General features: G+C 32.7%; 3 protein-coding genes across 6 annotated transcripts in view; 1 reads left to right on the forward strand and 2 right to left on the reverse strand.

Moving 5' to 3' along the window:
* Positions 1-1040: 1040 nt before the first annotated feature.
* Positions 1041-62122, reverse strand: LOC129217468 (chromatin assembly factor 1 subunit A-like). Its single transcript, XM_054851772.1, is given in 15 exon segments — positions 1041-1484; positions 5467-5776; positions 8912-9010; positions 14448-14525; positions 31792-32037; positions 39334-39462; positions 42302-42397; positions 48910-49012; positions 51655-51737; positions 51739-51873; positions 55303-55365; positions 59112-59342; positions 59420-59658; positions 61727-61776; positions 61956-62122. Coding segments are annotated over 14 exon segments (2286 nt in total). The 5' UTR covers positions 61773-61776; positions 61956-62122; the 3' UTR covers positions 1041-1056.
* Positions 62123-62960: 838 nt separating this feature from the next.
* LOC129217469 (double-stranded RNA-specific adenosine deaminase-like) lies at positions 62961-94907 on the forward strand. Its single transcript, XM_054851773.1, is given in 11 exon segments — positions 62961-63323; positions 79028-79205; positions 80481-81588; positions 85010-85160; positions 85703-85940; positions 87066-87159; positions 87337-87489; positions 88408-88517; positions 89512-89694; positions 90528-90765; positions 92007-94907. Coding segments are annotated over 11 exon segments (3045 nt in total). The 3' UTR covers positions 92236-94907.
* Positions 94908-110868: 15961 nt separating this feature from the next.
* Positions 110869-144179, reverse strand: part of LOC129216119 (cAMP-dependent protein kinase catalytic subunit alpha-like) — a 315436-nt gene continuing 282125 nt past the window's right edge. For 3 of the 4 annotated variants that reach the window (XM_054850274.1, XM_054850271.1, XM_054850273.1), the window contains 7 exons: positions 143666-143764; positions 139128-139210; positions 136781-136907; positions 135384-135479; positions 132461-132583; positions 131996-132160; positions 125607-125778 (listed from right to left, as the gene is read on the reverse strand). In XM_054850274.1, the coding sequence (XP_054706249.1) occupies positions 125653-125778; positions 131996-132160; positions 132461-132583; positions 135384-135479; positions 136781-136907; positions 139128-139210; positions 143666-143764 (819 nt within the window). In that variant the 3' untranslated portion in view covers positions 125607-125652. Of the gene's footprint in view, positions 114159-125606; positions 125779-131995; positions 132161-132460; positions 132584-135383; positions 135480-136780; positions 136908-139127; positions 139211-143665; positions 143765-144179 lie in introns of those variants that run through there. The other variant, XM_054850272.1, reaches the window with a different exon arrangement.

Here is a 144179-nt window from a genome sequence, read left to right on the forward strand (position 1 = left end):
GCGAACAAAAACTGTTTTTTTGTTTTAATTCCAACTTGATTAATCATAGCTTTTACTTATTTGCTTATTTTTAATTTTAAAAATAGCTTTCTGTAAATTTTTTGACACAAACAAAATCTTTTAAATAATGCATAATTAAATTTCAGATGGAATTTTGTTTTAAAAAACTATTATATAGACATGGAGGTCTATACTACTATTCCAATGAGTTCAAAATTCATCACGTGTTTGTCGGTGGTTCCTCTTAAAATATAATTGGTACTCGGTTGAGTACTCCATACTCAGCCAAAGTGCTACTCGGTACGCCTCTAATTTGAAGGAAATTTTTTTTAAATTTAATTTAAGATTTCAGATGTAACATTCAAATAAGTACATAAAACGTTGCACTAATCTGGAAGAAAAATCAACATTTCAAGTACAGTATAACTTTGACTTAACAATATCCTCAATTTAATGATACATTTCACTGGTCTAGATTTGACTGCATTGAATGTCTATGCTCCTGGATTTAAGGATATCTTTGATCTAGCGATAACTTTTTCCAGTTCCTTGACAATCGTTGACTCAGGGTTATACTATATCTTCAGTTACCACAAAAGTCTTAAATGATTTTATACTCCCAATAATTTAGACTTACCACAATTTTTTAGTTGTGTAGCTATCCTGTTATAAAAAAATAAATTACAATAATTTGAGCAGTCTAAAATTTTGTAACAGATGAAATATGACAAATTGGCACAAAGCAGCAAGCAAGTCAAAATATTCAAAGCAGATAACATAATATTTCTACCTGTGTGTACACACGAACACATAACAAGCTTTACTAAGATTGAGTTTCCTCTCAAATTCAAAAAAAAAAAAAAAAAAAAGCAGCAGCCTATTCTTTTTGAAGTCAATAATTTTGGCTATAAAATAGAAGTTGTAATGCTTTTATTTTATAGCTATTTTCATACTACGAAATTGTTTTGCTAAAATATAAAATTATGGTTGACATGTAAAATACACAAAACTAATGAAATTGTTAATATTTAAATAACATAAATGAAATTTAATAGCCTATGTTACTAGAAAACCTTTTATAGATACAGAATTCGATTTTGCAGCACTCAAGTCCTCAGAATCCTTCTTCACAGAATAATTCCATTGATTTGGAACTGGAACATCAGTTAAACCATATTTTTTTCTAACATCATCGTGAACCCACCAGCAAAACTTCTTGTATGATGCATCTGGACATTTTCCATATGCAGATATCTTTTTAATAGTTAAACTTAACTGTCGCTTTGAAATCTGATTTAGATCTGTGACACAGTTTTCAGATGGTGTTTCTCCAACCTTTTCAGCTTCTGTTGTTGGTGGAATTGTGGTTATTCGTTCATTTATACTATCACCATTCTGTTCTGCCCAAAAGTTCTGGAATTCTTGTACCAAAAATGAACGATTTTTAGGATTTCCGTGCACCAAACGAATCAAGTCTGGCATAGCTAAGGAAAGAAAACATTAAGGTTAAACATGGCATTAATATTGTTTCATAATTTAAAACATTTTTTTTTCAAATAAAAAAAGGGGGGGGGGGGGTGGAGGGCTCCTATTTTTGGTTTTGCAAATGCAAGCATTGAAAGTGGAACTTAATACTTAAAAATAAATAACTTATTTTCTATAAAAAATCAGGGTTGCTACTGAATTATGTAGAAAAATTCCCTGTGTTCTCCCTGTATGAATATGCAGCATTACAAATGAGTGAACACTGATATAAGAAAAAGAACATTAATATCCTGATAGTTTCATCACATGGGGGAAAAAATTAAAACAATGGGGAACAAAAAATATTTCATTATAATTGAAATAATATCATAGTGATTGAACTCATTTAATTTAAAAAAAAAAACATTTCTCTTTACCATTTATTACTTGAACCTTAAAATATAAAAAATGCAAAAGTTAAGCTGAACAATAAATATTCATCACCAATTTCATGCTCTCTAAATTAAATTTGCATAAAATTCAAGATTTGTCAAATAAAACAGAAAAAAATTTTGGTTTTATGATTGACAGTTTAATATTTACTTATACAAAAAAAAGGAAAATTATTACTTTTTATTTTATTCTATTCAGCTGGTTTGTGGCATTATAGCAAGGCACTGGCCTTCTACGCTTTGACATGAGGTGTCCAGTCTGTGGATTTTTGAGATGAAGAAAATCTTAAGCGCCCATGTTGTATAATTATGGGGGATGCAACAGATCCTTTGGATTTTCGTTTTGCTTCGAATTTCCAAGGCAAAATTAAATTCCTAATGCAGTTTCGCATCTAAGAGTGCCCAAGTGCCTCCATCTAGTAGTAATTGGGTGTCAAAACTACTTGTCTCATGCATCAGTGCCTTAATGGTGGCACATGAAAGAATGCTGTCTTGTTGGGGAGCACACTAGGTCTGGTAAAGGCCAAATGGCTTCTTAATCAGACCAACCAGAAACGAAAACATTTTATTTCATTTAAGTTTCTTTTTTTTCAATTTGGAAACTGATTTTTACAACTTCAACTTGAAAATAAGAATAATAAAATAAATTCCCTGCACATTCCAGGTTTGTCAGGAAATTTTCAAAACTCTTTGAACCACCCCCCTCTTTTTTTTGTTGTTGATTTTTGAATTTCCTCTATTTTCTCCGTTTTACCAAGTGGCGTGGCTACCCTGCAATAGTAAAAAGGGAAAATATGAATCAATATACTGATATACTGAAGAATTATGATTGCTTTGGAAATAAAGTCATATAGCATATCACATTGCTTCATTTAAAAATTATTTGTTTTTCATCATTAAGTAATGAGGGGCAGTTTTTCTCTTTAATGTGATCATTAACAGGGTTCATACTCTGTTCCAGAAATGAAATTCTCTGACATTTCCAGGTTTTTTAGGAAATTCCAGACTAGCTAAATATGATTTTTAACTTAGAAAAAAAAAGCACATCATTCAAAAAGATAAAAATATAGGTAACTATTAACACCACCGGGAGCAGAGAAGAAAAAATATGCATCTCAGGAAATACTTATCTTTACAATCTTATTTGGAAGGAAAAAAAATAGTTTTGGACATAGCATTTAGTCAAATCAATCCTAAATTGAAATGAAGTATTAGCAATTACAAAACTCATCTCTCTTATATTCTTGATCCAAACCAACAGAAGACAGTGTCAAGAAGATATTATGTTTGAATTAAAAACTGCAAGTATCCAAGTCCAACAGGACAAAACATTTGCGCTATTTAAGTTGAGAATTCTTGCCAAAAATTTAAGGTTGGTGTATGGATATAAAAGTTTAAAAATATTTTGTAGGTTTAGTTCGGTTGTTCCTTCAAAAATGTTTCGTTAAAGTCTTTAGCAGTAGCCATAAAACCGAATTTAAATAACATACTTTAGTTTGATTATAATCTTCTGAAAAGTATCTAATTATTATGTCCATTTGTTCATTTTGACAAGTATTCAATGCCTTGCCAATGAACAAAACTTATTGAAGAAATATCTTTCGGCAACAAGGAGAGAAGAGATGGAGCTAATCCAAACATAATAAGCCATTATTTAGCTTCTCAAACATATTTTTGGCTATATTGCTGTCTGGGAACATGATATGAAATATAAAGCAGCATCTTCAAAGTTGTTACATGATAAAAGAGACATTTTTACTGCCCATAAAACTTCGGCAATAAGCACATCTTTCTTCAGAACAATTTCTTACCCTAGGGCCTTAGGTGCTTTTGTTTTGTGTACCAGATACTTGGGAAGAAACACAAGAGGTTTTGTTTGATTTGGGATCAAACAGTACCTGCACAGAAATTTGCTTATTTCTGTTATCAATGAAAGACCAATGTTTTTTACTCATCGCATGACTTATCATCCCATGCTGCTCAGGAAAAAATCCTTTGACAAAAATTACAAGATTACAATGGGCCTTGTGTGGATCATCAGCAACTGGTAAAATCGTTTCAGCGCGCTATGGATTCAGCTTTCCAGCTGACCATTCTAAATTGAATGTTGTTTTTCTCGAGAATTTACACACACAAATTACACAAGCTTCACAAACCATAACCGGCACCAAATGAAACACTAACAGCAACAACGTCCTTTCTTCCCAGCAGCTTCCCTAAATCTGCATCACATCACACCCAAGGGTCCCTTGTTCCTATTACAGTAGTGATTTGTCAAGATTAGGGATCCTCGGGAAGTTGCAACCTAAATTCTCAAGAGAATTTTCTAAATCCTCTATTCTGTTACTTTGGAATTAAATAAAAAAGGTTGCAACTTCCCGAGGGTCCCTAATCTGGGCAAGTCACTACTGTGATTAATAAAATCTGCACAAAAAATTTGCCCTTAATTAATAAAATCTGCCCTTAATAATAAAATCTACCACTAATAAAGTCTGCCCTTAAATCTGCACAAAATCGTGCAGAAATCTCTCCCAGTGCACTTCTTGTCTCGGAATCTGATATCCAATCCAGCTATCACAATGCAGCCAATGACTGAGAATGCCACGATCTCATCAGAGTCAGAGGTTTAAAGTGAGAGATGTGGTAACATGAAGAAGCTTTTCTTTGGTTACTTATAGCTCTTCCAATTTTCATGCGCTGAAGCGGACAAGCAGACGTGTGTCCGTACAATTTTCCAGGTAATTTCTTCTGATTTCCAGGTTTGAAAATCAAATTTGCAAAATCCCTGATTTTTTGAGGACAAAATGAATATTCTGACACTTTTAGGCTTTCGTGGAGCGTACAGGCCCTGTATAATATGAATTAAGTAAAGAAATTAATTTATCTGAACTTCTCCCAGACTTAACCTATTCAGATTATTTACTTCCTTCTTTGAACCATTCTTTTGATTTTGTTTCCTTCCGAGTCAAAATTTTTGAAATGATAAAAAAATTGTATCCCTCATTTAAGGTCAAACTACTTGTATTACATAAAATTTCCTTGGAAAAAATATTGTGATTCTTTATACAGTATGATAAAACTGCATAAACTATATTATTAATTTATATTAGTTTTAGTGTGTATCTCCTCCAGACTGGCAATGTCTACTAGGTTAATACTAGTACTGTTGGATGTAGAACATCCAGGGAAAGCTATTTCCTCCTGTCACGGCCCTCTAAACTATAAGGGGCCAGGCATTCAGGGGTAAAAATCATTAAAATTATCAATTGTGACCCACCACAGGCGGCATTCACTTGACCCAGGGGACGAACCTCCCTATTATGTAAAATAAAACTGAGCATATATAAGTTACTTAACACACAGTTGTACAAAAGGAAACCTTTGTTAATCATAATGGGGAAAAGTATGCATCAAATAAGTATACTATCTAAAAAAGTAAGTCTTCCCACATAACCCAAGTTTTCTTAAAAAACAGTTGGATCAGGTAATTTATGCAATTTCAGCTTTAAGAACAATAAACTTAATTCTATTACAGTAGCAATGGACTCACCTTTTTCAGGAACATACTGAATTTTTTTCTTGACTGCATTTGCACTATCTGAAGTGCTAGGTGATGTATCAGATTTTGGTTTTACTTTCTGAATCGTGAATGACGTAGGAATCGAGCCCTCAAGAATGAACTGAGCTTCGTATGCTTGCAACAGCTTGTAAAGACCACTGTCTTGAAAAGAATCATCATGAGCAAAGAAGCAACCAAGTATGACAGGCTTTAGTTCGGTAGTTTTCTGTTTCCTTTCCATCTCAAATTCTTGAAGCTTTATTTTCAACAGTGCTTTTTTCTTTTCGGGGTCATTTGTTTCCTGTTTTAATTAAATATATATATATATATATATATATATGAATGCATAAAAGTGTGTGAAAAGTTAGTTTATTTTTAAATTTAAAATAGGGTTAGCTTAAATAAAAACAATCCTTTTGCCAACACAAAACAAAATTATTTACAAAAGCAAATTACAACTGGACATTAAATGGAACTACAGAAATACAGAAAGTGAATTACATGGGTAAGCAAAATAAAAGTTCTCCCTCCTACAAAAAAATCATGTTTGAACTTCAAAATCAATTAAAATTTGAAAATCAAATGTGAAATTAATATTTATAATTATACTTTGACTATCAATAAAAGAAGTAATGATGTTCAAATGCATTAGCAAGTGTGGCACAAATTTTAAAACTTTGAAAATTTAACCGACTTTTATCTAGCTCTTTTAATTTCAAAACAATACTTTAATTCAGAAAAAAAGTTTGCTATCATGCAAGTTTTCCTCCATGAAGTTTGGCCTCAAAGTCAAATCCTACATAGAAACTAGGGCATGTATGTAGAGTCAGGGATGTGAGTGATAAACTTTTAAATGGCATTCCTATGCTTTTCATTCAAAAAAGTTTTACAAAAGAGTCTAAGTGAAATGTGACATGGATTATACCTTTATTTAAAAGAAAATAAAAAATTGCATATAGCAATGTATAAAATGTATTTTCTGATGTCCGTATAAATTTTAAAGGTTACATGTTCTTTACACTAGTTTGTACTTAGCAACTATCAAATAATAGCATTTGACTTCATTCCACACAAAAAGAATCAAACTTAGTACGCCTTTTACTTTCCAAAGTCCTCTGTACCTAGCACTACATATAGTTTAACCCATTAGGGGTCATGAAGAAAGCCCTATTTTAAAATCCAGAGCAGGTGCCCAGCAACCTTTGATCCAGCACTCTAAGAGGTATTGATTTGGAATGTGAACTTGTGAGCACTTTGGCTACAACATACACTGGTGTGCAAAAATTAAGGATGAAGTCGAAAAATTAGTATATCAGCTGAACGAAGAGGCAGAGCGGACAGAAAGACCAATCAGGAGATTAAGTAAGGTGATGTACCGTAGCACATGCGCAGATATGCCGTCAGACGTAATGGGGGAGTGTCTGAGTAGTATAAAGCATGTTGTCGGTGTAAGATCAGTATTTCTGGCAAAGAGATTGCACGCCGTATAGCAGTCAAAATCACACCGAGTTGCCGCTTCAGCAAGAAATGGCGAATAATCAATCTGTTAGACGACATCTGGATGCTTTTACCCGAGGTTGAATCATTGGGAAGTTGGAGGAAGGCCGCAGTGTGACAAGTGTGTCTGCAGAGTTCGGAATTGCTCACAGCATCGTTTCACGACTTTGGAGACAATTTCAAACTACAGGAAGAGCTATCCGTGGGTTTAGTAGTGGTCGTCCACGAGGAACCACACCCGCAGATGACCGGTATATTGTCTTGCAGGCCAGAAGAAACAGGCGGCAAGCGGGAGAAATCGCTAGACACACGACACAGGCGACTGGACGACCGATATCGCGTTTTGCTGTGGCCAGAAGACTGCACGGTGGTGGTCTGTTTGCACGATGCCCTATACGGTGTGTACCTCTAACGCCTGCCCATCGGAGAAGGCGTTCTCTGTGGTGCCGGGAACACCGGAATTGGAGAGACAATGAATGGGGACGAGTACTCTTTACAGATGAGAGCAGATTCAGTCTGAGTAGCGATTCTCATTGCATACTCATCTGGAGAGAGCGGGGAAGTCGCAATCATCCCTCAAACATCATTGAAAGGGACAGGTATGGAGGTCGTGGTGTTCTCGTTTGGGGAGGCATCATGATTGGTAGTCGTACAGACCTTCACATCTTCGACACAGGTTCAGTCAACGGGACCCGTTATTGTAACGAGATTCTTCTTCCATATGTGCGTCTTTTTAGAGGCGCTATGGGTCCGCAGTTCCTTTTCATGGACGACAATGCACCATGTCATCGCACAGTAGCTGCCGAACAGCTCTTAGAGAGTGAGGATATTGAACGTATTTATTGGCCGGCACGATCTCCGGATCTCAATCCCATCGAGCATGTATGGGATTTTCTAGGCTAGATTGGCAGCTCGTACCTTACCACCAGTAACGATTCGGGAGCTTCAATTGGCGCTGCAAGACGAATGGGCAGCAATGCCTCAACAACTCATTGACACCCTCATTCTCGGCATGGGCAGACGCTGTGAAATCTGCCTAGCAGTCGGGGGAGATCATATCTCCTACTAAAGACCGGATGTTTCTTGCTGGACACCCATCACAGGGATGTTTCGGCCTTCAGTTGCATTGCGCTCCATGCTACTGTTTCAATAAAGCTTCTTTTTATCCCTCTGATTTCTCTTTTAGTAAGTGTTGCTTACATTACACATGTCGTTACGTATTGGGGACCTTATGGTATTAAATGTGTTGATTTGGAAAGCTTTTGTACAAAGTTATATTGAAAAAACCGTCTTGTCCTTAATTTTTGCACACCAGTGTATTTAATGTACCCGAGTCACTATCAGCAACAACTGAGGACCCTCGACCGGCTGATGTTGAAATAAGGACCCTCTAGTCAAGAGATGCTTTACTGATCAGGCCCCTACAGCATTCATATATTTTACAGGGGAAGTACAGAAGAAAAAATTAAGCACTTATAAATTAAGGACAATCTGGAAAGTAAAAAATTATTTTTTTTTTCACTTTTTAAATTTTTCAGGACCTGCATAATGTAAAACCTTTGCGTCAGGAAATTTGCACATCTCTTTATGTGCTACACACAAGCACGATATTAATATGTTAGCGGTTGGAAATTTAAATTCAGAGGTTTGTTTCACAAACATTACTTTCAAAAGTTTAAACTCAATATAAAAAAATAAATTATGAAAAACTTTCAGAGACATAGAAGTCTAAATCTTTTATATTTCATCAATAATGCATTCCCTTAAATCATGCCAATTTTGATGCTTTTATAATAAGTTAAACATTAAACAGGGGGGAAAATTATAACTAAAACTAATAACTGCAGGGTATGAAATATTGATATTCAATTTTGAAGCTTAAAAATAAAAACTAATACAGAATGGCAAACTTTTATATAATAAATTTAGAATGTCTCACCTCGTCTTCATCATCTTCATTTTCCTCTTCTGATAGATAACCATGAGGAACAAAAAACTCATTATCCACTTCATAGTCATCTTCACTTTCATCTTCATTCTGAAAATTGTGAAGCAAAAAAATGAGCAACTTATAAATGACAACAAAGGATAACTCGCTACCCATAAGAGTAAGATAAAATTTCAAGCAGTAAAACTCAAAGTACACTAAGGGTTTACTCATAAATTTAAAAATAAATAAAATAGTATAGTCAGAGAAGCTTATTTTCAGTGATAGGAGTAAGTTGGGGGGGGGGGTGAAAGGTGGAGGGCATTTTAGTATTTATAAAATTTTCAGGCATGAAATGAGCTCAAAGGAAGAAATGCATGGCAACACTAAATGTTTCACATTAAAACATCTTGTAAGAAGAAAAAACTTCAAGGGCTAAAATTCAGGGGGCAAGATGGTGGAACTCAAAAAATGTTGGATTCCATCCTGGAATATTGTCTGGGCAGGCACACCCCAGCACAAAAGATTCATCAAGTTCCATATGGGCAGTTCTCAAAAGGTGGGAGCAAACACAGACTTCAACTTTGAAGATTCAACACCAAATAACTTTAAATTTAATTAACTCTAAAATTTTTGAGGTAAATTATAATGCTGTAAAGAGACAAGAATTGACATAAATTATGGAAAAAAAGCTCTTCAAATGCCCTTAAAAAATATTTTCTTTGCTAAATGGCACAATTTTGGACATACCAAAACGTTAACTGAGCAAATGTACCATTAAAAATTTTTTTTTAATTATTTCCATACGTTTCAAAAAAAAAAAAATTTAAAGGCATGAATCTTACATTGATTAGTTTTTCGTTAATATTTTACACAAATAACAAAAGTAAAGACAGATTATTTACTTTGTAAAGGATTTTAGAAAAAAGTAAGTTTGAAAGTTGATGCATGTCCAAAAGTTACGATCTTTACAATGCTATTATTTGAGAACTAAGTATATGATGTTTTCGTTTTAAAGGTATTTATCGATCCTCAGAATCAGTTTTTAATTGTTTAAAAGTGTTTTCAGAAGCTTTTATGCAGTATCTTAGAAGAAAAATAATTTTTCTTAAACATACAAGTGAGATGTCCAAATGGCGTTACGATCTTGACGCCGATAATTCTGTCCGTTTATTTACACTTTTTTTATAATCCACTGTCTTCTAACATCAATAAAAAAGATTATTATGATGTTATCTTCTTTAATCCATTGGTATTTTGTATAATTAATACGTTACACATTGAACAATACATAAATTACAGTAGAAACATGGCTGGTTATGATCGAACGAAAGCCATTTTGCGCGAAAATCGCGAAGCAAACCTCCGTTAGCGACAACACAGTATACAGTAAGCTAAAGGTTACCAGAGGGAGATTCCAGTTTGACAAATGTAGTTAATCGTCAGCTGCACCAGTTTTGGCGCCTTTATCACCTGCGCTAGCAATTTTTTTTTTTTTTTTGCCCGCCGCTTTTATTATTTTAGAATATTTTCTTCTCTTCTTTCTTTTAACCACATAATTTAACAATCTCCAAATAGAAATACGAATTTCTTTTTTCAATAATTTTTTTTAGACATCGTTTTAATTCTTATGACATTAGAAAAAATATCCATTATTAAAACTGATGTCACTTTTTATATTCTTTCTTAAAGCATATTTTGTTTATTTTTCCTTTAAAAATATATATGTCGTATTTATTTGTCTCTATTTTCATTCCTTATTTGTCCCAATAAATCAAACTACAAGTTTGTATAATTATTTCCATGAAGCTTTTTTCTACCTTTCATCAACTTCTTCAAAATCATTCCAAAACTTTATTATATGTAAAGAGCAGTATGTATAGCCATTCAAGTACTTCATTAATATCCTCTTTATCATGAAATTGCAAAATCCAAATAGTAGTAAATAAAATTTTCATTGGAAAAGTTAAAAATCAGATTAACAGTTGTCAAAAATGGTGAAACTTACATTATGATGATGTCCAAAATCCATTACCTACAGGACAACAATGTCCAAAATGTGTTACCTACAGATTGTTAATTTAATTTGCTAATTAACAATTTTTACAAATACCTGCTGTCTTTTCATGTTCATATAGTGTGTTCTAGGTATGCATACTATAGAATAAAAGCAAAATTGATATCAAATTCGAAAATTTTTGAAATTGGGTCATTCCATGTCAAGTGATCCAAAATTTGGGAAATTTTTTCCCCTCACCCTTTTGTATTTCTTTGAAATTTGGCTCATCGATTGTACCCTTTGAGGTAATCAAAAGTCCAAATTTTTAGATTTTTATCTCTATTATTTTTTTATTTATGACACTTTGATTTTTCGAAAAACCCGCTTTTTTTCATGGATGCTTGAACATAAAATGGACGATAACTCAGCATCAAATATAAATAGAAAGATTTGGTAAAAAGCATTTTAAAGTACATTAGTTGCTGTTTAATGGGATATGCAACATGACTAATTTCAAAAAAAATTTAATTTTTAAAAAATGAAATTTAAATTTTAAATTTAAATTTTTCAAAAAAGGTATAATGAATTTTTTTTAAAAAATTCTCAAAAATTTGTGTGTATTTTATTTTCATTTGTGCAAAGTTTCAAGTTGGGATCTCAATGGGATCATATTTTTATGAATTTTTAAATAAAATTTGACTTATGAAATAATGACATTTTTCAGATTCCAACTAGTTATATATGGGGTTCTCTCACTGGGGATGGTCTAGTAAGTAGTAATTGATCATAAATATGCTTGAAATGAGCTGACGTGAATTTGTAAATTGGCAAGCACCCCCCCCCCCCCCCCCACGCACCACCACTTTTATTTATTTTTTCAAAACTATTTTCAAAATGTAAAAAATAAATAAATGAATAAAAAAAATGAATAGTAAACTTATTAAAAATTGGTAAATATTCTTCTTTAAAGTAAGAAAAAGACCCCTTCCCCCGGGCCACCACTTTTATTATTTTTTTCCAAAACTATTTTTAAAATGTAAAAAATAAATAAATAAATAGAATAAAACAAAATGAATAGAAAACATAATAAAAGTTGGTAAATGTTCTTCTTTAAAGCAAGACAAAGTACATTACCCCCCCCCCCCCTCACATTCACTCACACATACGATTAACACTATACTAGTATCACGCTTCACCTGATGCTTTTTTTTTCAGACCAAGTGTTTCTTTTTCAGTCCGAACTTCACAAAGTGTACTTGATTATTTCACTATCTGATAAGGAAAGTTATGATTCATTTCGTCCCTTACCTCTGCACCAACTTTCAAATTTGGATGGAGGAAAGAAATAGTTTTCCCCAAGATCACAGCAAAATAGGAGTGTTTCCCCCCGTGTTGTTTCATTCTTTTTACACCAAACTAAAAATAAATCTAAGTATCAGGTCATATGTCTGTCCACATAAAACTCTTTCAACAACATTTGGAGTGCAGCTGTTTTTTCTTTTCTTTAATGCTAGTTTTCTTTTAATTTCACTTGTAAACGAGAGCAATGCAGCGAGATCTATTTATACATATATTAAAAGCAGTTATATATCAAACAAATTTTGCTAATTTGAGCATAACCTTCCATGTTCTTATGTTTCATTCCAGATTGCCCCCCTCCCCCTACCGTCTCACTTTCCGAAAGAAAAAAAAGCTGCAAATGAGTTCAGTTTTTCTGACTTTTATTTTTTATGACCCCCCCCCCCCATTTATAAGCTTTAGTCACTACTGATGTTTAGCAGCGTGCGTCCCAGTTTATTATGGTTATAACTCTTACGTGCCGGCTTTTTTTTAAATACAGTTTTGAAAAAAAAAAAGATAAAAAGTGGTTGTGTGGCGGAGGGGGTGGGGGTACTAATCTACAAAGTCATGTCAGTTCATTTCAAGCATAGTCATGATCAATTACTACTTACTAGACCATCCCCAGTAAAAGAACCCCATATTTAACTAGTTAGAATCTGAAAAATGTCATTATTTCATAAGTCAAATTTTATTTAAAAATTCATAAAAATATGATCCCATTGAGATCCCAACTTGAAAATTTGCACAAATAAAGATAAAATACACACAAATTTTTGAGAATTTTTTTAAAAAAATTCAATATACCTTTTCTGAGAAATATAAATTTAAAATTTAAATTTCATTTTTTTAAAATTAATTTTTTTGAAATTAGTCATGTTGCATATCCCATTAAACAGCAACTAATGTACTTTAAAATGCTTTTTACCAAATCTTTCTATCTATATTTGGTGCTGAGTTATCGTCCATTTTATGTTCAAGCATCCATGAAAAAAAGCGGGTTTTTCGAAAGATCAAAGTGTCATAAATAAAAAAATAATAGAGATAAAAATCTAAAAATTTGGACTTTTGATTACCTCAAAGGGTACAATCGATGAGCCAAATTTCAAAGAAATACAAAAAGGTGAGGGAAAAAACTTTGGATCACTTGACATGGAATGACCCAATTGCTCAAAGTTAACTTTTTTGTTCCCACCTTTTGAGAACTGCCCATATACATTATTAATGCTCATGTGGACATATCACATTTCATTAAATTTTGAAATGTAGTGAAACAAAGGATTAAGAATTTTGATGGATAAAAGCAGGCCATCAAATATAAAGTTTTAAAACTGAGAATACACAAAAAAGTTGAATAGTGGAATAATTTTGCTACTTTCTTTCACAAAAGGAAATCCTTTTTTCTTGAAACTCTTTCCCCTGACTGTGAAAAAGAAAAAAATAACAATAAAATGACACAAAGTAAAAAAAAAGTAAAGACTAAAGCATAAAATTTAATTTTTCCAGAGATATTGCCTAAAAAATTCTTTACTAACATGAAAATTAAAATTTTGACCCACTTAAGTTTCAACATAAGATTGAAACATTTAGAAAAATTATCTCTAAATATGCAGTAGCTCCGGTTATTCGGGGAACTGATTGAAGCGGCTACGCAGATAACCAATTTTCAGTCCACAAGACTGAAAGTAGCAAATAAATGAAAACAAATATATAATCAATTGAACAATTCATACACTTTTTTCAGCTTTAACTGCAATTGAAGATGAGCATAGAAATCAAATTCAAAGTATTGAGGCAATGTCGTGAATTGTATTAACTAAATCACTTTAATAGATGTTTTATGGAATGAGGACCAGGGCCTTAAGTGTGTACTAGTGATATAAAATTGCAATATGAATTGTCCTGCACGTGTATTATTCTTTCCTTACTCATACTTTATACTTTCGTTAATTTTGAATCAATAGACACCGAAGTTTGCACATTGCTGGGATAGTAGATAGTATGTTAATATGATTAAAATTTAATGCTGTTTTTTCCAGTTTCTTTCCCACTAATATGATTTATGATAAGGTTTAGACAGGAATTTTAGTACAATCCGCATTTTATATCAAAGTGCAAATAACTCACACAAAGTCCTCAGAATCACAAAATAATTAATATGAATTTGTATGAAACTATTCAAAAACTGAATCTAAGAAACAGCACACCTACCTCAGTTCCAGATAAACTTTCACCAGGTCCTCCCTCATCCCATTCATCATCACTGTCTACATCATAATCAAAAATTTCCTACAATAAAATACAAAAATAAAATTTATAAGATATTCATCACTTTGTACAGCAAAAAAAATATCAGTTCATTGTTCATATCTTGTAGCAAAATAACGTAAGAATTTAGAGATCAGTGAATTATTGCAGTTAAATCCACTGAATAGAATAAACACTATTCAATCCTATTACACTTATACCAGGGTTTAACCAACTTTTTCATACATTAACCCACTATCAAAACTCGGCTAAATTCTTTTTTTACAAACATGTATCTTTTTATTTAAATAATGGAGGGAAAGAGGACTGAAATTTTAATGTCACGGTCAGTGCCAACCTGTGGCCCACCAATTCATTTTTGCTGTCCTTTGCCCTTTTTAGTAGAAAAATATTTTAATTTAACATTTGGACAAAAATCGTTTGCCCTGACTGATTTAAGTTTTCATGTACTACTATATAGATTTTCTTTTAAAGTTTACATCAGCAGCACCTAACAATCTTTATGCTCCTATAATGGAGATTCATGAAAAACTTAGCCAACATTGATCAACAACGTATCAGGAAAGCAGCGATTTACAGTGATTTCTCAGCTCTAAAATGATGTAGCATTAAACCTCTTGGAAAAAGTATATAAAAAATTGAAAATATATAAATTTCAATAAAACTTTAATAAAATATGCTTTTTTTTCTGGAATGTCTGTCTCTAGCTCTCACATTTCTCCACTCAAGTTTGATCGACCCTCAGGGAACTAAAAATTTGGATAACACTGCCCTAAAGACTCAAAACAACTCTTTTATTCTTGGTTTTCTTTGAACCACAAATAAGATGGCTTACTGATAACTTAAATACAATTCCATGATATTGCTGTCCAAGTAATTAATTATGCATTAAAGGTACCCATAAGATTTAAAGAGCTTTAAATCTTGTGCTTATATTTTTCTTGAAGTTCACATAATTATCAAACGAGGATACAATATGAAGAGCTTACCTTCGTCTGCTACCATCATTATCACTACAAAATTTTAGCAATCGTTCTCAAGCTAAAGATCAAGCCGGCTGTCTTTGTGAAAGAAAGTTACCCTATCTACTGAATCACATGGACCTGCTGACTAATGAAAATGACCGAGAGCGATTTTAAAAACTGTTCAAGTCCTCTTGTTGTATTTGTGTCCCCAAACAAGATACATTTCTGTTTCTATCATATTTAGTTTAAAAACGATTATCATACTTTGTTTAAAGAAACTATTTCTGACTAGTGATAGTTGTAAACCACTATAAACCCATTTTCATGGCAATCACTTCCTGCTACGCATTGTAGATAGAGCTTTTCTTGAGAACGGAAGTTTTTTTTACCCTCTTTTTAAAACCCTTATCTAAAAGAGCACTGAGGAAAAAAAAAAAAAACAAACAAACAAATGATAGGGAAACTGCCCATTCTAATAGTATAATGAAAAAGAGATTGAAGCTGGCAAAGTTGAGCTATTATACATTGAACGCAGTGGCGTGCCGCCCATGTACCAGAGGGACTAGGCTGGTCCCTTAAATATTTGCCCCTTCAAAAAATTACTTTGCAGAATAATTTATTAAGAAAAAACGTGAGCAGAAAAACAAGTTTCTTAGAAAGCGCTACTTCTTTTACTGCTCCTCCCTCCCTTTCTCCCCTGTGTGCGACCAGAGAAGTGCAATGTCTTAAATGGACTTGTCCGAGGGACTCGCTCTTAAGAACCTGTTCCCCAGATCTCATAAAGCTTTGTTAGATCCTTGGCGTTCGCTCAAAAGCTTATTTCACTCATTTTTTAAACCAAAGGATAAATTTTTGTTTCTGTACCTAGTGTACAGATTTCTATGTGAGTTTCAGGAAACAATAAATTCACTCGTCTGTTATTTTCCTGCATCCATTGTTTTTTTTTTTTTGTAATGGAAGGGGACTCGGTCGAAAAAACAAATCCTCAACTGGACGTAGTTGAGGAGCAAGCGCAACAGAACAGACTGCCCCGGAGCTCGGAAGAGAATTGCTGCGTGCTGGACGTTTCTCGCAAAACGTTCGTTCGGAGTTTGACTTTCCATGAGAAAGCTCAAATAATTTCACAGAGCAGGCCTACTCCTGACCTAGCAATATCTACGAAGATAAAAAATTACAATCGGTATTTTAAGAAAGATTACTTTGAGACTGTTAAATGGCTGACTGCTTGTAAGTCAAGAAAAAAATTATTTTGCTGGCCCTGCGTTCTTTTTGAAAAGGAATAAAGGCGTCTGGAATGCCAATGGATTTTCAGATATGAGCAATTTTCACAAGGCAACGATTCGCCACGAGAAAACCCAAGGACACTACCAAGCCATTACTCAGTTGAAAACTTTTGGTAAAACTCGAATAGATTTTCATCTTAGTGAGCAATGTCGCTCATCAACTTTGAAGCATAACACTGAAGTTGATAATAATAGGGAAATTATGAAACGCTTGATAAATGTAACATGCCTTCTGGCAAGACAGGAGTTATCGTTTAGAGGCCACGATGAACATCTAGAGTCTCTTAATAAAGACAATTGCGTTGAAGTATCAAAACTGATATCTAAATATGATGCAAAGCTGGAAGTCACTTGCAGAATGCTAAGGTTTTCAAAGGCACCTCAAATCGCATTCAGCATGATCTGATTCAATGTATTGCAGATGTTATGTGGGACAAAATTAAGTAAGAAATGGACTCAGCGCCTTTTTTTTCAATAATGCTTGATGAAGCAACTGACGTGAAAATATCTCAGCTCTCCACATTGTACGATATGTGAGAGATGGGGAAATAAAGGTTTATTGGTTTCAAAGATGTCAGTGATGACCGTACCTCAAGTGCGTTGAGTGAAATAGTATTTGAAATCTCAGCTAATTACAAATGCGAAAAAAATAAGCTCGTTGCCCAATCATACGATAGAGCTTCAGTCTTTGTTGGACATTTGAATGGGCTGCAGTCAATTGTGAAGGAAAAATTTCCCCCTGTACTATTTGCTTATTGATATGCATATAGACTAAATTTAGTGTTGTCAAAAATGGTAAATTTCATTAAAGAGTGCAAAGTGTTTCCACGATGTTAGAAGGATTCCCTTCATTTTTTGTTCACTCATCAAAACATGTACATGCGTTGCAAGAATCTGACATAAAGAAGCATTTTCCTTCTGTGGAAGCTACCCGGTGGAGTTACAACTCTAGAATTTGGCACATGGTTTACGAAAACAAATTGGAATTAATGGCTTTTTTCCAGTATGTTTCTAGTGACGTAGATAAATGGGATGCTAGCACAATTGCTTCTGCCACAGGTTATCTATCCTTCTAAAACACATTTGACTTTTCTTTTCTTCTTGAAGTATTTATAAAGATATTTTCTCTAACTAATACGTTGTTTAATGTCCTGCAAAATAAGTCTCTGGACATTTAATTTTGCTGTGAAAAAGTCAAAGAGACAATATCCATTCTAAAAGAATTTCGAAATGAATTTGATGAGATGTACCAGAAAGTTACTGAACTCAATGCGCCTCCAGAAAAACGATGCCGATGAGATGATTTTCAGGATCTGAAAATAAAATACTTTGGAGTATATAATGAAGTAATTGACATGATTGTTGGCCAGATGGAATCACCTTTCCAAGACCTGAACGAATTACAGTTTTTAGAGCTGCTGAATTCCAAAAAGTATCAGACTTTCACAGGGTTCATACCCTTTAGGCAGAAAAAAATTCAAGCACTTTTCAAGTACTTTTCAAGGTAAAAAATTTTGTTTTCAAGGCAATATCATAAATTTGTACTAAAAATATTGTATGCAGATTTCATTTACTACAAACACATAGAAATAAGGCAATAATACAAAAAAGTATAGGGAAACAAAATTGCTTTTTCTACAACGAGAGACGCTTTGATGAAAGATCTACTGCGTTGAAAGTTTTTCTGAAAATGTTTGAAAAGTTTGGTCATAAAGAGAAGCAGATACCAACAGGTTTAATTTTGAGGTTTTTCAAAGGTTGCAGCAGTCAGAGGTTTGTATATTTTCTAGAATCAGCAAATTAATACTTAAAAAAAAAAACCTTTCATAAGTGCTTTTAACTTTTATGGGAAGAAACTAAAATACCCAAGTTCAATGGCATTGCCAGAGAGGAGTTTTTGAAGTCACTCTCCCCCCCCCCCCCCCGGCTTCAACATTTATTTCCAATAGCTATAAAGTGGTTTATTACAATATGAGGGCGGTTAAGACAAAAACACTAACCAGAAAGTTATTTCAGTTTGCACTATTAAGTTCTAAAAATATTAGGTTTGCAAATCATTTATAAGTATACAAATCAATTATTTGTATGTATTTATTAGCTGTTCAGCCAATAAGGCATTTCAACTGTCCTCGAGTAAATTTAAAAATTAGGAAGTAAGATAAGTTGATGAAAGTCCACAGTCCAGTCTCTACACCTCAAAATATATAAAAGCAGCTTAAGCAGTGATAAATACTCTGAATGTAAACTTGAGCCTATTCAGCTTTCATTGATAAACTTGCAATAGACAATACATGTGCAAGTTCAGATTTATAGAGCCATGTTTCGAAATTCAAAAGATTCACAAGAAGTTGACATATATTATGACAAAAGTAGTTTTATTTTGGGAAAAAAAAGGGTTATTGTTGAAATTAGAATTTAAATTTAGAAAGGCAATAATAGTCAGGTGTAATTGTAATTTGTGAGTTCATAAAAAATTACCTGAAAGTTTCAAAGAGCAAAATGGGGCAAGGGGGGGGGGAATAATTTTTAAAACTAAGACCCTGTTACTTGAATATACATATGTACAACAATAACTTTTGCTATGCATACAATTCATAAAATAGTTTATTAAGTCAAAATATTCTGCATAGAAATACCATGCCCAGTGCCTGTTGATAACCAGCAGCAGGCACTGGGCCTAGCTAGGCTGGTACTGGTCAATTTAGTAGATCCAAATGAAGATGAATGACCCTCCTTAAGCTATCTACCCCTTTGCTGATTAAAGCCTCTTTCAGTAAGCTCCAAGTACCCACAACCTTAATAAAGTAGTAATTTTGAACATTTGAGGAAAAGGGGAAAATTGGATATATAGGGAGGTAAAAGCATAAAAACGAGCACTAGTGGATTTCATGTGAATAATCATAACACAACCACCCCTGTTATACACATTTATTTTAGCAGACATAAAAAAATGATGTATTTATATAATTTTATTTATAAGTCAACTTTATATTTAAAATACAAACTTTAAGTTAATTTGTTAGGTGCTCAACTGCTGAAATTTAATTTTTTTTTTTTTTTAAATCTGTTATGACCAAAAATTAGGTAAAGATAATCATTCAAAATTGCAAAAATAAATAAGCAAATAATTAAACAAGACCGAGGTAATAAATTCTTTAACTCTTTAGTTATTAAAATAAAAAATAAAATAAGCTAATCTGATGTAGCAGTGTCAAAATAACTACTAATTGCCAAAAACATAAAAATATTTACAAAATGCAAAGGGATTGAAATCTCAAACAAGGGAAGCAAATTTTCACGAATTAAGTTTAATGTTGTCATGTTTCCCATAAAATAAACTTATATTTTACTGAAATTAAACATAAAATATGCTAATCTACGGTAGCAAATATGAAAATAACATCCGATTAGTGAATATATTTAAATATTTGCAAGATGCAAAAAGATTGAAATTTCAAACACGAGAAGCAATTTTTCGCAAAGTCTGTGCTCGTTCGACGTGGCATGTTTCCCATGAAATAAATTTATTTGTTTTTTATTAAAATTAAACAAAAAATATACTAATCTAAGGTAGCATATGCGAAACTAACATTTGATTAGCCAAAATGTTTAAATATTTGCAGGATGCAAAAAGATTGAAATTTCAAACACAAGAGCAATTTTCCGCGAAACCCGAGTAAGTTCAATGTTGTCATGGTTTCCAAATTAATTTCTTTGTTAATTAATGAAATTAAACAAAAGATAAACTAATCTAAGGTACCATATGTCAAAATATCTTTCGGTTGTAAAAAACATCAAAATATTTACAAGATGCAAAAGGATTGAAATCCCAAACACGGAAGCAATTTTTCGCGATGTTGCATACTGAACACATGTTCAGAAAATTGCATTGGTGAAATACTTTTTTAAAACTTCTAAGCACAATTCGTTGATTTTTGAGAGAATTTAAGCACTAAGAAACTTTTTCAAGGTTTTAAAACTTTTTCAAGGTTTTCAAGCACTTGAAAATGAACTTTTTTTTTTCAAGCACTTTTCAAGGTTTTTCAAGGGCGTACGAACCCTGCTTTCAAAGCAAAATTTCCCGAGGACAGTTTTAACTATCTAAAAAAAGAATTAAGGAGACATATTCTGCTATGACAAACTACGCAGTGAACTTGTAGCAGTCTACAGGTTAGCAGATTTTTCAGGTAAAGCAATCGTCGAAACCATCAATTTTTAAGAGAGACTGATTTAGCTGATGAAGCCTATCCGGAAACTTAAAAGTTCTGCTGTCTTGCATCGACAATTACAGTGAGCACTGCGAGTGATGAACAAAGTTTTTCAGCCCTAAAGCGGATAAAGACATACATATGGAACTCTCAAAGTGAAGAAAGGTTGTCCAGATTATCTTTGTTATCGATTGAAAAAGGTCTTCTACAAGAGCTGCAGCAGGAAAACTACTTTTACAACGCTGTGATAGAAAAATTTATTGCTATTGGAGAGAGAAAAATTAATTTGATTTATAAATAGCTTAACAAAAAAAAAAGATTGTTGGGATATTTAAAGATTAACAAAGCAGAAAAAGGAAATGAATTTGCTGAATGTAAGTAATAAAGATTTTTTTTCCTTATGTGTTCAGCTACTAATCCATCAAATAGTTTTAATGTTATCAAAGCTCAGCATAAGAAAATATTTATTTCGGGAAAACTTTAGGGGAGTATTTTTCAGCAGTTATGGTACATATTTTGTGTATATGTATTATCTATCTATATATCTTTTTACTTTTGTTTATCGTAATTTACCGTAACCAACTAATCCCCTAAAAAATATTGATCCACACGCCACTGATTGAAAGCAGGCTATTTTTCATTGTGGAGGATTTTGACATCATCATTGCTATCTGTATCCATACTCAAGGAAAATGAAGTTGAGACACTAAAACTATCTGTACTCTGTGCTGAGGTTGCAGCTGACCCTTTTCCTCTTCAAAATTACAGCTCTAAATGTTTTTACAGAAGCACTTTCCATGGTTCCAATCACCACTCTTCTAGGGCTACATTGATTTATCTCTCTATGATGTTATTATTATTATTTGTTGTTCTTAAGACCAATGCAACAATTAATAACTTTTCACATGGAGCTGGTATTTTAGAGTTTTCAAAATATTTTTGATTTTTAAAAAGTAATTTTTTAACATTATTTTCACTTGTTTATACTTTTGACCTCATTTTTTTTTCTCACAACCATACTCTCTATTTCTTGTGGATTGCTTCATTCTTAGTCTCACTATCTTGTTTCAGATTACAAAGGCTCCATTCATATTGTTCGATAACATCTTCCTAATTCAGGAAAACATTGCTATAATAGACGCATATGAATCGCCAAATAATGGGCTTTTCCATCCTCAGCAAGTACGATCCAGGACTACAAAAAACGCCTAAGAATACTGTAACGGATCCAATGCGACTTCCAACTTTCTTGAAATAAAGAAACAATTCTTGAGGAAAACACAGGAAATTTATTTACACTATGTACAGGAAATAGCGTCAACAACTGCTAAATTAATCATCAGCAATTAAGCAAATATCACACAACACCGTAAACTCAACGGTTACACACGTATTTACTTCCAAATACGAAAAACAACACAGCGAAATGCCTCGCAATAAACAGAGCTAATACACTCTCAGTACAAATTCTCAATCGAAACTGAACTTTTTATCCTGCGTAACGGCTTCTATACACACCGAAAGAGATCTCTCAACTATTCCAGAAAATGCTACACCGTTCTACTTTCTTATTTCATTCACAAATTTTATCAATGAAAAAAAAAGAATAGGTGGCCCGTACACTTCAGTCGAATGTATAGGGGCTGTATATTCATTATGGGAAACTATTAACAGGTTACGTTACTACATTAATTACTATTTACAGAATTTGTAACATTGCTCCCTTCCTAAGGACTGCACGTCCCGGGCAGTACAATCCCCAGAAAGGGTGTCAAACTTCTATCACAAGTTCACAAATACACACATTAAATAATAACCAATAATGCATAGGAAACACAATAATAACAAGAAATATTACTAAACATTAAAAGCAAAAAAATTATCTACAACTAATATGTTATCAACCATGGTTGTTTACGTAATACTCATGAACTATGGCCATAGTATGGGGCTAACCGATCAGTAATGTACTACCCTAGAATTTGCATTAGGTGATTTTTGGATCCTCACTACGACGTCATTCAGTCGGTTAAGGACTTTGTATGGTCCATCCCAATGCGACTGCAATTTGGGTGAAAGACCTTTCCGTCGGATGGGATTCCATAACCAAACCTTGTCGCCTTCGTTGAATTCATGTCCAGTAGACCTTGTGTCGTATCGGGTCTTTATCTTCTCCGCTGCGATGTTGATTCACTCTCGTGCGAAGTTATGAACGTCTTCCAACCGGGCCTGGAGATCCTGGATGTACTCCTCAGGCGATGAAGGTGCACCCGGAGGACGACTGAAGACGAGATCACAAGGTAGTCGAAGCTCTCGTCCAAAGAGCATCTGAGATGGGACATATCCAGTAGTCTCGTGGACAGCACTGCGGTAGGCCAGCAGGAACAAAGGTAGCTTCTTGTCCCAATCCTGTTGATTTCTGGAGACCATAAGCGAGAGATTATTCATGATTGTGCGGTTAAATCTCTCCACCATGCCGTCCGATTGTGGGTGTAGTGGTGTTGTCCTAGTTTTCTCAATTCCGAGAATTTGAGATAGGCCCTTAAACACAGCAGAGATGAAATTCCTCCCTTGATCGGAATGAATCTGCAAAGGTGTTCCGTATCTCGAGATCCAATGTTGAACTAGAGTGTGCTACGGTGGTAGCCTCTTGATTTGAAATACGAAATGCTTTGGGCCATTTGGTGAAATAGTCGATGGAAACAAGAATGTATTTGTTCCCATAAGCAGTTCTTGGTAGAGGACCCAGGATGTCGATCCCAATTCGTTCGAAAGGAGCTCCAACGTTGTACAGATGTAGCTTCCCTCTGCTTCTTTTCTTTGGTCCTTTACGAGCAGCACAGGCGTCACAAGAATGGCACCGCTTCTCCACGTCATCCTTCGCCTTGCTCCAGAAGAAGCGCTCCCGAACTTTATTGAGGGTTTTCAAGACACCAAAATATCCTCCAGTCGCACTACTATGTATTTCTTTCAGAACATCTGAAATCCTTGATCGGGGAAGTAGTAACTGCCACCTAGATGTTTTGCCGTCATCAGATTTCCATTTTCGGTGTAGCACGTCGTTCCGTAAATGGAGCGAGTTCCATAAAGCTCAGTATCTTTTTGTTGCAGGACTGAAGATGGAAACGTCCTGCCAGCTAGGTCGCAGACTTTCACTCTCCATGAACTCCAAAATTGGTTTTATGTCGGGGTCTTCAAGTTGATCTTTTCGAACTTGGTCGTCACTCCATGGATCAGGTTCTGATGATGTTGGAGTCACTGTCACCTGATAGGCAGGAGGCTAGTCGTTCCATACTGTTTCTCGATTCGGGAACAATAGTGGCAGTTCTCAGGGCAGGGTCTCCTTGGTAAAGCGTCAGCATTACTGTGAGATAACCCTTTTCGATGCTTGATCTCCATGTCATATTCCTGGAGCCGCTGTATCCATCTGGCTATCTGGCCTTCCGGATTTTTGAAGTTCAAAAGCCAAGTTAACAAGGCGTGATCTGTCCGAAGCAGAAATTTCCGGCCATAGAGGTAATGATGGAAGTGTTCTACAGCTTTCACTATGGCCAGTAACTTCTTTCTGGTTACGCAGTAATTTCGCTCTGGCTTTGATAAGCATTTGCTCCAGTAAGCGATGACATGTTCATTACCGTCTATTTCTTGGGATAAAACAGCTCCGATGCCCTCGTGGCTCGCATCAGTGTTGAGGATGAAGGATTTTCCAGGCTGAGGATAGGCGAGGATAGGCGTTGATGTTAAAGCCTCCTTCAGTCGTAAAAATGCATCTTTGCATTCTTTGGACCATTCAAACTTTTGCTTGCTCTCCGTCAGCTTATGCAAAGGTTGTGCAATGTTGGAAAAACCCTTCACAAACTTCCTGTAGTACGTGCAGAGCCCCAGGAAACTTCGCAGCTGATGGATATTTTCGGGACGACTCCAACTCTTGACCGGAGATACCTTTTCTGGATCGTTTTTTACACCCTCAGAAGAGATGATGTGACCAAGGTAGTTCACTTCCCGGCAGAACAAAATACATTTGGACGGGCTTAACTTCAGATTGGCTTCCTTAAGCTTTTGCAGCACCTTCCTAAGATTTGCCAGATGTTCTTCGAAACTGCCTCCCACGATGATGATATCATCTAAGTAGACCAGACAGGATTCGTAGGAAAGTCCTCTTAACACTGTCTCCATAAGATGCTCAAACGTAGCTGGTGCATTGCAGCGGCCGAAGGGCATCACTTTAAACTGCCAAAAGCCTAGTCCAGTTTTAAACGCTGTCTTCTCTCGGTCATCAGGGTGTATCTCAACCTGCCAGTAGCCGCTCTTCAAATCCAGGGTCAAGAACCACTTGTGTCCGGAAAGAGTGTCCAAGGTGTCGTCTATCCGTGGAAGAGGGTAACTGTCTTTCTTGGTGATTTCATTCAGCCGTCGGTAATCGACACAAAATCTGATGGAGCCATCTTTCTTTCGGACCAAGATGAGAGAGGCCCAAGGACTGAATGAAGGTTCGATTACATTATTCTCCTTCATCTCTTTCAGGAGGGTCTCGACCTCTTCCTTCTTGGCAAACGGTAGTCGTCTTGGATGCTGTTTAATAGGAGGGTGTTCTCCAGTGTAAATCCTATGCTGCATTAAATTCGTACGGCCAACATCTTCCGATGTAGATGAAAACAGATGCTTGCAGTCGTCCACCAATTGTTCCGCAGCAGTTCTTTGATCTTTCGATAATGGCGCACTCCCAATTAACTTTGATGTCAAGGACTCAGAAGACTCAGTCTCGGGGGAATTGATTCTTCTAATGATGCAGTTTACTGGAGTACAAGTTGCTAACACTTCACCTTTCCGGATATTCCTTGGCCTTTCACTCACGTTGGTGACTCTCACAGGAATTACATCCTTAGAAAGATCCACAAGCGTAGATGCTACCAGCACTCCTTTTAGGTTATTGCTTAGGTTAGGGTATTCAATGAGTCCAAATCGAAAACTATTGCTTTCTTCAATGGAGCCAGGTATTAATGATTCTGACCTTGAGGGAATCGATAAATCTGTTTGGGCTATTATTTGATGAGCGTATTTTACATCATTTTCAGCGTTGAAGATTGCTATGTCTTCTCTCATCGAGTGCAGTTCATCAGTCTTGAAGTCCAGGGTGAAGTCATTTCTTTAGAAAGTCCAATCCGAGAATGAAGGGGTCCGTGATATCAGCGACGAATGCCGTATGATGGTAGGTGGCATTCCCAAACACTATTTCCAAGTCCACTTTTCCTTCAATCTCGATTTTGTCTCCTGTCACAGTCTGGAGACTTACGCGTGGCGATGTCCACAACAGTTTCAATCCAAATTCACGAGCCACATCTGTCCTAATGATTGTCACATTGGCTCCAGTGTCGACAATCAGTCTGCAGGGATTCCCATTTACATGTGCGTAAATGAAAAGTCCATTACTGCCGCTACTAGAAGAGGAAATCTGCAGAGCTCTGGTGGTGGTGATTTCCTTCCCTCGCGTAGCTTGGCGAGCCGGGCAACTTCTTCGCAGGTGCCAGCATTTCCTGCACTTCTGCTCGTTTCTTTTGGGCTGTTATGCTGTTCAGATGTCTTGCCAAGTCAGACCGAGTTGTCTCTCAAGTTCAGCGAGGTAGGACGACCTGGAATCAGACTCATCAGCTTCCTGAGTTCGGATTAGATGGCGATCCACACGGGTTGCTTCTTGGGCCGCCTCGTATCTCATCGCATATACCAAAGCGGATTTCAGGTCGTTTACATTCGCCATCCGGAGGGCCTTCTGAGTTTCAGGATTCCGAACTCCGTCGATGAAGTAGCTGAGTGCCAGGTTGTCTCGAACATCCTTAGGACAGTCGCAAAACGCAAGATGAGACACTTTCGACGTCTGCCGCTAGCTCTTGCAGGGTTTCCCCGGTTTTCTGGAAACGGGACTTCAACTGGAGTCGACTGAAATCTTTCTGGCACTTCTCGCCGAAGCGAAGCTCCAACGCAGATGTGAGGGCGGCGAAATCCAGGTGCTGGCTGTCCAGAAGGGTCTGAAGAATGTCCGCTGCATCACCTCTCAGGGATGCTGCAACATGGCAGGCCTTTGTAGCAGAGTCCCATCCGTTCGCTTCCGCCACTATCATGAATTGAGTTTTGTAAACCTGCCACGAAGTTTTCCCATCGAATGTGGCAAGTTTAATGGACGATCGAGCAACCGATGTGGGAGCGCCAAACTATACAGAGCTGCTTTCTGCGGTCGCCAATCTCCTTTCCATGTCCTTTATTATTTCTTCCTTAAATGAAGTTAATTTCTTGTCTTCTTCTTCCAACTTATTTTCCACATTGGCGATGCGCTCTTCCACAGTATCAAATTTTTCTTCCAGAGCATCGACTTCATGTCCCATGGCGGTTACTTGATTCTCCATCATGGTTTTCATCGACGTTAAGTCATTTTTCATTTCATCTTGACTTGTAGTAATTTTAGTAGTTAAATCACTATTTAACTGTTCTTGGTTAGTCGTTAATTCATTTTTCAATTGTTCTTGATTTGCAGTAAAACTTGCAGTCATATCACTTTTTAATTGGTCTTGATTAGCCGCCATATCCTTTTCAATTGTTCTTGATTAGCCGCCAATTCATTTTTCAATTGTTCTTGAATTGCGGCAAAACCTTCAGTCAAGTCACTTTTCACAGCATTAGTTGCTTCCAGAAGTTGTTTTAATTAGTCATCCATTGCGCGAATAATCACCATAAAAATGAAGTCCAAATTCAAAGTTTTTATGAAAAAATGTCCAAAGTCACGAAAGTCCTAAAGAAGTCCCATGTTGGGCGCCAATTGTAACGGATCCGGTGCGACTTCCAACTTTCTTGAAATAAAGAAACAGTTCTTGATTAACAACACTGGAAATTTATTTACACTATGTACAGGAAAGATCGGTAACAACTGCTAAATTACTCATCAGCAATTAAGCAAATATCACACAACACCATAAACTCAACGGTTACACACGTATTTACTTCCAAATACGAAAAACACAGCGAAATGCCTTGCAATAAACAGAGCTAATACATTCTCAGTACAAATTCTCAATCGAAACTAAACTTTTTATCCTGTGTAACAGCTTTTATACACACCGAAAGAGACCTCTCAACTATTCCAGAAAATGCTACACCGTTCTACACTTTCTTATTTCATTCACAAATTTTATCAATGAAAAAAAAAGAATAGGGGGATCGTATACTTCAGCCGAATGTATAGGGGCTGTATATTCATTACGGGAAACTATTTTCAGGTTACGTTACTACAATAATTACTATTTACAGAATTTGTAACAATACATTCACTTATCGAAGCTAAACTGAAATAGTGCACTGAACTCACACGTGAGTAGCATATTTCTCAGCTCCCTTAGCACATTCCAAGAAAATTCCACAGCTGAAGAGGCAACACAGAACAGACAATTTTCGATAAATTATTCACATGTAAACAAAATAACATTTAATAGTGTTGCAATCCTAAGGGATCGGAATAGTGATTTTAAAAATTTTAGTACACAATTTTGACAAAATTTTAGAACAAATATCAATTTTTTTAAAAACTTAAATGTAATTGATAAGCTTGATTTTCGTAGTGGATGATAAAAGATTTCAGATTCAATCTTGAAAACTACGATTGAATGCATTCAATCTTTTATTCTTTAACACAGTGACTCATTATGAAGTAGAAATATATACCAGTAGGATAAATGAATGTCCAATTGCTTCTTTACTTGCCTTGTTGTTTCATCAAAGTGTATTAGTTACTAAGAATGGGGAAGAAATATCCTTGGTAATGAGAGATTTAAAGTGTGATTCAAGTCCAAAATTTATTATACTAAACTTATCAGATAATTTGATTCTTTTTGTTATCTCAGAATCATCAACAATATGCCTGTAAATTAGAGATAAATTATTTAGAGATGGAAATAAATAATTGTTTTTAACGGCAACTAAAACAAAGAAAAGCTCCGCTTTCAAAATTTTATCTTAGAGTGAATTTGTACAAAAGTTTTAAATTACTTCATCATAACCAATTTGTTTTCCATAGAGGATGAAAAACTTAAAATTTAAAATACAGCTTCATTTTTCAAGCTACTTGTCAACCTCTTATGTCTCGCCACATCAGCATGTGACAATACCTGTGAAAATCTTTGATTATCAATATTGGAAAAATAATGTACAAACAGAACAAATGTTTTAAATTCATCCTATTATGCATGGCACCATGTTTTGATCTTGCATCCATTTCTGTCTGCTTTTTCCAAATACAAGAAAGATAATATTGTTTTCCCTGACATTTTAATAAAACAAATTACTATTTATATTTTTAAGCAAAAAGTTTGACAAAATTTAAAAATTATATGTGCAAGAAAGATTCCAACTTCATTGAACAGAAACACAAAGCAAACTGACTCTTCACACTGGAAGTACAAGCTAGTGCTCAGACCACAACACAAGATAAGCACTATAAAAGTAAATATTACTTTCCACCAGGGGACAACCCATTTAAATTTTGTTCTAAATTATTTTTTGAACCAAGTGTTCATACTTGGGTTCTAACTCAACACAATGATTTATTTTATTTCAATAAGTCTATGATACCTCTCATTTTCCACTCTACCAGGGGCGGAATTTCAGCATTTTATTTTTTGGGGGGGGGGGGGTCGAGTTCCTTAAACATGAATTCCCTCAATATGGAACAAAACACATATTGTATTGGCTAACAGCAAGTAGCCTTGATATGGGGGGAGATTGCATAGTTAAAGAGTTCTCCCCCCCCCCCCAGGAAAGATATTTGTTGATGTGAGATTTTTTTTTTCAAAAATAGTATGTATTTTTAAAGAGTATCTATGAAAGCATACTATGCATTGAGCAGATGAAATGCATTTCTAGCAGAAGAAAGTGATGAACACTAATTTAACACACTTAAATATGACCGTAACAATGAACGTAAAATACCAAGGCATTTTCTTGTGAAAATCATGCAGCTACACCACTCCCTGCACGGGCCTCTCATAACAGAACACACAAGAACGAGATATCTGGCATATATGAGGAAATTATGTCTTTAGTTAAAATTAACCATGATTCTTCATCAGTTTTTTTATTTTCTGTTCTGAAAAGGCTGCGGTAAAGACTTGATGAATTTCTAATAATTTAAAAAACGGAAAACACTTGCTCATGTCTGGAAATGTGTCGAGTTTTATCAACCATTACGGAGAATCTGCAAGATTGGTTTTCTTGAACATTGATTTGCTATTTACGTCAATTGTATTTGCTCATTTTTTATCATTCCTCTCAAAAAAAAATGGGGGTGCGACCGCCCCTCCTCGACCCCCCTATTTGCCGCCACTGCCCTCTACCACAGTACTGCAATTTGAGTAAAGGAGGGAACTGTTTTTTACTTTATCAACTGAGTATACTTAACCGCAAGTCGCTGCTAAAAGAATAAGCGTTGCTGTTATTTTTTTGTGACTGCTTGCTATAGGCTTCTACAAGTAATTGCATGTCAAAACCTTTAGAAAGCAATCCACACATTAAAATACTTTGCTAAAAATGTATATTTAACTTGTATTTTAAATATATTTAACTTGTCTGACAATTTTACGGCACCAATTTGTTGTGTTTCTCTTTTATTCCTTCAATGATTCCCTGAAGATCAGTCATCAAGAATTGATATTTGATGTACCCTAAAAATCATTCTTTTTAGAATAATCCTCAACTTGAAATGCCAATCATATGTTTCAACTTATTTCGGTACTGTTGTGTTGATGTATCACACTCTTCGAGTATCTGTACTCCTTCATAATTGCACTGCAAGCATATAGTAAAAACAACTCCTACTTCTTCCATGAAAAATGGAATTTTATTGTGTTTACAGTTCCGATTGGTGAGCATCACAGAACAGCTTGTTATACGCTATATTACTATTGAAAATAGTAAATTTATTTTATAATCGGTGTTTTTATTCAAGTCCCAATATACCCAGATCTCTACACTGCACTTTTTTCTCCTCTTGCTGTTTTTGAATATTTCCAAAAGAGTTTTCAATAATGAAGAGTACATCCAACAGAACATCCCTGGTCAAAATACTTACAAATAGTGACCAAGTAAAATGATCTTTTTGAATAATTTGGATAACTTGCTTTAATATTTTAGGAGCTTTATCAAAGCAATGGCATGAAAATAGTTCACCAGTCTATTTATTAAAGTAAATACTTACTTAATCAAGGACAGATACAAGGGAGGAGCAATAACCCCCTCCCTTGAGAGACCCTGTATCTGCCATTTTTTTTTTTTTTTGGAATTGAAGGTATAAGATGCAAGTGCAGGTTATTTTTGATGACATTAAGGAAAATAATGGGTTTCCAATCCCCCCAGAAACTTCTCGAATCTGAAGTTTCAAAAAGCGCAATTTTAGAAGACTTCAGTGATGTTAGGAGGAGAGAGTTTAGAAACATTCTCACGGAATTATAACAAAATTAAAGTTTTAAAACGCAATTTTAGATTCCCTCTTTCAACCAAAAAGGAAAGGAATAGGTTTGGGGACCTCCTTGGCTGAATCTCTACATTTTAGTTGTGTCAACTAATACAGCTGTGGCAGGTTCCCCTCCCCTAAGCATAGTAAAAAGTAGGTTAAAAAATCAACCACCCCCTCTCTGAAGTATTTCAGGATCTGCCCTTGTACTTAATTCATTGTTTTAAGCAACATGATTGTATAATGCAGAATTCTTTAAAAATGTACAGTAGTTTCTGAAAAATACACAAGTTAATATATAATTAATGACAAGAAGAAAACATTGCAGAACAAAGAACATACATCTTGTCCAAATGGATTTCTTGGGCGTGCAAATTTGCTTCTCTTCCTCCAAGTACCCCAATAAGGTGGTCGAACATTTTCAGAAAATTGTAGCAGTTTGGCTTTAAGATGGAGCTCAGCTTGAACATTATTATCAACGATAATAATATCACTATCACAGGTTTTGGCTTTTCTTTCTTTCTTCCTGCACCTAACATCTTTATATTTTCCAGATTTCAAGATCTGAAGGTATAATTCTTTAGCACTCTGAAAAGAAATAGATATCATTGGCATCAATATACTACTAGCAGGTGCAGAGCTTATTTTCCACAATTTATTGAGAGTTTTGAAAAAAATAAATTCCAGAAAGAACTTGGAAAATGTTATGCACTTAACAGAAAAGAAGCAGCAAAAAAAAAAAAAAAGGTTTAAGAACTTTTGAACACTATCAATGAGCACAAAATGCATCATTACAGTGGAGTCCAAATAAAAATTATTTTTGCACTGATTAACATAGGTACATCAATAAAACAAGGATTCTTGAGAATTCTGAATCTGCTGAGTTGACAACTTTACAGGCATTTAAACCATGCAAATGCTAACTTAACTAGCAACAGGTCAGGCTTTAACAGGAAACTATATTAAAACCTTTAATTTCAAGAATAAAAATTACTGTTCATTTCATTGATTTATTCACATGTTCTTGAGAAAGAAGTGAGTCATTGTTATGAAATAAAGCTTAATATATTTTTAAAAGTATTATAAAACAGGGATGGGAAATTCTGGAAAAAATACACCAACTTTTGAATAATTTCTTACATAATTAAAAACAATTTGCAATGTATTTTTATAAGCTCTTTTGTTCTCTCCTATGCGTAAAGAAAAGGTTGAAACATAGAAAATATGGGTGAAAGTATTGCGAAATCTACTAACAGCAGCTACCAATTGGCCCAGTGGTTGGGAGATGTATTGAGAGACTCAAAAAAAAGACTGTACCATGATATGAGCATTGATTGAAATAATAAAATGTCCGAGGAGGAAAGTGTCCATTTTGGTAGTTCTTTCCTTCCTTTCCTATATTCATAACAAAATGCAAGAACTGAAAATATAATTCTGAGAGTTTGAAAAAATTAGACTTATCTTTCATTTTGTTGATAATTGTCTACAAATATGACAGTTCATGGGTTACTGGGGCTATTTCTAGTAAACATTTACTAATATCAGGGGGTTTAGTTGTTGAGAAGTAAGGTCATCCTTTCCATGGTGATTAGGAAGGACTAATTGACAGGGATTATTGTTTCAGAGATGTCAACCCTGTGGGATGGCTTTCAGAAATCAATGCGCAAAGCAATTCAGAGCCAATACATGTGAGTTCTTGCATTCAGAAATAGATTATAAAAAAGTAAGTACTTCCACTTTTCATCTACCAAAATTTTTATTTGAGCTAACTCAAAAGCCCTGAAAGACAACAGTAAAGTATAAAGTTACTCTACTGCAATTCAATAATGGAAAAAATTTAATACCTTACAAGAAACAAGTTATAACGAGCTGATGTGTGCATCACATGACTTCCTTTTACTCCAATTTAATGTTATTTCCCCAATATTGCAATTTTAATGTGATTCAATAGTTAACTCTCTAAATATCACCAATAGAGGCCAAATTGAAACCAGATTTTAAAAAAAAAAGTAAAATAAACAATTTTACATACACAGAAGCTTAGGAAGTTCATCCTGTGGTTAATAACAAGATTCAATACTTTGACCTTGAGGAAAAAAGGTGCACAAATATGCATCAGTGTATAATCGAACATCACTAATTTTACTTTTTTTAAACAAATAATTGGCGGAAAATGCACATGGAAAAAGGGTATTTAATTTTGCAAAGGAAATTTTTAAAAAATCATCATTCAGTCAATTTTCCCTGAATTTTTATTTTTATTTTTTATTTTTTGGAATTCCCTGATATTTTCCTAATCAATAAAGTTCTCTGACTTTTCCCTGATCTCCCTGATCTGTCGCCACCTGTAAAAATTGCATGAACAGCAAGACAGACAGTATAAAATGATCTTATTTTATGCATTTTGGCCCAAAACTGGTGACTAGAATTAATCGTGAACTCAGGGGTGCCCACCCCCTAAAGGTTGCAAATATCCCCCCTCGAAAAATTTCAATGGTGCAGTCTGTGCCATGAACCTCTATGGGTGAGCAACCCTGGTGGACTACTCAAGTCTATGTGCAATGTCTCAATGATCTACGTTTAGGGCTTAGAGCGAAAAAAACTGCTTTACAATTTAACGTGAACCAATGACTTTTGTTCTTGCCATTTCCATGGGTAAAACTGCAAAAATTAAAGGAAGTTCAAGGCTCCGATACCAAATATAATCTTTCTGGAAAAAATTCTTCTCAGCCTATCTCTCAAGTTGAAATTAATGATGTGACTACCAACACAGTTATTGTTATCGTCTGTGCATATAAAATTAGGTGCAATAAAAAAGTTTCTCAGGGATATACTAAAGCTGGGCGAGTGTTTCAAATACTTGTGCTAAGTGTTTTCAACTTTACCTGAAGCTAAGCCGGAATAGGGAATCTTTGCTGGTCAGTAACCCACACGGATAAAGAATTTCAGACTAGCACGACACCAAAGGAAAAAAGTTGTCTTTAAAGATGTCATTACTAAATTTCTGGGTATTTGCAAAGACTGTGACAAAAAAACATTGGGCTGCTCCATGACAGCCATGAAATTACATTTCATTTATCCTTATGTGGACTTTTTCCCAACAAATTTAGAATCTGACAGTGAGCACAGGTTGAAAGATTTTTACCAAGACATCAATTTTATAGAATACAAATGTCCAGGAAGAAGGGACAGGAATATGCTTATCAACTATTGTTGGATGTTAACAAGAGATGGACTTGAGATCAAGCCTATAAGAAGAAGGTCAGAAAGAAGTTTTAAACAAAAAGCAAAAAGAGTACCCATATTGAAAACAGAAATCTATTTTGTTTTGTTTCTTGCTGTTTGAAATTCGTTTTGAACTTTCATATGCACTGTTTTCCCCACTTTAATTTCACAGGCCTGTGTTATTGTTTGTAACAGCAGAATGATAGCATAAAATATATCAGTATAGAATCCTCCATCATCCCTCACACACAGAAAAGAAATCAAGAAATATGACTTGAACTACACCAATTTTAAGTTATGACTAGCTGCCTATAGGGGCTTGTACAACACGCCTGCGACAGGTTGGTATATCTTCCTCAAAAAATTGACAAAGCTTTTGGTACCTGGATTGGCATTCAGCACATTTTTGTTCTTGAGAAGATGAAGTAAAACACAGACATGCCCAGATTTTAATAGTAGAAAGATATCAACCATAACATATATTATTTTAACCAGGGCTCGAAAATTATTGCCAGACCTGCCGTGGGCATGTAAAAATTCCTAGTTGGTTAAGGAGCGATCTTGTGCTCCAGAGATAGCACGATCAAATCCCACTTTGGACCTTTTTCTTTTCTCTTCTCTTTTTTTTTTTTTGGCTATCTCAACAATTAGTAGTAACGGTTTTCACCCCTATATTACTTTCTGAAATTTATTTTTGCCAAAGATTGCAAACTTTTCATTCACTGAAAAACATTCTTGCTTGTTATTCTGTATGGTTTGTTTTGCCTATAAAGGTTTTTGACCTGAGGTTCCCTTATGATTATAATGGACATCTGCGAAAAAGACTGCGCGACCCTGTGAGAATTGCATTGCAATTATTTTTTTCTATTTCGTAGTGAACGTGAACCTACGTGCCTATTCCATTAAACACAAAGTTATCGTAGAATCAAAATTAAAAATGTTGGTTGAAGAAGTTGCTGGCTCTTCTGGAATAAGAGAGGAAATTCCCAAAGAATCCATGTACAATGTTGAAAAAAAAATCGCTATTGAAGGACGTAGTATTTTATTATCAACATCTGTTGACAGAAAATAATTTACTTGCATCGATAATTTTGGAAGAAATATCTCACAATGCTATGTTACTTGCTTCATTAACTTTTTAATTATACATTGGAACTTTTGACTGAAAACAAGTTCCTAGTTGAAGAGGATTTAATTCCCGTGCATGTGAAATACAAAGAATTGCAGTTTGATGTACCCCAACTTGATTCTTTTCCAGACGAATTTGAACCGAAATCGAAAAAAAGTAAAAGTGAAATGATTTCCATCGCCTACAAAGTCAAAGTAGTCAACATTGCTAAAGCGCATCACACATGGTCTTTGGTGTCACTGCAAAAAAATGGATGTAGGCGCTTGAAGAAAAAAAGAATACCTCTCACAATGGGAGAAGGATATTAAAAATGGTGGAACAAAAATCGACAAATTTGAAGTGATAGATTCGTGGACAAAGGTGGAATGGTTTTGTGGAAGCAATATCAGCAAGTTACGACAAGAAATTTACAACAATGGGCCTTGGCTGCTGTTTCACAATTTACAGGTTTTAATTTCAAAGCGTATGATCGATAGGTCACGACATTCATACGAAACACAGAATTTCTCAACGGAAAATCACAAAACTTGTTTCTAAAAAAGAGGCAGCACCAATGTAGGAAATCTTGGCGTCTGCGGAGATCTTTCGTCCCCCCCCCCCCGACAGACGTGCCGCCTGATACCTCAGTACCACGAGGATTATGTTATAAACAATGACCAAACAGGTAAACACAAATTTTCTGTGTATGAAACATTTTTCGATGCAAAAAGTATAAATTTGAAATGAATTATGTAAAAAGTTTCATACATTTTCAATGAATTATGTTAAAGGTAGTGTGTATGTGCGTGTGTTGTGTGTTTGTGTATGTCCGTATACTGAGCGTACTCTTACATATATGTTTGTGCATGTGGGTATTGCGTGTGTAGGAATGTGCATGTGTAAGCGTGTGTATGTGCATGTCGGCATGTGTATGTGTGTGTAGGAGAGTTTGTGTATGCGTGCGCGAAGACATTGTGTGTGTATGTGCTATTTATACATATTTAAATATATTTTTCAACATTAAAAACATTTTCTTTTTCAGGATGCCAATATCAATCTGTTTTCAACTAAACACTCACTCAAAAAGGGAATAAAATGGTTTTCGTCAAAAAGTCTGATTTGAATAAAATGACACATTCATACATCACACAATACTCCATAACATTATCCGGAAAATTGCTCCCTCATGTGTTCATATGTTTGCAACAGGCAACGGGTAATTTCGTACCTCGTATTTGACAATTGGTAGATGGCTATACCAATACATATATAAATGTAATTGCTACATCATCGAAGTCTGGAAAACTAATAACAGCCTTATATGCGGATTTCCTTCAGAAATGTTTGAAAACTTACGTTGAGGAGAATAAATTTTTACTCCTCATTGACTCTTGGGGGTGTCAAACAAATCTGGAAATGTATCATTAAATCTTCCAAGAGGATGAAAATATGCCACCTTGATGTATAAAAATAATTCCTCCAAAATGCACTCCCTTAGTGCAACCTTGTGATGTTTACTTCTAGAGAAAAGTAAAAAAGTTCATAAAGCGCTTGTAAAATTGCAGTGCGTTGTTAGAGCAGAATAGAGAAATTAATTCCTGGGAAGATTGTATAAAAATTCATTCAATTATTCACCATCAATGTTCCAAGACATGATTCAATACACCTGGTTTGCGTCTAAATTATCCACCATTCGAAATATTTTCATGAATGTTAGAGTTTTTTTTCTACCGATATATTGCAAATTCCCTGCAATTGTAAAAAAATACGCTTTCATTCGTTGCGCAAGATTTTGCAGAAATTATTGCTTTGTTTGTTTCTATGATAACTACCACTGCGGTTTTTGTACATAATCATTAAAAACAATTGAATTTTTTCTTATAGACTTGGTTATTCTCAATAAAAACTCAATGTTCTTCCTCACATAATTTAGAATGAAAAATATGAATTATTTTAAATTATTTTGCTGGAAGAAAAAGAAAATAATTTAAAAAAAATGATGTAAATAAAGTCTTAAAAATTATGTAGGGAAGATAAACTATATATTCCAACAATTGCTGTAATAACAAAGAAAAAAAAAGATCCGAATGTCCTATTAGCAGATGTCCCTTATAACCGTAAGGAAACCACAGGTCAAAAACCTTTACTAGGCAAAACAAACCCTACAGAATAACATAGCTGCCAACATGCCAGCTTAAAAAATCTTACAATGTGCGAGGGTTATATTTCTACCCCCTTTTTGACCATCATAAAGCAAAGTATTAAAATTTAAAGTTTTATAATATTTTCAAATCCTTACCTTGACTTAATCTGTGAAAAAAATAAGAAAATATAAGAAAAAAAAAACAAATTTAAACATAAGTAAATAAATAAATAAAATTTCATCACTTTGAACTTAAACTTTGAAAAGTTGAGAACTTCGCAGCTTTCAAAAGTGTTGGAAGTAAAAGAAAACTTCAACCTTTCATAATTTATCGCAAAATTAAACCAAAACCCTATAAATCTTACAAATCTGCCCTAAGACAATAAAATTGTACAAAACTCCCCGAAAATCTTACAATGTACGGCTAAATTGTACAAATTGGCAGCTATGGAATAACAAGCAAGAATGTTTTTCAGTGAATGAAAAAGTTTACAATTTCTGGCAAAAATAAGTTTTAGAAAGTATTATAGGGGTGAAAAGCATTAGCACTAATTGTTGTGATAGCAAAAAAAAAAAGAAAAGAAAAAGGTTCAGAGGGGAATTCGAAGGTGCTATCTCTGGAGCACAAGAATGTGCTTTAACCAACTAGGCTAGAGTTGCCTCATCAAGAGACTGACAATTTAAACTCATAAGGCGCTAGGAGACTCCACAGCGACTTTAAATCGATTTTTCTCATAATTTTCTGAGTATTGCGTCGTATTACTTTAACCATGTAAGGTACTGGGGGTCCTCTTTCCCCACAAAAAAAAAAAAAATGACGCAAATCTCCGACCCCAGGGTTGTCTTGTCTCCTTGTTAGTCATATCCCCCCCCCAAATTGTTTTCTTTGATTGCTTCAATCCACTCACTTCAATTTGTTAATAACCACTATTTGCTCTTTACTGAATCAGACTATTTTGATGTTGATAAGCATTTTTAAGAGATAAATTGCTTTAATAATGATAAAATGCAAAATGTTAATCCTTTAACACAATACTAGTAAATTGCAAAAAAAAAACATTAAAATAATTAGAAATGTTTTATTTAAAATAATAATAATAATAAAAGCAAATCAACTGTAAGTTCCCTTTATAATTGTACTTTCTCAAAAACATAACTAATAAAAACCAAAATCAACCAAACAAAAAATAAATGAATTACACATTTCAACTTCCCAAATAATCAAACCAATTTAAAGAATCCTGCTACTTTACCCTGATTTTTTACCCTATGCACACAGATACAAGTAGTTAATCACATATAACTCAGGACATACAAAATTGTTTACATGTTCAAGGAAAAGTTATCAAATTTTACTAACTGTGTATTTATTTTTTACAATTTAGCTTTAAATGGAAAATATACATGCCTGTGACAGTAAAAAAGCATCCAATTTTGTCTTGTCAAAACGTTGCTGGGCAGCTAAAGGAACAACTGGTGCAAGAATCATATCATCAGAAACTTGAAATGGTAGGAAAGCTCCTTCTTTTTCAGTAACCTATAAAAATGAGTAATATTAAAAACAACCAAAAGAACAAACTTGCTAGAATAAAATGTAACTAAATGATACTGAACTCAATCACAGTCAAGCAATGGAATAACATTCATATAAACACCCTAAATGTATCTTTTTAATTGATATATGTTTTAATATAGTTTCAGTAAATGCTGCACAATTTTAAATTTTAACTAAGATGATAACCTGTAACAATCATGTTATGTAAGGCTGCATAGCGAAAAATTGTTACTGAAAAACCTATTGTTTGTCATATTACAGAGAAAGATGACTGAACAATGGTTTTGTTTAAACTTCTGAACTCGCACTAAATAACCATTAAATCATAAAATAAAAAATTCAAGAGTTAATTCATTGGGTCAGGTTTCTCAACCTGCAGGCATAAAGTCAAAATTTTGGATGATAGACAATAAAAGGGACTTTAATCACTCTTTTTAAACTAGTCACAAGCGAATATTCAAAAACTTACCAAGAGCAACAGTGTTATTTTTCATATTAATGTTGTGAAAGTGACTGGTATTACATACCAACTTCACCTATGGCCGGGGCAAACCTAACATGGCGGCATTGTAAGATAACGACAGGTCAAGTTTGTCTCAACTACAGAGTCTTAGACTGCATAAATTTATGCCGTAAGTTTAGTTCCGTAAACTTATGTGTTCTAATAAGATGTTCAAAATTAAAGTTATGTGTAGTAATATTAAATTTTGTACATGAAATGTTCACTACATTTTTTTAATAAACAACTTCAACTATCCCTAGCTTCAGTTTCAAATTCTGATCTCTTGTATTGACCACATATGGTAGTCCAAAGGGGAGAGGATCTGGGCACATATCAGCGTTCAGAGGGGGTTCTGAGCCTGAAAGGTTGAGAACCACTTTAGACCAGAATCAACTTAGGTCCAACTTGGGTTTCTCAAGAGATCAGGAAAAAAAAATTTCGACACAGTTATACTTTGCGGTACAGGTGAATCCTAACTGAAACATTTTGCTGCAGGGAAATTTGTTCCATTGAAATAACAGTGACCCTGTGTTATTACAATTTGGGTATCACAGGAGTTTTTGTTATGTTGCCATAATGGTTTTTGCTAAAACAAGATTTGACTGTAATGCATAATTTTCATTCATGGATATCTACACTAGTGGTGATTTCAGCCAAGGTTTCAAGAGCCTTAGTTAATTGATCTCAGCTGCATAAACCATCACTTTTGGGGAATCTATTTTTGCTTTTATTTACTCAATGAAAAATGAGTTTTTCATCCAATTTTACACTGAGTTTTAATGCGAGAATGATTTTGAGGGAGAAATGAAGATGGTGGGTGCACTGCACTACGTTTTTGTAGACACATTTATAAAAAATGTACGGTAAAGGTTTAAAAGAATGGGTGCAAGTACTATCAAGTGGTCTGAAAAAAATCAAAGTTTAGAACTCTCAGGTTCTCACACTAATTTTTTTTTTCAATATATTTATAAGTACTTAAACCAAAATTTAAGAAACATAAGATAAAGTAAGGAAGAATTCTTACTCAATCTTTTCAAATTGCAATTCTAGTAATTGGTCAATTACTAATCTTAAAAATGATTAAGTAAAAAAATACAATGCTTAATACTACAGTTCATCTCTCAATTATTTCTTTAGAACAATTTCTTTAAAAGTGGTGTAAAAATAGTCTACTGCCAAAAAAAAAGTTCTGTTAATACCCAGGACTAGAACGAAAGTTAGTTTCTTTTGTACCTTGTACCTACAGAAACTTTAATAGGTTTTAAATGTGTGTATTCTAGATTATGTAGAAAAAAAAAAAAAAAAAAACAATATTTCAGTGAAAATTTTGTGTTTTATCAGAAAAATGTTTGGTAAATATATCCTTTTTATGAATAAAAACAAAGTCTAAGAATTTCAATCAAAATCTCAAGAACTCAAGGCCTTTATTGAAAACCTGAAACTTTTGGGAGAAAACTCAAGCTTTTGAAGCCTTGATTGTGATACATATGGATGTGTAAGTCAGGGAAGATAAAAGTTAGTTTTTTATTATTTCCAAGATAATTCAAGATGTTCAAACCTTCATATTAAATATATATATATATCAACTAACCCTGTTTGAGGCATGTCAATTTGCTGGAATTTGCGATGCAAGTTATCCAAAACTGAACAATGGTTCAAATGACAGGGAATTTAAAAGACTAAAAATATTTTCTGTCAACAAAAAACATTTCACTTTTTGGAAACTTGAGTACTTAGGACAGTCAGATTTACAACAAAATTACTATTGCTATTGAAGAATGAAAAAGAAACAGGTTTAAATGGAAGCAGATTAAAATCAACTAAACCTATGAGTATATCCATTGAAATTTTTAATAAGACGAGAAAACATAATCGAACAAAATTGAAGAAAAAAAATTGCAATTTATCTAACACTGTCTGTATGAAAGAAAACATAGTTTTGCAATACATTTTTTGTCTATTTTAACAATATCTGTTTTCCTTCAAAATAATTTCAAGCTTTGTTTCCTTAAAAAATGACTAGTAAATACTCAAGCACTAAATACACTCATTAAACACTTCAAGAATAATTCATTAGGAATGCAAAAAAAAAAAAAAAAAAATATCCAATAGTTTAAACAAATGCTAAAACACAATAAGGGACAAATCAAATACAAAGTCATAAAATAAAGAATGAAATTACTTGTCTTACCAAAAAGGTATAGCATCACCTTTTCAAAGATAAACTTACCAATTAAATTATTTGATTTAAAAGAATTCTATTCATTCCACATCATTTACATTCCACAGAAACATCAGGTTACAATCAAAATTAATCACCTGAGGAACTACCGGTGCACTCTGGACATCTTCTTTAACAAAAAACTTGAAAAAATGTGCTTTTGCTCTTTCTTTCTTCTCCTTTTCTTTTTGTTCCTGTAAAAGGAAAGCTTACTTTGTAAGACTTGAATAAAACTATCTGGCATTAAGATACAATAGAAAGTTGACACAAAAAAAGCACTTATAACATCAGGGTTTGCCGATATATATCACATTACGATATATATCCGATATTTCTTTTGAAAATATCATGATATTTTGATATTTATTTTTTCACTTACCATATTTTCAATGTAAAAAGTATATTAATCATGATAATATTGTTCATTTATTATTTAAATGACCAAAAAGTTATGTACTATACTTTTATGATGCATTAATACATCAATAATATAACAAAGCAATACAATATTTCTTTTTTACTTGTATTTTATATTAATAAAATTATTAGTAATGTAACAGTTTGAATTCATATTAAAATGGTTCATACACTTGGTGGTTAAAAAAAATTCCCCGACTTTTTCAGGTTTAAGTTTAAAAAGCAATATTTTCAAAAATAATTAAATTGTTTAAAGTAGCAATGCAGAAAAACTGAAACTTCTCCCTTTAGATTAAAAAAAAAGAAAAAACCCCTGGGATTTTTTATCTCTCAAAATTTTATGTTTGTTTTAACATTTTGTTGAAAATCGTTTTAATGTGCTTACTACTTGTTGAAAACAGAGTACTTTCAACTTATTTTAGAGTTTCTTTGATGTCACGTGTCGTGCGTAATATTATAGTGTTTTGCTGTAGTCGTGCAGCAACTTTTAGCATCTGCTTTTGGTTTACAATACTTTTTATTTTCTTATTAGTATATAACGCAAAACATATTGAGCAAAATGCAAAGCTAAATTTCAGTACAAATATGATTAACTTGTTGCATTGATTGGCATACCATATAATGCATAATAACAAAAATCAACATCCACTGATCATTGGCCAATGCCAATATCTTTTTTTTTCCTTTCACACATTAAAGGATGCTTACATTAAAATTAATTTTTTTCTTTTACAGAGACTAATATTTAATTTTCAAAAATTCATAACTTTTTGCACACTTTATGTTACTTTCAATAGTTTACTTTGATATAAACATCCAATTCTGTTTTAGGAAGTTAACGTCTACTTCCATCGTGCAAACGACCAAATATGGCGACTAAGTGAAAAACTTAAGCTAAGCGGATTTTTGAATTTGTAGAATAAAAGTAGTTATAAATAATAAATAATCCTTAAAAAACAACAATTGAAACAAAATAGTCAGTATTTAGCACATAAGCGTCTAAATCAATTAGAACAAAAAAAGGTACAGATGTGATATACCCCCCCATTTGGCGACATTCGATTTTTTTGCACAAAATTAAAATATTTTTCTCGCCAATGAGGCGATAATTTTTTATGCATGGCATCCCTGGCCAAACTAACCTGTGTTTAGCAACCCGAAGGCAATCTTACAGATCTGTTCAAACTTGTTTACTTGGGTTGTTTGGGTTTCACGCAGGAGAGATACATGGTGTTGTTTCGTGCAATATACCTTACAGGAATGCTTATTTTGTGTTAGTTTAAATTCAGTAGTTGTGTTTTGAAGTAAAAACATTAGAAAATGCCAGTTTCTTCAAACTTGAAGGTTAATTAAAAGTTAACTCCAACGTGGTGTGTATCTGTAACGTGCCATTGTCATATGATGTATTGTTTTAGACTGAGTGTGAATATTTATACCATATAAAAAGGTAAGCTCTTTATTTTAGAATTCAAAAAAAAACCTCTCACTTCCAAAATTCTTTGTTTTTACAAATCCTTGAGGGGTTCTTGTAGTTTTTAACTTTATTTTTACTGTATGTAAATTAATTTTACAGAAATAGTACGGTTATTTTGTTCTAAAAGTTAATTCTTATCGATGCCACGAATTATTTAGACATTCTATTAACGTGCCTCCTTTAGGTACTGAATTTTATGTTAACAATTGAAAGTTCTTTCAGTTGTACTCTTAAAAATGCTGAATTTTATTAATAAATCTGCACAATAATGGTGCATATTTCACACTTAAAACTGTGTCATTATTGTACACTGAACGGAAGGAGTCACCCTTGGGTGTCTCCATGAAAATATACATAACTGTGACCATACTCCGACTGTAATGTATATTAACAGTCGGAGGGATAACGGACCGAGCGGAGCGAGGTCCTGGCGAGCCAGAGGTCTCATAGTACTTTCGTAATGAGACCGAGGCAGGGCTGGCGAGCCGAGGTCTCATTACGAAAGTACTATGAGACCGAGGGCTCGTATCCCGGAGAAATGATGAAAAAAAAATTAATGCATTAATTTGGACTTGTAATTAATACAATAATTTATTTCATGGTATTTTAATATGTTTACAAAAAACCCTGGCCCTGTACATTTTTGAAGCATATATCCGTGATGTTTTTTGTTGTGCTTTTATGTTGTTTTTATATATATTGTGTTCTGAAGTGCTTTGATCATGTTTTTTTGTCTGATATTTTTCCTGTTGGCGCTAAAAAAGCATCGCTAAGAACGATGTATGACATATGTCGTCATACATCGTTTTCTTGGCGACGCTTTCTTGGCGCCAACAGGAAAAAGTCGCCAAGGGTGGGGTATATCACATCAGTTCCCAAAAAAATTTCCAAAGATTAAATTTTGCAGTTTTCCAAAAAATAATTACAAATTATCAGGAAAAAAAGACATTTTGTGTTGTTTTCAATAGTTTGCATTGCAATTAACACCCAATGCCGTTTTCGGGAACTTAGGCATTTAAAAAGTCTTGAGTACTTCCATTTTGGGAATGACCAAATATGGCTACGCCCAAAAATAAGAAATGATATTTTGAAATTGTCGCATGAAAACAATTAAAAAATAATTAATCTTCATGAAACTACAATTTAGTTGAAAAGTTTTTATCACATTTGCGTCCAAAGCAATGAGGATAAGGTTAAGTTTTAAGTACAAAATTTTTCATTTCTCAAGAAAAATTATTTAAAATAATAATAATAATAAAAACAATTTGCAGAGCATTTTGTGATATTTTCATTAGTTTGCAATCAAAGAAAACGTCCAATTTTGCTTTGTTTTTGGAAACTTATGCATTTTAGAATTATGTCTATTTCCATCCTGTGAATGACTGATAATGGCGACTAAGTTTCACACGTAGCTGAAATGACTTTCCGATCAAAATTAGGATTTCCCTCCAATCTTCAGGTTGTGCTTTTGAAGCAGTAAATTGTCTTCTTCCCTCTTGAGTTTGTGCATAATTCCTGTTCACCCCGAGGAATTTTTTCCTTGGGAACTATTGAGAGTCAAAAATGGCGGCTGCAAAAGTATTTTTGGGTTGCAACTTTTTTTATTGCCAGCGTCTCATTCTGCCTCTAATTTTAATTTTTTTAACAGAAACATCAATAAAAATGAAGATTAGATCTCATAGAACAAAATTCCCTGGCAAAAAATTAATTTGGGAGAAAATTTAGAAAATTCCCTGATTTTTCCCTGACATTTTGATCTGTGTTATTTTCCCTGACAATTCCAAGTTTTCCCGGAGCGTACTAACCCTGTAAAAGTGCCTCATTAAATATCAACATGGCTCAGAAAAAAAGAAAATGTCTTATGAATGTGCACTAAATATTGCATACTATTTATTTCTGATGAATCATATAACTGTGAAAGTAGCTAACAGAAGAAAAAATGAATAAAACAGCTCATGCTAAATTAACTCCATAAAATTGATAGAAATGTAAAATGAAATACAGTAAAACCTGTAAAGTTGACCACCTTTGTAAGCTGACCACCTGTCTATGTTGACCGCTTTTGTCAGGAACGGAATTTATCCTATCTTAGAAAATAAGGGAAAACCCCTGTAACTTGACCACCTCTCTATCTTGACCACTGATATACATCAAATTTGGTTTGGAGTATTGTAAAAAAACCCTTTGTATGTTGACCACTTAGTTTATTTTTTAAAACTTAATGTAGCAAATTATATTATTTTATATTATTATTTATTTTATAGCTTTCCAAGAATATTTTCGATGCCAGACCAGCATTTTACCAACTAAATAAAACAGCAACATAACTAAACCTCCTTGTGAGTTTAACAACATGGGAAAACTACTAAGAACCCTTTTATTCTCCAAACGTGTTTTTCTTTTCTTCTATTTGAGATTGCCTTTTGTACTCTGCTCAATGAAAACATGTGTCAGTAGAAAAGTACAAAGTATTTTTTTTCCAGTTGCAATATTTTGTGGCAGCACTGGAATTGTGCTAAAGAGTAAAGTTGCTTGCATTGCAGTATTTCTGGTGCAAAGGATTAAGAGATAGGACATTTTCATTTTCAACTGCCTTTTTGAACTATGAAAGTCCATCTTGTTGTTCTTTGTGTTATAGTTTTACTTAAAATGCCTTCAAAAAGAAAGTTAGTTGAACTTGAGATTGATAAAAAAGTATGAAATATTAAAATTAATTGAAATGGGAGAAATCCAAAGAAAATTAGCTGACACATATGGAAATTCTAAAACTAGTGCCTAATAAATGCTCCAAACTTCAATAAGGAATTATTTTGCTGAACAATAGATCATCATGGTTATAAATGTATATGAGAAAAAAAAGCGAAATATTTGTTATTTTTGAATAGCTATGAATTTTTAGGAACTATTAATAACAAACAAATAACTTTCATATAACTTTTCATAAACAATAAGATAGATTTTTTTTTTGATCAATTTACTGAAATTTTAAAATTGCATGACACATTATACGTCATTCTGGGAAAATTATCTCGAAAAATATTTGAATAACATTTTACATTTTTGTTTCAAAGTAATGTTAAACAATGAAAGTGAGTTGAGCAGAAAGAGTAAGTGTCAATTAGTCAAAAAATAAAAACATGGTGCAACAAATGACAAAAAAAAAAAAGAAAAAAAAAAACCTTTATAAGTTGACCACCTGTCTAAGTTGTCCACCAAAGTACTGCACCGCAAGTGGTCAACTTACACAGGTTTCACTGTATTAGATAATGAAAGAAACCTCAATTTTAAGTCTACATATTATAATTGTAATATAAGAAAATAAAGAGTGATTTGAGGATGCATTTACTATTTTAGACTTGAGTTGATATTTTCGAACCCTGCATATAATATTTTCACTATTGAAAGATGTACCATAATAACAGAGGATCATTTTAAAAAAGTTTGGAGATTTTTTTCCTTTTATACAATAAAACATTGATACAACAATATTTAGGAGACCCAATACAATCATTGCTAAAGCAAGAGAGTGTCATAGGGTGATTTCATAAAAAAAATTTTGAACTATCAAGACACAATTTTAGACTATCTTGGGTGACATTAGGTGGTCAGGTGGCTCTCCTCCAGAAAGTTTCTGATATTAAAATCTTGAAAATGCAAAATTAGGCAATATTTGGTAGCTGTTAAGTGAAAAAGCAAGGTTAGGGTTCTTTCAATAGAAATCTTTAGACATTAAACTATATTGGAAATATATTTTTTTTTTAAATGCAAAGGAGAGGAAAGAGAGATAAAGCACAAAAATTTTTTTGAACTTTAGGTCTCAAAGATACATTGAATTTCCAGAGGAAATTTTCTTTTTCTAACTTGCCCCATTTGACCAAGCAAAGGGAAAATGGATGGCAAGTTAGAAAAAGAAAATTTCCTCTGGAAAAACTTTTGAAATTAGTCCAAAAACTGCAATTTTAAGTCTTCTTTGGTGACATTAAAAACAGGACGGCGCCTGTATCTTGAAAAAATTTCCTAAATTAAAAGCTTCACAACATCATTTTCAGCTCTCATTAATCTAGTCAAGGAGATAATGACCCCTGTTAGATCTGTGCTTCCACATTGAACTGAAGGGATGCAACACAATGGATAACATTTTGGAGAAGCTAAAATAGTTTTACGGCAGGAAAATTATCATTTTGTTGCAAGATACAACAAAATAAAAAAATGAAGCAAAACACAGTGAAAAACTGCCTGGCAGGAAAGAATGTTTAGGTGCAGGCTGAAGCAACATAAAATTAAGCCAAGTGATCAAAGTTGATCATTTTCTAGACCTTCTAGTGACTTTGAAAAAAACAGATTCAGGTCACTAAATATGCTTCAATGTGCATAGCATGTTTATATATGCAGGGTGATTCTGGCCTGGAGTCAGTCGGCATGTTTATTAGCCACTCCGTCTCTTTCACCCCCAAAAGAAATTAGACTCTGCAGCCCAGCATATTTTTTTCTTCTTTCAAATTTTAGGAGGGCACTACAAATTACCAGCCCAGATGACATCAATTCTAAGAATGACACTGGCTTACCAGAAATTGTTTCCAAGACAGAGAATCTAGCAATTGGAAATTCTTGTATTGTTTTGAGTGCATATTAAAATAAATAGAGTTGCACAATTATTATTTCTTTTTGGAGAATTTCAAACTATTAGACCAATGTTTTTGCCTCACTCTTTATAAAAATAATGTTATTTACTGATACTAAATGTTTGACAGTTAAGAAAATAAAGATGAGTAAATTAACTGATGATTATTATTATTTTATTTTACTCTTGCTTACTTTTTCTAACTTTGCTTTTCTTTTTTCTTCTTCAGCTTTTTTAAGCTCTTCTTCTCTTTTCAACCTCTGCTCTTCCTTTCTCTTTTTTTCTTCCATTCTCATTCTAAGTATAAAATAGTATAATTATTTAAAAGTTTAAAAAAAAAAAGAAAAATTAATTTGAATTTTGACATTTTGAATTCAAATTATGTTTTTCGCAATCACGAGTGTGTGTGTGTATATGTAGGTGTGTGTGGGGGGGGATGTGTGTAGGCGTGTGTGTTTGTGTCTGCTTGCAGGTATGAGTGTGTGGGTAGTTGTGTGTATGAGTGTTTGTGTGTGGGGGGAGGATGTCTATGTGTGTGTAGGCATATGTGTTTGTGTCTGTGTGCAGGCATGAGTGTGTGGGTAGTTGTGTGTATGAGTGTTTGTGTGTGTGGGGGGGATGTCTATGTGTGTGTAGGCATATGTGTTTGTGTCTGTGTGCAGGCATGAGTGGGTGGGTAGTTGCGTGTAGGTGTGTATGTGTAGGTGAGTGTGTGTTTGTGTATGTGTGTGTACTTGCATGTGTGTATGCGTGTAAGTGTAGGATATTGACGCAACCTGGAGACTTTGCTCGCTAGAGGAGCAGTATCGTGAGGCGGCCGGTCGACGGTGGTGTGCAGAGGGTGCTGGCGGGAAAATAAAATCATAGCACATCAAAACAGTCAAATGAAAGCAATAAGCAATTGTGGTTGCTCAAAAAAAAAAAAAAAAAAAATCAGTCTTCCAAGTAGCAATGTATTGATACAATGAATTTTTCGAGCATTTTATTTAAGGATAAAAACTTGGCTATGAACAAAAATAATCTTTATGATTTTTTTTTTACATTGAAAAATGACTTATTCAAAAGGACACAGAATTTAAACTATAAACAATAGAATTTATTTATGAAAACAAAAATATTTCACCTATATAAATTTAACAGAGAACTTTTCTCAAAAGTTTCAGTACTTTTTCATCGCATTTTTTTTTTTTTTTTTTTTGAGCAATCACGATTGCTTATTGTTCTCATTTGACCGTTTTTGGTGTCCGTACCTTTTTCAACTTGAACCAGAAGCCTATGCAGCACCACCGCCCACCGTCCTCTGCTGGCGGCTGCTCCGGTTTTGAGCTACCCGCTTCTGCTGGTCGGAGGCGTCCATGTCCTACACACACGCACGTTCACACACATACACACACACGACTTCACACACAAACCCTCACACACGCCTACGTGCATACACACAGGTCTACGCACACACATAACTATGCACACGTAAACCGCCCAGGAGGAGAGGCAGGCTGGGGGGGGGGGGGACAGGAGCCGTTTCTAGAAACAATAACTCCAATGAGTAGGGTCCTGTCCCAGTTCGTGATTGCGAAAAACATAATTTGAATTCAAAATTTCAGAATTCAATTTTTTTTTTTTCCTTTTTTATCCTTCTCAGCATATTTCAAGGACAAACTTCCCCCCATTTTTTAAATGCCCAGGACTTTTTCCTTTTGTCTCTTTTTATAGATGAAAAAAAATATTGAAAAATATTTTCAGTAATTAGCATATTGAATATGCATGTTAGGAAAATATAGTAATATATTTTAACTCTCAAGTATATGTGGGTTTGAATTGCACAGTTTAAAACATTACACAATTTCCTAAACGGTTTTAACCACTGATTGGCTTTGGCTGAACTTTTGGATCAGTGGTTAAGGAGAACAATCAGGCGATTACCTTCTGCCTAATGGTTAAGATCACATATATTCAGAGGTCTGACCAGGATTTTTTAACAGGGTGCGTTTTTTTTTTTTTTTTTTTTTTTTTTTTGTGGTAAATCAAATAAGTTTGGGAAAAAAAAGTAAAAAATCCATTTTTTTAATGAAAATAAAATAATTTTGTAAAAACAAAACTTTGCAATTCATAAACATATTCTTGCATGGAGGGAAGGGGGGGGGGGGTCATAGAGCAAACTGAACCATTGAAATAATTAGTTTCAAATTTTGTGGTATTTGTTTCTCTTTTCAGGGGGAAAATATCATTCTTGAAGGTTTTTACAGTATGTGGGAAGGGGGGATGGGGGCATCACTCTCTAGGGAATGGGAATCCCTGATGTATCAATATCTATTATTATCCCACATTTTGTAAAATATTCTAGAAATATTAAATGAAGATGCAAAATGGAGAGCAAAAATTTAAAGCAATTGAAACAAAAATAGAATTCAGGCAGTGATTCAGTGTTTAAACCTTTTTGGCAAAAGAAACTTGAGCAACAGAGCAGGGAATTTTGTTTTTAAAAAACCTTTAAATTTTGTAATTTTAATAAAAATAGATGGTATTTGTTTACTGCTTAATAAAACGTGGTAAGCATTAAATATGCAATAAATTCAATTCCCACTGTGGATGCAAAAATATTAAATTTTTTAAAATGATAGCATCAAAAGTGTAAAACTGGCCAAAAGAATTTATTTTAGAAACATTTTTTTAAAATTTCATTTTAAAGGTCAATGATAAAACATAAAAATCTATCAACACAAAGCAAGAATAAAATCAAACCATTGATTCAACGTTTAACTTTTTGACACTCGTAAAAGAACACGGAATTCCGCTTTAAAAAGCTTAAAATAACTATTTTAATTAAAAAAAGAGATTTCTGAGGTTTTTTAAGGGTTTTTTTTTTTTTTTTTTTTGGTCCATTTGACAAGGAGTGACCCACTTGAGAATGCTTTCTAAAATTATGAAATCAGACATACTCTAGAACCATTTGCCGATTTTTGGTCTTTTCTTCTTTTTCTTTCAATCTTTGCAATTTTTCTTTTTCCTCCTGTTCTTTTTTTTTCTTGTTTAAGTCTTTCTCGCTCTTGTCTTTCAAATTCTAATCTCTGTTTAAGTACTTCACGTTCTCTTTGTTTCTGTTCTTTCTCCAACTCTCTCTGTCTCCTTTTTTCTTCTAGTTCTTTCTTTTTCAACTCCTACAAAATAAAAAACAAATTTTAAGTAAAATTGAAGAAATCAAGATATTAAAATGATTACTTTGCATTTTAAAATCCAATGAAAAAATTTCAACATTACTGCTATAAAGTACTACACTCATTCTTTTTTTTTTTCAATGAAAAGCAGTAAAATTTAATTACATTTCATATTTTTACAAATGAAATTTTGTTTTCATACACAAAATTTTTTCTAACAGTTAGGATTTTCAATATTAGATGAGGGCTTATTTATGCAAACATTAACAGTTTGAATGCAGTAATTGAATGCACGAGGGCTGTTTTTTTTATCAACTTCCGATGTGGTATAAAAATAAAACTAGTGAGAGTTATTAAATAAATTTATTATCAAAAGTTAGGTACATTATTAGTTAATTTTCAACATAATCGCCATTTAAATTGAGGCATTTTTCATACCTGGGTACAAGCTTCTTAATACCTTCTTCATAGAAGTTTGCCGCCAGTGATTTGAGATGGGTTTTCACGGCGTTTTTAGTAGCCTAACTTGTCAGTTACGATAGTGTGTAGGGCTAACCTTGAAATCTCAGGAAACTGATCGGATAGGTCCGCAATCGTAAACCTCCGATTGCTTCTTACCGTTTGGTCAACTCGATCAACGAGGTCTTTGTTTGCGACCAACAGTCGTCTTTGGTCCCCTTCTTCATGAATGTCGCCTCGTCCATCTTTAAATTTCCTACACCAATTACACACTGCACTGTCAGTCATAAAGCTTTCACCGCATACTGGTTTTATTCTACGGTGAATCTCACACTTGGCGGGATATTCTATCATGGTAGCCATGTTTATGTGTCGCTAGATAAACTAGTAATGGCGTTGGGTGCCCGAAAATGATCGTGCCGCTCGCCCTGCTGTCTAGCGGCACGATCGGAAGTTGAAAAAAAAAAAAACAGCCCTCATATCCAACTCAAAGTTCCAAAACTACAAAAATAATGCACATGAAGATTCCACCAAAACATTTCTTAAGATAAGGGAAGGATAAAATGCCAGCTGGACAAGAATATGTCTCTTTCTTTAGTTCTCTTCCCTCCCCTTCTTTAGTATTCATCAGTGAGAAGTCAGAAAATACTCCTGAAGCAGAAAACCTCTTTTCTCTTTTTGTTCCTAGAACTGTTAGTTAGTAGGGCTATTTTCGAGTGGTCATTTCGGGTTTTTCAGAAGTTTCAGTTGATGTCATTCATTATTTCAATACCACAAAATCACCTGACAATGTATCTGGTGAATAACAAACAATAATAGTTTAAACCACTGATTAAGTTTTTCTCCTAACAAATAAACTTGTTTTCATTTTTTACTTAAATTGTTTACTTAGCTATTATCAAGGACATTGTCACACTGCATGTCTGCAAAGGGAAAAACTTAAGTAAGTATAATTTCATTTCACAGATTAAAAGCATCAATCAAACTTAATATGAAGGTTGTTTTCATTTATGCAACAAAAACATTGAAGGTTAGGATAAAACATTTCAGGTAAAAGGTTTTTGATGCTCCATCAAAATGTACTTAAAATGACAAGCTATGAAAAATTATGAATTAAATTTCTTATTTTATGGTGTACTGAACTGCAAATGCAACAACATACTGAAATAAATACAGCACATAATTAAATATTATTTTAAAAAGTCACAAGATTGAAAAAGACCGTTTAGACTCCTATTAATCGCAATTTATCAAGCCTTTACTAGTAAAATTCATGCCTTCTTATAACAAGTTGCTAGTGCCCAATAGAGACTGTTTTGCTATCAGCTGGGGGAATAACTGCTGTTTTTTTTTTTCCGTAAGGCCTATTGTTTAGGAGGCTATGGTTGAATACTAGTGCTTTACATAATCAAAAATCTAGGGAAAGATGAGTTGATTTAAACAGCTAAATTCAGGGTTGGCAGGTTTTTGAAACATGACATTTTTTGAGTTCAAAGGATGGTTTTAACCGTCACATCAAAAACCTTCTGGCCAAAAGTGTCAAAAACCTATATTTTCATGTTCATAAGTGAAATTTCAATATTATTAATAAAGATTTGCATTTCTAAATATGCAGGAAAAAATATATTATTAATGAGCTGATAGTTTAATTTAAACTTACAGAATGCTCTACTGCATGCAAACCTGGAGGGGAGACAGAGAACATGGTGGCCAGCAAAAATCATATCTGAACATATGACCGGAAATGCATTGCTGACGAGCTACATGCACACGAAGCCAGAAACAGACGGATGCGAAACAGGTTGCAAATTTATTGCACAAAGACCATTTAACACAACATTTCCGTTCTTAAGCAAGGCTTAAAGCCGTTCTTGAAATTTGCAGCCTACAGCTATATTAAATACATCTCAATGACAACACAGCAGTTGTCCCAATATTGAACTATTTTCACAAACTTTCAAAGATTGCTGCACTGACGTTGCAAAGCTTGCATTATAGCAACAAGTCACAAACTTTAACAAAGACTCTAAACCTTCAGTAAAAATGTAAATGCTGTGTGAAATACTCTTTTTGCAGCAAAGTGTAACCTCTTTCGCTGTTTCCAGCTTCATGTGCATGTAGCTTGTCAGCACAGCATTCATGGTCAAATGTTTCAATATAATTCTTGCTTGCCATGAATGTACTTAATTTGTAGCAAAAAGATATTAAAAATAAATTATTTATTTTATAAATGATAAGTGCATTAATTATTCAATAAGTATTAATAGATACAAACTAACTTCTGGTTTGTAAATATGCTGTGTTTAACATATAATATATTTTAAAGTTTTGTAGTAGGTTAGTCGTCCGTTAAAAATCTCGAACATTTTTTGAAACTCCTGTGCATCTCATGCATCATGTAAGTTTGATTAATACATATTAGCTATGTTGAAAAAATAGCATGCTATCTTCAGTCCTTAAGCCCCATAAAAAGAAAATAAATTAAATCACAAAATATTTGAGTGTGAATTGAAAAATTGAAGATTTTAAATTTGTCAGTTTATCTTGATTTATATTTGTTAGAATTAATTTCAGATTGGATAAATTAACACATTAAATTTAAAATTTCAGCAAAGTACATGAGACTTATTACTAGTTTGTAGCTCATATGTTTCTTCAGCAAGCCTTTGTTCAAAAGCAGATTTTGACACTTTGGGGTTTGACAGGTTTCTGAAAGTTCAAACCAGTATAAAATCTTTCTCACATTCAAAAACCCAACCCTGATTGCTTGATTAAGTTATTATAGATTTAGCAGTTACTTTTTTTATATACAGAAATGTTTTTGCTGTCCCAATAATTGCTGAATTCAGCACTGAAAAATTACATTTGATAAACTAATTAATATGGATCCCCCCCCCCCCCCAAAAAAATAAGCTTGTCAAGAATAGTAGCATTGATTAATAATTATATCAATTTGATTAAGGAAACACAAACCCTCTCTGCTTTTTGCTTTTCTCTTTCTTCAGCACGCTTTTTGGCTTCTTCGGGAGTCATTTTCTAGAGAGAAAGAAATTAGTTATTTATTGTAATATAAAGAGTAAAATGTATGTAGTTATGCTGTTCCTTTCTATGCATACTATATCGTGGAAATATTAAAACTCATAGAAAAAAATAACCTTTAACTCTACTGGTTTTTATTCAATAGTTTTCTTACAACATTTCTTATTCATACAAGTTTTAATAACAAATAAACTGATTTAAAAAAAAAATTCAACTAAAATATAGTCATAAGAATGAAAATAAAATAAATTTTAAAAAGATGCACGGGTGCATCATATCAGAAACAGCAAAAAATATTTTTAAACTTTCGAACACTCTAACAAATTTTTTATCTGTGCTATAAATTAAATCTAAGATAAGGGTCACTCAGGTAACACCTACCTAAAACACTAGGCTATACTTTTTTGAGTCCTTGAGATATTGCCTCTGCTGCTTCTCCCTTTCATGCCATTGTCAGCATGTAAAAATTTTGTTTTCAAAACCTTTTATCAACTCTTCTACTTATTACTAATATTTACGACAGTTTAAGAACATTTTGGTTATTTTTTTTACATGATGTTAAGGAAATATGAAACAGATAATAAAGCAATATTTTTTTCTGTATGTATATACATTATTAATATCACTAAAATAAGAACAGTTACATTTTTACGGAGCACTAACTGAATGCATGAAGAAATGATTGAGCTATTGATAAAATTGTATCACATGCCAATGTAAGCATAAAATAATTTTATAATTTATACATAAAAATTAAGTTGTAAACCCTGGCAAGCGAGACTGACACTACAGGTTACTGGCTAACTGATAAACTTATCATACGCATTATTTACAACATTTTAATTTCTAAGTTCAAAGCTCATAAACACTAAAATAAATTAAGGTAATTTTATATTACTTTACACTACTGTTACTATCTTCATATGTACAAATAACATTACTTTTCGTTATAAAGGGTTTTTAAGGAGCCCGTACCAAACCACATGAAGTGCTAAAGGGGAAATAACATTTTGGAATATAGTAAATCAGGGGTCTGGCCAGAGGATATTTGGGTCCGTTAACGGACCCTTCACAAAAATCCGATCAACCAAAACGGACCTTTCACAAAATCCCGATCAAACAAAACGGACCTTTCACAAAATCCCTATCAAACAAAACAGAACCTTCACAAAATTCTGATAAACAAGATCGGATCTTTCAAATTGCTAATTGAAAGAGCAAATCTGAAAGCAAAACAATGCATATTTCTGTGTATAAACCGATAATTTTTGGAACCTTTTTTGAAGTCAAATTAGAGGGATCAGCTTATACAAAATCGGCTAATTTTGAAAGAAAAAAATTGGCAGCACTCTTGCGATGCTCCTGCAAGCAATAAATAATTGCTACTGCCAAATAAATATAATGGTTGTTTGTTTGTTTTATCACAGCTAATTAGCAGCGGTGTTGTTGTTAACTTTTCTGAAAAGGCATTGGTAAGCACTTTTCTCCCCCACCCCCCCCCCCCGGTCATGATTTAATAAACAATAATAATATATAAAGTAAGACAAAACAACGTTAGAAGAAGCACAAATTTGTGCTTCTTCTAACGTTGTTTTGTCTTACTTTACTGTTCAGCACAAAGGTATTTATTTATCTTAATAATAATATATATCTGTGAAATGAACTTAGAACTGCAAAAGGATAGTAAGGGTGGAGAAAAAATAGGATCGCTTCAGATAGGGTTACCAACTTCAAAATTATCACCACTTAGCATCTGGCGTTGAACCTTTATAATGACTTGATTAGAAAATATTCTCATTTTACTAGCTTGTCAATATTTGCGTTTTTACAGTGCAGTGCGATGTTTAATTGTTATTTTGGGAGAAAATTATATGGGTTTTGATTTTTCGATGCTAATAAGGATGATTAACTTTAAATAAACTCTCTTTAGATGTCTACATTTTGAAAAATGCAATCCTTTAAATCTGATATGAGAGTCATATTTTGTTCTTTTTTCGAGCTAACTTCGCTTTATTAGGATGCAAATAAATGAAAAGTCTCTTTTTTTCTGTTAGAACTCTCATTTCAAGTTTTTAAAGCAAAATTCCATTTTCTGTTATGAGTCAAAAATTAAAATGCTGAATAGATGGTTTATTTTATTTCATTTATTTATTTATTATTTATTTATTTTTTTTTTCTTCAACTGTGTCCACAGATGTTGATGAAATGTTTATCATAGAACTCTAAAATGCAATTTTAAAATAATTTTATCAAAAATATTTCTTTTACAAGTCGTTTTTATACTTTTGATGCCATCACTTTGAGAATTGCGATCTCTTTGCATCCCCTATCGGAATCCAATTTTTCAAATTTTTGACGTTTATTACGCTTTGTTAAGAGGTAAACAATTAAAATAACTTTTTATTTTTGTTAAAATCACGGAATTTATACATTTTAAACGAAATTCTGTGCTTTTTAAGAGTGTCTTGGGTCACCAAGTTAAATGCTGAACCCTATTCTGATTTTTTTTTTTTTTTGTTACAATTATTTTAAATACTGGACAGAAATATTTGTAGTATAATTTAACAAAATGTAGAATGGTAGATAAATATTGATACTTGAGAGAGCGATGTCCCCCCCCCCCTCCCCGCCAAATATCAGAAAAACACTCTAGAATGATATTCTCGACATAGAAGAGGAAAACACTCAACTTTAAGTTTAATTGATACAGTTTGTGCCATCTCTAAATTATAAAATTTCGTTTTAACAAAAAAAATTTTTTTTTTTTTTTTGCAAAATTATTTTTTACAAAATTTATTTATTTTTCACAAAATTATTTAATTTTTCACAAAAAACGGACCTTGTGAAAAATCCAGGACAGACCCCTGTAAATATAAAAGTATAGGCTATCGTAAGTTAAATTTATAAACTTTTTAAAACATTGAATTCTTTACCAGCAAATTGGTATCGAATCGCAGTTTGCGATTAAGACGTATGAAAAACTATACAATATTATAAAATTGCATCAAATTTTGCAATGCAAAAAAAAAAGAATATTTTGGAAATTTGAATGACAAAACTAGATATTGATGCATGTACCTAATGATTTTAGAAAATTATTTTCATTAATAAACAGGGTGCAAATGATTTTAATTTTTTTAAAAGAAATATTCCTATACTTGCAGAATCACCAGTTTACACCAGTTCTTTTATTTTGTAGAAGATAAGTGGTAAAAGTTTGTAACTGAAGTCATTTTTCTAAACATTTTAAATGCACATGTTAAACACTGCATTTCTTAAAACTTGTTTGTTTTCTTTGACCTCAGTCTGCCTTTACATTTTTAAAATAAAAAACTTACGAATCGAAACATCTAAATTGCTAAGCGTAGCATATAACAAAAGGGAGGGGGGGGGGAGGTTACTGCTAAACTCTTGAATGCATCCCTGAAAACATGTATTGTACAGTGGCTGCCGCTTATATGAATCACATTTCTTCTAAACAGTTTTGATTCTATAACGCGGATAATTCAATAACGCTGGACTTTATTCTGCTTTTGACAATTTGATTCATTAAAGCGGCTGATTCAATTAACCACTGGCTCAATTAACTGTCGTTCACTGTATAAGCTTTTATTTTCTTTAATTTGCTTAAAATGATGAAACAGAAGAAATGTTCTATCACAATGTTTAGTTCATAGCACACATTAAAACTAGAATAATAAATGAATACAAGACATAAAAAGTACATTAAAATTGTTGCCTACCTTTCGTTTTTTGACTTTTTGATTGTTTGAATTAGTTTCACCGAGTTTTATTTCAATTTTATTAGATGTTTTTTCTGGATTTTCATTGCACTCGTCAGCTGTCACTGAGATTCCACTTGTATTCAATGAAGCATTTATAGAACTGTTCTGAATGGATGAATTTAATTCATCAGAACTTGATTCACATATATTGTTTTCAGATTCATCTTCACTCATTTTGGAATTGATAATCTAAAAGTTTTACAACATTTTAACAAACTATAAGAACAAAATAAAAATACATTTAATATGATAAGTAAATCTGAAACCTGTTTTGCATCGGTCACATTCAAATCTGTATTTTCTTTACAGTCTGAAGAAAAACATTCCGCAGGAGTGTCTTGAATTTTTGCTGTTGAATCACTTTCTAAAAGTATGACATCTGATTCATCATTAGAGAGTCTGGGGCTTTTGGAATCAATTTGGCCACTTTGTGAAGATGAAGCTTTCCTTTTTCTTCCACTACCAGCCAAAAATGCTGCTTTTATATCCATACTTTTAAAGGGAGCTAAATTATAAAAGAAAAAATATTTAACTATAAATTGAACACAATAACTATAATTAGAAAAATGTTTTAACTATAAATTTGAGGCAAAGCATATTAAAAAATTGAAATGAAAGAATTATATAATCTAAACCCAACATTTTTTTTATTGTATTAATATTGTAAAAATATATTCTACCTATTTTAAATATTTGCAAATCAATTCAACAAGACGGCGAGATGTCACACATCAAAGGAAATTGTCAATTTCTGCTCAAAAAACAAACTTACAGTACTGGATCGGTCCAGAAACTCACTGGATTTAAATCCAATTGAAAATTTGTAAGCTATAGTTAGTAAACTTCTTCATAAGTTTGGCAGTACTACGATGGAAAAGCTAATCTCTTCTGTGATTAACATATGATACGGAGACGTTGATATTAAAACTATAAGTCCCAGTCTAGTACACTCCATGCCAAAAAGTGTCAGTGATGATATTAAGTCTCGGGGAGGTCATATTAGCTATTAGTTTCAAATGTATTCATGAAAACATTGAATAAAACTGATATTTAAAAAAAAGTGCATTTCCCAATCAATTGCCACAATACTGTATTATCTGAACAATCCCCTAAAAAATCAACTAATTAGATACCCCCCACTTGTCAAATTGTCACACCTAATCTTCCCCCCTCCCATCATCTCATATCACAATGATTTTTACATCATGGGGTGCCCACCTTGGGAGGGAAGAGGGTGTCATGGCTCAGACTGTGGCATTTAAATTTTTAGGAGAATTTTTCTCTTTTTTTGGGGAGGGGGGGAGGGCTCTTGCTTTTGGGAGGTATTTGAAATTTAGGGGGATGCACCCTAGCTCTTAGGGGGAAGGCTGCCTTGAGTATTATTAAAATAAAATGTGCAATGTCGCACTTCTTGTATGTGACACCATTGTGGACAACCCCTAAAATCTTCCATCTTAATTTTAAATTGCTGAATCACATTGATTGCTTATGGCTGTTTGTCTAACCATACTTTCAATATTAAATCTCAATTTGAAACACTTCAACACACATATTTTTAAAGTTACAACAATCAAAATTGAGCAGTATGCTGCATGCTCAAAGTGTGGTCTTACCCAATTTAAGTAGTGAAAGAATAACAATTATAGTATTTGTCCTGTACAATATATTTTTATAAGCTGAAGAATTTATCTTTTCTAAGTGTAGACTATTAATTTAAAATTGTTACAAAATTAAAACACAAAATAAACAATTTTCTGGAGTTCAATAACTGTACTATAATAGATGCAGGAGTGTTCATTTAGTGGCCGGGTCATGCCGCAGACTGCATTGAAATGGGGGGGGGGGGGGGCATTGTTTTGAGGGGTCTTTTTCTCTTTCTTTTGAGGCTCTCACTCAGGGAGTCTTCATGGTGTTTGAGGACGGGGGGCTGAGTGACCCATGTAAGTCCTGTGCGGCTCCATTTATAGATCTTTAACTAAATAATGAAAGATTTTTTTCCAAATTTAATTCCCTGGAAGTTATTAGTTTAACCACTACATCAAATACATACAGGAGTGTTCATAAGAGAAAGTGGTCATCGCTCAGACTGAACTTTTAAGGGAGTGATTAAGAAAGTGAGAAAGAAGAGGTCTCATTCTTGGAGATGTCCCCAGAGCATATGAGGTGTGCATCATCTTGTTTGGGGGGGGGGGGGGAATGGGCACTCCAAAATATATATATATATATATATATATATATATATATACAGGCCACAAATAAGGTCTGCATGCTAAGAATTTTTATTTTACTCAATACTATTAACTAACCTTCTCTCATAAGACCAAACAATTGAACCAAAATAGTTAAACATTTCAGAAAATAGCTCAAGAGTTTACCAGCATTACAAGGTTTTAAGTTACTAACAAAAATGTTATCAGTCAATAGAGTCTTATGAACAGATAATAATAATTTAAGCATTTATTTTTGACTGAAAGCATAGCATTGCGTGTTACGTAGATTACATAAGGAACAAGACTTTCATAAATTAAAAATCAAATTGTTTTTCCACAAGCAAAAGATTTAGTGAGACTTACTGTTGTCGGCAGACGAAGACATGTTGTTACTGTTAGTATGACGCATGTATCTAAAGAAATGAACAGAGTGAATGATCAATGCAGAGGAAATATTTAAACACGGTTAAATAATTTGTTTTAAAAATTGCAAAAATTCTACAGATCAATCGTATATGACATGAAAGCGCTAGATTCTACTTGTATACTTATATTTTGGTAATCACATAGTTGACTTAGAAAGTTCGATTACCTTAGGAACTATTTTTATAACTCATATGCTACATATAAATCATTGTGAACATCTTAAGTAATATTTAAAAGTTAAAATGCACTGAGGAAAATACTCTTTATCTCAAAATTTTAATATCAATAAATCTTCAAAACTAAACCATCATTTCTGATCTGACATCAGTTTTGGCGCGCCGCTGAAAGAGGAGTTGACTACAACGCCTCTAGCGGTCGTACGATAAAATTAATAATGAAAGAAAATAACCATTAAAAAAAGTCATGTTTGTAATGACGTATTTCGATAAATTTGATTATTTAGTTTGTTGTTCAGCTTTGAAATCATTCTTTTTCAACTTAATGATCGTTGTTAAGTACTTTATGAAAATCTTTGCAACAGAACACATAAATTAATCAAGCAAACTTCAAGGAAAACATTTATATGAAACAGGAGAAATAAAACTGAATTAATTGGAAAAAGCAGAAAGCAAAATGATTTTCAAACATATATAGAATAATACTTGGTTATAAGATTTCCCTCATGTGATTTATAGGTTTCTAACAATGGAAAATTTGCTTGTTAGAGCTATGCGAACGTAACCAAACTGTCCTTAGCACCTTGCTAATAAAAGATACATCAGTGTCTAAGTTTATAAATCAAAGTATTGTGTACAACCCTTTTGGATCAAAAGTTACATCAAATTACTTTAAATATAGTAACATTACATGTGTTTCACTACTTTCAGTATATGATCTTTGCTTAGACCAATGAGCGCTTAGCTGGGTCAATACATGTAGAGGGTGGTTTTTTCTTTCTTTTTTTTTCTTTCACTGTAACTGCTTTTGCTTGTATTAAACGCTATTGGCGTTGTTATGTGCATTTAGTGTCTGCTGCACTGATTTCTGTGTGTGTTGTTTTTAAAAAACCGAAGGATTAAAAGCATGCTATGTAAAAAGTAACTCCGGAAAATAGAGGGATAAGCTTAGAAAATTTCATAAAGCTGAGCTTTTCTCATCCCCTAACAAAATTATGTCTAATGCGGATTTAAGACACCAGCTTTTAGAGTTTTTTCAGCTTAATTATCATAAGGATGTTAAACTAATTGATATTTGTCGTGCTGTTCAACAGCCGAAGAAAGTTGTTAACAGTGTTCTTTATAATTTAAGAAGTGAAGGAATTTTGCAGAAGGTTGTTGAAAGTCCTCCAGTTTGGAGGGTTAATGAAAAATTGTATGACAGGTATACCCCAACTACTGTTGTTCCAGATGCTGCATCTTATTACACTTTAAAAGATGAAAGTGCAATTCCTTGCATTACCAAAAATAATAATTTCGCTGTATTATCGTCTGTGGAAAATAACAGGTCTGATCCAATGTATGTCAAAGAACAATTGGTAAGTATCTGGCGCTTCGGATAAAGTTTCGATATTTTGGCTAACTATTCTATTTCCAATTCAGCTGCATATATTATGCACGTATTTTAAATGTTAAACCCTCTCTAAACAACATTCATTGGTGTTTATTATTATTATTGATTTGGGAACTTTAACTGTTTTCTTCCATTTTTTCTTAGTTAAGGTATTGAATATGAATTAAATGGATTAGTTTTAGGTAGTTAAACTTTCTTTTAAAATAATAGGGATACTAGGTTTTTGTTTCTTTTGCTCTTAGTTTATTATTGTATAAAAGAAGAAAGCAGCAATCTCTGAAAGGTTTTTTTTTTCTTTCATTCATTCTATTACCTTGAATTCTGAAAGAACAGGAATAACTGGATTTTTTTGTGCAATTTTTGTATCTATTTATGTAAACAATAGGGCTTATTGAGTGAGGCTGCCGATCATGTTAGAGTTGGGGGATTTAAATTTAGGCATGAGGATGACTCCAAGCAGTGACAGTCAAAAAAATATATGAATGATTGGAGTTCTGGGAGGGATTTTAACCTTTTATTCCCAAAACTCTTCCCGTAGCTGCACCACTCGCTTCTTGAAAAAATTTCTAGGCATCAAAATGAACAATCTAGTTTTAATTTCGATCAAGGGCAATGCCAACGTTTGGAATGTAATAATCAAGCAATTTAAAGATACATAGTTACAAATTCGTTTGAAAAAAATCCAGTTTTCTTTTTTTTTTTTTTTTGGTGTATAATTTGATATTTATGCTATCCTAAATGTGGGTGCAGAATCCTTAAGGTTATGAAAAATAAAAACTGCCTGTTATATATATATAGGGATGTAGCTTAGATAACAGCAAAATTTCTAAATTGTTATAAAATTGCTAATGTTTCTTTGAATTATTCAGATTTAAAAAAAATTTTTAAGTACAGTAGACCCTTATTTTACGCAGTTTCGATTATGTATGCGGTCTAAGATTTGACACCTCTATTTTATTTTAGGCGGATAAGTTTCGGTTTTATGCGGATGCGGCAATGCAAACAGAAAATTTTTTCCTATCTTTCAAACCTAAAGATTGCAGATTACGCATAATCAACTGCATTTTGGCATACTAATAATCAAGCTTGGGCCACTAGAGACATTTTTTGCGATTGATTCCAAGGCTCTTTCCAGATATTAGTAGTAGTAGAAATATACTATTAGTAGAAGTGTGTGAGTTTAATAACTTCCAATAAAGTTATTAAATTCCCACACTTCAGAACTCACTGAAAGAATAGCTTGTAGGAGTGACAAAGGATTCCAAAATCAACAAGGATACCAACATTGGTGACACACAACCATAAACGTTCACGTTAAAAATTTTGAGCCGTTCCCTAAACAATAGAAATACCTAAACTTTCTGATTTTGTTAATGAAGAACGATTTTATCATGAAAATGACGCAAGTGATCATGGATGTGTTAATGCTCTACAAAGAATTACAGAGAAAAAATTCTTAATGATTGCCAAAAGACTATCATAGCCAGCTCCTCTTTATAAACAGGACACGAAATTAATTTATGTTTTCTTTATGCATGTTGTACATAAAAATCGATATAAGTACACATTAAACTTATTACTTATTACACAATTAGTCATCACTAGAATGAAGTATTTTTTTATCTACGGAACCTAACCCCTATTTTAACACTACTATTAGGTCTCAATTTACGCGGCATTTCCGTGGAACATAACCCCCCGCGTAGAACAAAGGTCTACTGTGCTTGTTCTAGAGATTTCAAAATTTCCAAAACCATAAGGTTTCTTGAACTATTTTAAATTTATGATAGATTGTTAGAGATGTAACGTCTCTGAAATACAAATTTCAGAAAGCAAATAAAAGCATGAATGTACAAAGAATTTTTATTCAGAGTACGATTTAAATACATTTTATAAACCCATTATTTTAACATTGTAAATCATGCCTTAATAGTTTTGAAGGATTTAGGGAGGTATGGGAGCAGGAATACGACTCCCTGCATTTACTACCAAGGGCAATTACACAATTCTAATTTTCAGATGCAACAATATGACCCTTTAAATACTCCTAATTATGATTTAGTTTGAAAAAAATGGCAATTTTTTCCTGTTAAGTTTGAATTTTTTTTGCTACATCCTAAATTTTGATGCAGATTCCTTGTGTTTTTTTGAAAAATGAAAAATAAAAACTGCCTGTTATGGGCTTAATTAGAAAACATCAAAAATTGTACAAATTGTTACAAAAGACGTATTATTCCTGTGAATTATTCACATGGATTTCAAAATTTTCTTTTTAACACTTTTTCAACCTTTCTAAAACCATAAAGTTTTTGAGGGTACCCATAATATATAAATTTGAGATGGGAATTAATACATTTGTTATGGACACATCTCTGATATGCAAATTGCACAAAGCAAATAAAAGCATAGAACTTTTATTAAAAGATTGAAGCTGAAATTAACATATTATTTAAAGTTAATACCTTAATTTTAATACTTTTTAAAGGTTTAGGCGAGAGCAGGATTCATTGATTTGAATCAATTGATTTTTTTTAACAAAATCGATTGATTTTAGATTATAAATTAATTTTGTATATTCAAGTGTGCTGCTCTAAATTTAACTGTACACTGCATTACAATCTTTACTTCAACTGGCTAAAACTATTTGTATATTAGGGTGGGCCCCAAAAAATTGATTTTTTACAGAGCACTTAGCCTTAGTGCAGAAAATTTGTGTCTCCCTAATACTAATTACTGTGCAAACTTTCGTGACTCTGAGTTAATGTCTTCTGCTCTGGCAAAAGACTTGAATTTTTGAGATTTTTAGGAAAACATCAAATTAAGAGAATACAGTGAAACCTGTGTAAGTTGACCACTTGCGGTGCACTACTTTAGTGGTCAATTTAAACAGGTGGTCAACTTATAGAGGTTAACTTATATGATATAGATCTAATTCTGTACCTGAAAATAGCGGTCAACTTAGACAGGCGGTCAACTTACAAGGGTGGTCAACTTTACAGGTTTTACTGTATTTACAAAATATTTTAAATTTCGCTAAACTTTAAACCTTTGCGGTAATTTTTTAACTTGCTAACACAAACTAACTGCATAAAATTTCAAGCCTTTGAATTATTTTTTTCTGCTTTGATAAGAGGCCTGAATTTTGAGAATTTTACATAACATTCCTTAAACACAAGTGACACATTAGAAAGTAGCTATATATCTAATGCACTGCAATACTTCAAATTTTTAATCACATCAACAGCATAAGCAGAACTAGTTCCTTCCTTTAAGGGATTAGAGTGAAGGTAGTCAACGGCACCCTTAATTAAAAAAAACTAATGTTTTTACATATAATTTGGCGTGGTTTTGTAGTTTTTGATAAATTTCATGGAGTTCACACCCTTTATCCTCCATTCCTCTTCCCCTGGAAAAATCGAAATAATGGGCTAGTCATGAACTGAAATAGGCTTTATTTCGTTGTTCATAGGGGAAAAATGAAAAGGAAGTCAAGTGGTTTGAATTTTGTCAGAAGTTGTCTGTTGTATTTGATGCACATTCAAAATATTCTCAATTCACTAGATTAAATGTTGGAATCATTCGCTAATCGGAGTAAAAGCTTTGCAGACTCCTCCAGTGGGTTATTTTTCTTTTACATCTTAACGAACTCTCATTGTGGCATCTCTTCCAGTTTATTGATGGTTCAACGTAAGTCAGGCTCCAAATCTTACTCCAGTAAAATTATAAAAAGGCTGTGAGACTCAGAAAAGCATTCCATAATTGGTTTTAAGCCATTAGATTTCAAATTGACCCCCGACGATATTGAGTAAACACCAACAATATTTATTACTAATATTGTATTCTGTAAAATAAAACATTATGCTCTCCTTATCTTGCTAACCGCGATCTGGGTGCACTACTGTACTGTGTGAAAATCAGCTAATGGAATATTGAGATTGTACACTTCAATTATAATACTACCAACTGAGTTTCAAGTCTTGGTCAAGTTTATTAATGTATATACTCCAACCTGGTTTAGAGTGAGAATTTTTTTTTGCATCAAGGCGCTTGCCAAAAAGGTATCAATGTAAAGATATTCTGTCAATTGCTCAATAGGGTACATTTTGTAGTTTTAATAACACATAGTTTATGGTCTTAATAAGTAATGTTATAATTTTTCCTCAATGAATAGAAATCTATCCTGAATGCAGTTCTAATTTTTTGCATAATTTCCCAGAGAGTTTTTGTAATCGTATAGAAACATTCATTTTTAATCGAATTTGTTCTTACATATGCAATTAGATTCCATAATTAAAGACCTTGTGAAGTTTGAATCTCTACTTCTCTTCAGATTGCTTTAACTTCAAAAAGTTTTGCCTTTTTTATCCCTATTGAACAATTGAATCCATTTCAGAACTTTTGTTGCATAAGCTGATAGACATAGAAAACTACGAAATTTTAAGAATTTTTCTTACTAAAAAGTGAAAATTATAATTCCGGAAAATAGTGGTACCACTGTTTCCTAGAATTATAGTTGGAGGATTGATGGTTGTAGCTGGATGGAGGGGCATTAAATATAGTTTGACCATGCATTTGTTCTAAAACTAATCTACTTAAATCCTGTTATTAAAAAATACCTACTGCCATGAAATGAAATAGCTAAAAAGTTGCCTTTACATGAAGATTCCAAAATCCAATTTGAATTTTTTTAAAAAAATCGCGAACCCTGAAAGGGGTAGGGGGCAAGGCCCCTTACACACACCACAACTTAAAAAAGTATGTAATAAATAATTGGTGCATTTGCAATCAAATTATTTAAGGAAAAAATAAACAAAAGAGAAAAGTTAAGAATTAGCTAGCTTTTTTTTTTTTTTTTTTTTTTTCAAATTCTTTATATAAACATCTGGTACAGTCTTTTTTTCATGAACTTGATATGTTCTTGCAGTTAGGGAATGTGGAGCTAAGTGGAATGGTTAGGATGACTGAGCTTTTTCAAAATGAGCAAGTTGGAAATTTATTTTGAAAATTACAGTTTAAGAAAGAACATTCTATTTTATGATAAAACTTGCATTGAAACAGTTTTTTTTATTTTTCGCTGTAAATTTGCACCTTCAAGAAAAAAAATAGGTGAAAATGTTCACTTTATTTTTTTATAGGGCAAAGTGAAAAACGAAATGTTTTTCTAATGAAATATTTTCTATTCAATTATAGAAAATATTTTTGTTCAAATGAATCAATACATAAAAGGTTTAATGAGTAAATGAAAAGATACTGAAACAATAAACTGAAAATTAAATTAGTTAATTAATATATGAATGAAAATAAATGAATAGTAAAATAGTGAATGAATTAGAAAATAAGTTAATGACTGAATAAATCGGCGAATTAATAAATGATTGCGTAAGCTATTTAGAAAATGAATGAGGGAGTAAACAAAATAAACTATTTTGCTTTGCCCGATCCACTTTGCTCTGCATGTACTTGACTGATTGTAGAAAATTTTTAAAATACAAATAAGCTTAATATTATAACTAAATAAATATTTAACAGATATAGCAAGAATTTTATAATTTTGCATCACATAAAAAAATGTCAAGAAGAAAAGAATCCTGTCAAAGTAATACCATAAATTTCTTAAGAAAAAGTACAATAAAATTCACACCTTTAAGTTAGTATATCTTTGTTTGAAAATTAAATATACAAACAGAAATTACATAATTTTAAGAAAAAGCTTACTTTTTCTTTTTTCAATCAATTATTTGTTTTATTTCTATATAGAATGCTTGTTTGGCAAAAAATTATTTTTAATACAAGAACTTTATTATTGCATGTATTACATGCTTCATTCTTTGAAGACAAAATTGTCTGCCAAAACTTAAAAAAATATTTGAAAATATAAACATAAAAAATTGCAAATATGAAATAAATCTTTGGGTACATTAATTTAGTGTAATGTAAATAAATTTATGAAATATACCTTTACTTTTTCCCTTTAATTATTTTTATTTCCAAAGATGTGTGAAATGAAATGTATTGTATACAAACACTTAGAATATTGTTATAATTATTGAGATTTAAGCAAAAAAAGGTTTTTAAACCACTTGTGATAGGTTGGTTCGGTCCAACGTGCCCTGCAATGAGGTGGACTAGTGTATCCCATATTCTTGGTCTGAAAAAATGGTGTAATAGAATTCTTTTCTTTGTGGCAAAAATTAAAAACCTGCAAATGATTTTAAACTGAACAAACTTACTTTAATAAAGGAGTTTATTTATTTATTTTTTCTGCAGTCTTGTTGAAACCCATAAAAAATTAAAATAAAATTGCAGTTTTCTGAAAATTTCTCAGCGCTACTTTCTGGAATAAAATGTGTTCATTATAACTGTACCATGTGATTTAATTATAGGATTTGTAGGACCATATTTGTTAGTAATTAATTGAAATAAAAATATATCAATATATTTAAATTAAATAATTGAGACCGATCCAACGTGCCCTATTTCCCCCTATAGGTAGTAAAATTTTTAGTAATGTTAACTCTGATCTACAATCTAGTTATTTTTATGTTTTATAACTTAAAATATTTAATGGATCAATGAAATTGCAGGTACAATCTAAATGTTTTTATTTTAATAAAATGCTTTTTAATTTATACAATGAATGCAGAATATAACAAAGTGCCAGCATAACTGCTTATTAAATGACAAGTTATCTTTTTGTTATTTTTACTTTCTTTTATATGTAATATATAAAAAAAGTATTGGATTCATGCAAAATTTCGAATTTTGACGGATTTGAATGTTTTGAGGTGTGCCGAGTCCATTTCGAACACTTTTGGAAAATGTCTGTATGTCTGTGTGTCACGTCTGTGTGTGACCAGTTTTTTGTGGCCGTTCTACATCAAAAGCTACCGCATGAAATCAAACGAAATTTGGTACACCTATATGCCCCTATGTGAACTTGTGCCCATTGGTTTTTTGCTCAAATTCCTCCAAGGGGATGGAGCAATGTGACGTTTTTCGAGTTTTGTGTGATTGCTATTCTCCAAGAAGTAACTGGTGGAATTAAACAAAATTTGGTCCAGATGTTGCCCCTAACAGGTACAGGTCCTGATTCAATTTTGGTGTCAATAGCTCTAACGGGGGTTGAGCTATAGAACACTTTTTGTTGTCAGTTGTGACTACTGTATTTCAAGAAATAATGAACATAATCAAACAAAAATTTATCGACAAGTAGCCCTTAGAGGGTAGAAGAAGCGATTCTATTTTGGCGTCAACAGCTGAAAAGGATGTGGTGCAATTGAACATTCTTTTTTTTTCCATTGCTATATCTCAAGAAGCAATGCTACGTTCTGGATAACATTTGGAATAAATATCAATCCATGTATAAATTGGCATTGGTTCAATTTTGGCACCAATGGCTCCATGGGGGCCTAATTTTTTTTTTATTTGTGTGAATAAAAATAGCTTTATAATTGCAACAATAAGAAAGATAAATCGTAATAGACTGTCGTCTGCGTTTATCTCGTGCTTTTAATTGCATGGAAATGATCGGAAATATTATCTCAGTGTCAATGATTTAAAATTTTTAACTGTTGCCATCTTGTGTTTGTTAACGACTAAGTGTTTGTAATTATTTTAAGCAAGGCTTTTAAAATAATTTTCAATTTTCATTCTTTGCTTTTGAGTAAAATCAGGAATTGTTAAGTTTTGGCATGTGTAATTTTGTTTTTGTTGGGAATATTGTTTCCTCGTTAAGCTTGGGGAGGGATCAGAATTATAAGAAAGATATAGAAGAAAGTTTCGTGATGGCCACAACATACTAGTTTAACAAAGAAGTAATTCCAATTTGGCTCTGCTTTGGATTTCATCTTGTTAAATGATTAAGTTAATTTTTGGCAAAATCAATCTGAAGAACACTTTTTTTTTTGTGTGTGTTACATTGTTTTTAAGCTTCAAAGTAGTTTTTGTTTGATGAAAGTGTTTCAAAAATTAATTTAATTTTCCTTTCTAGAATATTTATATACAAGTTAATAAGCATTAATTGCTCGTGTATGATTATTAACACCTATTGAACTCACTGTTTCATTTAAAGGGCAAAAAATCTGACATTGAGAGGAACCCATTGTGTATTTTAATTAATCTTAAAAAATAAAATTGTATATTTACTAACATTTATAAAAATTTGAAAATCAAAAGCTTTGTAATATTACAAATTATACTTTATGTTTTTATTGCCTTGCATGTCCTGTACATTTTTATTTATTTAATCTTATGCATATAAAATCTGAGTATCTATCTTAAGATAAATAAATACCTTTGTGCTGAATAGTAAAGTCAGAACAAACAACGTAAGTAGAAGCACAAATTTGTAAATTACAGCAGACACGTGTTTCGGCGTTACAGGGAACGCCTTTTTCAATGCAAAAAATAATGAGCTTATGGATGAAAAGACATCCGACAAAAGCCTTTTGTCGGATGTCTTTTCATCCATCGAACCAGGTATCGATGGATTCGTAATCCTCCCGTCTTCATGTTTGGCTATTTAACATAATCCTCCGATAATAATTAGCGGAGATATCAATTAAAAACTTTTAATTATGACTCTTAGATTTCAAAATCAAATCACTATTTTTCGAAGGCTTTCCTCCATTCAAATTATTATTCAGTGCTTCAACTCAACTTTCCGGATGAACGCTTTTATTAAAATTTACAGCGTGAAGAAAATCATTGAAAAGAAACATCTGTTGCAATTTTTTTTCTCGAATATAAAGAAATAAAATTAGGCTTTTGTTTTAAGGCTTTTCCTGTAATCAGGGTGTTTAAGTTGTTTACTTTTCGATTATTTTGCCGTAATCTGCAGCAAAATTTTGCTGTTTTTTTTTTTTTTTTGTTCAAGCCTGATTGTTAAATACGCGTCACATGACATAACTTTCATTTTCGAGGAGGACCGTGCACGTCATAAAGAAAATGAGTGATTTACAAGTTATTTGAGTTCTTTGAGGGTTTGTACCTGGAAAACGGATTGATGTAATTCTTGTACGACCATGTGGATAGAATCCATCCAAATATTTATCTGAGTGGTATGTTGCATTAATAAACACCGGGCAACGCCGGGTAGTAGACTATTTTATGTAAAAAGCGGATTGTTATTGTGCATAAATATTTCCGATATAGTCTATCAGATGTAATTCAGTTTAACGTGAGTAAAGATTATAGTTGATAATGCATATATTTTCCCCTTTTGTGCTGACTGAAAATGTACTCATAACTTGTATCATTGATAACGATTATTAACGTTGATGAGGTGTTTTGGCAAAAATATGTTTTACTGGTGTTTTGCAAACCTTGCTTTACGCGCATTTATTTATTCCTTAACGCGTTAGAAACTAGTGTCAGTGTACTACAAAAGCATCAACTGGACTGCTCTTACATTTTTTAGGTAGCCCGTGCAACGCCGGGCACGCAGCTAGTTAATATTATACAGTCTGATACATATGTTTTGAATGCTTTTTGTTACATATGTAAGGCCTTTTTTTTTAATAAAGACATTGTGATCTTTAAATTATGGTGAAACATTACTGAAATGAATTGTTAAAAAAACTATAAAGGGTTTTTTTTAATTTTTTAGGAAGTAATGACCATAAAATTTTGTTATGGACGTAACATTCAATTTCATAATTTTAAAAATTGAGTTGCATAATTTTATTTTGTAATAAATTTAAAATAAATGCATAAAATTAAAGCATCATGTTAACAGTTAAAATTATATTGCATTTAATTTTTTATTTTTACTTTGGTATTAGAAATTTGCATTTGAAAATAATTTTTTTATGTTATGAAAACCTGAATATCTTGCTTCCAGCTAGGAAAAAAATATTTAACTGTTAGGTATTAATAGAGCCAATGCAATATTCTAAAAATACAAATTTTAATCTTTTACAATGATGTAAAATATAGTAACATAACTTCTGAGTTCCAAGAGTAACAGAGGGGACATCAGAAACAGACTTTGCTTTAAAAACGTAGGCATAAAACTTAAAGACAAAAAAAAAAAAGCAAACAAATCGCATTTTAAGTAACATTGCTTAATAAATTGACCTAAAATTGAAATTACATTCTCATTCCTGTATCATAATTTTAGTTGTGTATGTAACAAAGAGGACAAAATGTGTCAATACTATTCGACAATTACATGCAATAATTTATGTGCATTGGAGCTCTTGAAATATTTGATAAGTTTTTTCTAAACAATAATGTTTCAAAATAATGATATCATCCGTGGAAGTCTTTAAACTAAACCCTTTTTTTATATAAATAAAAAGTATGAAGTAAAATTTAAAGTTTTGGGGATCAAGGGGAGTGAGGCAGACAAGTCAGCCTGTATAAACTCGTCTAAGTGACATGAAAATCTTGATTTGATTGTTAAAAAGAGACGATAAGTTGTTATAATGAGAATGTCAGTTTTTCTACCTAAATTCGCACAAACAAAATTGATTTATTTGGTTCACTGTACTGTATTTGAGATTAGTGGAACTTTAAGGTAGAAGAAAAAATTATTACACTTATTATCCACTTATTTACAGAACAAAAGATAAGGAGCTTGTAAGCAAACTTTGCGAGTTTGAAGGTCCTTATTTCCTTTTTTTTTAATGCAGGAGTTTGTAAGGAGCATACAAACCCCAATGTGATCAAACACTAAGAAAACTGGTTTCATCAATGTTACTACCCATTTGTACATTCCCAAAACACATCATGGAGAGTGTCAGCAAGTGAGATTTTAATAAAAAATCTGATCATGCTGAAACAGACAGGACATTCCAACTTTGTCCATTCTATTGCAGAGTGATGTACCCTCTGTTACTGTCATATTTCTTCTAAGTAGTAAAACCTTTTCAAAATTAATGCAAAATATCATTGTACTAATTTATTGCATTGTGTATAGTTTACTATATAGTTGGGGCAAAGATAACCTCACAGCATTGTGAAAGCTATGCAGATCTTAATTATAGCATTAAGACACTGCCAGGTTAAGTTCTCCCCAATCCATTCCAGACTATACCGCATTGCTTGAATTTTTGTGAAGTAGGATTCTTAATTAATAGAAAAAAATCCTAATTAATGTATATAAAATTTAATTAGGACCTTTTAAATATGTTTCTAAACATAGTTAGAGCAGAGCCCATCAGATATCAAATAACACCTATTAAAACTATTATATGCTCATAAATACCTAATAAAACTATTATATACTCATTACTAAATATATTGCACACAAGATGAGAAAAAGAAGCATATTATACATAATAAATAACACAATGTTATTATTGGGTTTTCATCTATAGTGAAACCTGTATATAACAATACTGTTTATAACGATAACCTGTCTGTAACAATATTTTTTTTTGGCCCCCAGCCAAATGTCAGCATGAATAATCAAACTGTCTATAAGAATAACCTGTCCATTACGATATTTTTTTAGATCCCGACAGTATCGACAGTATCGTTGTAGACAGGTTTTACTGTATACACACAGCTCTTCCACACTACTAATAACCACTGAAAATAGCACAACTTGTTTGATGATGAAATAAATGCAAACAAGTTGGAGCATCTCTCCTGCTCCTTCTCTATATTCAATCTTTATTGAAGGTCGTGATACTGAGTTTTGAAAGCAATTATTTAAACATTATATACAAATCAGGGTCGCAAACAGACTTTTGTTTCGGGGAAGGTTTTACCATAATAACACATTTCTCATGCAATCTGTCTATTCTATACAATCAATAAAATTTGATTTCATTACTATTTCAAGGGCAGAGCAAATGGAAAAGATGTATCTATCAAATGAAGGAAAACAACATGAAGGAAAACTACATAATTTGGCTCCAATTAGATAACTCAAAAGAATAGATATGTTTACTCAGATAGATGCATTCAAAGTGATGGAGCATTATTTTCATTTTATTTATTCTTTTTTTTTCCTTCGACACTGATGAAATGCATTAAATATTGAGCTTGGCACTTTCAAATTGAAAGAATCCTGATGTTTTTGTCAGCGTTAGATGTTCAAAATCTTTAGGAAGAATTGTATAGTTTTGTAAGAAATAATGTTTGCAATAACTACAACAAAAATAATTACTGCAGATGAAGCGGAGTGAGTACAATTCTTCAATAATAATGATTTTATGGTTGAAATCAGATAGCGATTCCGAACACCCCTACTTGAGCAATTTATACACTATATTTTTGCAACTCTTGTGAAGGAAATACGTCATTTCAAAGGCATGTAAAAAAAAGCAAATGACCTTTTAAAAATTTTTTAAAAAACTCAATGGAGTGGCCGCAAAAATTGAAGCACAAAGTTGCAAGGGGTGACTGTATACTTATTTTTAAGTTTGAAACTCTTTAATATTTTGAAAAAAATAAACTTATTTTTTAAAAAAAATACAAAGGCGACAAACTACTTTCTAGACCGCTTTTTAATTTTGAAAAATAAAAAAAAAATCTTTGCTTGAAGAAAATCATTGCACGCAAAAACTTAGAAACAATGTGCCTCAATGTATAAACTAAAACTAGGTGAAAATTCACTACATTTTAAGCAGTTATTGCTATTTATAAAAAAAGCAAAACTTTTAAAGTGAAAAATCAAAATCAGAAATGTGTCTTATTCATCTTAAATTTTAAACATAACTATGCTTATCTGTCAAACTTTAATAAAATATTTAATTGGAACTTTTTGATTTCAATTTAAATTACTTATTTGTAACTAAATTGAACAGTTAAGCTTTAACTAGCATCAGGGTTGGCTTTTTGCCGGCAGAAACTGGTTTTTGCCCTGCCGGTGGCAGAAACTGGTTATAACCGGTAAAAACCGGCAGAAACTGGTAGAAACTGGCAAAAACTAGAAAACGTTTTTAATAGCTCTAGTAATTACTTAATGACAGGCAATTAAGTAAAATAAAATATATAACTCATTTCGTCATTGCAAAAACTTAATATAATAGTTATTTAATAATTAGTGTAAAAATATGTTAAATAACAGGACTGACATTTCTAAAGCAAAGTAAAATTTATCGTAGTTGAAATTGCTATGTGTTAGAAATTTTAGCCTTGTAATGTTGTAAGTAACAAATTTTTCAGTTTGTTTATAATTATTTTCTTTGCATTTAATAAAAAGTGTGATATATCAAATATTTAAATAAATACAGATTTTTTTTATTTCATTAAATTCTGAAATTCAGGAACTTGTCATTTTACACTTAATATAACTGAATAAAGCTATTCTCAAAGAGCTCCCCCCCCCCCCATTTTGATTTCTATGGAAAGCTAATAATCCAATTATATAAGTACTAACACAGTCTTCAACTTTGCTGTATGTTAGAAACAATATAATTGGTTAGATTCACTGACTCATAAATGTAAAGAGTTTCATTGGTTGAAACTAGGGGTGCAACATGGATGTCGATGTTTTGGAAACATCGATTTTTTTGTTAAAACATTGATGTTTTTAACATCGATGTTTTACTTTCAATGTTTTACTTTCAATGTTTTTGGACTATCGATGTTTTGGTTTCGTTGTTTTTTCGATGCTGATGTTTTTGCATTTTAATTGAAAATTATCATAAAATTTTGCTCCAATCTTCTCGCTAGGTAATTAAGTTTACTTATGGAGTTGCCAAAAAAAAAAAATCATTTTTTGCACCCGTTTTATAAGACCAATTTTTCTGCGTAGAGGATGATTTTTGGGAAGATCACTACAAGATAGTAAAAGATTAACTAGAGAGTAAAAAAGAGATCAAAGCTATTGGAAGAACCTGACACTGGTAGTCTGGTGCCAGAACTTGCAGTCTATTTCAAGGCTCCAGTTCTTAAACTAAAGGAAAATCCTATACGCATTTGATAGTGATGGAAACTTCTGTTCCATCGAAAGAGATGTTTCTCAGACTGGTGGGATAGTCTGCGAAAAGAGAAATGCGCTTCTGGGGGGACAAAGTAAGGAAACTTCTTTTTCTCCAAACTGTCAACACCAATATTCGGGCTTACTTATCAATTTCCTCCAACAAGTCGTCCGTCTATTACCTTAAATTTGTGTTTAATTATTAACTAACAGTACAACACATATTTCTTACTCTTAAAAATTATTGTTAGAGTTAATTTTGTATTTTTAAAATAATTAGCACAACTTTTTCTCATCATTCAACTGACGGTAAGTGCATGATGCATTTTTTCTCAGATTCTTTTTTGATGTAAATTTACTTTTAGTTAAATTCAGTTTGAAAATATTTCCTCATTACTATAACTAGATTGTATTAACCGGTGCTTGTCTTATTATCAATTTTTGCCCAACTATAATACCAAGCTGTTGCGAAATTATTCTTATTAAATTATATTCATGATTTGAGGTTCAGTATTTTCAATATATTCGTCGGATACGTATTCTTTTGTATTGCTTAAATTAGCGTAGTATATTCAAAAATGTATGTTATACATTGATAAAAAGATCGATGTTTTAATTTCTAACATCGATGTTTTGATGGGATTGAAAGAATCTTCTCAAATTTCTCCTTTGTGCACAACAAATTAAGAAATTGTTTAGGTTTAGAAACAGCGTCAAAACTTATATTTTGTTACAGGCTGCTGCAGTGTGAAAACAATGTAAAATTTGATTTTGAATGGTGATAGTGTTGTAAATAAATTGTATTTGGGTTAATATTTAATTATTTTTCTTATACATTTTCTATTGTATGTCAGGAATTGCATTTATGTCATTTTTTGAGTTTCTGCCAGTTTCTGCCATAAATGTGGCAGAAAGGGGTTTTTGCCATGCCGGTTTTAACCGGTTTCTACCAGTGGTTTTTACCGCCTTGGCAGAAACCTGCCAACCCTGACTAGCATGTAACATTTTAATAAAATTTAAGCATTTTTGTTGGGAGTCTGATCAGTTAAAAATATACACAGAAAGAGGTACATGAATTAATTGCAAAAGGTTGAAAAGAACCTTTATGTAAAAGGGTTGTTATAATCGTCATTCCAGAATCAGTTTGTTAAACTTGTTCTTAGACTATCATGTTTCACAAGGTATTTTATTTGCTCTTTTGTTAATTCATTGAAAGGTATATTGTCACAATGTTGACACACATATTGTAGAAACCAAACCTCCCTATTTTCTCAATTTTGCCATCTTGATCTCTTTAACATCTCTCTTTGGTATATCGTAAATTTGAGAAATGTGTGCATTTTATAAGAAAAAACTCCATTTTTCTAGCTGTTTTCTGCCTTGCCATCCGTATGATATAAAAGTAAACATAAAAAACGTAAATGTGTTCAACATGCTCAATAACTTTATTATAAATTAAAACTCTGATTTTCATACAATTAATGCCTCATTTTGATGATTTTTTCCTCCTGAGTCTCTCAATTACAAAGCTTGATTTTCCATATGTCCTAATTAATTTTAATTTATGTTTTTTTTAATATTAAAAATTAATTACTTGTTTCATTTATTTATTTTTTTTTAAATATATATGTACAAGTTTACATTAAGTGCTAAAAAAAACCACTGGACAAGAATTCCAAATCATTGTATCCTCGAATCTTTTCACGGCCACACTGAAAATCTAGGAATCATGTTGGCCTGGCATCCGGTATATATCAAGATCTGCTAAAGTTTTTTCTTTTTTTCCCTTCTAGGTTGCTTACCATACTGTAGTAAGCAGTACCACATCGGAAGAATTCTGTCAGTCATTTAGTGGTAGACCTCTTGCTGCTCCTCCTATACCTATTCAAAATGCTGGAAACAATATAAATGCTTCTGCTTATCTTTCAAAACCTGCTGAAGCAGTTTTGAATATCTTGCACAAGCAAAAAGGCAGGTTATTTAATTTTTTATTCTTATGTGATTTAAAACACAACTATTGTGCTATGTTGTAGTTAGGGGGTAATGCTGTTCTCCAGACTATTTTTTTTTAATTAAAATATTGAAAATTTAATATCTTACAAGTAATTGTATCATTCCTCGGTCGGAATAAAACTTTGCGCATCAATAGAGCCCTTAAATTTTGGTTGTAATGCATTCTTTTATTTTTAGTTTTAATTACAGAAATTCGTAGTGAGCCAAATTTTTTTAATGATAAAAACACAACCTATAAAGTTGACATGTTTCAGTTTTTTTTTTTTTTTTTTTTGGAAGTACTCTATTAGGGTAAACTCTCCTTTTCGATCAACCCTTTCGACTGAGGATTTATCTAACCAAATTTTAAGTACTAATCAACTACCAAGCAGACACACTAAACAAAAATGTTCAAGACATGCATTGTGCCACCTCCAAAATCTTGTGGTTAGATACATGTTTCAAAGAAAAAAAAATGTTTAAAATATTTCGCTTTAGGAAATTGATTGCTGAAAGTGGTTTGCTCCTTTATATACCTAGTAATTTCAGAAAACTCATATATTAAATTTATATTTATCATTTTCAACTTAAAACAATAAAACTCCTGGCTTTTTCATCTCAGGGTGAAAAAAAAGAAAAAACAAAGAAAAACAAAAATTTACTTTTAAGTTTCCCCACTCTTTCAGAAAAATAAAAATCAGGAACAGGGTTTTTAAAAGTAGATAAATGAAATGTAATAAACATATTTGGGATCAGAAATGAGTGATGTTCCTATTTTTGATCGAAAAGTTTCTTTTTTACGACCGACATTTATGAAAATTGTTTGTTTTTGCTATTTGTGATTTTTGTTAAGTGTTAGCTTTTGCAACCAAGATTTCTGCCAAGATAAAAGTTAAGAGTTTGTTTTCGCTGCTACTCTTTGTGTTAGATGTTTTTATTCTGAATAACTGTAAATAAAATTTTGCATTCTAAGCCTTTTAACATTTATTTATTTTAATGAGCTCTATTGTCCATGCAATAAAAAGTATCGTGAATCTGGCATATCAAGTGCTTCTTATGCAGGCAATCTTTAACTGTTGTCTTTCATTAATGGTTAAACAATAAAATTATGCCAGAATGTGCCAGTGTTTGTTTCTTTAGTGTTCTTCTTTGAATTTTATTGTTTTATTTTTTTTTTTTTTATTATTTTTTTTAATCTGTTTGTATGATTATGTCCATTCAAAATATAAAACTTATATTAAAATTTTGTTGTAGGTCCTTTGTCTTGCAAAGCTTTGTGCAGTCTGCTAGGTTTTCCAGAAGCAATTGTGAAAATGGCTCTGCAGCATTTAATATCTTTAGGACTAGTATTCCAAGACAATTATTCCATGTTTTGCACAGTTGTCAATAAAAGCAATGCAATACCTCAAGATGACATTGTATTGCGCATTATAAATTACTTGAAACGTGCTCAAACCGCCATACACACTAAGGACCTTGTCAAAGGGGTTGGACTGAATAATAAGAAGGAAATTAATCCTTTACTTTATAAACTGCAACAGAAAGGAGTTGTTACAAAAGTTAATGAATCTCCTCCTATGTGGCAGCTCGGAGAACAAATGGTCAATAATATTGTTGATAAATCAGTGAAACAGACTGAAATAAATTTCAAGAGAGAAGAGCAGACATTCATGCATAATTCTTTGCCAAATTGTGTTTCCAAAGAAATTGAATATACAAAGCCTTTGACTCCATTAGGTGGCAGGCAAAAGTACAAAAATGGAGTAAAAGGCTTGTTGCCAAATAATATGTCATCGTATGAGGATTCAAGCTCTGCCATCGAAACACCCACCGAAGTGAACGCGAATAACGCGTACGCTGAGCCAAATAGGTCTCACATTAAAAGTGAATTTCCAGATAATCTAATAAAAAAGAACTATCAAGATGGAAATGGAATGGAAAATTCAACATCTTTACCATTATCTCCAGACTTGATGAACTTAATGAGCTCCTTACAGTCGCCAAATGTTGGTAAAAACATCGAATCATGCAAGATCCCTTCCAACTCATCCAAAAGTGCTGCATCAGATGCTGAAGGCCAGCACGTGAATGGGCGTTCCATGGGATCTCGCAATGGGAGGCAAAATAATGAAGCTTCCGGAAATTCATCTCGTAAAGCTGCTGCTGCAGCCAAAGCTGCAGCTACTAATAAACTCCCTGAGCCAAATTCTGCTGCTCATTATGTGAATGATGTGCTCAACAGTGACAGTTTTGCTGCACTAATGAAAAATCCTGTTAGTGCACTGTATGAATATGGTCAAAGGAATCATATTGATACTAAAGTTGAGATTGTTTTATCTGAAGGACCACCTCATAATCCAAGGTAAGAACCTTTCATTCAAGTTTTAGTTTTGTTTTGTTTCTTTAGTTGTAGTTTTATTTCATTGTTTTATATACTAGTACTGGGTAACTTCTCAAGTCCGACCATCCATTGTTCGGAGGAAAACATGACAATTATAGAGGTTGTCGCATTGAGAAGTTTTGCTGAAATAACTGCATAAACATTTTGCATATTGTTAGTGTAAAGTAATTAAAACAATTTTTTATATTTGAAAAAGCCAAGTTCTGCTTTTACGAATAATTATGTATTAGAGAAAGAAAAATGTTTGAATCCTTTTACTATCAAAATGGCTGGACCAGTCATTTTGACTGCAAAATAATTAATTTAAAATGCTCTTAAAATTTCTTGGTTTTAAGTAATGATTTTGGACTTTGCCTGAACATTGATAAACATCTTCCGCAGACATTTTTGAGTTTCTAGTCTGCTTCAGCATCAGTAAATGTATTTACATTTTTGTTTTGCTGAAAGGGGTCAAAATAACAGCTGCCTACACTTCTAGGTATGTAACCCTTTAGTTTTTTTTTGGTAATGCCATTTTTTTTTTTTTTTCTTCACAGCATACTGATTTAGGAAAAGTCAAGGAAGGATTAAGCTATTTATATAAAAATACAGAGGAGCAGTTAGAAAACAAGTTTGCTTGGGGGTTGCTTTAGGGGCTGTTTCCAATAAGCAATTATAACATTTAGAAATAGTTACATCTGCCAGTTCTATGTCATTCCCATATGAAATGATGCTTCAAAGTTCCATGAAGGAAGTTTTAATCAATGAAGACATTTAAGTTATTATAAAATTTAACCTTTATGTTAGTTTTAATGTTAAATTACTGGTATTTTTTGCTTTGGGGGTAATAACTAATTATGACGGCAAAACCAATAATTATGTATGGAGTGGTTAAAAAGGCATTGAGTTTAATATCTAAAACAAAGACATTGTCCAGAGCTCTTTTTTTAATTGATGCTCAAAAGGTTGAAGAAAGTGGGAGGGGGGGGTGGATCAAGTAATTACGGTCTCGTTACTTTTCAAAACTAAAAGATAACCTAATTATTAACTACTCTACAATGTATAAATATTACGCACAAGTGTACAAATTGTTATACAAAGTTTTGCAGATGTGCTACCTTTTTTTTTTAATGTTTGAAAGCATGAAGCAATCGAACTGCCACCAACAAAAGTTAAAATTACGAAAATACATGTTGCAGGAATTATAATACAATATAGTCACTGCAAGAACAAAATGGGGAATTTTTGTTCCGCCTCAAATGCTCAAGTTCGTGTACTATAGATGTACCGAAATAGCATTCACAGCTCCAGTTCTTAGGAAGAAAACTATTAATATATGCATTAATTGGCATCGTTTTTTCAGTGCAAAAGATTGCGTTTTTTAATAGTATGTTTAGACACAACAAGGCAATACATAATTTGTTCTGTTAAATGGGCAGAGACAGATTGTTTGTTTCAATGAGCAGTATGGTTTCACTGTCACCTTTGGTGTAATGAAAAATTATTATTTATTTTTTGAATTTTTTCTCTCTAATTTGGAGCATTTTTAATTCTACCGCCATCGTGCGCCGCACAACCTTGCACATAGGGACGGCGCGGCCCTGCCTATGCCCTCTCTGAAATCCTCAATTTATATAGCCTATGGGGTAGAAAGATTTTTAATTAAAATTTCTAATCCCTTCCATAAAAATCATCTAAGTGAGGAAACTACATCCAACTGAAGATTTTGGAATTTATCTTTGAAAACAAACTCTTTAACTTTGGATCAGGGTGTGGAAGAACATCACATGTAAAACACAAACTTATAGTGAGAAAGTACACAGAAATAGTAATAGTCTAACAATATTGCTGCTTTTTCTCCTCAAATATTTTGATCCCCTCTACTTGAAGGAAAGTCTTCCTTCTACTTATTCGTATTAAGTTGAATTTTAGCTCCTGACGTATATTTTTCAACCATCACTTCAAAATGTTTGTACTTTGTCTTTTTTATAATGCTGTCAAACCTCATTAATACAAAATGTGAAATATTGTTTTAAATTAAATACAGTTGATTCGTGATAACTCGAATCTAAAGGGGTCGACGAAAAACTTCGACTTATCGAAAGTTCGACTTACCACTAGTTTCAGTTTTCAACATTTTAATACTAAAAACCATTGAATATTTTAATTTGTTCATATAACATAAAATTACAGAACTTGAAAGTTTTTAAGTGCAATATGCACAGTTTAATCAAATATTTAGAGAAAAAAATCAAAAGAATGGTTTTGATTTCGATACTGCTGGAACCAATTGAATAGAGCTGATTCTACTTCAGGAGAGCTACACATCTTCATTCATTTCAAATTCAGATTCATGGATTCTACCACTTTAGAAGTTTCTCTTTTTCTTTTTATATCATTGACAGAGTACTTGCTTAGATATCTTTAATAGTAAAGCAAACTCACTATCTCTCAGGAACTTATCAGCAAATGATCGAACTAAAGAATGAGAAGGGGAATGCATCTTAACTTAAGTCAGCCTTTGAATAAAGATACAGTCAGTTGACTTCACGACTTGACAGTTTAAAAGCAAATTCGTAGTCCAGCAACATGTCAAAGTGTAAACAGTACAGTACAACAAAAGAAAACAAGCTAAATCATTTCCGCACGTATAACTCCTTTATCGCACATTGACTTAACAGGTGCTCTTCTTGCTTTAGAGGTCTATTGAGCAAGAATTGTAAGAGAAGGTGAATTAATTTTTCTCTCTTAGTAACTTGTTTCTTTTTTTTTCTCCCATTCTTCTGAAATAAATTTCGAGTTTTCTTTGAAAAAAATCTTAGAGTTGAAAGAAATTAACTTTGAGATAATGAGAATAATTAGCATGGAATTAAAGACAAAGAGGTCGGGACTTGATTGAAACTTCAAGTTATAGTAAGATTCGAGTTATCACGAATTGACTGTACTTGTTTGGTCCTTTGAGTTAACAGTCGCTTGATAATTCATTGGATGAGATGAACTCCGTTTAACATCAAACAATTATCTAAGTCTCTTAAAATCAAGGTTCAGCTATCAATTTTTTACTTAAATATGGCTACTCTGTAATTACTGTTATTACTTCTGAAATATAGCATACAATCTTCATAAATGTCTTCACATATTCAAAACAGAGTTCTTTGAATTATTTTTCTAATTTAAAATTGCCATGATTGAGCATTTTTAATTTTTATATAGAAAAATGCAAATGAACCTTATACTAATTTATTTCTCATTTTTTAAATGAATTTTAGTATATTCAATTTATATTTCTTGAATTTAATTAAGCATTTAGGCATCTGAATTTTATTATGTATTAAGTTAAGCATCATTGTAAAAAAAAAACTTTGCAACATGTTTAAATTATTGGAATATTTATAATGTGTAGGTTCAAAGCAGTCGCTTATATGGGAGATGAAGAATTATCTACAGCTTGGGACAAAACTAAAAAAGACGCTCGCAGACAGGCAGCTGAACTGGCTGTGAGGGGTCTGGTGGCTAATGGAGGATTTGGAAAATTCAGCTCACTTGCTACTAGTGTATGTCATTTAAAATCAAAATCATTCTCTAAAATTATTTTCATTAAATTAACAGAAAAGAAGTTTTTTTAAATATTATTTTAAAGAACATTATTAATTTTGTCCCATTTGAAATGCATTGTTTTTATTCCTTTTATTTTATTTTTATTAATGTTGTAAACTCAAGTTCAGTTGAAAGTCTAATATTTGGATCATTTCACGGTAATTCCGACATTTATGTAGTGTCTGTAATGTGACCTTTTTTGGCCATAGCTTTTTAATGTACTTTTTGTTAGCATATTATTGTATCTTGAGCTTTTCCTACCAACACATCAACTCAAATTAAAATAATTTGCAAATCAAACAGTAAATTAAAAAGTTATGGCAAAGTCACGTTACATATTCTACATAAATGTCATAAATACCGTAAAATGACCCATTTATGAGTTGCACTAAGAAAATAAAACATTTTTTTAATATAAATCTTTGCATTGTCAATATTTAATTTTCTTTTCCTATTTTTATTTTTTTTCTTATGTGTTTTAATTTTTTGTTTTTAACAGCCAGAAACTGTAAATGAACTTCCACCTGTTGTAAGCCAATTTGACATGATTGCTGCTCTTAGTCATAAAACATTCAACGAACGAGTATTACAAGTTCCTGAATATATGGGTGGTCGGAAAGTACTTGCTGCTCTAGTCATGAAAAAAGGTGGAACCGATTCCAGGGGAACTGTGATATGCTTAGGAACTGGTATGTAACTGCCTCCTTAAAATTGATCTCTACATTTTAAAAATGTCCGTTTGAGTTTAAAATCACGTTTGGAAGTATTTCGAATGTCTTTAATATCTATTGAAGTTTGGTAAAGCTCATGTGTATCACTTTTTTCCTCACTTGTGGTTTTGTAAAAGAAATTAGAAAGCAAGCCACACAGGAATCAACAAAATTTCTGTTATCTACTGTGCAAATATATTTAATGTTGCACAAGGATTTAAGCTCTTGTAGAATAAGATTCTTTAGTTCATATAATTTCTACAAACTATTTAACTGTTATAGTTAAATAATTAGCAGTACTGAGTTATCACAAAGTATAAACTAAAAATTTTAAACAAACTACAATATAAATTTTTTGATTAACTTTTTTGATTTTTTTTTTTTTTTTTTTCCAATCATGGTGCTCTAGTTATTAAATGAACTGAATTAAACACTTAAAAACTACTTAGAAAAGGAAGAAAAAAAAATATTTTGTTTGTAATCTAGTTCCTTGAGAAAAAAAAAAGGTTTAATTAAACAAAAACAAAAGAGAGGAAAAAAAAAACACTAAAAGGACTGTTTCATTTTTGGTATATAAGTTTAATATTTTTAAAAGAACTTTTGAAGTAATTTCTGCTTAAATTTTCTTTGAGTAAATTTTCTAATAAACCTCCATTGTATGTTTTTTCCCCCAGAAATAAAACATTTTACTTAATTTATACATTTATAATTTTTTTATTATTTTTTTTTTACTCTTAAAAGAATAAAAGTAATTCGTTATTTAGTTTAAAAAGTGCTGAATTTTTGCTTTGTAAATTGTGTTGTTACTTCTTTAAAGCAACTGTAATGTTCCCTGGATGAAAATGAAAAAAAAAAATAAAGATGTCTTCTGTGTTTGCAAAAAATAATAAAATTTGTTGTTTAACATAAAGATAAAAATGTGATAAATTGAATGAAATTAAAATAACTGTATCAAATTCTTCCAAATTAGTTTTAGCAGTATAACTTCTTTCTAGGCTTATAAGTCACTATCCATCCACCAAAACCACTACAAAGTATAGTTAAAAAATTGGCACCGGCCCTGAAAGATATGGCATTTTATTGTTTAATACTAGTATAATTTTTTTTTAAGAATATTCTTTTTAAAAAATTACCTGTATGAATATTTTCTAGGGAATCGTTGCATCACTGGAGAAGGTCTCAGTCAGGATGGGTTGGTTGTTAATGATTCCCATGCTGAAGTCATTACCAGACGGGGATTTTTGAGGTAATATTTTGATATGTTTTTAAGTATATGAGGAAAAAAAACTATGCATGTCCAAATGTTTTGTTTATCATATAATATTCTTGATTTAATGCAATTTTAGAAATATGCTTACCCCCCCCCCCCCCCCTCACCACCACCACCGAAAAATCCAAAAATTTTCATATGCATTCTTTATAGGTTTCTGTATAAACAGTTGAAAACTTTTGATGTTGGCAAAGAACATTCCATGTTTGAAACAATTGAAGATGGAAGACTTCAAATTCGACCTGATGTTACATTCCATTTATATATATCAACTGCACCATGTGGAGATGGAGCTCTATTTACGCAGTATGTAAACTGCATTGTTTATAATTGATTTTAACATTTGTGTTTATGAGTTTGATTATTTCAGTAATGAACGTGGCATGATTGTCTAAAATAAATTCTTAACTGCTTTATATTTCAAGAGCAATGTTTTATTTATTATTTATTTATTATTATTATTTATTTGTTTATTTATTTTTATTTATTTATTTATTTATTTATTTATTTATTTATTTATTTATTTTTTTTTTTGACCATGACATTTTAGGAGGAATGTTTAATATTAAGTATTTTTTATTTACCATAATGGTTATTATTTTCTTTACAGAAGTTCTGAAGATAATAATAAAAAATGAATATAGGATTTTATATCAATTAACAACAGCACATTATTTCTGAACTTGTTCAGTGGTGCCACTCTCTTCAAAACCAAAAAAAAGTTAAAATTTTACGACCTCCTTGCTACAAAATTGTAGGTCTATGTTTATCGCAGCTTTTCATTTCCATCACAACTTACATTATTACAAAGTTTCTCAAAAAGTAGCCAAAAAATTATTAAAATTTAAGGTCAGGAGTCATAAAAGATGCATCCATAATCTCTCCCCCCCCCCACCACCAAGCTTGTCTTGCACGTTAATTCATGGAGTAAGTTTTGAGAGATTTGATTCTAAATAAAAATATTTTGTTTAGTAGAAGGATGTTCCATGTAGGAAAGTTTTACATATATAAACATATTGTGCCCCCCCCCCCTGCCCCATACCTTCAGATGAGAAACATGTTATACAACAAGGCTATTGAAACTTTCAAACCTATTAAAACTTTTAAATAGTATAAATTCTTGTACCTTATAATGTTTATAAAGCAAAATTTCAATACAATACAATACCTAAAATCTATTGTTTTACAGTTTAATTTATCTTCTCTTTCTTTTTTTTTAACCAGTAATTTAAAACCAGGCGAAAAAGTAGAGCCTCCTGATGATAACGATGGGCAGCATCATCCTGTATTCACTAAAAGCTTGCAAGGACTTCTGCGCTCCAAAATGGAAGCTGGTTAGTTTTCCAATTTGTTTGATTTTTTTTTAAAGTTGTGCAAAATAAAATTACAAATATTATTTTTTTTTAAATAAATCGTTTGGTCTTATTTATTAAAATGTATAATTTAGTTTTTAAAAGAAAAATTAAAAGGATAGAACTAAATCAAAAATTTAGATTACAAAAAAGAAATCTATCAGCTCCATTCTCTTCATTTTAGAATCATTACTTTTTGCATTTTTGAAATGAGTGATATTTGTAAAATTTGTAAACTTCTAATCATTTGGTTTATTCCGTCAATAAAAAAAAAGCTTTTTTTGCATGAGATACATTTGATGTCAGCCTCATCACCCCATGGTAACCATAATACATCATCCCATGAGGCCAACTATGATGAAGAAAATTATTTAATGGATCATGTAACTTGTTAAGCTAAAAATATCATTCGACATAAACATGAACTAAGACATTTATGCAGTTATATAAATCTCCACTATAGCAACCTTGTGTTTAAGATTGTATTTCACGCTATTTTAGTTTCTGAAAAATTAATATTAATTTTAGTTAGTTAATGTACTGTATATGTTGAAACTTAATTTTGGATGGTATAAAAGTTTTACTAATTAGAATATAATAGTGTTTATTTTTCCTAGCAATTAACTTTAAATTTTTCATCGTATTGGAAATAACATTTTCTTCATATTTACTCCGAAAGCTAATTGTGTTAAGATCACAAAATGCTTATAAATTTCTCTTAATTTTATTCAATTTATCGTTTGTTTGTTGTAAAAAGTTTCTCTTGTGAACATACTGTGCATGTATTTTACTAAATTCTGTAATTTCACTAAATAATTTTTTTACTTTTTTTTTTTTTTTTTTTTAAATTTCAATGTATGTAGATGTATTTAGTTTTGAATTATAATGCATTTATTTTTTTTCTTTCAGTTTTGCAAGTGAAATTTTAATTTTATCGGATGTTAAAGAATTGATTTTTTTTTTTTTTGTTTTGTAGGGGAAGGAACAATTCCAATTGATACTGAGTACAGGTACCAAAGTTGGGATGCCATTCTCAGAGGCGAAAAGCTTCGTACTATGTCCTGTAGTGATAAAATTGCTCGTTGGAATGTTTTAGGACTTCAGGGAGCACTTCTGAGTCACATCATGAAACCTGTGTACTTAAGTTCTGTAACGCTTGGTAAGTCTTTTGGAATTCTTTTATACTATATCACTAAAATGCATTTTATAAATAAATATTTTCCAATAAATCTTCATTCCTTTGAGGTCCATTTTTTTAATAATTTTTCCTTCCTGGTAAATCCAAAGAGATTTCAAAATGTAATTTAAGAGTATTATAAATCCTAGGGCTGTGTTTAGAGACTCAGTCTGCAAAAATTATGTAATAGTTTAACTGCATCTTATACTGGGGGGGGGGGGCAGGTACAAGGGAAGAATAATGGGATGGATTCATGACCCCAAACCGTCAACGATAGTATGCATCACATTATGTTCAAACATTTTATGAATAAAATGTAAACGATTTCAGTAGTCTTTTCAATTTATTAGTTATTTTTGGAAGCAAACATTTTAAATACTTCTTTTCATTGCTTATGAAGTTAATTTGTAATGTTTAGGCCCTATTAGCTGAATTATTCCCGGCCAATTTGGCGCTTTTTATTGACACCCAAGCAATTTCAGAAATTTTTCATACCCAAAAACCTAGGTTCATTCATGGGAAGGAGGGGGGGGGAGTCATTCTTCAACATGTCCCCCCCCCTCCCCCACTTACTAAAATGGTAGTCTTTATCTCTTCCTGGTTGGACTCTGCCATAAGACCACAATGGCATTTTTTTTTACTGTCAGACTGAGTCCAATGGACTGCAAAGGGTTAAAATGTTTTTACCATTTTAATTAAATCCCTAAATGTAACATTCTAGAAAAAAAATCATACTTGGGGGAATAAAAATAACTTTTGACGACATTTCCAAAATTTTAGTTTCTGTTTAAGTTTTTTTTTAACATGTTTTTTAGGTAATCTATATCATCATGGCCATCTGTCTCGAGCGGTTTGCTGTAGGCTTGTCGGAGAACCAGATTTGAATGAGCTCCTTCCAGAAGGGTACCGCTTGAACCATCCGGATTTGGGCAGAGTGATCGTGTGCACGCCTTCGCGTGAGACCGAGAAAACCAAGCCCCACAGCATCAATTGGTGTCACGAGGATGAACGACCGGAGTTGACAAGCGGTGTCAATGGTACCTCTGATGAAAGGTATCCAGTTTGCTCTTGTTTGTTTATTGAGTATAATTCAGTGCATGCGAAAAAAAAATTTACAACCTATATCTTTACAGTCTGACTCTGTAAATGTGGAATCTGGCAAGTGGCCAATTTAAGACAATTCCATCTGAATGAATGGGAAATAGCAATGAGATTTTGGTGCACACATTTGATAATGTTGCTAGGCCTTATTACTTTATTGTGTTCTGTAAAATAAAATGAGAGGAACAAAGAGTTTCTATGGGAGGGAAGGTGTGGGGGGGGGGGGTGAAAATGTTTTCATTTCGTCCAGAAATGTAAAAGTAAAATGCTAAGCTCAAAATTATGTTGTAAAAAAAATCAATTTTTTAAGTTAGAATATAGATCAAATTTAGATTTAAAAAATATTTCTGTGAACAAATTGTCATTTTTTGAAAACTGCGTCGAAATAATTAAGAGGCAAAAGCTTACATTTAACTAATAAACTACCACCCTTATAAACCAATAAATGTTTCCATTATCGCATATAAACCGGATGTTTGCCTTTCCATATCATTGGTGGTCCGACTCCTTATAACGTAAATACTTAACCGTTTTCTTTTACCTTTGCTTTGAAAAATTGTATTTTGTTTACTTATAACTAAAAAATGAGTACATATGTGCTGCTTAAAGCATTGAAAATTGTAATGAAAGTGAAAAATACATTATTAAAAGCTAAAAACATTTATTGGTTTTCTCCTCAAATATAAATTTTATTGGTTTTTCTCCTCAAATATAAATAGAACTTTCTGAATATTAGTCTTCCCTATGTATGCCAGTGCATATCTGTTCAATTAATCTTTCGAATTCTAGAATGTTTATTAACTGGTGCATAAAAATTTTTCTAGAGCATTTCATTAAAATGTTTTGTTCTATGTTTTGTACCCTGTTTACAAAAAGAAAATGAAAGGGAAATAATTAGTGCTTTTTTGTTGAAATATTAGTAATCGGAATTTCCTAAAGATTCTTCCTGCATTAGTTTCCTGTACTTTTGTTTGTTCAATAGTTTTTTTTTTTTTAAAGTATATTGACTTGAAAATAGATATTGCAAGAAATAACATAAAATAGTAATATAGTATAAAGAAGCAAAAAAAAAAAACCATGCTATGAAACTTTGTGATAACCATAATTGCTGCTCAAAGTGGCAATGGTAATCCTATTTTGTGTCAACATTGATTCAAAACATAAAGCTGAACTTTCCAAAATGTATTTTACAGGGCTGGTGGTCAGTTACAATCACGTTTGTGCAAGGCAGTATTATTCCAGAGTTTTAAGGAGATAGCTGCCAAATTTGGTGTTGAACATCTCTCTAACCTTACCTACGGCGAAGCGAAAAGAGCAGCCAAGGATTTTCAAGCAGCTAAGGAGGTGCTATTCAACCGATTTCAGCAGTTAGGGCGAGGCACCTGGATTCGCAAACCAGAGGAGGAAGAAGAGTTTGTGTGAAATTCTATTTAGCTTCAATTCCTGTTAATGGTTATACCTTAAAAATTAGTCTTAAAAATTTAATCATTCATAGGCTTGTTATGCATATATAACATAAATAAAAATATAGCTTTTATAGTTTAATCTATAAAAGAAGCATGAATCTTAAAAATGGTATAAATTTTCTCAAGTCATGGTTTAAAAGTTTCTGATAAAGCACATATTTGTGCCATATATTAAACAGTGTTATGTTTTAATGCAGAATTTTTAGATAGAAATATTAGTCTTACTTTGTGTTCAAAAGTAAATTTTAGAAACTGTGGCCAAAACTGAACGGAAATAGCAAGCTCAAGTTTTCTAATAATTAACCTTATAGCTTAATAGATTTCAAGTTTCTGCACTTCTACTTAACCAGTGAAAAGTCTCATTCTTATTTAAACCTATCAAGAATCTTGCTATTTAGCTATATGTAAAACATGAATCTTAACCTGCTATATGCAATCTTTAAACTAATTACTTTGTTAGGTAGCATGTAGGATTCTGATGTTATCTTCCTTAGGTAACTTTGCCCTTTGAGGTTCATCTACTTATTCTGTCACATTGTGTAATTGATGGATTATGAAAGGTTGCTTTTATATAATTTACCTTTGATCCTCAGTTTGATGTTTTTCTCTTAAGTATTGAATCAGGCATGGCGAAAATTAAACCAATCAAAAATCTTGAATCCAAGCAGTTGGCATAAATTAAACGCAATTTTGTTGACTAACAAAAAAAAAATCCGATTCAATATTTTAAAACGGAACATCACACGAATGCTTGAAATGCTTAACAGTACTGAGAACAAGTTGTCAGCATAAACTCATGTTACTCCTGAATTTCAGTCCAGAAATATGCGAGGTTTTATGCATTAAACTGTGATAAAATAACAATGAAATCGGCATTTTAAGCTTTGTCAATATGGTAATGCCAAAGTTTCCTAATTAAAAAAAATCAGGAAGATTTAAATTCTTGTACATCCATGTTGACGAAGAAATATGATGTGCGTGTGTAGTGTGCAAACTTGTCAAAGTGGATACTCATGTTTATTGTTGTTTTCTGTGACTTAAATGTTTTTCTGTAAAATTAGAAATGCTTTTGAAAATGTAAATAGTCAAATGTGTCTGTTCTTGTACTGTCAAGTGTATGTCTAAAATATATAAGAAATCAGTGCAGCTTGCAGTTGTGGTAGTTTCTACCAATGAGTGTGAGGTAGGGATTTTAAGAAGAAAAATCCTTGTAAGGTATTGAATTTTTTCTGAAATTCCATTACAAAGAGATTTTATGGTGCACTCGCAACTGCCAAAATCCCTTTCTGTTATGGCTGAGTATTCACTGTTAAATGTTAAAACTAACATTTAACTGTGATAATCATCATTTCCATACCACAAATATGGTAGGCTTCAAATATATCATATATTGTTTTATTTTTATGTTAAGAAAGTTTTTACGGTAGAAATCATCCTCAATCATTTCAAATTGTTTATTAGTTAGTCATATCTTTTTAATCGAAAGTAGATATCGTACGTAATTTCTTGCTGTAACAGTTAGTGATTAAACTCATGTAGTCACTAAAGTTTCAAGAAAAGAAAATGATAATATTTGCAACGTCCTCGAAATATTATTCCATCCTATATTATGGAGTCATTATGTATTGTAAATAGTTCTATTGTTCCTTTTGTTGTTGTTGTTATTTTGTCTTAAGTTTTTTATTTATTTTTGGTGTTAAACAAGCAGAATCTCATTATGATAGTCATAAGCCTTGTGTCCATAAAACCACTTATTTTGTTTAAAGTATATTATTCTTTATTTTGAAGAAGAAAAAAAAAGAGTATTTTATAGTCACTTTAGGGAAAATTTTATTTTTGCTTTTTAAATTTTCTTATGCGCTTACTACTCTTATCTTTGTGATTATCTCGATGAAATGTAACCTCAGCCATAGAGGGGAGTTCTCTGTGTTTGTTATTCATGTTGCATTTTCAATTGGACTCATTTTATTTTTTCAGAATGAGCATAATGAAACTGGCTTTCACTGACATTTTTGAATTTGTTATCTACATTTACTTTTTACATGTTTTTAACGCACAGTTTTAGTGAAATTCGGAGAATTTTTCCTCTTGTAACTATATTTTATGTTAAATTTTATTTCTTAGTTTATTTTCTAATTTTTTGCCAAATGTTTTTTAATTTGTTTTTATTATGGAAGAAAAGAATAAAGTATATAAGAATCACATGTACATGTAAGTCTTTAAACTTGTGAATTCAATCATAAAATTTTTATCATATTCCACTTAAATTTTTCCTACTTCCAACCAAAATCTATGGCATATCTTGGCAGTCCCATTGCAATAAAATTACTATATTTAATTTTCCTTTGAAAACTTTTATTTTCTCTTGATTATTATTATTATCACCATTACTATATTTTTATCTATTATCTAAAATTCAATAATGCCCAACAATTTATCTTAATGTTGGGATATAATAACTTATTTTAGTGTTTGTCCTGTTCCTTAATATGTACCTCTGTTAGTAAATAATGGAGCTCTCATAGTTTTCAAAAATACTGTTGTAGATAATAAATACAATTGCCTAACAAAGTTGCATCATAGTTTACTGTAGCAAGTTTTGTAGAATTTTTTTTAATAAAAAAATACATAATATTTGGCTCTTAATGTCTTATGTTGTTTTGCTCTCCTTACTTTTTCTACTAAATCTGATCAGTACCAGATGATAACTTCAACAATTTCATGACCTGGGAGTTTCAGTAATTCTTGGAAGATTTCAATGCCCAAAAAAGTACTGCCGTATATAAAAATTAAAGCACCTAAATCGGTGGCTCTCAAAGTGGTTCACATAACACACAAGGCTTACGTTCGATGAGCACGACCGGTTGGTTAATCACGTGAGAGCAATGTCTTCAGCGGTTACTAGCTGTTGTTCACAAACCAATGCTTCATCGAACGCTTTCGATTGATCACCGATTACCTGCGCAGACGAATAACACACAGGTGAAAATTACATATGATTGGTCAAAAATGTCACATGGTTCCATCAACCAGCTAGAGTTATGGTCGACCGGTAGATCAACCACTGAGGCTCATAAAACGACATAGGAAGCAACCAGGTAAACAGTTAGCTCTCAAGTACGCTGCGGTTAGCCACCGGTTACTCACCGGTGAGGTTCGTAGAATGCAAGCAAGGTGTCTATTCAAATCTACAAGAGATCCATATCAGTTTAAAAAGGTAATTGGGGTTACATCAAAATAAACTGTAGGATTTCGCGAGACAATCCGACTGAAATAGGTTATCACCAACATTTTTCCAGTGCACTAATTTATGTAATGAATATATTAACTAATTATATCTGAATTAAATCTATTTAAACTTATGTAAGTATGTATTTCTTTGTTCTTGCAACTTGTAAAAACTTGCACAATTGATATTATTAGCAAAGATCCTTCATCTCCATAAAATGTTTAAGAATAAAGTGAAATTTTAGTTGGAACCAAAAGAGTTTTTTTGACAATTTTTTTTAAATTCAATGTTGAACTCTGCAATTGATGCATGACACTTCCATACATTTTACTTTTACATTGCTGTTGATGAAACCTTGCCCTCCATTTCACTGCATTGGAAAATCAATCAAATGTCAATACATCGCCGACCTGATTTCTCTTGAAACAAACCCTAGGAAAGGGTGTATGAAAATCAAAAAAAAAAAAGAAAAAAAAGGCATGTTCTTCAGAGCAAAAGCATTTGGATCTAAATGTAATGCAAAGTTTTACAATTTCTACAATCCATTATCATTTTCAGCTACGTGTTAAAAATAAATCAGGTAACATTCCTGATGTATGTTTTTAATTTGATTTAAAGGTTTTTTATTTTTTTTAAATGCGTTTACCCGTTTTTAACAGTATTTAGTATTTTCCTTTTTTTTTTTCTAACACACTGTCCAGAGTAAGTAAAGTGCGTGAATAAAGCCAGCTTGAAGTTGAGTGCGCTTTTCATATTTTCTTTGGAATTGCTGATCCATTTATTCATCAGAAACCAGGTTTGTGAGCGATATCTTTTGCAGCTTTTTTTTTCTTTTAATCATACAATTAGTTTCTACTTCTCTCTTTTTTAAAAAAATACTTATCAGCTTAAAAATAGGCTATCTATCTTATTATAAGTAGAATCACCTGCCATGGGTGCCAAACTTTTTCTCTCTCTCATTGGGAAAATATTAGTCTTTCACGTAATTTCTTAAATTTATTCAGTCTCTTCATTCATTTGGTGGAATTATTCTGCTAGAGAGCACAATCGGTCTTAACCAAGTAATGTTGTTCCTCAATGAAAAAAAAATCTCATTTGCAATAAAGATAACACAAAACCTCCCCTATTCCATCTAGTATTATAGATTTTTTATGTATTTAAATGGCTGTTAGTAACGTTTGAAGAGTACTGGATTCCCAACTGGTCCCTTTTATCCAGTTTTTTTTTTGTCCAAAAAATGTGATCCCTTTTTGTTCAAAATTTACGTTTCATTTTGAATTTTACTGCAACCTCTGAATCCATAACCCTTCCCCCCCCCCCCCCCCTTTCCACAATAACACTGGGAGGCATGAAAAATGCTTCTGACGCTATTCCTGCTGATTCTCATGTAAAATGACCTCCTAAACTTGAATATAGCCACAGTTTTCACCTATCGTCCCTTCCTTTTTGAAAATATCTCCACCCCCTTCCTCCTATTTTTTTGATAGTTTCATAACCACTGTTTTTATTTGAAGAAGGGAGCATTAACCACCGTTGCCAACCTTGGAGAAACAATTTAAGGAGCATCTGTGGCGATTTTGAAGTTCTGAGGAGCAGCTCGGTATTTTCACAAAAATCAAATCAATTAAAAAATCTAAAGCCATTTATCTAAGTATTTTAGCTTTGACAATCATTTTAAGCTCTAGCATAGAAATAAAATAAGCTTTACACTATGTCATGCTTGAAAACACTCGACCGGAAAGTGCAGAGCACAATAACTTTTTTGCGAAGTTTCGCTATTTTGCGGTGCAACTCCGCAAGATGTTCAGCAGTTGGCAACCCTATATTAACCGTTATCGTCCTTCTGAAGAACTAAATAGGTGAAAAGCTCGAAACCCATAGGCGGATTTACGGGGGTGCGCCGCACCCCTAAAATTTTTGGTTGCGTTTTGAAAAAAAAAATAATTTAGTATATATCACCCAGAAATGCAGAGGGTGAAAAAAAATTTCATAGCTGCTATACTAGTAAATTTACTTAAAACAAATCCAGTGTATCACCACACTTCGCTAGTGCGAGAAAAATATAGCTGTGCTCACATTAAGAATTGAAGTAATTTTATACATTTGATAAGAAAAAACGTAAAAAAAATGTCTTGCAAATAAAAATATTTCTCAAACAATTTATTGTTCAGTGCTGTGTTATTGTATAGTATAATTGTATGTTCTGTAATTCGGTATTTATTCGTATATATTAATACAATTTCTTTTATTTTGAACCAACTATAGCTAATCAAGTCCAAAAAAAAAAAAGAACATTACTGTTTCAACAAACTTTATCAATAAAATCTACTCCGAAATAAACTAAAAACCAACATTTTTAAAGTAAATTTTCAAAAGTTTTTGAAGGAGGACTCCCGGGCTCCTTGCTGCAGTGGTGCATTCAGGCGGGAGGGGGTATAATACTGGTGACTCTCCCTACAAAATGCCGAGCTGATGTTTTTTTTAAAAAAAGTTCTTTATTATTAAAGGGAAGAAAAGATCTCATTTTGGGAAAAAGCAATTATTTTAAGAAGAAAAAAATAAATATTGTTGGGAAAAAAACCTTAGTTTTTTTTCAAAAAGAAATATTGACAATTAAATTTTTCAACAGCTTCAGATTATCGGCGGCGAATTGTGTGCCTCCCCCCCCCCCCCTCCTTGCACAATCCTCTTTCTTTCATATCCGCTTTCCCCCTTTCTTGTTTTCATTTTTTCTATTAGTTCTCAAAATTTTTCTTCTTCGAAGCCCTCTCTCCAGCCAAAGTTATTACAGAGTATCTCAAATTTCGTTTTTTCGGCTTCACTTTCACCAAATTTCCAAAATCCTCTAATCGCCTAAAAACATCGAAAATCGTTTAAAATTGCGTTTTTGGAGATTCAGTTTTGAAAAACTGCAGTATCTCTAACGTTACCAAATATGGTCTTACATTCATATGTTTAAGAATTTAATTTTGGAAAATATTCGAACAAGGGCTTCCGACCCCCTTAAATTTCTAAAGATAGCCTTAGAGCCCTAACGTACCTTTCTTTCCCCTAAAATATCACCAAAAACTGTAAAACTGCGTTTTCAAAACTACTATTGCAAATTTTTTCTGGGGCGTGAATCCCATTCCAAACCAGAAGCTTTATTCACCCTTTGCTTCTAACAACGTCGACTTTCGTTTAAGATTTTTTCTGAAGTTTGAAATATTAAGAATTGCCGATCCATTAATGTTACTAAGTATGGTTTATATCGCGTTTTTTAGACACAAAAGTGCGCCCCGCCCTAAAATATTTTCTGATTTCGTCACTGCTTTGTTGTTCCGAGAATACCCTCCCCCCCAGATCCTTTTTATTGTTGCACCCCCAAAATTTTCGGCCTAAATCCGCCTATGTCGAAACCCTCTGCTAAAACGTTTAAAAAATCATTGTTTCTGGATTTTTTAACCCTTGGCACACAAAGGAATGGACCGATTTTGGAAGAAAAAAAATGTTCGAAAGTGTTGAGATTTGAATTGTTTTCTCATGCAAATGCGGGGGACAAATCGGCAGTGACGTTTTCTTGCCGATTCGCACACACGTTTTGCTGTAGCTTTATCATTTCTATTCTATAAAAAGATTGTGTCTTAAGTTAAAAAGCGAAATGACCTTTCACAAAACATGTATGCAGTTGATATTTGGAAGCTTGATTTTAACATTTTGGAATTTACAAATAAAACTAATGCGTTTAAATGTCTGCCTTGTCTTTTTTCCACTGCGTAAAACTTAATAAGGTCATGGACCAAAGCAAGAAGTTGAAAATTAGATAGCTGCTTGTGCTGACCGAAATTGAAGTGACTATTGAGTGATAATAATAGAACTTGAACTTTTGTACTGTAGTCATGGCTATATTACCTGAAGTGTTTGAATTATTGAACAATACCAATTGGGACAAATGGAAGTTTGAAGTAAAAGTAGTATTGTTGGAAGTTTATAGAAGGAACGGAGTAAATTTTGAACGCGAAGGCGAACGCTCGAGAAGTCAACAAATAAAATTTGGGCCATTTTCGAAAAAAAAATGTTCCATGCGTAACGCTAAGTTTTTTATTTTTTTCCAGCTAACCAAAGCCTTCAAAAAATAATGCTGTTGGGGAATAATACATGCTTTAATATACTATCCAAGCATAACAGTTATTTATCAATAGGTACTTGATTAAATAAAAAACATATTTTCGAGAATCGCCCATTTGAAGCGTAAGAGAGCATTTTTTACAATTTACTCCTAGAATTCCGACCCTTGATGCAAGATTGCAATGGCGGCAAAGAAGCTTTTGAAGCATTGAAGAAACAGTTTGAGCCAAAAGCAAGAGCTAAGATAATTCAACTTAAGACTAATTTTTCAGCATGAGTTTTTTTAGAAACCGAAGAAATTGGCATTTTCGTTGCAAGAATTAAACTCGTAAACAAGAAGTTGTCCGATGCCGGCCATAATTTAAATGACTTATTTCGTGAATTTCAAGTAATTCGATCCAGTTGATTCGATCAAGTAATTCTTCCAGTTGAGTATTCTGGTATTGTGCAGTTGATTCATCGCTGGGAAGATAAAGATTTTACAGTTGAAAAAATTGCTGAAGGGAAGAAAGTCGTTTGAAGCAATTGCGAACGGATGCACATGGATTAGAAAAGGTTATAGTGCTTTTAATGTTTTTGAAAAGTCTAGAGATAGTAATTCGAAAAATAAAGTTAATCAAATGAAATTTAAGAATGACCGTTCAAGTAAAAGTAACTTTGTTAGAAGTGCTAAGAGAAATAATGTTAATACTAAACGATTAGGACCGTGCTTTGGTTGTAATACGGGCAATAACGGGGTTGTAATACGGGCCGTGCTTTGGTTGCAATAAATACGGGCATTTGATAGCGAATTGTAAACTAAACACATTAAAGCAAAACCATTTCGAGTTTAGAGAAGTGAAAATGAAAGTGCCTCATATGTACGTTATTTTTGCGCTAATGAACTTTTATTGACTGAAAATCATGTTGAATTAGTCGTGTGTACAAATGAAACTGATGTAGTAAATGATTCTTTTCATCTAGTCCTGGATACTACCGCAACACATCACATTTCGTAAATAATAAACAATTATGTATTTTACGAGTTTGAATACACCAATGGATGCCACTGTTTCCCACACGTTTTACTCATTCCCACGCTTCGAAGCCAGCTACATCGAATTCTTTCAAATCCATAAAATACTAGGTTCCGTCCCCAAGCTGACCTTTGGCCGTTTTGGCTCAAGTTTAACATTCCGTTCTCAGGATAGCCACCTGCATCCATGGACCAGCTGCATCCTTGGGAAAGGAGAGAGAGAATCCCCATTTGTTTTCCAAGAAAAAGGGGAGATGAATTTTGCGGGGGCTGGGGCGCGGCCGACTCGGAAAACGAGGAGAACGATCAAAAACTTTGGAGAGGTCAGTCATGTTTTTCTGACTCTCCAGAAATCTATCTAACTACGAATCAATTGTGTATTTCTGAATCTTGTAAATAGCTGTGTAAATAAAAAATGTTAAGTTTACCCCTGGTAACTACTTGCTTTCCACTCAGCATGCCACACATACTACCACTACGCCACAGCAAGATATAATTTGGTGGCAGCGGTGGGATTGAAGTTAGATAGAAAATGAGAGTTTTTCGTCCTTCCTTCTCGGTATTGAAGAAAGGCAATCTTTCTTTGAGAAGTTGTGTTGCTGCAGCCTAGCTGCGAAAAAAGAAAGATCGACCCCCGATCTTATTTTATGGTCAGTTTTTATGACTTCGCTCCTGCTTCCTTGCTCCGGCGTAAAGGACCTCCTGCTGGTTTCTTTTGTTGAATGGAGAAGATCGACCCCGATCTTGATGTGAAATCATTCAGGAAGTCATTAGACTGAGTGAAAAGATCGCCCTGCGGATCTGTTGAGAAAAACGGAACTTCGTAGTCGTCTCGCATTTATCCTGATCTCTGGGACATATTTTTTCGAAAGATTCGAAATTTTTCTCTGGCCAACCTGGCTGATGTGTATGTGCGAAGTGTTCCAGTGGCGATCCTTGCCTGTTGCGTTTCCTACGGCTACCCTAGCCGATTGTGTTGTTCCTGGGCTATTCCTGCCGATTGTGTGACGCTGTGACATGCGTTATTAAGGAGAGATCCTGTTCTCCGGGGAAATTTGTGAACAAAATTAATTGTGAGGCCAACTTGGTCTGATTTTGGTCGGAACGTCCGTTCCTGAACTGTGTTTTTATCCGCGCATTTGGTTCTGTCCAAGAAATGTGATATTTAGAACAAACTGACTCATTTTTTCGCGAGTGCTATGTGATGTGAACATTTAAATTGCATTGGATTACTCTGTGCCATTGTGCAGTCAGCGTAAGTTTTTTTTTTCTTATTGTTGGTTGTGAATAACTTCTTGGTAAAAATTCGAAACAGTGCATTTGCTTGTTTACATCAGATTGAATTGTTTATTTTTTTTGTGCTTTTGTTGTTTGATCTAATGCTTTTCATATAACTTTAATTTTTGTGCCGCTTAAACACTCTTGTGTGTGTGTTCTTTTAAATTACTGAAAGAGTTTTGTTCGTTGTAAATTGCATTTTTCTTTAACATGGCATTTTTGATAAAAGTTAAGAAGGTGGACCTTGAAGAACTCGCAACAGAGTTCGGGGTACGATTTACTTCCAAAGTACGGAAGCTAGATTTAATAAAACAAATTACTGAATGTACTGACTATGAGGAAGATGTAGCTCAGACTCTTTTAGAGGAAATTGTTCAGACTAGGGATAAGAAAGAGAAAGATGAAAGGGATAGAATTGAGAGAGAGGAAAAGGATAAACAACGTGCTTTTGAACTTGCTATGCGCACGAGCACGAATGGGGGGACAGCAAATTCTTCCACTAGAGTAATTCAATCCAGTATTCACAATTTAATACCTAAATTTGATTCTTCCCAAAGTGATATTTGTCTCTACTTAGTCATGTTCGAACGGCAAGTTAGACGCGCGGGCATTGAGGAAAGTGATTGGGTATCACATTTGATATCATTATTGCCCTTAGAAATAGCCCAGCTAATAGCGCGTGAATCAGATGAGGACGCCAAAAATTATTCTTTTGTTAAAAATTTGCTCTTAAAGCGATTTAAGTTAAGTGCCGAAAGCTTCCGAAAAAAATTCGTTCAGCACCAAAAACGCGACGACAGTACATGGAAAGACTTTGTTTTTGAGCTTCGAAACTATTTAAATGAATGGATTGACAGTCTAGAGGTTAAGGATTTTGAAAATTTAAAAGACCTTATGATTACGGATCAAATGAAAAAAAGAGCCCCATCGGAAGCAAAAGGACACTTCCTAGATGACTGGTCGACAATAAAAAGCTCATCGAAGTTAGCAGACATGCTTGATAACTACGATGAAGTGAGGAAATTCAGAAATCCAAACTCGGAAAAAAAGAAAGACAAGAATAATTTTCCTACCAGTTTTGAGAGACGAAGACCCCTGCGGTGCTTTGGATGTAGCAGCGAGACACATTTGTGGCCGACTTGTCCTAAGAATAAAAAGAATAGTGGATTCCCCGTGGCGGAAGAGGTAGTCAATTGCGTGAAAAATCTCGCTGGAGAAGAGCTATTAGCTCCATTCATTACTGAGGGAACTGAATTCTTTTCCCATTCGTATTCTTCGGGACAGTGGTAGCTCTATTGACTTGATTTGCAGAAAATATGTAAACCATAGCGATTTTACCGGGGAGAATGTTTGGTTACAAACCCCTTTTAGATGTAAATAAAGTTTGTTTACCCCTTGCCAGTGTTTACTTAGAAGGTAAATTTGGAAAAGTGAAAACTAAGGCGGCAGTCATAAGTGACGATTTAGATCAAGGGAGATATTTATTAGGAAATAGAACTGCGCTTTTGTTAGGGGACAGCTTCGAAAATTATTGCTCGAACGGAGATGCTTTAGATGCTGTAACAACGCTTGGTCAGGCTCGCGAAAAACAAAAAAAAATTTAGAAAGAAAAAATCTTTCTGAGAAGTGTATGGTTTCTTTGGACAACACTCCAATTTTTCCCGTAACGCCTTTGGAAAATGTAGAAATTCCAGAAGTCGATATAAATGCGCCAGAATTTTCGTTAGCCAGGATAAGTCCTGAGGAATTCAAGTCAGCGCAGATGGAGTGCCCCACTCTTAAGCCCCTCTTTGAGTTAACGGGGAAAAATACGGGTCTAAAGGAAAAGGACTATTATTGTCTTGAAAATGGAAAACTGTTTTGGTTTCAGGAGTATCACATGGGTAACACTAGAAAATTAGCGGTTGTCCCGGAAAGTTTGAGAAGTAAAATACTTACTCTTTGTCAGGAGGGTACCTCTGCAGATGAGGGAATGACTAAGTCTAGGGAAAATTTGAGTCGAAATTTTTTCTGGCCTGGTTGCCATAAGCAAATGGAGAAGTTGATCAAAGCTAGACATAAACGTCAGATAGCTGGGAAGTCAACTGATAAGAAGAAAGCCCTTTTGAAACTAGTTTAAATTATTCGAGAGGTATTTTTTGGAATCGATTTTGATGCAAGGCAATGGCGCCGATTTCTTTATTTTTCTTCTTACTTTTTGAGAAGCAAAAGGAAAAAAAGAAAGAAAATTCGACTTAAAGAGTTACATTAGCATAGAAAACTTTGATGACAGTCATAAAATAATGTTCCACTTACTAAAATTTCACTCTAGTTGCAAAATTTTTAAAATTTTGGTTTTGTGTATGTACAAGTTTTACTTAATGTATTCAATATGTATTCATTTGTGATTGAATCTGTTCATCATTTGGCAAATGATTGATTAATGAATTTTCAGGGTTTTTTTTAAATTTTAAATTGGTTGAAAATTATTTTAGTGACATTACTAAAAATCTGAAAATGTGTTAACTGTGCATTTTTAAAGCAACTGCACTGGTCACGTTATTATGCTATACATCTTAGATAATTTGAAACTTTAATTTAAACTAAAATTTTGAAATTTTAAATGTGTTATGACCTGACAAGCTGTTTATTTTTGTATCACAACCAACTTATAGGAAAGAAATGCTTGATATTTTGATATGAATTTGCATTACGTATTATGGTTTAATTTCTTAATGGATTTGAAAGTTCTAAAGGGGGGAGGAGTTGTGGCATAGTACGCTTTCTGTCAATGGATGCCACTGTTTCCCACACTTTTACTCATTCCCACGCTTCGAAGCCAGCTGCATCGAATTCTTTCAAATCCATAAAATACTAGGTTCCGTCCCCAAGCTGACCTTTGGCCGTTTTGGCTCAAGTTTAACATTGCGTTCTCAGGATAGCCACCTGCATCCATGGACCAGCTGCATCCTTGGGAAAGGAGAGAGAGAATCCCCATTTGTTTTCCAAGAAAAAGGGGAGATGAATTTTGCGGGGGCTGGGGCGCGGCCGACTCGGAAAACGAGGAGAACGATCAAAAACTTTGGAGAGGTCAGTCATGTTTTTCTGACTCTCCAGAAATCTATCTAACTACGAATCAATTGTGTATTTCTGAATCTTGTAAATAGCTGTGTAAATAAAAAATGTTAAGTTTACCCCTGGTAACTACTTGCTTTCCACTCAGCATGCCACACATACTACCACTGCGCCACAACATAGATAACATTAAAATGTCACTTGCCGTATGAAATTCGGAAAGCAATGTTATCGGGAAAGGAACTCTAAAGTTAGCGTTTAGATTAATGGACATATTAATTGGATAAAGTTTCGAAATGTTCTCTATAATCCGAATTTAAGAAGGAATCTTCTATCCGGTTCAAGATTAGAAAGGGGGGGGGGGGTCCTAATTTCGTAGTTACAAGTGGAAAGTTTTGGATTTACAACTTCAAATAACAAAAACTTTCTTTCGCGAAAAGACAAGATGGAGTGTATCATTCAAAACAGTAAGAACATGAAGTTAATGTAAAAGATAAAAAGGAAAGTATTTTTGCCGCAAACACAGGGAAATTGAAAGGGGGAAACGATTCAAAATTTTGCCACAATTGGTTTTGTCATGTTAATTACAAATGCACAAGTAAGAATCAAAATGCTCGCGGTCTTCCTGAACTAAAGGTAGTATAGATGAAGTGTATGATTCTTGTATTTAGTAAAAACAAGTAGAATATCTTTTAAATCACAATCTTTCAAAAGGTCAGATGAATGTTTATAATATGTTTAATAATGTTATAATATGTTTGCGATAAAGCTATGTGAGTAAAATAAGAAAAATAAAGCACATGAACATCGTTACATATTTTAATAGTATGAAAACTTCTTTGAGAAAATGGGGCAATTATCAAAAGTTTAAACTTCAAAACTGATTCAAACAAATACAACACACAAAAAGGAGAAACCTAGTGACAGTATTTGCATCGTAATTCAGAGTACCAGAAAACAAAACACAATGTGATAAGCTCACTTATTTTTTTATCAGAATGAAAAAAAAGACATTATACGACTTTCAACAACACACTCAATAAAGTTCGTTCAAAAAACGTAAAATATTTGAGCTTATAGTTAATGTTAGAGTACTTTGGTGGTTGTGTAAAGTCGACGCTTGTGTAAGAACTGTATGATGTGAGCGTTATTTTAAACATTTTTTCTTGTGAAAAGTTTAGAAAAAGAAAAATGATCGTTTTAAGACAAAGTTTAAAGTTGTATAAACGCTTTATGTAATTTTTAACGTTTAAAGTGATGGTTAAAAAGGCGAGAATTTTTGTGCACTGGAACTTACAAAACAATAAAATATTTTTCTAACAGTCTTATGCACAATTGAAATAGATGAATTGTTTTTCCAATGGTTTAACCGTTATTAATCTGTTACTTATAGCTGAATGAGTTTTTATAGCAAAAAAAAAAAAAAAATTATTGACTTTTCCCTCTTTTATGTAAGTTGCTTAATACATTTGCACAGGTGTGAAATTTTTACATTTATAGTAGAATCCCGTTACAACGAATTCCAGTACAGTGAAGTATCTATTTCAACGAAATACAATTAAATGTCATAATATTACTTCAATTCCATCATCCATCACAACGAACAAAATTTGCGGTCCCTTGAAATTCGTTGAACCGTAATTTCACTGTATATTTGCAATTCGAGATTTTAAACTTCAGCTCTTAATTGTTACGGAATATACTTTTCGCGCATCATGTATCATAATATGGCATACCAACAAAAAATGTACTTAAAAATTAAGGATCTGTACGTGTGACGAATGTGACCGTATAGTTCAAAAAAATCATGGTCTTCCATTTCAGAAACTTAATCGAAATCAAAGCAAACTTGGTTCAAGGGATAAAAAAGTTGATTGCTAAACAAAATATACTCATTAGTTATCTAGGTCACCCCCCCCCCTTTTTATATATATATCGCACCCTGGCAAAGAAAGGGACCCAACTTAAAATTAAAAAAAAAAAAAACTATTGGAGAAAATCAAGGTTTTGCTCGATTTCACATTAAAAAAATTATAATGTGATGTTTGTTGGTTAGTTTTTGTTGTCAACACTTATATTTCATACTTTCACTTCAAAAAAATTTCTTCTAAATTATGAAATTTAATGATGCATCAACATCGATTAATGTTTTTTTACGCCATCACGCACCAGTTATGTAAGCTAACGCGAGTTTTGGGGCAAGAAAGAGCATTAAATTTAGATTTTAAATCAATAGCTAGGAAGGACGGATATAAGGGAGGGGTGATCACCCCCTTCTTGAGCCAAGATACAGGAACTCTCCCGCGGCTTACTTTCGATTTTGAAGTTCCACAACAGTTTTAGACGATATTATATAATGATAGTAGAAAAGGCTCTCCCAGACAATTTTTTCGGAGTTGAAGTCTTGAAAACGCAATTGCAGCCTACCTGTTTTTTCTATAGTGTTAGGGATTTGAACTTTGTACGAAACGTTTTACGAAATTTATGCTCAAAAAAACTCAATTTTAGACCATCTTAAATGATATTATAGAGGGGATTTGGGTGCACTCCTTTAAAAATTTTTAGAAATATAAGTCCGAAATATGGAACCGTAGTATTGCAGACATTTTACTTGGGGGGGGGGGGACTTTTAGACAATTTTCCGAAAGAGAAACTAATAAAAATCACCCCTCCTTGAAAAATTTCTGGATCCGTCTTTGATTGCTAGTACGTTTTTCCTAAATTTTGAGTTTTGTCACTTTCCCTACCGGGGTGCAATATGTATCGGTGTTCTTTTTTTTTTTTTTTTTTTTATCAAGAAGAAAAATAATAGAAGAAGAATTTTGAAAGTGTGTGATATGTTCAGGATGTTACTTTATAACCAAATTGAGTGTACATGAAATTTGTTACGCGAAATGTTGGAGTTCCAATGCAAGTTATTTTTTTAAAGAATTGAATGATAAAGGCACAACATGTTAACATTTTGATCCATCTTCAATATGCTGTTTCTGACTTTCCATGTAATATGAAAATTTATCAGGTATACGTATATTTATCAAAACATTCGTTCAAACTATGAATATCAAATTTAGTTTCACTTCAAAATATTTTATAAAAGTACACATTTGTTCGAAAATTACTTTTTTTTTTTTTTGATAACAGAATAATTTTGAATTCTAAGTATTAACATTACTCCTAAAACACACTTAGAAACACTGATTAGGTTTTGAAAATTCACTTTTGCCAGGCATGACAAATTCATTATTTTTATTCATTCATATTTTCCTCAAGAATTCTTAGTTATAATTTGAAAACTAGTGGTGAGTGAGAAGTAAGATTAGTTGCTTTCTTGCAATCTCGATGAAGTTATGATCTGAATTATTGACTTTTGTCTTGTGTAATGCATGAAATTCGTAAAGTTCTCATAAAGTGTGTGTAAGAAGGGCGAGTGTCGCTCTTAAATGGTAGTTTAACAGTTTAGTAGTCTTTAATAAGAAAGAATTTAAAAATAAAGTTAGGTGAAAGTTAACAGAAAAATTTCTACATTACAATTAGAACCTGATTGTAAATCAAATGACTTTTTTTTTTAAATTATCGCATATATTAATAAATTAAACATTAGAAACTAAATTTTAGTTTAAAATTGCTTAGATTTTGTTAAACTTCAATTACTTTTGGGACTTTTTTTTAATTGTTATTTGTTTCTCATTCTGTATTCTGTATGTGCAACTACTGAAAGAAAAAAACACATGCTTGAGATTTCAGAATAATAAGTATTAAAAATGCATTTCCGTTAAAGGGGTAATTTTGCTTGTCAGAAGTCAATTCTAATTTGTTGATGCCTTTACTGTTTTGTAAAAATTAAAACGTGCTTGTAAGATTTTTTTATGGATGCCTCAGTTGCCAAATCGATTAACTCTACTTTAAAAAAAAAACTCCTTATTTCTGCTTAGTGAATGTGAATTTATATTAAACTTTTGGTTCAGTACATTTCTGATCCTGAGATGGCAACAAATGTAACACGAGGGCCCATTCACTCCTATGGATAACACTATCTTCTTCATCACTTTTCTCGACTTTTTGTTTTATGGAGTTAATCGATTTGGCAAGTGAAACAAACATCCATATATTTGTTTTGTCGAAATATGTAATCATAATTCAATTATTTAATGGTTTTTAGTGTCTTTTTTTTTTCTTCTGAAAGTCGATGTACCGCTCGTTGTTCAGTTCTTCAAAACCAAAAGCATTTTACTGAATAACTGAATTATTATTTAAAAAAAAAAAAAAAAAAAAAAGGAAAGGGACAAAACTATATAACAACGATTTCTTGATACAAGAATAAGAATCGGTCCACTTTTGATTGCCAATTTTACATAAAAATTCAAACTTGAACTAGCAGAGCTGCATGGTGAAGGTTTTTCACACACACACACAATGCAGCTTTATTACTCTTAATATTGCAATCTATTGACCGAAATCAATAGATAAATATATCTTACTGCAGTAAACGCTTTCTGATGCAAGTTAAAAATTTGTCATGCCTGAATACAGTATACTAAGTTAGCTAATACTACAGTCGTAACTGCATTGTGTAAAATACAGCGCTTGGTCAATGAAAATGCCAACTCAACTGAAAAGTTATGAAGGAACTTGCTAGACTTGGGGGTTTAGTAATAAGGCAGATTATAGATTTGAATATAATCATCATATTGCAGTAAACCATTAAACCTTTAACTTTGCACCTAAAAAATCATAATTCAGTCTCAGTTATCATATTTGTCCGATTTTAACGTTCGTTAAAAACTCGTAATTTTAACTAAAACCAAAAAAATTACGAAACTACTCATTTTTTCTAGCTATTAATTTACAATGTAGATTTTTTGTTTTAAAAATGAATACATTTCTCATATCAGTAGCAAAAAGGTATGAAATTACGTAGAGGATTCAGGAATATAATCTGTGCATTTTCAAAAACTGATGCAATTTTATCTTCAAAAAGTAATACGAATTAGTTTTAAGACTGGTATTGACTATTGGGATTTTTTTATTCACAAAAAAAAGTTTTGAGATCTGGTGATTTATTACTGAAAAGCTAGGAACAAAAAAAGACAAGTTTTATAACTTCGAAAAATGAAGTTGCTCCTCTTAAAACTTTATCTCGTTGTCTTGAGTTAACTGCAGCAACAATTGCAGCGAGACTGTGTTAATATTAATTAGCATTATTTAGTCGCGTTTGTTGAAAAAACTTACTCTTGCATTTTTACTGTTTATAAATATCTTTCTAAATACTTCTGTTTGAAAATCGCAAGAGCAGCTAGCTATACATTTCCAGATCCTCAAGCAAACGATTTCAACGTAAAAACGTAATTCTAAACACAAAGTGGGAATTAGTGTTGAATATGCTTTAAATTAAGGTGCTTAGTTAAAAAAAAAATAATAATGAAACTTTAAAACAAAAATGCGACAAGTCGCACCAGTCGCATAGCATTAACATATTTTTTTTTCTTCACATTTTATGAAAGCACTGTCTGATTTTTCTGAAGGGGTTTATTGTTGATTGTCTGTAGTACATCAACTTATCAAGAAGACGGTAGAAATAGTGTCTTCTCAACTGATCACAGTTCTCTTTGAACAGCATAATAAATATTTAGCCACAATTAGCTTTGTTAAAAGATATATAAAAAGCATAAAAACAATTAAAAAAATTAAACGTTTTCCCAAGTGGCCATAATCGGACAAATATGATAACTTTTTTGTCAAAAAATTCTTCTTTAAGATTCCCTGCCCGTTCACGAGGCTTCAGATGAGATGCACACTTTCTTGCATTATCTTGCTGAATTTGACATTTTTAAGTATCACTTCAAAATTTCGATTAAATTAATATTGCTTTAAATGCAAATATAGAAGACAAACATGTAATATAAGTACGTATGCAACGAGAAAAAAAATACGTGTACACATGCATGATGCATATAAATGTATGTATAGATATGTATAGATGCTTAAACCTATACATAGATATGTAAATCAAGCACGTGCCGGATGCATAAAAAAATTTGCAGTTGCAATAACCAATGGACAGATTATTATCCACATAAAAATGTAATAAATGACGAATTCGTCTCGCATAACCAAAGTTGTTTTGTTAAAAATGTAATGAGTATATCTGCGTATTACATATTAGAAAACCTAATGTTTATCTGTAATCTATTCGTTTTTTCTTGCTCTGAATATATTACCATAACGTGTTTCAATAAAAGTTAAGTGTTCCCACTTAATTTTTACTGAAACATTGTGTTATATATCAGAAAACCTAAAATGCCTGCTGAATGTTTTTCAAATGAAAATTTTAGTTGCAAACTTTACCAAGGAGCATTAAATTTAGAGTATTACGTTTTCTTTTTTTTTCTCTCTCTTTTTTTCGACGGGGATTTGTTCGATTTTCGAATTAAAAATAGAGGAAGTACAAGCAATATTGTAAATAAGAAAGAAAAGTTTCAAAAGTATATTTTAGTAAATATAAGGATTCATTCGAAAAAAAAAAAGTTTCTTTCGTTGAAAAAACAGTATAAAATCACTGAGCAAAAATATATCAAATATGTATTGCCGCAAAAAGCCATCAAAGTTTTCATCCTGGCTAACGTTTAATATATGTTTATATACTTTGTAGATAAGTATGATCTCATACTTGTGTTCAACTCTCCTGTTCACCAACAGTTGAGCATGAAATATTTTTTTTCCCCTAGCGTGAAACGTTAAAATAAATTTAGTAAGAAAGGGAAGACCATTCCGAGCTAATACTTTTTTGGTTGCAAATATTCACGTAAAATATATGGTATTTTTCCTTGTATAAAACGATTTTTTCTGTTTCGCCTGAGCAATTTTAAATGCCTTTTGGGCAGTTAAAAGTGATTGTAAACTCTAAATACTAGGAAATCCATATAAAACTTTTTTTTCTTATTAACATGCTCGAACGTTTTTGGCACGTGCTTGAGTAAACGTATGCATTATCTATGTTCTCTTGGATATAATAAAAAGCCTGCAGGATAAAAAAAAAAAACCTACGGTAAGATTTAATTTACCGTAGTTTAGCCAATTGAAATTTTTCGTATCATTTTTAATATCAAATGTAAGACCAGAAGTTATACAATTCATTTTTAAGTGTGATCAATGGTGTGTAAACAATCATCGGTTCGACTTTGATGAACCTTGATTTCATTCAACGTGTGCTCATTGGAGTTATTTGGTGTGCTCATTTATTCCATCACTGGCACACTGCCATTAAGCATGTTGCCTCTTTGCTCAACATTTCCTTTGTGCCATAATAAACTTAAACTAGAAATAATTTTATTTATGTATCTGCAAGTACCGACAACCCGGTTTAGACATTAGACACTGCAGTTTCGTCATTGTTATGAATACCGAAACGAATTTGGTGAAATTTGGAATTTTGCATGTAGTTCTGCTTAGCCTAGGCTAAAGAGCAGTCACTTACTGCTTAATACCTAGCTTTTACTTTCATTTCCGAGTTTAACCTCACCTTACCATTGTTTGTGGACAATCGCTGGTATGCTAAATTCTTTCTAGATATTAGTTTGTTTCCAATCTCAGCTTAAATGAGAGAACATCTTTCTTCTCTTGGTTACTAACTATTCCAGACTGATGAGTCTATAACAAGAACGAAACTGTAGTTTCTACTGGGCTATAGGCATTTTGCACGTAGTTCTGCCTTTGCCCAAGTTTTAGGGCAGTAACTTATTGCTTAACATTATAATGTTTTTATCGTCTTTCCACCAGACCAAATATTATATCCAAGAGGTTTAAGATATAAATGCATGCGTATGAGCATATTTCAAAAGAGGAGTGACAAATATTTTTCAGTGTTGAGTAACATCAATGGCTGGATAAAAATCGTTGATAAAAAACACCGATATATTCACTTAACTAAGAAGTGTAGTTGCACACTCTTGAAAGGAGAGCTATACAATGTGACTAGAAACGCATACGATCACTTAAAATTCAAAGATCCAATCAAAATCAACATTAAGGAAGGGATGTTTCAGTTTGTAAAGTGTGAACACATTTTACGAGAACAAGAAAAACGGATGCCTTACAACAAAAATCACTCAAAAACTTTACAAAATTCTAATTACCATAGTTTTAGTTCTTGAGAAGTAATTTCAGAAAAATTGGGTACGTTTGCATAGTGCTACAGATCGACCATGGTTAACAGATTACTAACCAGTAGCGTTCCCATAGAGCTACCGATTAATTGGTCGTTGCCGAACTCGTTCCAATAGCTTCACCTGTTGATCCACCGGTCGACCGCAATTTAAGCGGGCTGATTGGTTAATTGAACCACGTGACATTTTTTACTAATAATAAATATTTTTCATCTGTGCATTATTCGTCTGCGCAAGTAACCGCGTTTTGAACCAAAAGCGTTCGATGGAACATCGGTTGGTGAACAACCGGTAAAACCTCTGACGTCATTAGCTGTCATGTGATCAACCACCCGCGATCGACCGGTAGCTCTATGCGAACGTAAACATTGTACCATTCATCGAGGCATCATCTACAATGTTTAGAATCAAATTTTAAACTTTTGGCTTCCTTCGATAGAAATATTTGTCCATTTTTCAAAAACAATCTCTACGATTCGAAATTATCATTTTGTTTTTTCCAATTAGGGCATGACATTTTCTTAAACTTTTTCGTCACAAATTCAAAGATAATCGTTATTTCCTGTAAAGCTCGTTTCTTTGCAACTCCAAAAATAGTTTTCAAGACAAACGAATGCGGTGAAGAGGGAAAGTGATTTCGAAAAATCAATTCGGTGTAATGGAGTGTGATCTTCCACGTACTTTCCCGCGTGCTGGGCTGCAGTGATCAGTCACCGTTTCTGTTGTTCTGTAACAATCGATAGAAAGTCATTTTAGGAAAGGTATGGGTAATTACATATTAAAAGAGATTCCGCCCGAAGCAAAACGTACGTTCATTATCTCCACAGAAATACGGCTATAAAAGGGTAAAAACTTCTTTTGGATCGTGAGTGTATATATATTTATATGATACATAGAATCGATCTTTTTCAGAAATCTTCGAATTCTTTGTGGCATTTCTCCGTGGAAGCAATGAAGAGAGGCTCTTCATCGTATTCATCGAAGTTACTTGCGTCACCCTCCCCTTTGCTAGGAGGTATAAAGGGCGCTTCTACCTGAAAGGAAAAGAATGAAAGTTAGAAAAAGTTCTCAAATTTTAATTGAATTTAAGTTGAATTTAAAAAAATTGAACTTGTTGCTAAGAAAATAAAGTTTTTGCAAAGAAGAATTCGCAGTTCTAAAGCTTGAATACGCCATCTCGCGGTAATTTTAGAAATAAAAAAAGGAGGTAAAACATTTCCATTTAGCGCCGGGCTCATTGGAGTGGTCATATTATCCGTTAGCGGTTTTACCTCTTTCAGCCGCCATTATCCAGAGAATGCAGCGCTTCCTCTAGTTTAAGGGTCATCCACAAATGATGTCGCACTTTTTTTCAAAAATTTTGACCTCCAGTCTTTGTCACACTTCACCCCCCCCCTGTCAAGCGTCACGCTATTTTCATAAAAGATTTTCATCAAAAAAAAAATGTGTGATGTGATACTTCTTGTGACCCCCCTCCCTCCCCCTTGTCACAACTTCATGAACTGCCTCTCCCTCAAAACATGACCTCATTTGAGAATCGCCTTTTCCTTGAATTGCAAATTGGAGTTTTGAAGCATTTTTTTAAATAAATTTTTCGAAATGTTCTTTTTCTCTTACTTCTAATCTGTGTGTTTTATACAATAGTTGAATTTGCAACTCCAACGAACTATAGGGGGTACTGCAGTCACTGTCTAATGCGGACGAAAAAACTGCAACAAACGCACGTGGTAACGAAGAAAATGCTAAAAGTGTTGTGATTTTTGTTCGTATGTATGATTTTTTTGTTTTATCCTAAAAAGGATCAAAACAATCAATATTTTAAGTCCTGAGGATATTTTGGCCCACGTAGAAAGAGATTAGAATTCAAGAAGTTTTACTAAACGTCAAACATTAATAGCCCGGTCAATTTAGACATAAAAATAGTGATCAAATAACAAAAATTCCGGGAAAGCTAAATTTTTGTAGGGATCTTGGGCTTACTATTACAAATAAGGTGCCAAAAGTCCCCATCGATCCCATGTGCGCTAAAAAAGTTATTCGGGGTCAAAGGTCAAAATTTTAGGTTTTTTGGATTTTTCTCAAAAACGGTAAGTTTTATCGAAAAGTACCGCAGACCAAAGTTATAGATCTCAAAATTCTCTATAAAAATGGTCCTTATGATTTTTTTCTCCAAGACCAAACCTTCCCAGATATTGCGTACTCTCAAAAGACAGCCAGTCATTTACAGACTCCCCTGTACTTGCATGGCCTTGAATAACATCTGGCTATTCTAGTCCGTGTGGCATCGTTCACGTACCCAAAGGGGCCGGACCTACTAAGGGCATGGGCGCACCCCTCAATATCGCGGAGCCCCCCCCCTAAGAAGCAAGGATCCCCCTCCAAAAACTGAGAAAAATACCCCTCAAAACAAACTCCTATTAAATGTTTTTTGAGCTCTCAAACTGTAACCACATTTCATACAATAAAACATAGTTTGGCTGGAGAGTAGCATTATTATCTTGACTTCTGACAATGTTTGACCTTAGTGATACATTGTGAGTAAGATTTCTGGATTCTAATCTGACTCTAAGAAATCCATCTCTCTTGGTTAGACAACAAACTGTGTTTCTTTGTCTAATTTTTCGCATCGCCTCACTGCTTTAATGTAACGTGAGGAAATCATATAATTCAGTAGTTACGCCCTCAAGCACCATTTCTTTTAAAGCTTTATCTGATATTCCTTTTTTAAGAAGATGATCCGAGTTTTCCCACTTCTGCTTATCAAAGAACTCAAGTTGAAATCTGAAATTGTAAATTTTCGCTATACAATCGAATTTTTTTAACTTGCCATCGTACTATGTTTGGATCATCAGCTCTTGTTCTGCAAACTGGTTACTTTGAGAATCTAAAAAATATAACACTAGGCATTGCGGATGACCATCATCTGAGAACTTGTTTCAAGACGGATTACGACGATCAGTTCGAAGATGGACTATGAACATGTATAATTCCAGATTTCAATTTTGAGCAGAGAGACTGCTATGAGCTCATCGATAAGCAGAACTGGTAAAACTCGGCAGCTCTCTCTTTCAAAAAAGGGAATTCCGATAAAACTTTGAAAGAAATTGCTTGGTGGAGTACCTACTGAGTAGTATGGTTTTCAAAACTTCACGTCATACTAAAGCAGCGAGACGATAGGTAAAATAAGAAAACGAAGTGTCAGGTACTCAAAACCTCACATGTCATACAAATGCAGTGAGACGATAGGTAAAATAAGAAAAATACATGCCAGGTACAGTTTGCTGCCTAACCAAAAGGGATGGATTTGTTGGAGTCAGATTAGAATCTAGAAATATTAAGCCACAATACCATCAAGCCACAATTTCAATCAAGACTGAAAACTCGCATGCCAAACTTATGTTTTATTGTAATCAATGTGGTTACAGTTTGAGGGCTCAAAACCCATTAAAATTTCTTTAGCAATGTCTTTTGTTTCAAAGGGTGACTGATGTGGGCTGTTGCAAGCCACATTATTTTAAAATTTTCATACTTAACCTTTGTTCTCTGTCATAGGTAAATTTGACATTTTGAGCCAAAGTTATCTGCTAAGTGGAGAATTAAACATTTTTTTTACTAGATAAGAAATGCTTTTATTACTTTTTTTTTCGTATCTATGTAAAAATTAATTAATATGAAAGCAAACTTTTACAAATCATAACTTCTAATATTTTTTTCTCTAAGTACGGAGCAACACGATGTTATTCAAGACTCAACGCATGTGTGGAACTTTAAAATACAGTTTATTATTAAAATAATCTTATGCAATGTGTAATCTACACAAAAGGCCTGCTCTTAAGAGCGATAACATCAAATTTCTCAAATTTTGATATTTGATGAAATTATTATAACGTTTTCCAGTTTTTATGCATTTATGATCAACTTCGAGGCGCGAGCGACACCTCAAGATATTTTTTGCGATCGAAATCCTTTTGTTGAACCAAATATCTCTACAAAAGGCAACTTTTCCGGGCTATTACTTAGCGTTTATCAGATTTTGATTTTTTTCAATCCACCCTAATGAGCATGGCCAGTACTTCAAAAGTAAGTCCACCTCGAACGGGATTAAGTGAATCTGAATCCAGCTTTTGTTGTAAAAAACACTGCTTTTTTGTGGCGAGGAAGCGAATGAAGAGGCTGAGAAGAACAAAACGCAGAATTATCGCAGAAAAATTTATAAAGTTTCCACACTTACATTCAAAGAATACCTTTTAAAATTAGCTAAAGATCGTTCTGAGGTGTGTCAAAAGCTGCTCTTGCACGTTTTAATTTTGAGTATCATTTAGTCGCTGCTTTATGAATTTTTCTTTCATTATTCTGTGTTTTCTTCTTCTCAGCCTCCCCTCCTCATCCGCTTTACAGCCACAAAATAAGCAGTGTTTTTGAAAACAAAAGCTGGATTCAAATTCACTTAAACAAGAAAACTCTGGATTAACAAAATTGGATAACGTTATACCAGGTAAAATTTTTTATTGTTTTGTATGAATTTGTAAGAATATGAGTTTTTTTTAACCTTAAATTAATTTAACTAATCATATTTTATAGCAGCATTTAGTTGGAATGGACAGTATGCAAAATATTTTCTTGAATTTATTATCGTAGAACAAAATGAAAAATGTTTAACCGAGAAAGAATTTACTTTGTTCCTTTTATTCTCAGCTGAAAGGTTTCGCCAAATTTGTTTAGGGTTATAGTTTTGGAATTGTGCGAGCAAAGTAGCCTTGGCGAGATTTCGCGTTTTTAGTTAAACCATTTTTAATTTTTATCATGAGTGGAATAAAATGATAGTAAGATTACAGAATTCGATAAGTAAAAATAAATAATGGTCAATCAACTGAAAAGAAAACTACCACCATATATAAACTGTGAGTGCACATTTTATTTATTTTGTTCTGAGTGAATTTGAATAAATATCAGTTTTTCAATTCGATGAAAAAAAAAACGAACTTAACAACATTGACTGGACACTTTTCCTTAACCTAATTCCACATAAATGATTTAAATAACCTTTGTTACTACAGTATCCTACTGAAATAGACAGTATGCAAATAAATTTTCTTGAAAATATTTATCGCAGAACAGATTGAAAAATCCAGAAAGAACGTTAACAATTTAAACAATAAAAAATAAAAGCTCGCCAAAAATCTGTTTATAGGGTTATGGTTTTCAAATTGTGTGAAAGAATAATGTATCTTGACAAGATTTCGCATATCAGGTAAATCATTTCCATGACGAATGAATTAAATGCATGATTTCTTTAGATATGCAATCATATAGTCATAGAAATAAATTATCTAGTGTTAAACATTACTCTTGACAGTCTGCCACGTATGTGCACTATGTGACAAAAATGTCAACAAATGCCGGAAATGTCACGAAACTGAACTTAATATGTACTAATGTATAGAAAAAACGGTACAAAATGAAAATGCCGTTCGAAGCGAACCAAAAATTTATGAATTCCGAATTCAACATCGTGAAAATGGCTGCTTCAGAACAACTTACTGTGTGTTCTGCATTAGTTGTTTACTTTCGTAATACTTTTTGGTTTCTAATCTCTTTCTATATGGGTCAGAATAACCAAAAGACTTTGAAAAATCTTTTCAAATGAATAAAGCGAAAAAATCATACATAACAACAAAAATCACAACACTTTTAGCATTTTCTTCGTTACCACATGCGTTTGTTTTAGTTTTTAATTCTGCCATTAGACAGTGACTGCAGTGCCCCCTATAGTTCGTTGGAGTTGCGAATTTCTGAGTTACGATTTAATTATGTCATGTTATGCAAATCATCTACAAAATTCTTACGGATATATGGTGGTAGTTTTCTTTACAGTTGATTGACCATTATTTCTTTTTACTTATCGAATTCTGTAATCGTACAACCATTTTATTCCACTCATGATAAAAATTAAAAATGGTTTAACTAAAAATGCGAAATCTCGCCAAGGCTACTTTGCTCGCACAATTCCAAAACTATAACCCTAAACAAATTTGGCGAAACCTTTCAGCTGAGAATAAAAGGAATAAAGTAAATTCTTTCTCGGTTAAACATTTTTCATTTTGTTCTACGATAATATATTCAAGAAAATATTTTGCATACTGTCCATTCCAACTAAATGCTGCTGTAAAATATGGTTAGTTAAATTAATTTACGATTAAAAAAACTCATATTCTTGCAAATTCATACAAAACAATAAACAATTTTACTTTGTATAACGTTATCCAAGTTTGTTAATCCAGAGTTTTCGCTTTCACCATTTTAGAAGGAAATAAGGAAAACTAACATTATTTTGAGAAGCTCGAGAATACTACTAAGGGACGAATTAATTTCTGTAGCAGAAAGCAAACTAAGACACATCGATTGCGTTAATAAAAACTCAGCACAAACTGCCTGTGTTTACGTCAACAGATACACGTGGAACGCAACGTGGCAATGTTTTAGTTTCTTCGGCAGTTTTGTAAATCACCGCAAGGTAGCGTATTCGAGCGCTGGAGTTTCGAATAAGCAATTGGGAAATGTTTTCGCCAATTCTGCATATTTTACGATCTACGTTATGATAATTCCCCCCGACAATGTAGAAATTGCGGGAAGAGTTTGAAAACTAGGATTCTTAGCAATTTTCCCAATTGTCGCCAAATTTGTGGACGCCAAGGACCAAGGGCCAATGTATACTTCGGCCATGGCCGTGCTGAAAGTGACAAAAGCAAACAATTATAGCCCATAATTGACGATAGCGCCAAACAAGCACGGGAGAAAAAATAGTTAATAAAACAACAGCTCAGTGGGCATTAAATAAATCAAGTTGTAATAAATACTATACGCATTCTGACACCAAGCAGCTTAAAACATTTTCTTTTTACTTATTTTTTTCAACAAAACGGTTCAAACACTTGATAGTTTATTGAAATTTTTTAACTCTTCAGTTTACAAAGTTTGAACAGAACAACGTTTGTCGGGTCCTCTAGTCCTTAATAATGATCCGCTCGTTCATTTGTAAACCACTTTTTTTAGCAATCATATGAGGCGCTGCAATCTCTTTGACAATGGCTGCTGAAAGAGGTAAAACCAAGACTGCACTCACTTATGTAGGATATCACCTGCCCAATAAGACATCAGCGAGTTTTTGATCGCGCAAGTTGAAATGTTTTACCTCTTTAGCTAATTTCTTAAATCACTGCAAGTTAGCATGTCCAAGTTCTAAAACTGCGATTTACTGTCTGCCAATGGTTGCTATACAATTGAGAAAACGTCCAGTTAAGACGAGTTTATCTTAATGTAAAGCCCTGTTCCCTGTACAGGGAATATCTGAATGAGGGGGGAAAGTAAAAATGTAATGTGTACGTGTTTCATACATATCAATATGACTGCTCGAAGCTAACACACGCCTGCAAAAGCTGGCATCCCTCAAAACTAATCCATTACGAAAATGTTTTACAAAGATAAAGTTCTATAGAAATCTAAAGATTTTCCATGTAACAAATATTCTTCACCAAAGTTTAATTTTCAAATCTATAGACAGCGTTATAGAAAAAATTCTTTAAAGTTTTTTTATAGCAATTTACTGATAATTTTATAGAACAGTTTGATAGAAATCCATCAGGAGTGGCAAAGAATATTTTTATGTAAAAATAATACCCGCATCTGGCCCTACATGATTCTTATTCAATTAGGGGTTATTGAATTCATCAAAAGTTTTATTTCATTTCTATACAGTGTTTAACATGTTTTCTATAGAAACGTGATAAAGTTACCATAGAATACTCTACAGAGTTTTATAGGATATAAATTTTGTTTCTATAAAATGTTCTAATAGGCTTTCTATAGAATTAATAAGAATTATGGCCCGTTTTTCTATATGTTTATTTGATTTTTCTATGGGATATTCTATAATGTTTACTCTTGAAAAACATCCTTTGGAACTTATAGAAAAGGAGCCATTATTCTATAGGATTTTATAAAAAATTTAACAGAAATGTAGAGAAATTTTCGTAAGGGATAGATGCGTCCATTTCCGCCTGTAAACCGAATATAGATTTTCTATCTCATCGGTGGTCATACAAAACATTTTGTTGCGTGATAAATATTACTGTTTAATATTTTAATTTTCTGTAACTTAATTTTCACGTGTTTTGAATATTTACACTAGTAAACTTTTTCCACTGATCTACTTTCATTACTCTCTTGACAAATACATATATCGTGGTGTTTAAAAAAAATAAATTGCTCTGAAAAAAAAAAATAAATAAAGCTACTTACCGTGAAAAAGATATAAATTTATTGCAGAAATTCTAAAAGAGAATTTGATGCCATTTGGTCATGTAGCCCCAAAATATGCTCCATTTAAAATGAACTATCGAAAATCGATTATTTTCCTGACTTCAGAAATCGGGTTGCTTTAAATTTATTACTGTAAGTTACCAGAGCAATGTTGTTCTATACTTAACAGAAATGTTCAGCCAGTTCTCTTCGAGTTGAATACCATTTGGAACACTGAGCATTTTATTGAAACCATTTCCGCGCCTGTACAGATATTGATAAAGTCGATTTCACATTCATGCAGGAATGATGTGGTGTGTTTGCAATGAAACTAGCCATGCATTATTCTTTACAATGAGGTAGGTTAAGGTACAGCTACAGTTTCGCACGAAAAGAAAATGATTTTCTGTGGAGCGTAAACGGAACAATTTTCCTTTTCTGATATCAGCTTTACCTCTGAAAATGGCAGTTTCACGATTGAATGACGTCACGTTGGAGAGAGTGGAAGTATTAAGCGGAAGTGCTGAAGAGACATTTATTCTTGGAAGATAATAGCTTTTTGCACGACAGCATTAATAATAACTTCATTCCGGTATCAATGTCCTGTGGCATTCCAATAAAATCTGCTAAGATATTCGCAATTAAGAAAATGCTCGTGGAAACCTTTTCATGCTCAAACCATCAGAATGTCTGCCTAGTTAATTAACAGCGTGTGAAAAATTACATGAAAAATATTGAATTTTGGAAAATTTAATGACAAAATATTTTTAAATGGAAAGAGTCACTTAAAGAATTCTTTTTAATTTCACGAACATTTATTTTTAGTTAACGTTAATGGATTATCAAGCTAGCAGTTATTGTCTATGTACCCAGAAAATCACAAAAGAAATGAACTATACAAGGTGCACATCAATTGAAAATGCAAATGTAATTTTAAAAACTATTAATGGAAAAAGACATATAGAAGGGAAAAAAACGGTGTCGGGGAAAGGGCGGCACATGCCAACAATGAAACGGCTACCAATCGCGTGTAAGACTTAGAGTTGCATCTAAAACTTACCGAACAACCAAAAAAAAAGTTATAGTACCAGATCTATATAATTAGAAAGTTCCAAACAAACTCATCATTTGCAAAAAATTCGTTCTTTCGATTGATTTAAATGTGCGAGTAAGTTTTTACTACCAAAATTGCGAAATAATGATAATTCGGTTTTTCCTTAATAATATCTCCGGTAACATTTAAGGTCAACAAAAATGAGACCTAGTTAAAAGCACTCTCTATCAAATTCCCTTTCAAAAAAAAAAAAAAAGAGAGAAAGAGAGAGAGAGAGAACTTATCAAAATGTCACAGACATATGTCAAACACATAGGTCAAACATAGATTCAACTCCCTCTTTGCGTGAAGGGTAAAAAATGAGGAGTATAACAGTAGAGAACTCCAATTATCTGCACACCTAATATCCGAATCACTTTGAGAATTTCAAAAAAAAAAAAAAAAAAAAAGATTGTTAGTTCTTGTTGAACTAATTAGTTTATTTATGACTATTTTTCGTTCTTCACGATTTTTACAATCGTTCAGGATTTCCTCTTTTTTTAGCTTCTTTGGTTTCGTTATTTTTATTTTCATGGAAAAGGAGGCTATAAAAATTAACGCAGGAATAAAAACGCAGTATCTTTTAAATTGATGGTATTGCTATCAATACTGTAGCAAATTTTATAACATATCCTGATACACATAATAGCGAATTAGAGCAGCTATATATATAGGGGTCTTATAAGCGAATGATCAAGTAACGCTGACGTCATCAACAATGAAACTCGTGCCACGACATGATAATTTGATATTTTTTTTTTGGTAATGTTTGACATGCAGGGAAATGCTTTATTTCGACTTGGTTGAACTGGATCCAGTCACTTAACTGTTTTACTGATAGCACAGTTATTTTAAGGGAATGAAAAAACGAAAAAGAGGTCAACAGTTAACGCTATCCACTGGAGTTTAGGGTTAATCCACTGGAGTTAGAGTTAAAATTCCAAGTATCAAAATATCACCAAACAGGCAATTACTTTGTTAAAATGCAGAAGAGTAGAAACAGTTTTCACCTGTCATAGCTAGACGGGCGACTTTCTAGTTTTATGATATTTGTAACATAGTGAACTATATGTTAACATTGTTGAACTTTATTCAAATTAAAATAGTAAATAATAAGGGGGAAAGGATCTACTACACTTTTTGCCATACTTTTTTATTCCCTTTAAAAATCACACTGAAAGAGAAAGCAGCGTTCATAAATAAATATGCTAATAACCAAAATAAATTGTAATAAGTTTCCGAAGCCAAACTTACCCGCCCATTTTAATACAAGTCTTCAAAAGAGAAAGATAACTGAAAATGATAGAACAAAGGAGGAGTACTTAGCATATTTAACTCCTCTTTTAAAGAATTCGTTTCATTTATCTATTTTCAGGACTTCAGAGAGGATGAATTTCGTATTCTCATTAAAATAATTTCCATTTTCAATTAATATTTTTTTATTTATTCGGACGAATAAGTACATTCCCCATGCAAAATTATTAAGCGTGAACTTCTGAAACTCATTAAAGTCTTATTTATTCTACTTTGTTATTAGCGACTAATGTCTTTAGAGCCGCTACTGTATTTTAAATTAAAACTGATTGGACTAAAACTAAGTAATCTCTACTTGTAACAAAAAGAAATTTCGTCTGGAAGTTGATAAATCATTAATCTACTATTTAAATGTAAGGAAATAATACAAAAAGTGCTTTGTATGATTTCTTTAAATTTAATTTTGGGAAATTTATTTATTAAGACTAGCATCGCTTGTAATTGAAATTCGAGCAAATATATAGTGTTTCCACCTGCCTCTTTGTCTTTCACTGAGTCCTGTTCTTGGAGGCATGGCAGAAATATATTCTCTGTTTACTTTTAAACACAAATGTAGCTTTTACTAAAAATATTAAAAACAGTTTTGTAACTAGCAATCGGTGTTTGATAAGATACTACCTACAAATGCTTTGGAAACCACTGTCAATATATGTAGCTAAATCTAAATAATTATTTCAAAAAATATTGTATCTGTGAAGGAAGCGGAATCGAATTAAAAAAAACACTTAAACTTCGGAAAATATTTCTAAAATTAGATAACAATGGCACAAAAAGAATTAGTTCTGTCAAAGGTTTAATGGTGTGCAATCAAATTTCAAGTGGTTGTACAAAAGTAATTTATAAAGGATTCAAAAAACTTTTTTTTTCTGGATGAAGGAGAACTGATTATTTTTCCTAGCTTCAAATCATTAGCAGTCATAAAATGTTTTAAGAATGTGCTGAAATGGAACATCAATGAAAATTATCGGTTACACTAATTTACATAAAAATACATTCTCAACATAATCTGAAGGAAAAAGTCTCTAAAAGAGTTTTTTTTACTGTCCCAACATTTTTTTTGTTTCGCATTGTTAATGCTGTGTTACAGCCAATCCGAAAATGAAATTAACAACTGCATTCAATTGGATGATATTTTAAAGATTCTTAAGAGGTATAATAGCCGTGCTTTACATTGAATTTTAGTCAACTAACAAGGCAAACCTAATTATTTTTTTCTTCTGATTTTTAATTCTAACTATTGACTATCCTCTCCTGATACAAGTCCATTAATTATTTTAAAAATATTTTATCTCTTAAAATTGTAACCAATAAAAGTTTTAGAACAGTTATTTCATTTTATGCTTGTTCTGCAATTGTATCTTTTCTCTATGATTAGAACGATATTTCAAAAGGCTTATTTGTCCATTCTGTTACTCGAAATGGTTAAAGTATTTTAAAAACCTTCATAAATTATTTTTGTATAAACTATTGATACTTTATTGTACACGAATAAATGGATCATCAATTTAAAATATGTAATTAGTTGGCGGAGATTATTGAAATTGATAAACAAAATTCAGCAGTGTCGAACACAGTGTGTATTATTTTTTCGTAAGAATGACCCGAATACGTAAATGCACTTAAAAATAAAACTACTTACATTATAGACTCTCAAACAGATCGAAAGGATGGGTTTACCTTTGTAGTGTTCAAATGACTTAATAGTTAAATGCTTAGCATCTACAATTAGTGAATTATCGATGTTTTTAAAAATAAGTTTAATAAACAACGCAAAATTTTTACAACTTTCTTCATATCAAGTCATTAAGTTTGAGTATTAAACGTCAAAATTCTTCCAGTTCTCTAGTAAATCTGTCCTTGGAGGCAATATGCAGTGGTTCTTCTTCATATTGATCGAAATTGCTCGCGTCTCCAGGACCTTTTGTTCTAGGAATGAACGGTGAACTATCCTGCAAAATACATCAGTTTTGTTTATATTCCTTGGATTTTTTTAATATGTTCGTCAAGTTGCGTACATGGACTTCGGTGCTCCCCCCCTCCCATAAGAATTTTTATTATTTTTTTTAACGTAGTGTTATTTTTTCAGAGCTTGCACGCTCCCCCCGCCCGCGCTGCGGGTTTGTATTTACACCACTGTTCATCACACTTATCAATTGCATCACTTGGCAAGATGAAATCCTTCGTGGTATGCAACGAGCAGAAAGAAAAATTGTTCAATGTCTGATGGTTCGTGTTCACCCATTAACGGATCACCAGGGAGCCTAAAGTCACTTCACTCAGTCCGATTCACCTACCTCTGTTGTGAATTAACCGGATCTCTTCCGGCTTTTCTTGTCAATGGAGATTACCCTTTATGTTACCAAGTGAACTCAAGGAGATGATGTACACTGAGTGAAGTGACTGAAACTCAACGAGACGATTTTAGGGCCCCAGAACTGAATCGCGCTTCACTCAGTCCGATTCACTTCAATTTATGTGAATTAACCAAAGAATACACAACTCCGTAGGGAATCTTGAAGTAAAAGGCCAAAAGCGTAGCCTACAAGGATGCAAACATTGGATATCCAAGCGGCGGCAAGAGTTTTTAGCGTCAATAAGCTTTTTGGACGCTTGTCCATTAATTGCTTGGTCCCACGGAACTGGTTTCTTGTTGTGCATCTAGTATTTTCGGAATTTACCGGCGAAGTCGCCGGCTGAAGGTACCTTCACCAAGTTTTCAAGTGAACGGTCGGATATTGCCTCTTTTGTTACCAAATGAATTCAATGAGTTGATTCTCCAGAAGTGGGTGAATTGGACTCACTGAAATGAACTTATGGCTTCAGAGCTAGAAACCATTTCAGGCAGCGAAAAGCAAAAGAGCGTAAATGACAAAATTGATGGAGTGATAAGTTTATATAAATCACACAAGAACTTTTATTTAAATTTTCTAATTTACATTGATTGTAGTCATGGGCGGATTTATGGGGAGGGGCAGAGGGGGGCAATGCCCCCCCCAGTTTCGGGAGGACTTTATGTAGTTACAACACATGTTCCAAAATTTAAAAAAAAACTTTTTTTGTTTTTGAATAGTTCAGAAGAGCATGGGTTACTATTTACCATTTATAGGGGGGCAAAGGGGGCAATGCCCCCAGTTTTGGGAGGAGTTTATATAGTAACAGCTTATCTTCCAAAATCTTATAACAAAAAAAGATCATGGTTTTTTCTTTTTTGAATAGTTCAATGAAAATGAAGAGAATAGCGAATGTCCTTTTCTGAAGGGAGAAAAGAAAAAACCGAACATTTAATACAAATAGTACAATTGTCACTGCGGTACTGAAAATTGGTCTAAATTCACTATTTTGGACTGAAAACCATTTGGGCAAGTATGTGAATGAAAATATAGGCTAAACGAGCTATGAATTCAGCTGCAACACTTATAATAATTAACGTTTGGGACCCTCCCTCCCCCCTCCCCAATTTGCGCTAACAGAACGATCTACTCGTTACGATTTGTTTCCTCTCTTTTCAGAATGTTTATTTTCAATTTGTGTGATTTCAAAAAATAGATGTTTTGGATTGCTACAGACGAAAGATTCTGAAGAACCTTCTGGATTCACACGTTCAAATGAAATTGGCTGATTTGAAATGTATGCTATTGCAAGAGAAGTACATAGCTAAAAGAATTTTGTACAGCAAAATACTATCAAATGTAACAGTTAATAACCATACTCAACGAATGTATGTAACAATGAAACAAAAAACTGGAAAAATTGTCCAACCATTGAACAAACAGAATGTAAAATCACTGTAAACAATGTGTTATTTTTTTAGGGGAAAAAATAGGAATCTCAATCCCTAGCAGTTCAAAACTAAATTTCTGATTTTCCAGAATCATACATTGTAAGGGAAACGTCTGAATAAAAGAAAATGTGAGGGAGATATATTTCCGGCACGAAAGTTTTGCACAATTCTTGTAAGATCGTATTATTACCTGATAAAATGTTTTTATAACTGTGTTTTTCTTATTTTTTAAAGGAAAAAATTTGTATATATGAGACTAATAGTTAGAACTGTACTTCATGCGCTCGGAAAATTTTCGGCTTGTCTTTTTTTTTTATGAGAAAGGAAAGTAAATACTATCTCAGACTGAATAAATTTCAGTTATCTGAACGTTCTGATTAATTGAATCTTTTTACTTAGAGGGAAAGTACCATTTTCCTTACTTTCTAAATACTGTTTAAAAATTAAGGTAAGTCATAATCATCTAAGTCTAAATGAGACAGTTAATTAGTATTATTGAAATCTGAGTAATTCAGTCATCAAAAAATTTGCTGAAATTTGATAAAAACCGATAAAAACCTTACACAGATTAGTAAAATCATAAAATCCTTTAACTGTAAAAACTGACGAATAATCATTAAAATTACAAAAAATTAAATAAAAATCTGCAGGTAAGAGTGAATTACATGCAGGGTCGGATTTGCCTATAAGATAAACAAGCTGTAGCTTAGGGCCCCTGCTTTGAAGTGGGCCCCTAACTCCCAAATTTGTTCCCCTTATTCGTTCCTTAAAAAAATGGAATGTGCTTGAAAAACTAATTTCTTTTTCAAGTACTTGAAAACCTTGAATATTTGGAAACGTGTGGCTACAAACCTTAAATTTTAAAATTTCTAACAAATTGTAAGAGGATTAATGCCAAAATGTGTCAAATTCAGCTCTTTGCTACATCCTGCATCAAAACTCTAAAAATCATGGTTCTTGCGTTTGTAACATATTACTTGAAATAAATTTTTGTGACTCACATGCTTCATATCTTGCTATTTATTTAATCCCGAATGCAGAATTTTGAAAATTCTTTTGTATTGATTGCTTTTATCTTACTTTTACTGGATATTGTTAATCTGTTTAGCCCGGGGGGGGGGGAAATGATGCACTACCCCTATTCCTTTTCGTTTTCTGCACTACTTATAATTTCAAAAAAAAAAGTTGTAATAAGAAATTAAATTTTATTTTTTCTTTTAAACTTAAAATAACCGTTTCTTACAAAGTTTGAACAATACTGTACAATTGTATATAATCTAGTACTCAATTTCAGAAACTGGAAAGTGCAAATTTTGATAGGTTCTAAAAACCCTGAAAGGAATTGGTGCAGTATAGCCTACCAGGGCTCTTGAGCCAAAAACCCAATCTAACCAACCAAACCTTGAAAATAATTAGACAAGTCTTTGAAACTTCTAAGCAAAGTATGCTTCAATTTTATTTCTTATCAATTGTAAAAATTAAGAATTGTTCAAATGGGTAGTATGTTACTCTCTTGATACCTATTCTCTAAATCTGTGCACCATTCCTTTTAAAGTATTAACTTGCATCACAAAGTACTTTTAAAGCATAAAACTTGAAAAAAAAAAAAAAATATTTGCCTATTATTTCCAATTAAGATAAGATAAAATTTATTAACAAACAAAATACACATACATAACAGTAAGCAAAATTAAAAAAATAAAGTTAAAAAACTTACAAATTATAAAACATAAATTACAAACGTCATAACAAAACATTAAGAAAATCTTGACTACAGTTCAACATGAATTAGTACTAAATTCAACACTAAAGAGCGCCAAAGGCACTGTCCGCAGTGTTTTTTAATTGGTTTAGTATTGAGTACAAACACAAATATGCATTAGCAGTAATATTTACAAATTAATTTTACACAAGTAGTAAAAATTTTACACAGAACAATTATTGGATTGTTTGACTCCAGAAAAAAAACACAATAACTCGCATTGAAACATTCAATAATTAACCCTTATAAGACTTCAAAATGCAGAATTTTATATCCATTTTATATAATTTCCTCCGGGGGAGTAACCCCCAGACCCACAAAATTGGAGATATTCTATATCCCACTTCAAAGAGAGCCCTGCGTAACTCTCTTAATACCAGCCCCTTCTCTTTTAAGGTCAATTTAAAAAGGACAGCATGATTACACACAGTAATGAAAACGACACATAAAAAGGTGAAGAATGGCCTTATGCATCACAGAAAATAGATAAAAACATGGAGAGTGGGGGGGGAGGGCAATTATTAATGTTGCTCAAAAAAAAGTCCTGCCCCCCCCCCCCAGAAACTCAGTCCTAAATCCGCCTATGATTGTAGTACCTGTCTAGGCTATCACTCACAACTCTAGCCACAAAACATACTTTTTTTTTTTTTTTTGATCATTTATGCTAACCAACTTCAAATATTCGGTTTTGTTTTTGACACCTCTCTTGCTTCTCGATTCTTCAGTTGTATTTTATGGGAAAATTGCTGAATCCCAGATCAAAAGCAAATAATCGAAACAGATCGCGGAGTTCAGGACCTCCTTAACTTGACCAAAAAGGTCTTAGAACTGTATTTCAGGGACTTCAAAACTTCGAGAATTTATTGGAGAAGAATCTTAGAACCCTACTTATTTGTATTAACATTTTTCATTTAGCTAGTTCCTGTTCTAAACTTAACGGCAAATCCTTTTATTAATTACATCAAACACAAATCGATGTCCTTGCAAAGCTTAAATTTCATGAAACAAAAAGAAAACCCTTTCGCGAGTTTCACAGACAAAAACGTTTACCATATGTTCGTCCACTTCGAAAATGGTCTGAAGAATAACTGTCTCTCCCACATAGCTAGAATTTAACTAGAGTGCGCTATGGTTGTGTTTTAACTGCACACATGATAGCGGTTTGAACACAAATGTTAGGCGAGCGCAACGTTCTAAAGCGTGCAAACTTGGTTAAACACGTACTTTAACTTCACCTATGATGTAATGAGACAGATGCCAAATATGGAATGCCGCCTCTTATTTGACCACTGCTTTCTCGTTGACAGCTAGTCTCTACCATCTTGATCGAAGAAGTACGTACACTAGTTGTATCGTAGCTCTATGATATCTACTTTCTAACATTCCACTCTTACACCAGACGACAATGATTTAAAGAATAGATGATTCACAAACCATGCCACAGTGATCCCAAGAAATTATTTTCCCTTTTTTTATGCCAGCAACGTAAAGTCTTCAGTGGTTTTAAATTTATTTTTAGACGCTCGGAAAAATCTACGAAAACGTGAAATTCAGAATATTTCTAGTTGCATGCGTAATCCGTAACTGGGAACTCAGTGTATTTTAACTTCAACACGTTCATGATTTAGACATTTTTCACGCATGTTCTAAAGGAGGAGGAAATAAGAGAATGCTGTCTTTCACCGGCTATTCGCCGGAAATAATCGGTCTTTCGCCGATATTCACCGGCTGATGTCAACATGTACCAGAATTATACAGTAACATTTACGTATATATAGAGTCATAAAAATATTTTATAGGGTATCTACACCGTAAAAACGATTCAGAAACGTTCCTGGAAAACAATAGGCAGCTGATGTGCCTAATTTCTGTCAGTAACATATATTGCGAAAACCAGAAACGTTTTCCGCTAAGAGTCAATAACCTTTCTGAAATTAATCTTGAAACTTTCTGAAGAAGTGCGAAATCTCCCCTATTAAAGTTATTCATGTCTCTAGAACCTTCTAGAAAAATTAAGTAGGTTTAGTGTAATTGATTAGAACCATAAAAATCAGAACGACCACGGCCAAAGTTATGCAAGGAGGAACCAAGCCTATTTCTTGCCTGCAATTCCTGCCTTGCAAAGCTGTAGCTCTCCATTGACTTTTTCGCTCTCATTGGGAGCTTTGTCAATCTGGACAGGCCGTTAATAACTTTAAACAACCTTAGGCCGATACACTTAATAAACACGCTCATTCAATCTTTAAACTGGTTGCTAAAAATATTTTCCACCACAGTGAAAAGTCTGCACGCGTGCCACTTGTAGCGATTCAGGAAACGTTTTTGTAAAAATACTTGTTTTTACGGGGAAATAGGTGAAAACGTGTGAAATGCCGAGACGTTCCACGGAAATAACCAGTAACGTATCGGAATTTTTTTACAGTGTAGGTGTCTTCAAGACTTGTAAGAATCATTTATCTTCAGTTGAGAAACGAAATAAATTAATGGGGCCATTTCTGCAAGGAAAATCTTACGTTATTTTTTTCTCGTTTGTTATAATGTTCTAGAGATACATTTAAACGTGTAAATAAAGTCGTGGCAGCATGCAGTTAACCAGAATGAGTTCTAAAAATGGTCAAGTTACCTTTCGTTGGAAGATTGCTATCCAGTCTGTAGTTGCGAACCATTTATGGTTCTTAATATCTGCTACTCCATTTTTGAGGTTACCAAACCGTTTTGTAAGATCAACTTGAAGAAGATTCTTCAGTAGATCCTTCAAGTCCTGAGAGAAATGTGACGGATAACGAACCTGTCATAACAAAATATCGTTATTTTCATAAAGAAACAATTTCCTCAGGAAAAAAAATATTTCACAATTTATTGAAAGGGTTCAAGTGCAAATTAGTATCACTTTAAAGCAATAAGTTATAACGAAATTAGCTTTATGTATAATCTAAATTTAAAAAAAACTCTATTTTCACGCATTTTTATCTGCAAAGTCAGCATATTTTTACTCTTAGTTCACATTCACCAATGTTGAGCTTTGAATCAAGTTGAATAAGCTCTTAAACCTAATTGAACAATTATTTACTTACAAAATTTCACTTACCTTCCCTGAAACAATCCTTTCGTATATTTGAATGGGCTGGTCAGCGTAAAATGGCGGATAGCCTGCCGCCATTTCATACACTAAGACACCAAATGCCCACCAATCAACGGCTTTGTTGTAGCCCTGCGTGAAAAAAGCAGAAATAAAAGGCTCAAAAAGGAGTACATACATACATGTAAAAAATAAGCTGACTGTAATAAGAGAGAGAGTGCAGTTAAACTAAATCTTTTGATTATTTAATTTAAACACGAAGCAAGAAAATCAAGTTCTGCGAGCGGTAAAAAAAATGTGTGGATCGTGAGTTCGTTCGTAAGATGGAAGTGGCAAGAATGATGGTTAAAAATGTGGTCCTCTTTTAAGTAAAAAAATACCGAGTTCTGTGTGATATAAGGAAATTGGATACTTTTGTGTGAACATCATGGAAAAAACTGTTGACTATTTTTTTTTAAAGAGTTGACTTTAATTTTTTCGTGAGACTTGCCAATATCGCTCCTGGAGTCTGGAGTAGTGTAGTACAGTGTGCCGCATCGAAAAATTATATATTGACCATCGATCATCTACTGGGTGTCCATTTCACACTTATTTCTAATTCACAAATGAATGCTGTCGATTTCAAGTTTCTACCACAGTTACGCAGCATCTGGCTTCTATGCACTTTCCTGATCGAATACACGCACCCATGGCAGTCTATTTCAACTGAATGACAATATTGCTTTCAGAAAAAAAAAAAAAATATTAATTTGAATTTTTGGCATCTTGAATTCAAATTATGTTTTTCGCAATCACGAGCGTGTGTGTGTATGTATTCATGTGTGTGCGTGTTATGTATGCAGTGCTGTGTGTGTACGTGTGTGTGTGTGTGTGTAGGCGTTCGTGTATGTGTGTGTCTGTGTGCAGGCATGAGTGTGTGTATGTGTCTATGCGCAGGCACGTGTGTGTGTATGTATGCGTATGGGATATGGACGCAACCTGGAGACGGTTTTCGCTAGAGGAGCAGCATCGTGAGGCCGGCCGACGGGTGGTGCTGGCAGAGGGTGGCGCCGGTGAGAAATAAAATGATAGCACGCCAAAAACAGTCAAATAAAAGCAATAAGCAATCGTGATTGCTCAAAAAAAAAATAAATAAATAAAAACCTTTTTTAGAGCATTTGATAAGAAGATTTATTGTGATAATTTTTCAAATTGCTTATATTTCACACCTTAGTGACGCATTTCCCGACAAATGCGCTTCTAACCTTTTTGTTTTCTATATTATTCGTTAACTATCCATGTTTTATACGCGTCCCATAAAAAAAACCCGACAAAAAAACAACTGTGTTCTAAAATATCTGACTTTCTTCTTTCATCCACCTGTATTCTTTCTATTTAAGTGCTGTGTAGGTAAGTAAACAATGGAAACTTTTTTTCATTTAAGAAACACGCCACCCTCTTAAAACGTTGAATATGTTTACTCATGGTTATTTTCATCCATTCTTTTGTGCTTGTAGAGCAACCATTTTTTCGACCTTTTGTGTTCAAATACAATCTTTTTGGGTGTTTTTTAGCAGTCATTATTTCAGTTTTCATTTATTTATTTGCGGATCTATTCAACTTAATGTTTTCATGTTAACACTTCCAGTTTCGAAACGGAATGAGATATTTTCTGACTCGACCACAGTGATTTTAAGAAATTAATTTTTATTTAACTGGTCAAACTTCATAAAGGATATTTTTACCATTTGTAAGCTGAAATAGAAAGTTTTTTTTTTAATTTATCGATTTGATGATCCTGCCAGTAGCAATTTTAAAACATTTTTAACATACCATTATGAGGTTATTTTTAATTGATTGAGCAGCAAAGCTGCAAATGGCGTTCATCATTTAGAAGTATTCTTCCAGTAAAATTATAAACAAAAAATCAATTGAAGATTGAAAATATTGCTAGGTATGAAGCAATATGTTATTATAACGAATAAATACCTTTGTGCTGAAAATACAAAAAATCAGTAATCCAACGTCAGAAAGCACAAATATTGCAAGATATTGCAGACACGTGTTTCGGTGTTACAAGGAACACCTTTTTCAATGCAAAGAAATGTGAGCTTCTGGATGTAAAGTCATCCGAGAAAAGCAACACGGTGGAACAGGAGATAATATAAATATCAAAAACTAGAAATTAAACAAAACAAAAAAGATAAAATGACACCATCTAGGCAAAATTTATTATATAATTCCATCAGGGGAAAAAAAAAAACCGTTAAGTAATAAATTTTCCAAGAAAACCCATAAGCAATGCAAAGAGTCCAAAAATGAAACCACTCTGAATAAATTAGCAATAAATTTACCAGCGGGAAAAACTATGTATGAAAGCAATGTATCAAATGGAGAAATGCATTTAAGAACAAAGTGAAGGATAAACATATTGGAATTAGTTAATCACCAAACGAAATAAGAAAGCAAAAAATGAAAAAAATAAAAGTTAGAAATGTACGACGTTTACATAAAAAATAATATAAAAACTAAACCAATTTTAACAAAGGAGTCCACACAGAAGAAAAATAGGGAATTGCAGTAAGATCATTGACTAAATTAGAACGGTTCCTCAGGATGTGGAAAGATTCCCAAAAATCAAGATCCAACGAATTGGGGCATTTTTGGATAATTTGATAAGAGTTAAAATCAAAAGAATGATTTGATTCCCAACAGTGTTGGGCAATACTGGATTTATTCAGCTGTTGTTTCCTCACATAGTTTTGATGTTCTTTTAACCGAAATTTCAAAGAACGGCGGATCTGTCCGATGTATCCGAGTCCGCAATTGCAAACAATTTTATAGATCCCGCAACAATTAAGAGGATGAATAGGATTGAGCTGGTGGTGTATTTCACGTAATTCACATCAGTGTTAAAATTGAAAAAATAGCAAAATATTGTTCATTTCTTTACTTTACTGAGGATGACTTCCGGAGCCAAGTACTCGGGTGTGCCACACAAAGTCCATGTACGTCCCCGCACTTTTTTTGCGAAACCAAAATCCGTCACCTACGAAAACAATAATAAAGCATTCAAAGTATTACATTTAAACTGATGAATATAATGCTGTTGGGGGGGGGGGGGTGTTTAATGGAATGTTAACTCATTGTAAATTTCATGAAAAGAATTTTATGCAATTTTAAAGAGCATATTTACTCGTAAGTTGACTTAAAAAGAAGAATTTTAAGGATTTTATTCGAGTTAATTTTGTAATTAATTATAACATTAATAATAACAAAACAGTTAACTTTGCTCACTTTCGGCATGTTTAATTTAAAAAATGCTGGTTTTGTGCTTAATATTGAGGAATTCAATGAGGTATCATACAGTGAAATAGAATTTTCATGTCCCTTTACAAACGATCACAAAGTAATTAAAATAGTTTGTCTTGACCTACTAATATAAGATTTAAATTTGAAGATCGCAAAAGGGGACACGAATAGTCGAATAAGGGGTTACCCACAAATGAAGTCACTCTTTGAGGAGAATGGGGGTTTGTAAAATTGAGACTGTTTGTGGCAAGGGGGGGGGGAGTTAGAGGATAACAAGAAGTGTGGCATCACTCACTTTTTATAGCGATGTGTATATCGCACCCCGGCAAGGAAAGTGAAACAACTCAAAATCTTAGAAAAACCTACTAGCTATATATTTAGAATCTTAATTTAGTGTGTGTGCTCTTTCTTGCCATAAAACTCGCACAAAGTTAGCTTACATAACTAGTACGCGGTGGCATAAAGACGATATAATCAATGAGACACTTCATCAATATTTTCTAATTTAGAAGAAAAATTTTCAAATTTCAAGTGTGCATTATTTATTTAGACAACAAAAACTAACCAATAAACATCACAAGGTTTTTTTTTTTTTTTTTGGAATGTGTTGTAATTTTGCAAGCTAAATCACTGAAAACTAATACAGTGACCGCCGATTATATGAATCACCTTTGCTCTAACCAGTTTTGATTCCATAAAGCAGCTGATTTAATAAAGCTGGATTTTATTGTTTTTGGCAATTTGATTCAATTAACCACTGATTCAATTAACCGACGTCCACTGTACTGCGTAAGACCTTGATTTTCTCGAATGCTGTTTTTTTTTTTTTTTTTGAGTTGTGTCACTTTCCTTGCCGGGGTGCGATTTGAAAAACAACGTGATATGTGACTAAGGGAGAGAAGGGGATTGAGGAGATAGATGAGTGACACTTTGTTACACAGAGAATGAGAGAGTCAAACTTTTTGAAAAAAGTGATATCATTTATATTTAGACAGCCCCTAAATCCTGTATCCCGCTGAAAGCGCAGGAATTACTCACCTTCACATAGCCTTCTTCGTCGATGAGTAGATTTTCTGGCTTTAAATCCCGATAGACTAGATCTAAGGAGTGCAGGTATTCAAAGGAAAGGACGATTTGGGAAGCATAAAACCTCGTGCTGGCTTCACTGGGAAGAAAAAAGAACATTTCAATCCTTTTCCAGAATGGATTTTCTGAAAGTTTTAAATCTCTTTTAAAGTTTTCTTCAAAGAGATGAAAAAAAATTAAATGAAAGATTAAATAGTAACAAATGCCGTTGCAAGAAAAAATCGATTTAAATGTAATTATGACTAAACAAAGAAACATTTGGTATTGAATCATACTTTCCAATTATGCATTTTAACCATAAAGAAGAACTGAAAGTTTTATTTTGCTTTTTACCAAGAATAAAGTTTAACTTCTCTGCTTTTACAATTCGGCAACCAGTGGTGCAAGCAGAATTATGTCCTGGAGAGGAGAATGAGAGGTTCCTTTAGCAGAAGTCCTTATACAGTGAAATCCCGTTATAGCGAATACCAATACAATAAAATATCCGTTTCGGCGAATGAATTTTCAGTAACGATTTCACTACCATTTCATTGCTTGAATGCCATTATAACGAAATTCTCGTTATAACAAATAAAATTTCCGAAATTTCGTTGTAACAGAGTTTCATTGCATATACATACTAATATCGTAGGATTGGCAGTATAGTTTAAAACGATCAAGACTTCGAGGTTTTAACTATCAAAACCCCGTGGCTGTGTCCCTGAAGAAAAAAGTTAACGTACTCGCAAAACATGTAACAATTTGAACATAAAATACATATTTGGAGCGTCGTAGGTTTTAGTCTTCAAAGTAACTTTTTTTAAATTTCAGTATTAAGATATAGAAAGCTCTCCAGCTTCAGGTTGTCATTATATTCATTTTAAATTCAGTACAGCAACAAAAGTGTAATTATTAAAATTTAAACCAAAACGAAAGTCTACGAATTTTTTAAAAATCAGTGATGTAAAAAATATTAAAATTCAAAATATGTATCGTATTAAATCTCAACCAACTCAGATAAAATTCCAAACAATAAATTTTGGTAATTATGCATAAGTTTATAGCTAAGCCATGCCACTCGCAAGTGCGCACATCAATTAATCTAAAGCAAAAGTTTCGAACAGCAAAAATGATAAAAATAATAATATTTTATAGGTTTCTAAAGCTCTTTTTCAACAAACGTTTTGTATAAAAAAACTAAATCTAGTCAGTATGCTCGTCCGTTTCCACAGTTATCTCTTTTCTTCGATCCACAAATCTACAAACCCATAAACCTAGTCGCATTCTTTCCGATTAATGCAGATGGTTACCAAACTTCAAGACTAAAGACCTATAAACCCAGAATTGGTTTGAAAATTGCAGTTATACTTTCAGGTGCTATTTTAGCAATTGGTTCACTGGAATCGATATTTTTCTTTTTTCATGGTCTTTGTCACGAGGCAGTTCACACGTGTTTCTAATGGTAATGGTGTTATTACACAGTTGCTTGTATGGTTCAAACTCTTTTTTTTTTGTAATCATTCATGAATCTGGTTTTCATTCTATCTAAAAATAAAATATATTTGTTTCTAAACTGTATGGTAAAAATAAGAAATTCGGTAGTAATCCAAGTGCCTGATTCCAACCATCTAATTGAAAAATAAATATAAAGTGAAAATTTTAATATTCCTTATAGATTCACGTAATTAGTTATGGAGCCTCCTCTTTCGTAAATGTATGACCAACCTTGCTCAAATTTCTGGGAGCAAAAAATTGGTTTTCAAATGCTATATGAATTATCTTGAAGAAATTAAAGATAATAAATTATGAGGATACTTATCCGTACCGGAAAAAAGTAAAAAAAGAAAAAAAAAACTGAAAATCACATTGTCATAAATTGGCAATCACTTGGTGCCAATTTATGTCCATAGTAGGTGGATGTAGATCTGTTTATTTGTCTTTAACTTGGTATTGCACGAATTTTGCGAAAAAAATAAATTGTGTCTGTACCCCAGTGTCAGTTTGGAGACATTAAAGACATTTTGCGAAAATTTTTAAAGAGTCAAATGTGTTACTAACTGGAGATAATGTTTCTGAGCTGGTTTTATATCTGTCAATTGGAGACAAAAGGCTGGCGATATATCGCCAGGTGGTCTCCGATCTATCACGATACTTCAACTTTCATTGAAATAGATGTTACCCTTTCCCCCTGAAACAGAAGAGTACCAAATTTGTTTGCATTTTACTAGTTAGAAAAGATAAAGTATTTAAATGAGTTGTTCTCAATTTAAATTAACGCTCACGTCTAAGAGAGGAAAAGCAAATAAGAAATGACTTTTACCTAAACCTTCCACTTCTGCGAAGGTGGGAAAACATTTCACCTCCAGATACGTATTCTAGGACCATATACAAATTAGAATTATCCTAAAGTAAAACACAAATTAGTTATTTTTATAAATAAACAAGCATTATTAAGAAGTTATGCTTTAAAAATATTGTACTTCACTATACCTGTTTGTTAGAAAGCGCAAATACAGATGATACACAATATAGATAAATTTAGCCACTACATTTAAAAATATCAAGAATCCTCAAAATTAATATTTTTATTTACTCTACCAAATTGCAAATATATTTAATTAAAGATTGATCAAGGAAAAATAATCGTGATGATTACATAATATTGCACTGAGAACTTTGTTTCAGCACTTTCGCTAAAAACAATTTTAGGATTTATTAATGGCAGTTTTTTTAAAGTCCCACCTTTGAGAAATTGCTATCATTTTTCTATATGCAATTTCTAAAATACATTCTAATTTAAAAGTAATTAGCTGAAAACAAAAAGTTATTTTTTCTTTTTTTCTATGCTTCATATTTATTTTAATGAAGACAGTCAAGTCACTATATAAGAAAAATAAGGTTGAGCGGAAGGAGATAGCTGTATTCTTTGGTTTACAGAACGATTAAATACCTTAGGAAACTATGAGTGGAACTTTTGCTCCTTGTTATGTCAAAAAAAAAAAAAAAAAAAATGCACCGAAGCTTCACCAAAAATGCTTTTCTTCGAAGATCGTCATTTTCGGACCCCCCCCCCCCCCAGAACTTTTTTTTTTTTGGAGGCATTCATACATTTTTTAGATAAGTCGAGTTTTCCATTAGTTCACTGTTTAGTGCATAATTGTTTACAAAATAGAATCTTGATTTTATAACTAACATCGAAAGAAATTATAATGCTAATATCTCGTTATAGGATCAGCCAATACCGCTAAAACAGAACGATGTACCTCTGTTCTAGCAAACAAATGAAGCGTTTTCTTTCGACTCTGTGCTCATAAAACAAATTTCGGACTATATGATTATATGATACGCAAATATTTTGTTCACATAAATATTTACTAAAAATGCACAAGCAGTGAACTAAACTGAGAAATAAATGAAAAATAACAATAATAAAAATAATAAACTACTCTTACTATATGGGGAGATAACATTTCCGGGCTTATTGACCGTGGTCTAATTGGAGTAGAAATTCCAGACGTTTCGGCTTGCTTTGCTGCAGCCATCATCAGTGGTTTGAGTTTGGTACCACGACCAATAAGCGCGGAAATGTTATCTCCCCATATTGACGCCGGCCGTGAAAGCCTTAAACAGTATTTACTCTCACTATAGTTTCAAAAAATCCCACCTACAATTTTGTTCAGGGTGAGAAATCTCACCTTTATTTTTTCCCTGGTGTGAACCCTGCCTGAAGAGTATTGATTTTGATCCACACCAGACACAGTGTAACGCCTGATCTAGTACCCTAGAGGTATTGATTTTTTATGGGATTTTGGAGGACTTTGTGATCAAGACAGATTTAACGCGCATTACTCACCATTAAAATACTCGGAGTATCTTTGACCAACAGGTATCGAACCCGCGACTTTCCAAGTTACGAGTCGAAGATTTGATCAGGCCACCATGACAGTTTTATCAGGACATCAAACAAATGGGAATGAGGCCTTCTCAGGCAAAACGGACTTCTACCATGGTGACTGCCTATTGCTACATAGTACACTTTGGGTCCGTTTGTAAAGGAAATGCAAGGAGCCGGCTTGAAGCTCAAAAGCAGAGAAATTCAGACAGAAACCATTTGTTTATGTTTACATTACAACCTACAGCTGCTCAATGTCATTCCTTGGTAGTATTGAACTAACCCCTTGTCCTACCTAGTAGGAATAGACAAGGAATTCTACCTTCAATGATCCACTTTTTCCCCTACTGAAAATATCTCCGATGAGATTTCTTTGGTCAATTATGTAAACAGTGTGTCTCTGAGACGAACCACACAGGTAACACAAAATAAATATTGGGAACTACAGCATGAATTATGCGTTAATTTCTACACATCGGGATATCACATGTTTTGTCATGAAGGGTGAGTGAAGAAGACTTATTCTCAAAGGCAAAAAAAAAAAAAAAAAAAGATTAAATGTACTAAAATTTGAGTTTAGGGTGTGTGTTTCGTTGTTTTTTTCCTTGCAATTTCCATACAAAATGAATAGTCATTCTAACCTTGTCGTTTTCTTTAGTTGACTCAACTGTCTATTATAAACCTTATCATTTTAGAATACGTCGGATTTTTTCTAGTCTGAAGTTAGTGATGTACAAAAAAAGTTTGTTTGCTTAGTTTTTTTAAAAATATTTTTTACAATATCCAGTTTTAAAAATCTAAGCTAAGAAGGTGGCGTAATCATAAGAAGCAATTCAAATGTTTGAAAATGTTGCAAGTTGCAACTGATGAAGATTTTTTTTTTTTTTTTTTGTTTTCTAATGAAGCTAAGAAGCTCCCATTTTTCAATCTGATTCATTTTTTTTTTCAGACATCGCATTTTTTGTTGACGCAATTCGCGGTTGTTCATATTTCAATGGGTTAATAAAATTTCGATTCTCTCTTGATAAACCTAAGCACAAAAATTCTAATATCAATCATAAAAAGTACAGAGAAATTTATGTCGCTACAAGATTTTAAGCGAACTGATCATAATAGCAAATGATGTATAGATTCTCGTGGGGATTATTCTGTGCCAAAACATTCTCCTTAATTAATTGATAGTTCTCTCTTAGCCATTAAAAGTAGTAAAGCATGTCATTATTTAAAAATCTATTCACATTAAATGATGGGAAATTTAATCATTGGTTTGTGTAAGACTTGGAAGAACAAAGTAGCCAGATAATAAATTGTGACGAAAATCATATCTATATAAAGTGTGATATTTCATAAGAATCTGCCTTTAAAGGGGAAGCAAGAATAATATATTTTTAAAGTAAAATTACTATTTTACCAATAGATAGCCTTCTTGTATGATGAAAATTCTAATTTTTTTGAACTTTGCGGTGAGATAAATTTGTAAATATAGGCAATACTTGGAAGAAATTCAGCAAATAAATTATCTTTTGATGATACTTTTACTGAAGTACCCATGTTCTGCTAATCTTTACTAATAATAAAGCTGGATGTCTGTATCTTTGTGACGCGCATAGCTCCTAACCGTTCAGCCTATTTGAATGAAATTTGGCACAAAATTAGTTGGCAGCATGGGGGTGTGCACCTCGAAGCGATTTTTTGAAAATTCGATTTTGTTCTTTTTTTACATTTTTAATCCACCATTAGTGGATTTAATTCCTCTGCAGCAATTACCATAACATGATCGAGTAAATTATCATAACATGGACGAGTAAATTATCATAACATGAACGAGCAAATTAACATAGCATATTAGCGAGAAATTCATCATCTATTATTTGTAAATATACAGGCGAACCAAATAACCTTTTAATTTTCTACTACGTTCAAAGTCGTGCGGGTCCCGCTAGTTATTTATCAGAGAAGACACACGCACACAGAAAAAACGATCAATGTTCGGTCTTTATTGAAATCATTGTCTTGTGTTTTATTAATTAATTTTAAAACACAAAACGTGCGTTAATTTCAACTAATCTAATATATATATATATATATATATATATATATACTTCTCTTTGAAATTGACATTTAATTGGCAGGTAAACTTATTTTTTTATTCGAAGATTGGATGTTCTTCATTTTTCTAGTGACCCCTTCAATTGAGGCGGTGAAAAGCACAGGGACGGAAGCGAACGTTTTAAAGTTTCGAGTAAAATGCGTTTTAAGTTGAGATCTAAAGCAGGCTTTCATTGATTTTTTTCTTCTAAATAATGCTTTATAGCAGCACCCACCATACCTACTAGTACCATCTCTTGTCTTGAAACAGAGGAGAGATTATCCTACCATTTTTACTAATTATCTCCAAATTTTTAACTTTGGCACTTACATCCCTTTACTTCTCACTGTCTCAATTGTGATCTTTTCAGTTTTGACAAGTAAAAAATCTTTTTTTTTTCCAGGTAGATTTGCAGGCAGCCATGCATATTATAAATGAAGTTTAAAGTCGACGCATATTTGTTTTTTCAGCCTACCCAAATATATTCTTCTCTAATAATTTAAATGGAGATATGGGCAAATATAATTTGAAATTGCTCGATGCACTTATGTAAGCGAAATATTAATACTCTAATTTCTACTTAACAAGGGGTACTAGCATTATTTTTAAGAGAAGAAATGCTAAATGAACACAAAAATGCATGAATTTTATAGTACTTTGAAAACTCAAATATAAAGTAACACACACATATATTAATATTTATCGATGACAAAACCCTAAAATATCATTCAATTCGTTTTCAATATTATGACGGATTTTGAAACCAAAACCTTTCTGCACATTTGGTAAATTCAAGACCGTCTTTCTGGGCTAATTCAACATTTCAGTCTGTACTCAGTATGATTCAAAGTCAAGGGCACAAATCAAAAACACTCACTTTGAAGTGGTACACCAGGTTGACCATGAACGGAAAATCGATGGCTTGTAATATTCTTTTTTCGTTCAGAGTGTGGTCCACTTGTTTTAGCTTCACTACCTAATAATTTACGAGAAAAAAATCGAATCAGGCACACCATTTGGTCATTGCGGCGGCGCACAGACTCAAAAATGCTTGCTCGATGAGACGATCATTTATCACAAGCCTCTTAGACTCTTAGAGGGATTCACGAACAGACACATAAATCAAACTAAAACCAGTTTTCGCTGAAGTAAAAAGGATAATATTGAGTATGTACTTACAAATGTAGTTTTTTAAAATCAAAAATACAATATTTGAGAGATGGAGGCACTCTCATTTGAAAAGGAATTTTATTTTTGAAAATTCCTTTTTTTCTGTAAAAGTATTTTTTCCCCTGAGGAACATATGTGAGTACATTTTATTTCTAGTGGAAACTGATGGCATTAATATGTTCCAAATTTAAAAAGTTCTTCCTTGATTTATTAAAAGATAC

This window comes from Uloborus diversus, chromosome 2, assembly GCF_026930045.1.
Source record: "Uloborus diversus isolate 005 chromosome 2, Udiv.v.3.1, whole genome shotgun sequence".
Taxonomy (NCBI): domain Eukaryota; kingdom Metazoa; phylum Arthropoda; class Arachnida; order Araneae; family Uloboridae; genus Uloborus; species Uloborus diversus.